Source organism: Heloderma suspectum, chromosome 1 (genome assembly GCF_057233095.1).
Source record: "Heloderma suspectum isolate Gila_16-S chromosome 1, 16-S_ref, whole genome shotgun sequence".
Lineage (NCBI taxonomy): Eukaryota > Metazoa > Chordata > Lepidosauria > Squamata > Helodermatidae > Heloderma > Heloderma suspectum.
The window spans coordinates 269782723-269926901 of record NC_139458.1 but is presented as its reverse complement, the minus strand read 5'-3'; the positions used below and the strand labels follow the sequence as shown (position 1 = coordinate 269926901).

Sequence of the window (144179 nt, the reverse complement as noted above, 5' to 3'; positions counted from 1 at the left end):
GGTACATGCTGGCATGCCCAGGCTTAAAGCAAGCCATGGTGGCTTGTTTTGCAAACTGGCCCAACGTGTCTACAAAGCTTCCTGTTTGCAAATGCTAGAATCTGGATGTAAGGAAATGTCTGTCATGTTTCTGCTGCATGTCCTTATGAACATCCCGAGCCAAAACAGACATTACTTTACATGTGTCTAGCAGCTATGTTTTATTTTCATTTTTACTCTCTAGTGGGTACAAGGGGCCTGATCCAAAATGTAAAAGCCCCCCTACCCTATGCTACAGTCCTGATCTGGATCAGGTCCTCTGCACCTACCCTAAAGTAAACAAACAAACAAACAAACAAACACAGGGTGGGGGAGCCATAGCTGCTAGACACACCTATCTGTTTATTTTCCACCAAATTTGCCCAGCACTAAAATCCAAGCCGAAACGCCTTAAGTGAACATTTTACTCCTTTCCTGGAAGATGTGAGGCTCTGGCTTTGATGGCTCTACAAGGATAGGGAATCTCATAACTGCAGCATCTGAATCATAGCTACCTACATGCCCTTGTTGTAGAGACCTGGGCATCAGATGAAATGGCCAGAAGCATGCTACTGATCTGTGCCAGCCCCCAAATTTTGTTGCTAAAAGGCACACCTGAACATGCTAGGGCCAACACTTTAAAAAGCATTGCTGCCCCATTTAGCATCAGGTTCTGCCTTCGTTTATCCCTCTAAATTACACCACTAAATTCTGATGCAGCCTTGTTGCCTGGCAGGGCCAGCCCTACTGTTGATCACAGAGATAACCAAGTGTAAGGAGAACAGTAGTCTACTTCGGGCTTTTGAGTTAAAGAGAAGGATGGGGAGAAGGTGACTCGGTGAGGCAGACAGCTCTCCCAGGCTAGCAGCAAGTGAGCCTCGCTACCGGTTCAGGAGGACGGGAATGGCCAGGATGAACATAGGAACATAGGAAGCTGCCATTACCGAGTCAGACCATTGGTCCATCTAGCCCAGTATTGTCGACACTGACTGGCAGCAGCTCTCAGGGGTTTCAGGCAGGAATCCTCCCTCACCTTACCTGGAGAAGCTGAGGATCAAACCTGAGGCCTTCTGCATGCAAAGCATGTGCTCTATCACACCAAGCTATGGCCCCTCCCTCTGCCACTTGAGGCAACCACCTCATTCAGTCTAATGTCAGAGTACCTAGTGGTATCTATTTATTAAATGTATATACCGCTCAGTTGACAAATGCCCTCAGGGTGGTGTATTGGCCCCGGGAGCATAACCAAGTCACCTGTAGTGGTAGAGGGGCCTAGAGATCCATAATTCTTGCCTAAGTTCATTATTGGTGCAATTCCCTTGCTGGTAGGCCTCTGAGCATGTTGAGATAAGTCAAAAGGCTGATATCAAGATGTGCCTGGGAAGCAACGTTTGTTTATCTTAAAGCTGCAGGTGGCTGTGCTGAGAACCAAACGCTGTTTGTCTATGCTGGGAATGAACGCTAGGGGGTGCTTGCTGCTGTTATGCCGCCTCATTGCTAACATGTATGCTATAAAACCCATTGTACCCCATGGCTCGGTGTTCAGAGAAGCTGTCCGATCCAATCATTGGGTACGCCTGTGTGCTGTAAGTTATTCAATAAAATACTCCTTGTAAGTAAATCTGGGTCTGATTTATCACAATCTTGGCACGTCTAAATTAAGAGGTTGAAGCCCACGGCTGGGGCAATACAGGTGGTTTTCAATTAAAGAAGCCCAAAATAAAATGACAGTAATATAACCAATACAATAATACAACAAAAACATTAAAAATATTAAAGAGCCAGCAATATAGTTAATAATCAGAGTGATATATTGAAATTAAATGCCAAATGGAAGAGGAAGGCCTTGGCCTGGTGCCTAATTGTATGCAGTGAGGACACCAAGTGGGTTTCCATGGGAAGGGTATTCTACAGATGGGGGCCACTACAGAAAAGGTTCTTTCTCTGGTAGCCATCCGTCGCACCACTTTGGTGGTGGCACCCAGAGAAGAACCTCTGAAGATGACTCTAACAGTCAGGCAGGAACATAGGGGAGAAGGCACTCCTTCAGGTAGAATAGTCCTGAGCTGTGGAGTGGTCATGGTGGTAGGCAGAATGCCTAATGGATGTGGAAGCTTGGATGTGGAACAAGGAAATGCACAGAGTGTTGACACAGAATCATATGGTAAGTTTCACTAGACGTGATGGGGGACTAAATGAAGTCAATGGAAGGAGACCATTTCTGTGGCAGCACTATGACATCCATAACTGGATTCTATCCTAAGACAGAGCCAAACCCAACATAAGGTAATTAACATTGAAAAGCAGAGGCAGTCAGTTATATATCAACACGAATAGTTATCCCATTATATGATAAGGGCTTATGAATTGTCAAGCTTTCCCTCAAATTCTACCTTTCTCACATTCAGCACACCTTGTTGAGGGATTTATTTTTTTAGCAGCCTTTTAGACTCCCTAACATATACTTGCTTATTGATCGGTTTCTTAAGTGCCCAGACTTTGCTTGCTGTGCACTTTGGGAAGCTGGCAGTAACCAGGGGGGTGAAAAGAAACTAAAACGGTCCCTACACGGCAAATAGCTTTAATTAACTTGCCTCGACCCTTGCCAGAGATGTGAAAATATTCATGGAACCCTTCCTTTGAGATTAATCCCCACCAGTGTCATGGGAATAGTGCTATTTGTACCGCACACTTTGATGAGCTGACAAGCAGTTATTTCTAAGTCAAGTTGTATACAAGTGACCTCATTTCCTGATCTGGTTGCTCAGAGAACTCACATGCCAGAAAAATCAGTCATCACGTTTCCTCACTTGACAAGCTTCTCTCCAACTCTCCCACTCTTATTCAGCAACAGCTGTTAAAGTTCATCTTTCTGTCAGATGAACTGCCCCCAAATGGTGTACATTTTGTTTTCCTCTGCACTTCTGCTCCCCTTCCCAAGAAATACATCTTATATAGTATTTGCAGGATGGGAGTTGCTTCCACGTGGACCATGGCTCAGTGGTAGAGCAGATGCTTTGCATCTAGAAAGTTCAATCCCTGGCATCTCCAGGAAAAAGAATCAGGTAGCAGGTGATAGGAAAAAGCCCCACCTACATGGAGAGCCACTTGCAAATCCACTGCCTGTCAAAGTAGACAATGCTGTGCTAGATGGAAAAATAGTAAGACCTGAGGCTTTCCTACATGAGGCATTTATCTTGTGCTTGTTGTTCCCCACTCATGGTTGTTTATGGTTTCTTTAGATGATGTTGTGACCCTCCAGTTTTACTTCTGTGTCTAATCAGCACTTTCGGTGAGTTTCTTTAGAGCAGGGAAAATGCAGCATTTAATTGTGAAAGGGAAATAAAGTGAAATAAAGTGTGATTGCCTTGTGTGCATTTGTGCTATTGCACTATACCACAGTGCCACCTGGAGGTTATGTCTTGGAAAATCAGGAAAGGAAATGCTCCTCATGTAGTGCTCAGATCTCAATTCTGCAACGAAACCGAAAGTAGATGCAGCGGATTAACAGCCTCATGTAGAAAAGCTCCTGGTATAAGGCAGCTTCTACATGTTTGCATTTCATACCATATTGGTAATGTCTGTAACCGGAATAACAACATGGGTCAAACAGAAGTACATTATGTGCCAACAACGGAACAAACGTTCTCAGTTGTGGTGCCCCAGCTATGGAATCCTACCCGCCCACCTCCTCCAAAGGAGGGGAGACTGGTGCTAATATTGCAACATTGTTTCATTGTTTCAAAAAAGCCTTTTGTTTACCCAGGCATTTTATTTGGTTGATTTTGTCTGTTGTATTGTATTTTTTGCCTTCTTTGTTTTGATGGTGGTGGTGGTGATGGTGATGATGTTTTAGTGTTGTGCATTATTTTAATTATACTTCTTCACTGCCCTGGTATGTATAAGGATGAAGGTGGTTTTAAAATGTTTCAGTTAGTGCTGTGCTGAATCCTGCCCCCTACTTTCAGGAACTGTTTCTCTCCCTTTCAAAGAGGCATTGTTTCTTCTGCCTCTTTTTCAGAGAGGGGGAGAATTTCTGAGAATTTTCTCCTTGGGGAGGGGGCAGGGTTTCCACACACCTTTTTTTTTAAGTGTAGGTGATACCTGAGGGGTCTTCGTTCTATTTTTAAAAAACACCCCCTGCACCTGCAGAACCCCAAGCCTCTTCTCCAGCCTGGCAGTTCTTTTTGAACTCCCAGGAGACCATGTGACCTCTCCCTCTCCAATAGGCATTCAGGAAGAACTCCTGACTGGGCTCCTGCAAGTGCAGGGGGTGTTTAAAAAAAATAAAAAAATAGAAAGAACAACCACCTACACTTAAAAAGGTATATGGAAACCCTGTCCCCAACTCCACGTAGAAAATTCTCTGAAATTCTCACCTGTCACAGCCTCTTTCACCAGAGGTTTTGTTCTCTCCATCCCATGAAATGCCAAAATTGGAAGAACTGAAATCTTTGACATAGCACTAGTTTCAATCAATCAATCAATCAATCAGTCAATTGCCATTTAGATGAGCGCTCACTGTCTTCTGTGTTATCAGTTCTACACCTTGATCTGTAAGGTGTGCCGGTTGTGGTTTTTCTCTTCACTGTGCTACTGAGACATGAATCCCATTCTAGTCAGGACTGTATGCAAAGGCAAGCTGTGTCATAGTCACAGTACTCACAGCAAGCTGATGATACATAGACTTTGTGATCATATAACTTTGGACCTGGTCACATTTCCTTAACCCTGATTCATGACCTTTACTGCCCAGACACCTGAAACATAATGTTCAGGGCCAAACAGAGGAAGCTGCCTCATACTGACCCTTGGTCCATCTAGCCCAGTATTGTCAATACTGACTGGCAGCAGCTCACCAGGGTTTTAGGCAGGGGTCTTTCCTAGTCCTACCTGGAGATGCCAGGGATTGAACCTGGGACCATCTGCATGCAAAGCATGTGCTCTGTCACACTGAGCTACAGCTCTCCCCATAAATAAAAGCCCCTGAGCCCTTCCAGTCAGCCACAACAGAAACTCTTAAATTCAGTTTCTCAGGTAAATGGGGTGAAATGGCATATATAGTGGAGCCATCCTCAACCCTTTCATAAGCACACTTTATGTTGTACTCTTTCAGAATGAGATCCCCCCACACACACAGTTTCTTTTGTAACCACAAGAAAGAAGCTTGGCTTGTGGCTGAAGTCAGTCATAAGTAAAGAAATAAAACTAAATAACGTTGGCCTCGTGAGGGAACTGACATGGGGAAGCTTCTGTTTATGCTTCACCTTTCAGGACATCCTTAAGCTAGTAAAGATCCAGATATTTTCACGGAGTAAGAAATAAAGAGAGAGCGGGACACCTTATGGATGTTGGAACAAGAACAGCCAATTCCTCAGGCAAACAAGATAGCATTCTCTATTTGTTCATTTTCCTGAGGGAATTCACTACCATATTCAAGCAAATGTCTGTCGCTGAGCCCCTGGTGTTCGGTGACCATCTGCACCAGCCCATTATCGGCAGAGTGAGATTGATTTTCCTCCTCTTTGTATGTTCACTTATCCTAATACCCAGGAGTCTGCAATGGATTCTGCAATGGGAGTTGCTAGAGAGACTTGCAATTCATCAGAAATTGGGGCCTCAGAAGTAAGTATCATTATGTGCAGTGTAAGGCAAGGTAGGTTCTCCCTCAGTGTATTACATTGCATTATGGATCTTCTTTACGTAATTTGGATCTGTTTCAGAGTGTGTGTGTGAGTGACTTCCCTCATTGGTGGGCCCCTTCTTTAGGAGAATTCCCCCTCCCAAAAAGAATGACTGATAGGCTGCCACCAGTCAGGATGAACCTCCTGACACCCCCTAGTCTGCCCAGTTGCTTGAGAAGTTTCTGAGTCCTATTGCCAAGGATCCCCCTTTTCCTTCCAGCCCTAGGAAGAAATCAAGAGAAAGGGGCTTTGGATTTCCTTCCCCAAAGCCCAGAAACACTGAACTCAACAAAAGCCATGTCAAAAATCTAAACACACAAATGGTAGTTTTGTAAGGGTGCAGACCTTCGCACGGAGAAGAGTTTAGTGAGAATTTCCTTTTAAAACAATGTAGCCAAATATCCAAATATAAAAAGGAGCATATTGGCGGGGGGGTGGGGGGGAGAAAAACAAGTGAAGGCAACAGTCACACACGCACGCATACACACACACACATACATACAATTCTAAAATAAAAAATCAAGTTGGTTTAACTTAGCTTGTTACCTACTTAAGTAGAGTCTTGAGTTCCAGAGCATATGCAGAACTCATGGCAGAGCGGATGGTCTGAAAGAGAGCATCTTGACTACTAGTAGTTGTTGTTTTGAGAGCTGTTTTGAGAGCTGTTAGGATGGTGGGTTCAGCCACTAAGTAATTTTCTGATTTGCTGGCTAGATCACTGACATCAGAAATGGAGGCTATTGTACAAAACAATAATCGGTCACTACTAAGGGGCTGGCTTTTACTGAATTCAGATTCCCATAAAAGTTTACCCACTTCTCTTGGAGACCCTTCCATATGCCATCTCTGAACATCAGCTCACTCCTCATCTGCTCAATTTGTGCTTGCCTTTATGACCACTCCTTGTTTTGCATGAACAGGACAATTGTGCAAAACTAACAGCTATGGAACATGAAAGTTGTGCAAACAATTCCCAAATTTGCACAAATTTCCAAAATTGCACAAATTCTGCCCACCCTAAAGCGTGGGTGATTTAAAATTTGGGCATTTTGAGAAAGTTGTGCATTTGGGGAAATCTGCATATTTTGAGAAAGTTGTACATTTTTCAAGTATGCATTTTGCGAACATGAAAGCAAGTTTGAGAATTTGTGAACTTTTGGGGAGAAAATGCACTCCAGTTTGCTTTCAGGATTGCAAACACTACTAGTGAGGGCAAAAGGTGGGGGTGGGATGTGGGCACACAGGCAAGTCCCGCTCGTGACATCCCTGTCCCCACCTGCTCATACATCAGCCTTCCTGTGTTGAGGGGGAGGCCTGAATGGGGTTTCTACATGCAGTACCATGAATGCAAGTAGAAGCCTCCACACACATGAATGCAAGTAGAAGCCTCCATACAATCAGGAACCCTGCTTTATCAGGGTTCCTGATCATGCAGATGAGACTGGAACCCCGTTCAGACCTCAGTGTGGGAAGGTCAAGGACTGAGGGATGGAGACACTGGGGGTGGAACTTACAGGGGCCTCCACATTCCTTACTAATTTGGGGGTCTCATGTGATCAGGCTAAATGCCTGCATAGGGCTATTGAGACTTCATTCATTCATTCATTCATTCATTCATTCATTTCATTTCTATACCGCCCAATAGCAGAAGCTCTCTAGGCGGTTCACAAAAATTAAAACCAAAGAGCACACAATAAAACAGTATAAAATATATAAAACATTAAAAGCACAGTATAACATGTGTTGTTGTTCAGTCGTTAAGTCATCTCAGACTCTTCGTGACCCCATGGACCATAGCACGCCAGGCCTTCCTGCCCTCCGCTCTCTCCTGGAGCGTGCTCAAGTTCATATTCATTGCATCAGTGATGCTTTCTAGCCATCTCATCCTCTGCCGTCCCCTTCTCCTTTTGCCTTCAATCTTTCCCAGCATCAGGGTCTTTTCCAGGGAGTTTTCTCTTCGCATTAGGTGGCCAAAATATTTGAGCTTCAGTTTCAGTATCTGTCCTTCCAATGAGCAGTCAGGGTTGATTTCCTTTAGGATTGACTGATTTGACTTCCTTGCAGTCCAGGGGACTCGTAAGAGTCTTCTCCCGCACCACAGTTCGAAAGCATCAATTCTTCGGCGCTCAGCCTTCCTTATAGTCCAGCTCTCACAGCCATACATTACTACTGGGAAAACCATAGTTTGATTATATGGACCTTTGTCGGCAAGGTGATGTCTCTGCTTCTTACTATGCTGTTTAGGTTTGCCATAGCTTTCCTCACCAGAAGCAAGCGTCTTTTAATTTCATGGCTACAGTCACCGTCTGCGGTGATCTTGGAGCCAAGAAAATAAAATCTGTCACTGCTTCCATTTCTTCCCCTTCTATATGCCAGGAAGTGATGGGGCCAGATGCCATGATCTTAGTTCTTTTAACGTTGAGTTTCAAACCAGCTTTTTCACTCTCCTCTTTCACCCTCAACAAGAGGCTCTTTAGATCCTCTTTGCTTTCTGCCATTAGGGTGGTATTGTCTGCATATCTGAGGTTGTTTATAATTCTCCCAGCAATCTTAATTCTGACCTGTGAATCATTCATCCAACCCGGCATTTCTCATGATGTACTCTGCATATAAGTTAAATAAGCAGGGCAACAATATGCAGCCTTGTACTCCTTTCCCAATTTTGAACCAATCGGTTGTTCCATGTCTGGTTCTTACTGTTGCTTCTTGACCCTCATACAGGTTTCTCAGGAGACAAGTAAGGTGGTCTGGTACCCCCATGTCTTTCAGAATTTGCCAGAGTTTGTTGTGATCCACACAATCAAAGGCTTTAGCATAGTCAATGAAGCAGAAATAGACGTTTTTCTGGAATTCTCTTGCTTTCTCCATGATCCAGCAAATGTTGGCGATTTGATCTCTAGTTCCTCTGCCTCTTCGAAACCCAGCTTGTACTTCCAGTAGTTCTCAATTCATCTGCTGCTGAAGCCTAGCTTGTAGGATTTTGAGCATCACCTTGCTGGCATGTGAAATGAGCACAATTGTACGGTAGTTTGAACACTCTTTGGCATTGCCCTTCTTTGGAACTGGAATATAAACTGACCTTTTCCAGTCTTGTGGCCAACATTGCTGAGTGTTCCAAATTTGTTGCCATATTGACTGCAGCACTTTAACAGCATCATCTTTTAGGATTTTAAATAGCTCAACTGGAATCCTGTCATCTCCGCTAGCTTTGTTGTTAGTAATGCTTCCTAAGGCCCACTTGACTTCACTCTCGAGGATGTCTGGCTCAAGTTCAGTGACTGCACTATCATGGCTATCAGGGACATTCAGATCTTTCCTGTATAGTTCTTCTGTGTATTCTTTCCACCTCTTCTTAATCTCATCTGCTTCTGTTAGGTTCCTGCCTTCTTTGTCCTTTATCATGCCCGTCTTTGCACAAAACATTCCCTTGAGATCTCCGATTTCTTGAAAAGATCTCTAGTCTTTCCCATTCTATTGTTTTCCTCGATTTCTTTGCATTGTTCATTTAAGAAGGCCTTCTTGTCTCTCCTTGCTATTCTCTGGAACTCTGCATTCAGTTGGATATATCTTCCCCTTTCTCCCTTGCTTTTCACTTCCCTTCTTTCCTCAGCTACTTGTAAAGCCTCATCAGACAGCCACTTTGCTTTCTTGCATTTCTTTTTCTTTGGGATGGATTGAGTTTCTGCCTCCTGAACAATGTTACGGACCTCCGTCCATAGTTCCTCAGGCACTCTGTCTATCAGGTCTAATCCCTTAAATCTATTTCTTACCTCCACTGTATATTCATAAGGGATATGATTTAGGTCATACCTGAATGGTTTAGTGGTTTTCCCTAGGTTCTTCAATTTAAGCTGAAATTTTGCAAGAAGCAGCTCATGATCTGAGCCACAGTCAGCTCCAGGTCTTGTTTTTACTGACTGTATAGAGCTTCTCCATCTTTGGCTGCAAAGTACATAATCAATCTGGTTTCGATATTGACCATCTGGTGATGTCCATGTGTAGAGTCACCTCTTGTGCTGTTGGAAAAGAGTGTTTGCTATGATCCACGTGTTCTCTTGGCAAAACTCTATTAGCTTTTGTCCTGCTTCATTTTGTACACCAGGGCCATGCCTGCCTGTTATCCCAGTGATTTCTTGACTTCCTACTTCGGCATTCTAATCCCCTATGATGAAAAGGACATTTTTTTTGGTGTTAGTTCTAGAAGGTGTTGTAGGTCTTCATAGAACCGATCAACCTCAGCTTCTTCGGCATCAGTGGTTGGGGCATAGACTGGAATTACTGTGATTTTGAATGGTTTGCCTTGGATTCGTACTGAGATCATTCTGTCATTTTTAAGATTGTACCCCAGTACTGCTTTTCCCACCCTTTTGTTGACTATGAGTGCTACTCCATTTCTACTAAGGGATTCTTGCCCACAATAGTAGATATGATGGTCACCTGAATTAAATTCACCCATGCCTGTCCATTTTAGTTCACTGATTCCCAAGATGTCGATGTTCAGTCTTGCTATCTCATGTTAGACCACCTCCAGCTTACCTTGATTCATTGATCTGACATTCCAGGTTCCTAAACAATATTGTTCTTTACAGCATCGGACTTTCTTTTCACCTCCAGACACATCCACAGCTGAGTGTCCTTTCGGCTTTGGCCCAGCCTCTTCACTCTTTCGGGCGCTACTTGGAAATACCCTCTGCTCTTCCCCAGTAGTATATTGGACACCTTCCGACCTGAGGGGCTCATCTTCCGGCGTCATATCTTTTAGCCTTGTGATATGCAACCAGAATAAAACCAGAGTAAAACCTAGCAGCAATGTAGGGATTTAAAATACAGATTTAAAACAGCAAAGCTAAAAGTCTAGAAAGCTAAAATGCCTGGGAAAATAAGGTCTTCCCCTGGCACTGGAAGGAATACAATGTAGGTGCCAAGCGAACCTCACTAGAGAACTCATTCCACAGCCGGGATGCCACAGCAGAAAAAGCCCTCCTCTTAGGAGCCACCCTCCTCACTTCCTTTGGCAGGGCCTCACGGAGAAGGGCCGCTGAGGATGATCTTAATGGCTTGTGCTTCCCTATGTTACATGCTCTCTCAAGAACTGCCAGTCACAGAGTTCCTTGTGCCTAGGCCAGAAGGAGGGATAGCTGGTGGGACAGAAGAAGCACCCTAATAATCACGGACTGAACATAAAAAAAATGCTTTAAAGTGAATCCATCTGTTTATAAAATGTTTGCAGCTGCCTTGGTTCATAAGAACAAAATTAAAATTTTAAAACTAGATACTATCTTTCTTAGGACTAACCAAAAGGTTACAAAATAGTCATTAGGGTGGATATTACATTAAACAAGAACAGCAAAAAGTGTGTGTGTGGGGGGTGATGTTTGGTGCATTGTGGAAAAGCCCTAGTGTGGGCTGTGGTGTAATTTCAGAAATGAAGAAAATGAAATTCCAGAACGTTTCTTTCATGATTCGTGAGATGATACATATGGTATGTGATCCTGGCATGTGTGTGGAAGGAAGTCCGTGTTACATGTTTGTACTGTCCATGGAGCCCAGGGCCCTGTGATCCTTGGGCCCTGGGCTCCATGGAGTTGTGGTGCTGGAATGTGTGTGCTGCACACGTTGGGGTAGATGGACACAGCCAAGACACAGTTGCTTTGCACACAGTGGTGCCATGGAGGCAAAGCTTTTCAGCAGAGCTCATATGGAGGGTATGTCTATTGCTCAATTAAATAAATTTTACTCAATCAACCAATTGGCTAAATGCATACATTTGTACATTAATAAAAACAATCATTTTTAAGATGGAGGAGGTGGAGGAGAAAGAGGAGGAGGAGGTGGAGCGAAGGAAGGAAGGAAGGAAGGAAGGAAGGCAGGCAAGGCAAGGCAAGGCAAGGCAAGGCAAGGCAAGGCAAGGCAAGGCAAGGCAAGACATTTTATCCAATTGCTCTGGAGAGGATATTTCATTCTATCAGGCTGCAGAGCAGAGGGAGAGAAGAGACACAGGGCTACTCCATTCATCTCTTGAAAGACCAGCTGCCTTTGCCCCTCTTTCAATTGTCACCTAGCGGCAGCCATTCTATCAGGCTATCTGAACTATTCCCATCCCATGGTCTTTAGAAGAACTGTAAGACAGCAATCCTATGTCCCCTAGACAGCATCTGGGGGAGATGGGATTTTTCACTTTCCCAGCTCCAAGCTCATAGACAGCGGTACGAGCTCTCAGCCAGGAAACCGTGCTCCCACCACCTTCCTCCTTCATAGCTGGGGTGGAGAGAACCACGGTGTGTCCCTCCATGACTGTCTGTGCTTGTAACATGGACCATGGGCAGGGTGAAAAGGGGGCATTCCCTGGGGACCGGGAGGGGAGGAGACCATGGAAGCTGTTTTAGACAGCTTCCTATGTGGTCTCCAGCCCCGTTCCTGCCCCCTCCCTGAAGCTGTGCTTAGACGCCTGAAATCGACCGTCTGAGGCAAACTGCAGGGGAGCCAGAGTACAGAAGGAATCCTCTCCTCCGTGCTTCAGCTGCCCTGCATTCGATAGGCAGTCCCCTCTGACTTCAGAGGAAGTCGGGGGCGATCGTCTGTCTCAGTAGGATTGCACCCTAACTTGCTTTTTTCCTCCTCCTGCCCCATCCCTTTTTCTTCATATGTCATGTCTTTTTGTTTGTAAGCCTGACAGCAGGGACTGTCTCACTACTGCTATTTGTAAGCCAAAATGAAAGCTTTAAAGGGTGGTAAAAATGCTGTAAACAAACAAAACAAATAATTTTAACAATACACAAAGTCTAAACTGTTAACAAAAAATGCCTTGTGATGGCATTTTGTACACAAGTGAATGTGTGTGGGGAGGTACACAAAGGAAGAATTAATGCTTTTCTTCTCCAACATACAAAGCCAAAGGCGTGTTTGTTTGTTTGTTTTTTTAATCCCAGCAGCAACTCAGTGACAACGATATAACTAATAGCAACAATACATTAAAGCTGGCACATCTCCACTATAGACCAACAAGATTTCTCCCTGCTGGGTGACCTAGCTCCACTAACCATCAAAGAGAATTAGTCTCAAGGGAATGGTTTGCTTATGGATTTATAAATGTTGACAATAATCCTAAATGGATGTTAGAGGAATTGACAAATCTCAGCATTTTTCCCATCAGTACATGCATGCCTAGGGGAATGTGGAGGCCACAGCATTCATTAAAAAGAAACAAGCCATTGACAACTGACAGAGAAATCGGTAAGAACCTAAGAACATAAGAAGAGCCATGCTGGATCAGACCAAGGTCCATCTAGTCCAGCATTCTATTCACACAGTGGCCAACCAGCTGTCGACCAGAAACCCACAAGCAGGCCATGAGTGCAACAGCACCCTCCCACCCATGTTCTCCAGCCAGTGTGGTGTACCTAGGCATTCTTCCTCTGGTACTGGAGGTAGCACATAGCCATCAGGACTAGTAGCCATTGATAGCCTTATCCTCCAAGATTTTGTCTAACTCCCTTTTAAAGCCATCCAAATTGGTGTCCATCGCTACATCCTGTGGTAGCGAATTCCATAGTTTAACTATGCGCTGTGTGAAGAAGTACTTCCTTTTCTCTGTCCTGGATCTCCACCAATCAGCTTTATGGGATGATCCCATGGGATCAGCGATCATCCCATGGGATGAGCGAGGGAGAATTGTTTTCCTTATCCACATTCTCCACACCCAGAAAAGGAGGAGCCATGTATTGACATTCTGTGGTAAAATCTCCAAAGGAGGATAACAAAGGAGTGACCCAATCAAGACAATGATGCACAAGGAATATGGACTGTCCAAGCTGAAGAGGGATGATGCTTAGAGCATCCTTCCTCAACCTGGTGCCCCCCAGAAGTTTTAGATTACAACTCCCAGCATTCCTGACCATTGGCCATGTTGGAGGGCACCAGGGTGGGGAAGGCTGGCTGACAGGCTATTCCTTTTTCCAGTCCATCACGCAGCCATAGGGACCTGAATTGCCGTGCCAAATTACCATTGGGTCTTGGGGCACCACTGTTGAATGCCAGGATGTTCCACAATAAAACATCTGTTATTCACAACATGATGCTGGATGAGGAAGACAACCTGGCCTATATCACCTCAACCTGGAAGGCATCCTGCTGTGTGGCCCTCCCCAGGCCAGGTTCTTGATATAATACTGCCATCAGTGGTTGCAGAGGGGGTTCACTGTTCCCTACAGGGATACTATCTCCCTTGCCAAGTTCCTTGTCCAGTTGAGTGCCGTGTTTGTACCTGGTGCTGAGCTCTTGGAACAGATCAAACTTTCTGTTGGCATACCAACAGCCCCATTACCCAACAGTCTCCTTATCTGAGTTGATGGGATGTGTTTTGTAGATGGAAGATTGTGGATTTGGATGGGCTGACTTAAGGCTTCTTCATACCTCAAGCAACGAAAGTCAAAAAGGTGCCTCCATGCTTTGGGATGGAGTGGCCATTTTAATTTTAATTTTTCCCTTTGTGATTCACTTCAGATACCTTTTGGCTAGTCCAATACATGACCTTCCACATTAAAAAAAAAAATGGAATGACCCCAGTAGCAGAATACAATTTTGGAGTCACTTAGTGTATACTTGAAAACTTAATGGAATCATAGGGTTGTATCCAATGTTAGTCTAACTTAAGTCCATTATTTTAAATGTCAGTAAGGCTGACATTGGATTGAACCCTTATTATTGTTATAATGTAGCAAATTATTTCAGAAGGTTGAAGTCATTTCCCTCTCATGCAACACCCATTTGGAGTGGCTCATAAATACCTCATCAGTTTTATCAATGTCGATCCATATTCTTATTTTGAAATGTACAGTCAGGGCCAGAAATATTGGAACAAGGATAACTGTTTTGGCAGTTGGCCTCTGTACACCACCACATTGAAGTTGAAAGGAAACACACCCAGATGGGAGTGAAGTCAGGACTTTCAGCTGTAATTCAAGGGGTTTGGCAAAAGTGGGGCACTAACCATTCAGGAAGGACAGCCAGTGGCATACACACACACCCACTGTTGGTGGCTCATAAGTAATGGAATGAATGGCTGACAAGCAGCTGCATGGCCAGGTGTGGCCTGTTTCCTGGGTACCCCATGACCAATCAAGCAGATAAAAGGCCTGGAGGTGGTTCTGAGTGTTACATTTGCATTTGGTAGCTGTTCACTGGAACTCCCAACATGAGGTCCAAAGAAGTGTCCATGCGAGTGAAGGAGGCCATCATTAGGCTGAAGAAACAAAATAAACCCATCAGAGAGATAGCAAAAACAGTGGGAGTGGCCAACACAACAGTTTGGAACATCCTGTTCCAAATCTGCTCATGGTGAAGAGGAACCCTTTCACAACATCTAGCCAGGTCAAGAACGCTCTTGAGGAGGTAGGCATGTCATTGTCAACAGCTACAGTCAAGAGACTGCTTTATGAATGTAAATACAGAGGCTTCACAACACTGGTAACGCTCAAGAACAGACAGGCCAGATTAGCCTTTGCCAGCAAACACCTAAAAAAGCCTGCCCAGTTCTGGAATAAGATTCTTTGGACCGATGAAACCAAGATTAACTGGTACCAGAATGATGGGAAGAGAAAAGTATGGAGAAGGAAAGGAACAGTTCATGATCCAAAGCATACCACATCATCTGTCAAACATGGTGGAGACAGTGTTATGGCATGGGCATGTATGGCTGCCAATGGAACCAGGTCACTGGTGTTTATTGATGACCTGACAGCTGATAAAAGCAGCCGGATGAATTCTGAAGTGTATAGGGCTATACTTTCTGCTCAGTTTCAGCCGAATGCTGCCAAACTGATAGGACGCTGCTTCATATTACAGATGGATAATGACCCAAAACATACAGCAAAAGCTACCCCAGAGTTTCTGAACGCAAAGAAGTGGGATGTTCTTCAATGGCCAAGTCAGTCACCTGATCTCCACCCAATAGAGCATGCTTTTCACTTACTGAAGACAAGACTGAAGGCAGAAAGACCCACAAACAAGCAGCAGCTGAAGGCAGCTGCAGTAAAGGCCTGGCAAAGCATCTTGAGGGAGGAAACTCAGCATCTGGTCATGTCCATGGGTTCCAGACTTCAGGCAGTCATTGACTGCCAAGGATTTTCATCCAGGTATTAAAGGCGATCCTTAAGTTTGAAATGCTGTTGGTTTCTTCCATTACTTATGAGCCACCAACGATGGGTGTATGTGTATGCCACTGGCTGTACTTCCTGAATGGTTAGTGCTCCACTTTTGTCAAACCCCTTGAATTACAGCTGAAAGTCCTGACTTCGCTCCCATCTGGGTGTGTTTCCTTTCAACTTCAATGTGGTGGTGTTCAGAGGCCAACTGCCAAAACAGTTATCCTTGTTCCAATATTTCTGGCCCTGACTGTCTATCACACTTCACTAAAAAGCAAGGAACATTTATGTTGGGTGCTTTATTTTTATCTGAATGAAGTGATCTCATTTTCTTCAGGCCTTTTGTTTTTTGCTTTGATACTAGTTTGCAATGTCTCTAGCAGCAAAGTCTTCCAGACATTCAAGGCCTACAACTGAAAGATAGCAAATGAGAAAACAACTGCCCAACTCCTGTGAAGTCCTCTTCTGATCTCATGTTGCTAAGTGATGTAAAATATCTTTATTACAGTTAATACCCTGGAAAACAGAAACAAAATTCAAAGTGATCTTGGTAGGCCGGAGCACTGGGCTGGAAACAAACAAAAGAAATTTAATCGGGATAAATGCCAAGTTCTGCACCTAGGAAAAAGAAACCAAATGCACAGTTTCAAGATGGGGGATACTTGGCTCAACAGTACAACAAGTGAGAAGGATCTTGGAATTGTTGTGGATCACAAGCTGGATATGAGCCAACAATGTGATGCAGCTGCAACCCCCCCCCCCCCATGTGATTTGTGGCTGCAAATGCTATTTTGGGCGGCATTAATAGAAGTATAGCTTCCAAATCCTGTGAAGTACTAGTTCCCCTCTACTCAGCACTGGTCAGGCCTCATCTGGAGTACAGCATCCAGTTCTGGGCACCACACTTTAAGAAGGATGCAGAAAAACTGGAGACGGTTCAGAGGAGGGCAATGAAGATCATCAGGGAACTGGAAACAAAGCCCTATGAGGAGAGACTGAAAGAACTAGGCATGTTTAGCCTTGAGAAGAGAAGACTGAGGGGAGATATGATAGTGCTCTTCAAGTACTTGAAAGGTTGTCACAGAGAGGAAGGCTAAACATTTCTTCTCAATCATCCCAGAGTGCAGGACACGGAACAATGGGCTCAAGTTACAGGAAGCCAGATTCTGGCTGAACATCAGGAAAAACCTCCTGACTGTTAAAGCAATATGACAATGGAACCAATTACCTAGGGAGGTGGTGGGCTCTCCCACACTGGAGGCATTCAAGACGAGGCTGGACAGCCACTTGTCAGGGATGCTCTGACTTGTATTCCTGCATTGAGCAGGGTGTTGAACTCAATGGTCTTATAGGCCCCTTCCAACCCTACTATTCTATGATTTTTTGATTCTATAATAGTAGTGATTAAAAGGGCGGTTGAAAAACCCATTGGAATGAAAACCTCTGAATACTAGGGCTGAGGGACACTACGTTAGGATAGATGATTCAACAGACTGTACCACTGTTGTATCAGTGGGATGTCTTGTTTGAATGTTTCTCCATGTAAAACAACAACAACCTCCTGTAGTCCCTCCGTATGGAAAGTTAGCATGTCAAAAAGAAGGCTAAAGTAGAACCCTTCTCCTCAGAACGTTAACTGCCCAGAGCATTCAAACACATTGATTCCCACTAGTATTCTGAATGGTATAGTCTCAGGAGGTCTCTACAATGTGCCTTGTTTGGCTCATATCCTATGCAAAGCCTCTTGATATTGCTGGAAATACATACTGGAGTCCCATAAAGCTGATAGGAGGAGGGGGAAATAGGTGAAGGCCTGAAACTTTGCATATAATTAGTCAAGGTAGCCTGGGCTTCCATTGTGGCTGCTGTAAACAGTCTATGGCTGCTAAACTAACTCTCAGGTGAGAATAGGAGATAGGCGAGAAATGGCTGCTTGGCATTCAGGCCTAGGTGACTCTCATATCTTTAAGATAATCATCTCTCTGTCCCAGTTCCTTGTCAAGTGGAACACCTGACCAGCAAGCAGCTATCCTGGCAGTGAATGGTATGCAAAGAGTGTGGGCATAATGAGAGAAACCTCAGAGATTTAGCCCTCCTGTCCCACCAAAGACTTTCATATCTGCCAAATCTAAGACTAACCTACAAGACACAAAAGTGCCTGCCAGTAAACTAAATGATCACATTCCATTGGCAGGTGTGCAAACCTGTCAGAAATAATATGGATGAGACAAGTAGGAAAAACTCAGAAACTAATGGCATGAGACTTGACAGGAGATCAGGATAGGCTGTGCTACAGCATACCTTTAAGGTTTCTTTCTATTTCCTTGTGCAGCAAGAAAATAGAACCCATGGAGAGAAGTGAGGTATAGTAATTGGGGAATGTCATTCATTGACCTGGTTCACTCATAATGCTACCCCATGGTTTATTTAGTCCATTATTAATTTATGCTTTGCTGCCCTACCCAGGGTTTGTCTGACAGACTATCAAACAAACCATGGTTTGTTTTCTCAGTCCATGGGTTATTTATTTCCTTTCACCTGCTCCCTCCCTGTATCCCAAACACCTTTGTGGTCCTGTTCTTGGGCATGTAGAGCAGTTTGTTTGTTTTTTACCACTCTTGCCTGCAAAACAACCCATGAACAACCCACTGTTCTGGGTTCACATGTAACAACCCATGGTTTCAAAAACCCAGAGTTGTGTTCTAATTTTGGGTCGTTCAGGATTAATAAATGATGGTTTGTTAGTACAGCTGGTTTCACACATCACGACAACCCAGAATTCAACAGTCCATGTGTAAAATAAACCATGGGTTAGTGTTGTGTGTAAACCAGGTCAATGTATATGTAAACACCTGGTTGTAAACACCTGATTGCTAAAGGTTTAAGTACATTGAGTAGGAAAAGTGCATCCCCTATGCATGAAGAAATGTTAACATGGAGGACAGAATATTTATTTTAAAATTGTGCATCAAAGCTAAAGCAAAAACACAGTCTGCCAATAGTAGTCTGCCCTAAGATGCAGCAAATTTTCCACAGTGACTGGAAGCAAGACTGCAGCTATGTGTATCAATCAGTAACCAAGGAACACCTCCCTCTCTCTCTCTCTCTCTCTCTCTTTCCACCAAGGCTGTAGGCCCTTTTAAGGAAGGTATGCAGAGATTTCCTGCTGATTATAAAAGGTGAGTGATGGAGATGAGAGTACATTAGAAATGATTACAGGAATCCGATATCATTATCTTTTGTACTTCATCGCAGCAGCAAAGACGGCTACCTGAGGCAAAGCAGACATCTTACTTCCTACATCAGATAATTAGCAATGACTGTCAGTACAAATTTCAAGAATCTTGTCTCTGAAATGCTCTTGTTTCTCTTCCTCTTCTTGTCCCCGCTAGAGTCAAATTTGTAGCACTGCAAAGAAGCAGATAAAACTGTGGCACACCATTCAGAAAACTTTGCATACAATGGCCTTTGGACGAAATTAGTTTGTTAATTGCCCTTCCCCACTTAAAAGATCTGGAAATCTTTTTCCCCTCTGGAAAAACAAGGCTTAATGGGTGAAATCCAACTCGCGTTGCTCTGCCAACAGAAGGCTTCCATCGGCAGACCAGGGAGGGGCAATTCCTCCTTCCCTCCTATAGCCCCCTGTACCACACAAAATTTACTCCAGAAAGTTGGGGGATCCCCTAGAGCAGATTTGGGGGGCTGTATGGGGGAGGAGGGGAAGGGATAGTTCATAAGAACATAAGAAGAGCCCTGCTGGATCAGACCAAGGGTCCATCTAGTCCAACATTCTGTCCACACAGGGGCCAGCCAGCTGTTGATGGGAAACCTGCAAGCAGGGCATGAGCACAACAGCACCCTCCCGCCCGCTGTGTGAGAAGACGTCCGGTTGCACAACATTGAATGTAGCCCATCATTTGTAGAGTTTGGATCTGGGGCTTATATTATCTCTTGTCAGTCTCTTGCATCCAATAGCTGTTTAAACAAACTGAAACTGCAGACAAGACAGGAGTGCTCCTGGATGGTAGGATGGCTGATAACAGTGGTAAGAATTTGTCCTGTTTGGGATTTGGCTGCACTAGCACTCCCCTTGAAACCCTCTGGGGGTGCTTCTGAATCTGGTGTTTCTTTTGGATTCCCAGGAGGCAGTGGTGGCCAGGACTGCTTTTGCCCAGCTTTGGCTGGGGCACCAGCTGTTCCCAATTTTGGGGAAGGCTGATCTGGCCATGCTTATAAATGCCTTAGTTATATCTACATGGGACAGCCTTCAAAGTGTGTTTTGGCTGAAAATGCAGCTGTGAAGTTTTTGTCATGATGCTGTGCGGAGTTAGCTATGTGATGATATTAGTGAGAACAAGCAAAAGGAATTGAGAGGGAGGGTGTTGCTTCCTGAATCGATGAATACTTTCACCCATATCAGAGGAAATCCTGGATAAATCGCCTAAAGAAGGTCCTTTTGCCACTGCCAAAAAGTGTTGGTGAAAACCATGCCCTCTTTTGGCTAAGCCTTAGTCATAATTCTTGCTGAAGGTACTGGGTGGCTGTAGCACTGAGGCCCACCTGAAAGTGGGCTGAGATGTACTGGTGGGCCCAGCTCCCAGTCTGAGAAATACTGGTTTAGGTTGACCAGATGCAACAGATGACAAAGCCCCTGTGCTTTTGTAGAAAAAGGAATTTTGGCAGACAACAGTTTTTTTCTCTTCCCTATAGTACTAGGCCAGTGCCTGACCCCCAAACACCTTTCTTATGCTATTAAATATACACGGCCCACCCTAGATTGAAACTGGCATCATAAGGCAGCCTTCCCCAACCTGGAAAGCTGAGGGGTTATGGGAGTTGTAGTCCAACACATCTGGAGGGCACCAGGTTGAGGAAGACCGTCATAAGGATTGCATGAACATCCATATCCCTTTCGCATCTTAAAGTGTCTCTCTGTGGGCCAGCTCATACGACATGAGAGCAGTTAATAAGCCACGGTGGCTTTTTAAGTAACCTGTGTGTGCTGGTTGCACGCCAGCCTGATTTACACAATTTCATGGCCTGTTGTAGGGTTGTGGGATGGTTTGTTAATGACCGTCACAGGGTTTGGACAACATGAGAGGCTGTGGTGGGGGGCTTGAATCTGCAACCTGGTGCCCATGAGCATGTGCTGCAGTGATCATGCAAACCATCTATCTATCTATCTATCTATCTATCTATCTATCTATCTATCTATTTCTACCATTCTGCATTACTTATCTTGCATTAAGATGCTGCCAAGAAACATAGGTTACTTTAAAGATGTAGCTGCTACACTGTTTTTTGTTTTCTTTTTTACTCTACAGTAAGTGCAAGGGTCCTGATCTGGATCAGGACTCTAGTGGGGGAGGACAGTAAGGGGACTTCCTCCCCCGCCCCACACACTGCAGGTCTGATCCAGATTGGCCCTCAAGTGCCCACAATTTATGTTGCCCATGGTAATCTGTTAAAGTAAATGGATCTCATTTTGGCCATATACATTGTAGGCAGGGGCATCCCAATCTAGACTGGAACCATATGATGGTGGAGGGGGAGGGTTAAAGCTCCACATACCTGCCATGCTAGGATCCGAATCCAGATCAGGATTGCACTTACTCTAAAGTTAAAAAAAGTGATGTGTGCTTTGGCCCTCAACTACAGTGGAACACACCTCTACCTGCACTGTTACAGCTGTTAGCAAGGGGACAGGATCAGCGGAGGAAGTGTCCTCATTATATGGATTAGGTAGTAACCTGCCTTGAGGGTTCAGCAGGGTAATAGAGCTGGAAAGGATCCAATGTGATGCCTGCTAGTTTAGTTCACACCTGACTAGAACAGAAGCCCCATCACTTTCTGGCCTGCCACTTTTGAACCTATGGTCATAGTCCATTTAAAACCAATCATATTCATCGAAAAAGCAAAGCCCTGCTTCCATGTAGAGTTTTATTTACTGCTTCTGTTGAATTTTATTCAGCATGCTATATAAAAGCCAAGGTCTTTGCTGCAGGCTTTGGTTCTGGCATTCCTCCGAGGATGGTATCTGCTGGTGTAATTTCCATATGGCAACATTTGTAGGTGGGTTTGCAATTTTGTTTCTCAGTGGTCTTTTGTTAAGATGCTATTTTAAGCGAGTTTGAGTCAGGTGTGTGCGTGTGCGTTTGTGCACACACGAACACAGAGAATGTATGTCAAAGATAATATAAAAGAGAAATCACAAAGATTACAGCCTACTGTTCACAGCAGAAAAAGAAAAGAGAAGAAAGATGTTTCAACACAATGCTAATTACAGTTTTGTGAAGCTCTGTTGAGGCCTGCTGTGAAGTTTCATCAGGACACATCTTTTTTTATTGTTCTTTTGCATTCTGTTGCCATCGCAACTGCTACTTCACGGTCTAGATTTCAGGATAAAGCTGAATACCTGCAGGATGGATCATTCAGCGGAACTGAGAAAGTTAAGCACCCCTGCAGGATTGGACCTTAAATTAAAATTAGACACTCCCCAGAAATACCTAGCTGTTTTTAAAGAGTTGCAAATACCAAGGAGTGAAAATACTGGCACCCAAATCAGTTTCGCCTTTTACACTCTGGGGTTTTTTCCATTGGCATGTTGTTGTTTTCCCCTATGGCATGTTAATGCCTTCAAAACCTAATATAACCAGGGAAAAAGCAGTGTTATGAAACAAAATGTAGGAAATTTAACAGTATACACAAGCAACAAAAGGAAAAGATGCTTGTGCCACTCAAAAACAAAGAGATAAGTGATTCTCAAAGTGCCTGCAATACTTAGTCTGCCCAATGTGTTTCAGGAACACAATTCCTTCCTCAGGGGTTTGGTTTGTCTTCCACAAATATGCAGCAATTATCTCTTCTGCTCCAGCAATGGCCACGTTATCTGGTGATTGTGGGAGTTGTTGTCCATCATGTCTAGAGGGTGTCAGGTTGGGGAAGGGTTTCTTAGAATTAAGCCACATTTAGTTCAAGAAAGCTTATTCCCAAGTCAGTATGTCTGGGATTGCAGCCTTTTTGCCTTTTCTTATTCTTTGTCAGTTCATTTGGTTAATGACAACTGAAACAAGCAAGGACAGATCTGTGTGACAAAAGGTAGGTGATATGTAAGCATTTGAACTTCCATCCAAATTACCCCAACGGTGTTTTTTTAGTCTCCCCTATTGAACTGAGTGAGTCTAATGGGATAGTTCAGTTTTACACCATTCTGCCGCTCTTTACTTTATAGCCCATTTCCTCTGACATTTGTCTTGGTGTCAGGGTGTGAAGAACATATTTTGTGCACTAGCAGAAAAACAGATAGCTTAATTATAAGCAGGTATGAATACACCAATTGTTTCTCTTATCTGATGTTGTCTGAACAAGTTCTTGCGCTATAGACAGCTACCTCAACCCCTGTGATGGCGAGATTTTAGATTGTGGGTAACCTGATGTCACATTTCTCTGTGTATGCAGATGACAAATTTAGCTACTAAATTTCCTTTATTTAAAAAAGAAAAAAAAAAGTTCCACAGAAAGGATTTAAGGAACTCTGACAATTATCTCCACCCCCAGGTAAATTACAGCAGACAGCCAAAATCAGATTCATAGTCAGCCATGACCTAATTAATAATAAACCTTATTTTTGCATTTTTGTCACTAGAACACTATTTTAGTTAGTAACATAACCCCACCCTGCGACCGCCAACACTCCCACATTGGTATTGGATGGTCGGCATACAATAGTATTTAATGTTTGGTAAGATCGCGTTATGGCATTTTGATAATAACATTTGGTAGCTAACGTTCAACTTACTATCTGACAGAATTTATAGAAACATGCAATGGTGATTAATGTTTGATAGTTAAAAGCTTAATGAGGTTTCATACATGAAGCCTGCAAAATTCGGAATAGTCAAGAGAGGCCAACAATTTTAAAACATTCCAATTTTTAAGTAAAAATTTCTCATCCATTATGCAAATTTGAATTTCAACTTTCATGTTTGAAATTTGAATGGTTCAATGGGAACACTGGACAAATGATGGATATTTGTGAATATTCATTTCAGCATTAGAATATTTGCAGAATATCCATGCTGAATATTTGAATATTCACTTAATATCAGCTTAATTTTTGGTCTCTGAAAAAAAAAATATATTTTTGATTTCAGTATATGACAATTGTAGATATGTAATAATATGTAATATTCAACAGTATTTCATAGCTGACATGCAATTGTATTTATGTACTTGTGTGAATCCATGGATAAATCCATATAAAGATTTTGACCCTGATCCTAAGCAAATATATTTGTATTTAGGAACATAGTCAACATTTATCCATGGATTTTCCTGGCATTATTTTTCTGTTGGTCACTCTTTAATTTCTCCAATCTACAAATAATTTACATTTATTTAAGTTGGACTAAACCAGTTAAAATGGAACAATGTAAGGGCTATGTGAGCCACATGCTGCTTAGCACTGTGCATTTGGCTTTAGATGATCTTTTAAATTATTATTTTTGTAATTTATATCCCGCCTTTTTGCAAAAAACCGAACAAAAATGGTGCTCAAGGCAGCTAATGATAAAATACAGATTCAAAACAAAATCTTAATTGAAACATAAAATAAAAACAAATACAATTAAACATAATTAAATGCACGACAATAAAATAAATAAACAGAACGCAACCAATTAAAGCCCCCTTCAGCAACAGACCAGCTTATATGCCCGAAACATAGTCACCTGCCAGAAAGGGGGGCCATCTAGCCTCCAGCAGCAGAGGATCCAATGCCTGGAAGTGGCCCACAGAGAAGGCCCTCTCTTGTATCCCCAGTCAAATGTGCCTCTGATGGCAGTGGGACTAAGAGAAGGGCCTCCCCCAAAGATCCTAAACAGCTGCTCTTAAAGCATGTGTGGAAGTCCCACAGTCATGTCTACGAAAAACCAAAAGTGTGATGGGTGAGCAGCGGTAACAGCAGGGGGCAGCAGAGTGATGGTGGTACAATGTAGGGATGGCCAAATCTATCGATTTTGGTTTCTCTCAATTTCTCATTTTTCCAGTCTTAAATTCGGTTCATCCTGAATGTTGAGAATTTTTTTAAAAAATAAAAAAAATATTCCCATGAAAAGTCATGTGCAGTTCTCCCAATACATGCCTTTTTGTATACTATGACCTAGTTCGGACAATCATCATCGGCTGAACAAGCCATGGTAGCTTGTTTAAGCCACAGCACATGCTGAGCTCAGTTTGAATAATCACCTACCCAGCTGCAGCTTGTTGTCTCATCCGAACGCAGAACACTTGGCTTGTTTGAGGGGGAAACAACCCTCAAACAACCAAAAAACAGGCCTCAAACACACCATGCTGCCCAGGTTCAGATGAGACAATACACCGCGGCCAGTTGGGTGATAATGCAAATGCACCGACGTGTACTGTGGCTTGTTTAGCCAATGAATCAGCTGAATGTTGCCTAATATACACATGTGTGCAACTGATTTTTCTAGAAACTTGTATTTTTGAATGTTATTTTCCCTAATATGCACGTTTTCATATGCATTTTAAAAAACTGGACAACCTCATAGCAAATTTCAAAGGATAATTGAGTTTTGATTTGTGTACTGGTTCACAAGTGTGCAATTAGTTCACATTAACATGTATGTTAATTTGTCCCCCATCCCTTGTATTGCAGTGGGAGGATGTTCACATCCGGAGACTGCGTGTGATCAACAGGCAGACCAGCCAAAAACTGAACTCAGATTCAAATCTGTGTCCTTATACACCACCCTAGAAATGGGAGTCTTTTAAAACAATGTGCTTAACTTGCTGGAAGAGTTCCAGAGTTTATTACCTGAAAGTGGGTTTTCCTCCATTTGTTTCCCCGCCCACCCCTGCCCCTTCTAGATGCATGCGCTCTCTTTGATCAGAATTCATTGTGTAACCCATGTGTGCTGTTTCTGACAGTTGTCAGCTGGAGTGAGGGATCACAAGCAGTTTTGATAGCTACATTAATAATCCAGTAATTACTGGAAATTTTCAGTACATCACCCTTTCGATTTGTGAGACCGTAACACTAGCTGCAACTCCACAAAGTTATCTGATCTTTGATCTGTTGAAATGGAGCACCAGCTGAACATGTGAGATAGCAGTCCAGTCCTTTTGCTCCTGGATATTGGCAAGCCCTTGAGGAGGCAAAGAAAGATAAAAGGGGAAAAAACAACTGAGCACCCAGCGGAGGAGCAGACGTGGCAGGGGATGAACTGTCTCTTTTCATTACAGTGCTTCCGCAGCCTTCCTGCCAAGCACTAAGTTCCTCAAAAATCATTTAAGAAATGGGAAGATGCATTATTATTAAATCATGTCAGCCCCCTTCAAGAAGAATACCTCGACCCCCATTTTCAGCATGGGAATTATTGTGTCTTACTGGTGGGAAGTGGCAAATTGAGTTTGGGTTGGGTGGAGGCATAATAAGATTAACTGGGAAATGCTGAAAATAATTCTCAGAATGAGCTTTCTGTTCAGCCGCAGCCACAGCAAGGAGTCAAGAAAAACATCTACAGGCTCAGTGGCATGTTTTACTACAAGCCCAGGCCTTAGATATCTTTCTTACAGACGCTTTTTTCAATTTCTATGTAAATTTCATTGGCTTAATGTGGAAAGGAGATTTACTGATAACTCTTCTAAAATAATGATGTTAATTTATTCTGAATTCCCTAAAGCACTTATGACAGACACATTAATAATATCGAAAGAACCCGCCCTGATTGTCTGGCTGTGAAATGTTACAGGTATTTGGGTGGGAAAATCAATCTAGGCTCATCCCCCCCCTCCCCCTTTCTGTTGTTGTTGCTATGCCCACATTCAGGGAATGTGAGTCCTTTGGAGCACTCTGGAAGCGGCCGTTCATTATACCCTAATTGGCAGTTCAAAATTGTTCTTACCTGATCACGCTAGTGGGGACTGGAGATGTGCCATGTAGGAACATAAGAACTCAGGAAGCTGCCTTACAATGAGTCGGACCCTTGGTCCATCTAGACCAGTATTGTCAACACTGACTGGCAGTGGCTCTCCAGGGTTTCAGAGAGGAATTTTTCCAGCTCTTATTTGGAGTTGACAGGGATTGAATCTGGGACCTTCTGCATGCAAAGCAAGTGCTCTAGCACTGAGCTGCGGCCCCGCCCCTGATGCCATGTGCATTACGCAGGGCTCCCCAGTGGCTTTTGTGCATATGGTGTGAACAGCTGTAGCAGGGAGGCCTATGCGCTTATGGGGGTGGGATTATGTAGTGCATGAAACAATGGGAGTACAGGGCTACATAGTGAGCCCCTGTTCCCTGCTTATGTGATTAAGAACACCTGAATAGGGTTTGTGCAAAAAGAGTAATATGTATAAAAATCAGGGGTGGGCAGCCTGAGGACCTCAGCCTACTTTGATGTGGCCCTCCACTCATCTAATTTCAAAAGCCCTCTGAAAGTGATTGGTTCAGACCTCTGGCAAAAGTAATCCATCCCTTGCCCGGCAGCCTACTCTATGGTGTTGGCAGGGTGGGGTGGGGTGGGGTGGGGTGGGGGGAGAGAAAAAGTGTCAGAAAGAGAGAGCTGGAAAAGGGGTGGCTGTGCCCCCATCCACCACCAGCATGCAGCCCCTGACAGATTACCCTTGAGGAAATGCTGCTCTCAAGGGGAAAAAGGTCCCCTACCTCTCACTGAGTGACTCATGCGGGTATGAACATTTTAAAGGAAAATGTACAAAGAAAAATTAAAAAAGAAAGTGAATTTGGTGTCCACCTAGATTAAAAATGAAGAGATCTTTCAACACCTGAAAAAACAGTTTTTAATTAGGGATGCTGCCCAATTTTGTAATTGGTTAGCTCTTTGGTCGAAACTCATGCTCACCCTTGTAGCAAGCTTGGATCACTGTCTTACGAATTCCTTATTAATTTTGGAATAGAGTGTCAGCTTCAGAGCATGTGCAGCCTGCATTTAAGCTATGGCATGTCTGTGCATGCGCTGAGGTGATTGGTTTCTTTCAGGAGGAAATGTGAGGATGTCACTTTAACCATTTAGGGAAAGGCTGGCGTTTGAACTCTTTCTACAAACCAATCATGTTCGAAGAAACATCTACATAGGCTGTATGCAGCTCCATGTACTGATCAATCTCTCTCTCTCCTCTATATACCTATCAGTGATGATGGGTAAACATTGTGTAGAAAGGCCATGTGGAAACAACCAATCAGGAAGGGGTACATCACATGATCATGCCTGATATGATGCATTATGCAGTTCCAAATGACAGCTCCCAAGATGCAGTTTGATATTGCACACATGCAAAAACTTGTATACACAGAATGAGATATCTACTTAAGGGAGATTTCTCATCCAAGATTACATGGATGACTTTGTTGCTCTCCTAGGAAAGAATGAATTCGTTAGGGGTCATTTTAATGCCATACATCCTACGTGAAGCCCAGCCTCATGATCATGGCCACCACTCCAGCAAACAGCAAGCCAAACCACACATGTGACTGAATGGCAGAATATGGGAGCTCCCTTTCTCCACACACTTTAAGCAGCCTCAGAATTTGTGAGGAAAAATTTGCAGGAACAGCCAGTGGAGGCTGGTGGCTCTGATGTCAGTGGGGCGGTGAATCTGCTCTGGGTTTCAGTCAGAACTCTAAAGGAGCTTCCACACCTTGGATAGGTCCTCTAGAGTTCTGACTGGTTCTGACTGAAACCTGGAGCAGATTCACATCCAATCTGACATTGGGGCCACCAGTCTCCACTGGAACAGCTAAGGAAAGTAAAACTGAAAAGAGAACAAGCTACACACATAGAGTCACAGAATCATAGAATAGTGGGGTCGGAAGGGGCCTATAAGACTACCGAGTCCAACCCCCTGCTCAACGCAGGAATCCAAGTCAAATCACATGATAGAGCGTGACTGAATGGGAAGGCCTGACATCACAGACTAACAACTTTGGGGCTAAGGGAGATGGGATTTTGTGTGGCCCGCAGCAACATATTCATGGCTTCTGAATCCGGGCTCATTTGTCAATGATATAACGATAATAGTACATCTATATAGCACGCTTCCTACGTACTCAAAGTGCTCCTGTTTTTCCACTTGGGTTTCATGGCTCTGGCTCCATTTCTCACATAATCCCAATGAGCAGTATCCAATCTGGCATTAGCGCTAGCATAAATTATGTTACATTAATGTAAGTGATCTCTAGCACAATGCTAATAGTGTTTGCAGGTGCAAAGGGTTTTCTGGGGAAACTTGTCACACCAGCCAACGGCACTGGTGTGTTGCATTAGTGGTTGCTTATGCTAGTGCAATGTAATTTACAGTAGTGCTAGTGCCAAATTGGATCCTGCCCAGTAATTCTTACCTGTACCTAAGGTAAGCTGGTATGATGATCCCTGTATTACACATTGAGCGGCTGCTACTACCCAGTGAGCTCATGGCTGTGGTGAGATTTGACCTGGAGACTTCCTGATCATACCCTTAACCAACACTTGCTACACCCACTCAAGTAAATTAATATCAATCTGTGAAAATCTGATTCCAGCCTATCTAGCTGCTTAAATGGAGCCACAGGAATCTTGTTGAATGAGACATCCTTAGAAAAATAATTATGTATTCAGATTATCATTTTATATTTATTATCAAAATTAATGCCAGCTTTGGATAATTTTTTAGGGTGTTTACCAAGATCATAGAGAGAGAGACAGCCGAGGAATTAAAATTAAAGCAAATCCATGATAATGGTTTTGCCAAGCTTTTTTGTTTTTTGTTTTTAATGGTGGGAAAATAACTTTTCTACACCAAGCTAAAATCCCACAACTTTACCAGGACTTTCTGCTTCCGTTTTAAATGCAGGATCCCAACAGTCTCCCTTTACACAGGCTTCCCTTCACCCCTCCCTTTTACCCTTATCCACGCTGTTCTGTATGTTTCACTATACAGCCACTAGATGGTGCAGTGGTCTAGTTCCTCTTATTGTGAGATTTCCTCTTTTCATGAGGGAACTCAACCCGCTGTAATTTGATAGCTCATTATCTCTGATCTGTTAAAAAATGGGATAAAGGTCATTTAGTGCAGGAGTCGCTCCAGAGATTGAAGATGTCATGTAAAGGACCAGCAAACTTCCTTGAGTAACCAATCTCAATTGCAGGATAAAATAGTAACCAATCTCAATAGCAGGATAAAAGCCCCACGTGGGGCTTTTATCCTGCTTTTTTCTTCTTCACAAAGCCCTTTGTGAAGAAGAGAAAAGGCAACACTATAGTAGTGCTGACCAACTGTTAGGAACGTGAGTGTGAACTTTACAGATGCATGAAAATGGCACAGGAACGGCCTATGTTGTAATGTGTGCATATGAATATTGCATGTGAGTACTGTGAATGGGTGTGTGTTTTAAGAATGAGAGAGTGAAATGGGAATGGATACAAAAATAAGAAAAAACCATGTAGGCAGTGGTGTACTATTTCTAAAGTGAAGATGCTGCCAGTGTAGAGACACTGGTTGTGTATTTTCTTAGCAGAGATCATGTGGGCTGAAGTACTGCCCCCATGATCCCAGGTGGAAACATCCCTGATGATCCCTGGCTGCCAGAACCACTATACTAGCAGTTCCTTTACAAAACAGTCAGGCGACAGAGGAGATACCTAGTGGGTCTCTTTCATCTTTCTGGGAGCCACCTCCAATCCATGTCCTGGTCCACAAAGTGAGTTGTCCCCCTGCCCTGCTTTGGGGACAAGTGGAGGGAGCCCAGCCCTTTCAGTATGCTTTTGGACAGTTTTTGTTTTAATCCCTCTTGAAGAATGCTCAAAGACCCCAATCCCCTCCCAGGGTAAGCATCAGGCTGCATCCACAGCCAATTTATACCCCATCAAGGGAAGCCAGGATTTGTTGTTGCTGCTGCTGCTTTGCTGTCTATCACTTTGCATTTACTTATATTGATCCTCATCTGGCACTCTGTTATTCCTGCATCTTTTGGTTGGCAGGGTAAATATCTTAAATATTAGATACAAAGGCAAGCCTCCCTTTGTAAAGGCCATGAAGGTTATGTTCCACAGCAAGGATGAGCCTCCTACGGGACACAAATAGGCGTCTGTCAATTTTGCTTTCTCCCACATCCAGTTTTGATTTTAACTCCCATGTTATTTCCTTCCCATTTATGAAGACATTGGAGGAGTTTGGTAAGTGGTTATCAAGAACAAACAGAACAGAAACTCACCCATCTGCACTGGGCAAATTCAATAGGTACAGCTGTTCTCAGCAAGGAGAGGGCTATGTTGTACCTGCCCACCATGTCGCTGTTAAAGACGAAGAGCCTGTCTGGGGGCGGGGAGTGTGTGGCAACCCTATTTCAACACTAGAAACGTGGTTGAATACACAGGGATTCAAAGCCAGGCTTTTAAGAGCTAAGCACTCAAGACCCTCTGCCTGGATGGATGAATCTGTCAGTTTTGCTTTCTCTTACACTTTTTTTTTTTTAAAAAAAATCTCAAGTTCTTTCCATCCTGTTTTGAAGAAATGTCCACATTTTGATATGTTCTTCTAACCCCCCCCCTCACTTAATGAAATTCTCACACATCCAGACATGACATGACGTGACATTGACATGTCTTAATAATGCTGTCCACTAATTTCACTGGGTTGACTATGAACTGATTCTCTTCTTTGGAAATATATTCAGGTCTGTGGCTTGGATAGGGTAGATTGCATTTAGCTTTGTCACCCTTTACAAGGCATGCATAAAACACAATGGAACAAACAAAGGCACTGATTATTTTCACACTATGTACCCTGAGTGTCAGACCGATGCTGTCCGCCTCTATACAACCAGCCAATATATTACAACTCAAGCGATCTCCACTGTTTCCACCCTTTCCCCTCGTTTTGCGTCCAAATGATGGTATGCATTTTGTTCCAGCACACTGAAACAGCAAACAGGTGAGACCCATAGTGTACTAAAAAACAACAACCCTCCCTTACTCTTTGCTTTTAACAACACACAGGAGCCTTCCCAGCCGAAGTCAGATGCAGGATGTTCCATAACAGAATTTTCAGCTTTGCCTGGTTACATTACACACCCCACACGTACTGAAACACTCCAACAGTTTTCTAGTGCTCACAGTGAGGGACCTAAACCTTTTGACCCCAAACATCTTATTAAAGCCTAAGCTGAACTGCGCTTCCACAACGGAGGGGGTGGGTTTGGTGGTGGTGGTAGTGGTGGTGGAAAAAGAACAAGAAACTACTGGATGTACTCTCTCCTATAATTCATTCAAGTAAGCCCTTGTTGAGTGGAGGACTTTGGCTTTGATGTTAAAGTCTCCTAATTGGAAGGAAGTGAAGTGTTAGCCTGTCAGGCTATTAGTTTCTCATCAAATACTTTAAGAGGTATTGGGACACTGGAGTTCTCACACTGAGGCAAAGAAAACGTAGAGGGGCCTGGTCTTTGTTAAACTGTTTAAACTTTGCGTCTGTCTTCTTTTCCTTTCTCTCTCTCTCAATCTGTAATAAAAAAAGCAGTTTAATATATGTAGAGTTATCTATCCCTTGAATTTTCTTTCCTTTTATCTCAATTTTTTAAAACTGCCTCGAGCTCATCATCAGCACCTTTTGGCAGCAGTGTTGGGAAGGGAGGGAAGAATAAATGAAAAAGTCTGTAGTTGCAGGGTATAGGCCTCATAGCAGTGACGGAAAGCTTAGCTAGCATTTCCACCGCATGATGTAATCCACGATTCACAGTGAGCTTTTGGATTGGATGGGTGTTCTTTTTGAGCAGGCAGAACTCCTGTTGATCATCTGCAGAGGAGCGTGAGAAGATGTGGAATCATCACTCCAGCAGCAACATTGATATGGTGCATTTTAGGCTATCACAGGCTAGCATTGTTCCTTCTGCTATTCCTGCTGGATCTACAATTATTCCTACCCCAGTGCCTCCCCACATCCTTGTATATGAATGGGAGGCTAGCATGAGGCGACAGTGGGTTGGGTATGGAGCATGTATAGACAACAGGGTTTTGCTTTGATGCACATCCACTGATTCACACAGGGAAATGTATTGGGCAAACACAGTCTAAAAGTACATGTACTGATGCTTCTGAGCAGTATAGGCTGATTTGAGCAGGTTGTTGGACCATATGTTAGGGAACCATTTACATAGTGCTTCCATAGAAGTTCTTTTACCACTACTAGTGTAAATCCCGTGTCACCACAGGGGCTAGTAATCTGAGAATGATTGTCTAAAAATATGTTTGCCCGTTTCCCTTGTGACTGGAACAACTTTACACTTTCAGAATAAATGTACTAAAAATAAACTGGCAAAGGTGAAAACAAAACAAAAGAAATGTGTTTTTTTAAAAAAAGATTATTTACCATTTCTTGAAGTTTGAGGGTGAAAATATGTGATGTCAGATAATGCACTGTTTGGGGCAGAGCAAATGAACTGGCACTGAACCATTGAGGAATAGAAAATTGTTTGGTGTGGAGCCAAGAAACATACTGTTTTGCTATTAAAGCTCAAGCTTTGAACTTTTTTGAAGTTTCAAAATTTGAATTTAAAAAAAAATCAATAAAAATTAGTTTTACAACAACAACACAACTTTCTTCCAGTCTATTGATTCTGTTGTTTCATGTCAACTTTCCCCCCTTTTCTGATATCTTATCGATCTGTGTTAGTCTCTTGTTTTTCTCTCTCTTCTCCCTCTGGTGTCCTTTCAGCTTTCTCCTCAGCATCTCTTTCTTCTCCTCTAACTATCACCAACTGACTTTTCTTCAGCCTCTTTCCCAACATTCTGTCCTTTCATTGGCAGTCTAAGAGTTCACAGAAGTAAGCATTATTATACATGCATACAGACAGTATGTTACATATGGGGCATATGCCCCTTCCCAAGCTGCCCAACTTTTTCAAAGTTTCAAAATTTTCTGCACATCTGCACTGTTTAAACTTCAGTTTAAAACAAAAATAAGCAAAATTGGTCTGGTAGATCTCTTAGTAATAAGCCTTACACTACCATATTCTTATATAAGACGTTAGAACTGTGGTTGTCTAACGTAGCCTAGAAGGTCATAAAAATGCTGCTTAGTACTCATTATATGCAGCTGGAGCACCTCTCGCATGGTGTGTGTGTATGTGTGTGTGTGACAGCTCCGTAAAGCTAATTTTCTTCCACCTTTCAACATCATTTGAACATCATTTCAGTGCTAAAGATTGCCACATGCAATCATTATGAGGAGAAATATGGATTAGACTTGGTGCAACATCATTATCCATTGGTTGCAATGGGCAAGGGGGAACCCTGCAAAGATTGTCCCCAGCTGCGTTCTCAGAAGTGGTGCAATGACATCACACATCACAGGGGGACCCCTAAACCCTGCTGTGCAATCCTCGAAGTCCCCCTCCCAGCTACTGCCACCCCTACTGGAAAAATGGAAACACTACCATCGGAGGTAGGGGCACTGGGGGCTAGAAAAGGCAAAAGCCTCTCCCAACTCCCAGTGACCTCACCTCCAAAATCACTGTTTTTCTGCTGCTATTAGTGGCAGAGAAGCAGCAATTTCACTGGAAGTCACTGGGGGCTGGGAGTGGCTTTTGCTTCTCCCAATCTCAGCAGTCCCTAGTTCTGAGTGGACAGGGATGGGGAGGTTTGAATCTCCCCAGCCCTGTGTGCACAGACATGTGTGTGTGTCTGTGTGTGCAGGGGGAGGGTTGTATGTGGGAGAAGGGTTTCTCTCTGTGTATATGTCCTCACTGGATGTAGCCCCTGGGTGCAAAAAGATTCTGCACCCCTACTCCAGAGCCTCATTTTCTGCCAAGGTACATTACATGCATTTTACCAGGAGTATACAAAATTACAAGTCCCATGCACCCTGCTAGGAAGGACAGTTAAAGAGAGGCCTTTAAGGTGCTCCCTGCAACAGGTTCTCTCATCCCCAGGCAAGGTACCTGTTCTCGAGAAGGGGAACTGGCAGGCCGGCTGGTTACAGCAAACTCCATTGTGATCCATGCCTGAATTCAAAGAGGCTTGAGCCTAGCTCAGAATGGGGTATGGGTTTCCAAACTGGGACAGTTCATATTCTGAACACCTAGTTTTGAAATTCAGCCCCTAAAATTCAGAAATTCACTGAGTACATCCTCACCTTAATTCATCTCATAAATGGGAATACGCAAGAGTTGAGCAAGGCACTTAGGCGTGACATTAGCTTGAGTAGAAAAAAATACTCCTCTCTTTAACTCAAGAGTGTAAAACACTTGCATAAAGTTAAGCAGATAATACACATATGGACTTAAGGCTGAGGCATATGTCTGATTCTGCAAAGTCCTGAGTCCTAAGGATCTAGTCTTCTTAGCACTGAATGCTGATGTAGACAACTCCACCTTATTATCCCCAAATTAGCAGTACTTTCCAGATGCAAACATGAGTGAAAGTTTGCAAAGTGCCATAAAAATTAATTACTGGGGGGCGGGGGGAAGAGGGACACCATGAATCTCCTAAACCACAGAGGAGGATGAAAGAAAATGGGCTGGATTGGAAATTAAAGCTTCAATAAAAACGCACTGGTTCAGCTCCTAAAACCATTTTATACTCTAAAATATTGAGAAATGTTTCATCATGTTTTAGTAGCAGGGGGAAAGAAAATCCTGCTGACACATTTGCATTGGGAATGTGAAAATGTTCAGGCATGTAGAGAACCTATTGAAAATGGGCATTACAATTTTTGCAGCATGAGTGCTGCACCGTTAAATAGCTGCAGCTGATCCTTTTTGTACCAGTCAGCATTGTCAGCACTCCTAGATTTGTATGTTTCCACAATCGCAGGGATACATGTTGCAGTCCATTCGTATCCAGTGTTGGTCATGCTGGTAATAGACACATTGAATTGTGATGGCAGACAATGCAATGAGTTGTACCCTTATTGCACTGAGTGCTTGAGAGCACTTAAAAAAAACCCCTTTATTATGACATTTACATCCCACCTTTTTTCCTCTTGCAAGGAACCAAAGGTGGCTTACATAGTCCTTCTCCCCTCCATTTTATCCCCACAACAACCCTGTGAGGTAGGTTAGGGGGAGAGTCAGTGACTGGCCCAAAGTCACCCAGTAGGCTTCATGGCCAGGTGGGGACTAGAACCCTGGTCTTCCCAGTCCAACATTTGAACATTACACCACACTGGCTTTCACACTTTTAGAGTCAATATGTAGTTAGAAATGTGAATATTTAGTGGTTACTATTCTGCCCATATGCCAGGTAGTAATCAAGGATTACAATGGGGGTGAGGAGCTGAGGCCCTCCAGATATTGGACTCCAGGTCCCATCAGCCTCAGCCAGCATGGCCAATGGTCAGGGATTGTGGGAGATGTTGTACAACATCTGGAGGGCCACAGGTCCCCCACCCCTGCATTAGAACTACATCTAAAAAATCATGAATAACTTTCTGTAATAGTTTTCCACTGTGGTAGATGAACAGCTTTTCTACCCGAGGCATTTATTGTGCATTTGTCATTCCCTGCTTACAGTTGTTTATGGGTTCTGTAGATGATATCTTGACCCTCCAGTTTTGCTTCTGTGTCTAACCAGCACTTTTGGCAAGTTTTTTAAAGCAGGAAACACACGGTATTATTTGTGAAAGCGAAAGAAACCACTTTTTTCACTTGTGTATTTACACTATCCCACCATATCACAATGCCACCTAGAGGTTATATAACAAAAAAGCAGGAAAGGAAACATTTTTCATGTAGTGCTCAGATCTATATTCTGCGACAAAACCAAAAGTAGATACAGGGCATGAACAGCCTCAGAAAGGGAAAAAAAAAAAAAAGACTGACAGCCTGTGTACAGTGTGCCATTAATGTTTACTGCACTGGAGGTTTGCCTTTTCCTCCAGTTGCTCTACTCTCTATACGTAGCTTTTAAAATGCTACAACTTTTCAGTTTAGATCTAAGTTGCTGGAATTATATATCTATTTATTTAAAATATTTCTAGGCCACCTTTCAGGATATGAGCCCTCCCTAGGTGGTGTACAACAATACAGTGCATATAATTTTAAAAAATGCACTAATAAAAACAGCACATGTTCCAAAAAATCTCCAACGAACTCCAGCATAAGACAGAACCTACAACACAACTGCAGCTACAAGCCAGTGTGATAAAACATCATCAGGGAAGGCCAAAGTAAAGAGGTAAGTTTTCAGGCCCTGCTTAAAAGCCTGCAATGATGGGTCCTGGTGGATCCCTGATGGCAACTAATTCCAGAGGTGTGGGGCCACTGCTGAAAAGGCCCTCTCTTGTGTACTCATCCACCTAGCTGCCCTCAAAGGTGGGCAAGTGAGAAGGGGCTCTGTTGCTCATCTTAAGGTGTGGGCAGGCTGATATGGGTGAAGGTGGTATGTCAAGTAATTTGGTCCTGAACCATTTAAGGCTTTAGAGGTCAAAAACAGCACTTTACATTGGGCTCAGAAACGCACAGGTAACCAGTGCAGCTGGTGCAGTATTAGGCATTATATGGTCTGATTGCCTTGCCCCCACCAACACTTGAGTGGCTGTGATCTGCACAAGCTGAAGTTTCTGGACTGTCTTCAAAGGCAGCCCCACATACAGTGCATTAACAGTAGTCTAGCCTGGGTATAACTAGTGCATGGATAACCAAGACAAGGTCCATTCTCTCCAGACAGGCTCGCAGCTGGCATACTAACCTAAGGTGGTAAAATAGATTACTGGACACCATAGCCACCTGGGCTTCCCCAGTTAGTGCAGAGTCCAGGGGGACTCCCAGACTACACACTTGGTCTTTTAGGGGGAGTGCAACCCCATCTTAGACCACTTGTAAGCCTCCATGCAGAGTAGTTGGTTTCCCAGCCCACAGTACCTTTGTCTTGTCTGGATTAAATTTAAGCTTGTTCACCTTCATCCACACCAAAACAGCTTCCAGACACTGATTGGTTCAAAGGTTCCACAGCCTCCCTGGGGTGTGTAGATGGAGACAAGAGGAATAGCTGAGTAACATCCGCAGACTGATGACACTTCAGCCCAAACCTCTGGATGACTTCCCCCAATGGTTTCATGTAGATGTTAAAAAGCACGGGAGCCAAGATGTAACCTTGTGGCACCTCATAGGCTAATGACCATGGGATGGAGAAGAGGTCCCCCAGCATCACCTTCTGAGATTGTTCCTCTAGGAAGGACTGGAACCAGTTTAACATTTTGCCTCCTAAGGCCAACCCAGATAAATACTCCAGAAGGACACCATGGTTGATGATATCAAACCTTCTGAGAGGTCCAGAAGAACCAACAGGGTTGCACTCCCCCACATACATTCCCTGGCATAAGTCATCAATCAGGGCAACCAAGGCTGTTTCCATGCCATAACCAGGTCTGAAACTTGACTGGAATGGATCTACATAATCAGTACCATCCAAGAATGCTTGGAGTTGTGAGGCCACCACTAACTCCAGCACCTTGCCCAAGAATGGCAAATTTGACACAGGGTGATAGTTATCCAAAACTATAGGATCTAAATTTGGTTTCTTCAACAAGGGCCTCACCTCTGCTTCTTCCAAAGCTGTGGAAACCCCACCATCCCTCAAGGAGTCATGGACCACCTTGGAGATCCAGGCACCCAGCACAATTCTGGCAAATTTCACAAGCCAGGATGGACAAGGATCTAAAGAGCAAGTAGTATGCCTCAGTCCTCCAAGCAGTTTGTCCATGTCCTCAGGTTGCACAAGCTGAAAGATATCCATAACATGACTAGATGGTGCACCAGCCCCATCTATTCCAGATTCTGTCAGAACTATGGCATCCAAATTGGCACAAATACAAGCAACTTTATGTGTAAAATGTCTAGCAAATTGCTCACAGCAGACCTTTGAGGGTTCAAGCTGTTATATTCTAGGGACTACATCCAAGAGTCCTTTAACCATTGTTCATTTTGAAATGGCACTGATGCCATCTTGTTACATTCCAATCTCTGTGCTGGGTCAGATCATAACCAGAGCTGTAGGTATTCTATAGTTCTACACAAATACTACACAAGTTCATATTGGGCACATAATCCAACTTCTGGAGAACTTCTGAAAAGAGAAGGAAGGTGTAGCTTTCATGACTCTGAAGATAGGTTTGAAAGTGTGTGGGTAGGTGCAAGCTAAATCTACTCACCACTCAGAGTGACCATTTTTAAAGGGGGTAAAATGCCTCCCCTTTTAAGGGACTGAGCACTCCTTGTGAAAGTGTTTTAGGGCACAATCCTATGGCTTGTGCCCTGGGTCACACTTTACAGGAATTACTGCAACTTTGAGCTTTTCTACACCAGACTGTTAATCCCTTGTTTTGTTGCAGAATTGAGATCTGAGCTTTACATGAAGAGCTGTTCCTTTCCAGCTTTTCCACTTCATAAACTCTAGGAGGTGTTGTGCTATAGCGGAATAACCCAAATACACAAGTAGGAAAGTATATTTCTTTCACTTTCACAAATAATACTCCATTTTCCCTGCTCGAAACCTCCCCACAAAAGTACTCTTAAAAAACAGAAGCAGAACCAGTAGGTCATAACACTGTCTCAAGAACCCATAAACAACAGTGAATAAGGAATGAAGACTGCACAATAAATGTCTCTCTAGAAAAAAAAATTCTGCAGTGAGATGAAAAACAGCAAAAACAAATTAGCATAATGTTTTAGTTTTATTTTGTGGATGCATCCAACTGTCCAGAACAGCCTTTCCCCAGTCAGCAAGTCCAATTGTCAGAAATGCTGGGAGTTGTAGTCCAAAGCATCTCAGGACAATCTTGGGAAGAGCTGGTCAAGAAAATGATTGTCAGGTATCCCTTTCTTCTGCAAGATGCTCAAGTGGGTGGTTCCTATGCAACTCCAAATGTTCTTGGATGAAACTGATTATCTGGATCCATTTCAATCTGGTTTCAGGGCTAGTTTTGGCACAGAAACTACCTTAGTTGCTCTGATGAATGACTTGCACCAGGAGAAGAACAAGAGGAGTGTATTTTTGCTAATTTTCCTGGATCTCTCAGCTGCTTCAGTGATGGTATCTTTCTGTTTATGGTCAACAAACTGAAGCTCAATCTGATAAGACAGATATACTGTTGCTGGGTGGTTTGTCTGTCCATGGAGTACAACCCTGTTCTGAATGGCTTTGTTCTCCCCCTAAAAATAGTTGGGGGTGCTCATTGATCTAGCTCTGTTACTAGAAGCCAATGGTACTGAGCACCTTTAACCATTTACTGCTGGTGCCCCAGCTGCTATCCCAGGGATAGCTGGGCTTTGATTATCAATGCTCTGCTAATTTCCAGGTTAGACTACTGCGATGCATTGTCTGTGGGACTGCCTTTGAAGACTGGTCATTTTTAGCGCTGCCCTTTACTGTTGTCAGTAGTTGCTCTCTTGATATTTGTTGTTTTACTCTGTTTACAACATAGCGCAAATCACTGTGGACATTTTTAATTTAAGTTCAATATAAAAATATTTAAAATACATAAATATGTATTGAAATGTACACTTTACTGTAAAAGGCAGAGCCCTTGTTGTAAGAAAGTCTCAGTTCTTACTACTTGAAGACTGGCTACAATAGGCTGCTTAGATACCCATTTCTGCATTATTTTGGTTTCTGAAAATACAGAGGTGTGCTGGATGGTTGCAGGGGTTGGAGGAATTAACCAAACTCATTAAAAACTTCAAAGGAAGTTAAAGTCAGAATTTTGGATCAAAGGATTTGGTGAGTCCTTCTGTAATAGAAACCACCTGGTTTGTTTCTTTTAAAAACCCATTCAGGAGACATCTTTATTCTAGTTTATAAGTACTTAGCATCAAATGATTTAGAATAGCTTCCGAAACACATTACCATAATCGTGTTACCATAATGCAGTTAACCAGCCACTTCCATCTGATTATTGTTAGAGCATTTAGAATATTGTGTTACTAATTACGACAATTATTTTTTTTTACTCTACTTCCAATAGTTCTCCCAAAGCTTTACAGGACAAAGGCAGAAGAAGGCTTTGCTCCCTGTGTGGAAAAGTGTGTCTCTAAATGCAATGGCTGTAATACGTGGGGGATAATGAACACTCAGGAGGTGATGAGGTAAGAAGACAGAGCAAGAATTAAGGTAATAAGATTATGCTGCCAGCCATGTTCACTGGGCAATTGCTGAGGACCAGTTTCCATGCAGGAAACATTTAATAGGGCCTCCATTGTAATAAAAGTATATCAGCGCTCCAGAGAAAAGTTTCATGTTTCTTACATATGTACATGAAATACTCCCTTTCTCTCTGTCTAGTTAACACAATTCTTGTGGTTCCATGAGCTTAAGATGTGCTCATAAATAAACCATTCCTGAAATCAGTTTGTTCCACCATTTTGCATGCCACCAAGGATGAACACAGAGGAGATTTCCCCAACGTACCACACGCTGCACATACAACTGTGTGGAGAACAATGACCACCCTAATTGAAAAGAGATGTGGGAAACAGAGGCAAATATTAAGGACACTTGGCTTCCTATTTGGTTACCTCCTCATTGCATGGTAAGTGGCCACCCATTTCATATTAAAATTATTATTATCATTGTTATTATTTACACTTATATACTGCCCAGTAGCTGAAGCTCTCTGGGCGGTTTACAGAAGTTAAAAACATTAAACATATAACATGCAAAATTTAAAAACATAAAACACACACAGACAGCATACACAAAGGCAACATATATCTAAAAACAACTTTGAGAAATCAGCCAAACCATAAAACAAATCCAGGATCAATTAAAACTTATCACATGCTGCCAAATGCTTGGAAAAAGAGAAAAGTCTTGATCTGGATCTGAAAAGACAACAATATTGGTGCCAGGCGGGCCTCATTGAGGTGATCATTCCACAATTGGGAGGCCACCACTGAGAAGGCCCTCTCCCTTTTTGCTGCCTTCTGAGCTTCCCTCAGAGTAGGCAGCTGGAGCAGGGCCTTAGATTTTGAGTGTAGTGTATGGGTATGTTTGAGCTGGGAGAGATGCTCCATCAGGTTTTGCAGTCCCAAGCCACGTAAGGCTTTATAGGCTAAAACCAGCACTTTGAATTGGGCTTGGAAACATATAGGCAGCCAATGCAAGCAAGCCAGAGTTAGTCTTACATGTTTGGACCTTCTGGTCCCCATTATCAATCTGGCCACTGCATTTTGCACAAGCTGCAGCTTTTGAACCATCTTCAAAGACAGCCCCACATGCAGTGCATTGCAGTAATCTAACTTGGAGGTTACCAGAGCATAGACAACTGAAGCCAGGTTATCCCTGGCCAGATAGGGTTGTAGCTGAGCCTCCAACTGAAGTTGGTAGAAGGCACACCATGACATTGAGACCACCTGAGTGTCAAGTGTCCTGGAGAACCTCCAAGTTATGAACCTCATCCTGGTACTGCAACCCCATCCAGAATAGGCTGAGTACCCTCCATCCAGACAGAACTGCCTACTAACAGCATCTCAGTCTTGTCTGGATTGAGTTTCAGTTTATTAGCCCTCATCCAGTCCATTATTGCAGCTGGAAACCAATCTAGCATATCCACGGCCTCACCTGATGAAGATGAAAAGGACAACAAGAGCTGCTGTCAGCTCCTGCCAGCTGACCGCAGTTGTCAGTGATAAATCACTGGCTGATAACAAGGTTGTAAACCCGTCCAAGGCTGCGAGAGGGGAAAAGCAACTGAAGCGGGGAACTTTTACCAGGGCAGTTGACTCCAAAGTGATGTGGCAAAGAGAAGTTTGTTTTCCAGTCTGAAGTCCAAAACACATAAGGAAACATGAGCAAGGCAGTGGGTCAGGTCCAGGGTTGAGGGTGTGATCCAGCATGAGATCCAACATTGTTCTCCATCAGCCTTACTGCAGCCTGCTTCCTGCTTTTAGCTGCTGCATCTGGAAGCAGCTGTATCCAATCAGTCCTCCTGCCTCTGAGAGCCTTTCTGTCTTAAACGGACAAAGGCTCCCCTGTGTTGTTCCCTTACCTGCAGCTGCCTTCACTCTGTGGGGGTCTGTGGCATTTTGCCCTCTGAATCCTGGGGGGGGGGGCTGCAGCTGGGCATGGAACAGCCACAGGAGGTAAGGGAGCTCAGGCTCCTTCTGTGCTGGTCCCTTCACCTGTGTCTGGAGCCTGCCATTCCCCTTCATCCTCGGAGGAGTCCGAAGGAGGCATGACAGCTGTGTGTCATCAGCACACTGATGACAACACACTCCAAATCTCCAGATGACCACACTCAACAGTTTCATGTAGATGTTGGAGGACAAGACTGACCCCTGTGGAACCCCATATGGGAGAATCCATGGGGTCGAGCAATGTTCCCCAAGCACCATCTTCTGGAGCGGACCCTCCAAGTAGGAGTGAAACCACTGCAGTGCAGTACCTCCCACTCCCAACTCAGACAGTTATCTCAGAAGGATATCATGGTCAAAAGCTGCTCAGAGATCAAGGAGAATCAACAAGGTCATGCTCCCCCTGTCTTTCTCCTGACAAAGGTCATCATACAGGGTGACTAAGGATATTTCTACACCAGCCTAAAATCCTGCATTTAAAACAGGGCTTTCTGCTTCCGTTTTAAATGCAGGATCACTACTGACTCCCTTTACACACACTTCCTTTCCCCCTCCTCCCCATAGCTGATTATCTTTCATTGATCTCACTCCTCTTCTTGCACTTTAACTCTTTTCGTGGAGGAAACTGAAGCAGAAAACAATGGGGTAATTTGATAGCTCATCTGTGATTTATTTAAAAATGGAACAAAGGGCATTTAGTGTAGGAGTATCAAGGTCACCGTGTCATGTATAGAGCCCTCAAACTTCCATGAAGGAGCAATCTCAATTGCAAGATAAAGGCCTGGTGTGAAGGAGCCCTCTGGCTGTTTCCATGCCAAAATCCGGCCTGAACACGGACTGAAATGGTTCCAGATAATCGGTCTCATCCAAGAGTGTCTGGAGCTGGCTTGAAGATAAAGGGAAAGCATCAAAGATGAAGGGGAAATACCTATGCATAATGTCTTCCAGCTCTTTCTTCTTCAGTCCCTCACACTGAAACAAAAACTCACATCTATATACCTATGTACCTACCTACCCACCTACATAATTACTTACCTACAGCTATGTCACATGTTTGTCTTGTATTTATATTTTAACCTTTTTAAATATTCGCATTGTATTTTATATTTTTAACTGTAGTGCATTTTAGTCTTTTAATGTTTGTAATCCACTTGGAGAACATTTGTTATTGGGTTGATTAAAAATTAAATCAATCAGTTTTTATCCTGTTATCCTTCCAAGGAGCTTAGAGTGCTGTGTAAACATGGACTTGTCTCAGTTTCTTGTCACAACACAGCTGTAAAGTAGGTCAGACCAAGAGATTATCACTCAAGGCCATCCAGTAAATTTTATAGAAGCAAGTCTCCACACTCTAAATCTAGCAATCTATCCACTACCCCAAGGGTGGGGAGATTTTGTGGGATCTACTTTGTTTTTTGCTAGAACTCTGAGATCTACCAACTGGAGCCTGGTGGAATACACACACCCTTAGAATTAAAGAGTTTGGAGCCCAGGAATTTGCTTTGAGTACCAGAACTGAACTGAGCTCAGTAAGGTGGCTACGTATCCATTTACAGTTGACAGTCCTCTATTTGAAGGGCTGCCAGAGGACTGTCTTCTGTTCTGAAGATACTATCTGTTGGAAGGGCTGCCTGGCTCCAGTCCATTTTAAAGATAAAGAACTGCTGGAAGGAAGAGCTGGGCCTTGAAGCTGCCCATCAACAGCACCTGGACAGGAAGCAAGGCATGCAGGTCACCTGGTCGCAGTCTTCCACACTATGGTGAGATGTCCTGTACTAAGTGTATTTCGTTTAAAATTATAATAATTATTTCAAAATTTGCATCTATACATATAAATCACCATTCAAATGCTATGCAAACTGTTGTCCTCTTTTTTGGGTGCTGTGTTTGATCTTTTTTGGCAATTTAGAAGTGGCCACTCTAGCTGACAGTCCTTCCACACATGCAAACCACTTTTAATTACTCCCAGCTTTCTTCATTTCAGCAGTATAATCTGAGGGGTGGTGGTGGCGGCAGTGAGAGAATAATTTTGTTGTTTTTGTTAAGCAACTGGGGTCAGAAAGCATTGCTGATCTACGGCAAATCCTCTAGAGATCTACCCGTGGACCTTCTGCCCATCCTTGCCCTATGCCATTCTGGCTTTCCTGCCTTTGTTCCTTTTTGTCATTTCCTCACTTAAGCAGCCTTCCCCAACCTAGTGCCCTCCAGATGTCTTGGACTAGAACTCCCATATAAATAGCCTGGCTGGCTGGGGCATGCTGGGAGTTGTAGTCCAACATACCCAGAGTCCACCAGGTTGGGGAAGGTTGCACTAAAGTTATGATGGTTTCCCATAATCCAGTGCATCATGCTCTCTAGACCAGTTGTTGTCTACAAGGATTTATACCCCAGTCTTCAGTAGAGACTTTCATAGTCGCTTACTGTTTAACCACATAAACAACAATGCTAATGAATTAAAACAGCAGCTTATCCTCAGACCAAGATTCTTCCTTCTAAACCTGGATGCAAAGAACCCATGAAATTATTTTTCAGAATTCTTAATAGGGAAGAAAGACACAGAATTTAAAAAAATCCACAGATTATATAATATAGAGAATCTATATTCTGAAAGTGCCTATTATAGGTTTCATATTCTCTCTAAGGAATGAGAGTTGAAGCTACTATTCCTCACAGGGGCACATTTGAGGTAACTAAGACAGATGCAATTCTTAGAAATTGTGCAGCAGTAAAGATCTCCTTTTATGTTGTGGGTGTTCTCATAACCAGTGAATGGAAACCGGAGCCCCAAAAGCACAACTCATCCTAGAAACTCATTAATCACATCATAAATAAGTGTTCAAGGAAAGAAAATGTACGCAGCTCAGTCCTGAGGATTAAAATTCCATGGATTTTTTTTCGGTAGAAGTCTTCAAGGGGTTTGGATTTGATTATGATAGGATAGTCTTAAGGCACATGGAGAAAAGAATGCATTTTGAAGTCCGCTGCAAATATTACTTTTCAATTTCATTTTCATCAGTTTATAGGGAAGCTTTTGTCTTTCGATATGGATTAAGCACAATGTATTTTTCAATGGTTGAAGCTAGAGAGCATGTAAATTTGTCAGCTGCATCTTTCCAGTTTAGATAAATCATTTGATTGCCTGGAAGGAAGTGAGTAGCCACCTTTAGATTTTTATCTAAAGGTTTAATAGTTTGAAGGTCATTTTAAAGAACACCCATAAAAGAACAACGAATAGATTTTTTAAAAAAAGAAAAACAACACGTGTCTATCATCTTATGTGTGCCTGTTTTATATGGCTTAAAGTATTCAGAACAAAAGAGGGGCCCTGCTGGATCAGACCTAAGCCCATCTGTTCCAGTATCGTCTTTCCAAAGCACACTTCAGACAATAACTGTACAGCTGAGTGCACATAAATGGAGGAGAGGGATTGCCATGGTAGGTTCCGCCCTCAGGCTATCTATGTTCATGATGGGATTATTTGGTATTGCTGCCTCCTGTTAAAAAGGCAGTTAGCAGAGAAAAAAAAACAAAAGACAAAAGAGAATGAGCATTTACTAGTCCCACATGCACACACAAGGCTGGAAAAAAGAGACCACACCTTTATTTGGTGAAGAAAAAAACTAGCTTTATCACAAGTATTCTTGCACGTACAAATGCAGGCACAGCGCAGGGTTTCAAGACAAGTTTGTTCAGTCCATTCTGTGTTGCATTACACAGGCAGGAGTGAGAGAGCAAATACAACATGCTCTCAGCAATGGTGGAGAGTCAGAGAGACTGGGGGGAGAAGAAAGGGGAGGAGCAGGAAACCACACTGTAGGTTATAGAGATCCTAAGGCTAGCTATGCCCAGAATTCCCATGCATTAACTAGCAAATTGCAACACTGCCCCCTTCCTGTAGCTTGCAGATGAGGTTGCAATATGCTCAATAGTTCAGACTCTAGACTGGGGATGCCAAATCCTAGGCCCCAGGAGCCAAATCCAGGGGGTGTCTCCAACAGTGAGCTGGCTGCGTGTTGAGGTCAGGGATACATGACGTCGTGGCCATCCAGCAGCCACCTTGGAGCTTACCAGGGAAAAAACAGATTTCCTGAGACGGCTTAAAGTTCAATTCTTTTCCTTAAGTCAGGTTCTCCATGGTATAGCTGTTGTGTGCCCCAATCCCCACATTTACTTCAGGGATGCTAGCCCTGCCCAGGAGTGTGCCTTGACCCCAGTCAAGGGGTGTTTGCTGTCCTCTGTGTTTCACAGCACAAACTGATTAGTGCCTACTCAGAAGTAACTCCCATTGCGCTCAATTAGGCTTGTGCACATCAGAATTTATGGAGATCCCCCTGAATTGAAATACAGTTTTCAAAGCACTGATTACTTGAAGCCTGTAAAGCGCTTCACCGAACCTACGATTCTCCGTGGCTTGGTTTATTGCCTTTGGAAGTAACTAATTCATGCCTCCATCACAGTGATCCTGCACAGCATTGGGTTACAATGGGGGCTGGTTTCCCCATCCCTGTGATTACTGCTCTCTTTCCCAGAACAAACCATTAGTGTTTCCCATTGTGCTCAATGAGGCTTGTCCCCTAAATGCCCACATCAGAATTTACAGAGATCCCAGTGAACTGAATACAGAGCTTAAAGCCTGTAAAGTGCTTTACCAAACCTACGATTCTCCATGGCTTGGTTTATTGCCTTAGGAAGTAACTACTTCACACCCTCCTTGCAGAGATCCTGCGGTTAGAAAAGGAGCTGGTTTCCCACCCTGTGTCGTCCCCCCCCAACCTGGACTTTCCCAGCACAAGCATATGTGTGTGTTTACAAAAACCCCCATGAATTGAATACAGAGTTTAAAGCCTTTACAGCACTTTAATGAACCTGCGATTCTCTGTTGTTTGGTGTATTGCCTTAGGAAGTAACTACTTCACACCTTTGTTATAGAGATCCTGCACACCATCTGGTTAGAAAGGAAGCTGGTTTCCCATCCCTGTGTTCCCCCCCTTTCCCAGCACAAGCATATGTGTGTCTTCTCAGAAGTAACTCCCATTATGCTCAACGAGGCTTGCTCCTGAAATGCAGGTGCATCTGGGCTTTTGGGGGTTTAAGGAAAAAGGGGGAGAGGGGGGAAAACTCTCTTATTGGTTGAGCAGCCCCTCTCAGTCAGATGATGTTCACTCCAATCCCCACCCCCACCAGGAAGTACATTCTGTGAAGCGATTTTTACTGGTGCAGAGACCTGCTCGGTGAGCCCTGTGTGGACCAAAGCGCAGCAAAGCTAATTCCTTTTGAAAAAATCCGGTACTCCTCCATTTGCTTTTCCTTCCATTGTCATGGAGACACGGCCCAACCCCCTAGGGGTACCCAAGCTGGACCTCTGGAGGGCCCTAGAAGGCCATGCCCCCTTCCTGTGGCCCCAACCCTTTTCCTCCAACCAGTTTTTGTGCAGGTTTTCCTCCATTCTAAAAGGTTGAAATGTCACTCCTAAGGCTTCAGTAAATGTAAGAATGTAAGAAGAGCCCTGCTGGATCAGACCAGGGGTCCATCTAGACCAGCATTCTGTTCACACAGTGGCGGACTAGCTGCCTGCAGGAAGCCCGCAAGTAGGACAGGAGGGCAGCAGCTCCCTCTTGCTCATGTTCCCCAACGAATGGTGTACCTAGGCATACTGCCTCTGATACTAGAAGTAGCATATAGCCACCAGGGCTAGTCGCCATGGATAGCCTTCTCTGCCATGAACTGTCAGGAAGAACTTGAAGCTACAAGATGCTGGCATTTGGGGGGTTTAGGCCCCACCATTTTTTCCTTCAGCCCCGACCCACCACTGAAATGTGGCCCCTGAGAGCTGCTCCAAAATGGATTTGGTCCTCCTGCCTTACACACACACATGAACTGCAAAGGCTTGTCCCTGAATATAAAGCCAACACATGTTCAGTTGAACGTGACCAGCATAGACATAGGGCAGAGAGCAGTCCCTCTGACATGATCCCACTCTCACGTCAACGAATATTTAGTTGTACATAGTTATGTTATCGGCCGAGTGTTCAGAAATGGCCAGCCAGAAGGCTCTGGGATGCTCTTCCTCACCATTTGTTCCCCAGTAACTGGTGTTCAGAACTACCCTTTCACCAGGTAAGTTGCACTAATGGCCAAAACAGACATGACTTTAAATCTGTGTCTAGCAGCTATGGCTTTTGTTTTTCATTATTACTCTAGAGTAGGCGCAGGGGTCCCAATCTTGATTGGGATCCTAGTGGGGTGGGGTGGGGATGTTAGGGGGCTCGTAAGATCCAGACTGGCTCCCCTGCACATACTCTAGAATAAAAATGAGGGGGGGAAAGACGTAGCAGCCAGTCACAGACTTAAAGTCATGCTTGTTTTGGCCCTTCCAGAGTTTCACTTAGGACTCCCCACTTGCATGCTCACTTGCATGTGAGCATGGAAAGTGTGAATGACTTAAATAAAATATGGGACTCATTACAGCCCAGTGCTAGAATTTCAGTTTGGCTCTTGGAGATTTGGGTTCCATTTGGCCCTCTCCCAATAAACTTGGAGTCACTTTGCACTTTCTGACTTTAGCAATTGTGTGTGCCATAGGTACAACACTGTTCAGTGTGAACAACGGACCTGAGTCAGGCACCTTCCATAGCCTTGTTTTGTTGTTACTTAAGACACATGTCTTCACCCGGTTCTTTGGGTGAGACCTTTGAGTGTTTAGTTTGCTGAACAGCTTTTGGTATGCACAATCTTGCTGCTGGTTTGGTTCTGAAGAATCTTATTTTAGAGTTTTATAGTATGGAGGTGTATATATATATATATATATATATATAGAGAGAGAGAGAGAGAGAGAGAGAGTGTTTACATATTCGGGTTTTATTAGTGCTTGGGGTTTGTAGTGTTACTTTCCTAGTGTTACTTTTTTATTTGTAAACCATTCCGTGATTTGTTACAAAGGTGACTTACACATCTAATTAATAAATATTAGATATTTTCTTTTAGGCACATAATATATTGCCTAATATATATTAGGAAAATATTCAGCATATAGATATAATAAATAAATAAATAAATAAATAAATAAATAAATCCATGCAAGGGGCAAACACTCTTGCCACGTAAACAGAGGCACTGCCCTTCCTTGGTAGCTTTGGATATGTTGTTATCTCTCAAGGCTATTCAAGATACCAACACCACCTCGCCAGATTTGTAATTCATGCTATACTAGATTGATATCTATCTGTCTGTCTGTCTGTCTGTCTGTCTGTCTATCTGTCAAAATCAGTGGGACTTTCTAGGCAGACTCAATGGCCCAAACTTCTCTGTAGACATGTATAGGATTGCACTGAATGATACATTAATGTAGAAGGAGCTGAAGAGAAAAGGCTGTGATTCAGTTAGTATACTAGATCAGGGGTGGGCAACAGACAGCCTGCAGGCTGCATGTGCCCCTTCTATCCCGCAGTACAGCTATTCCTGTTGCCCTGCTGTGCCTTTTTTTTTTTTTTAAAGGGGGGAGGAATAGTTTGAGCTGAAATTTAACAGCAAATTGCTATGGAGACTTAGAATGGACAAATTTAGCTTGTGTTGTTGTTGTTTTTTAAAAAACCCATATTTGATAGCACGGCAGCAGCAGGAGCGTGGCCTGCGGCAAGTCTGGGGGGGGGGTGAAAAATTGGTGCCTGGACTGCCCGAAGTTGCCCACCCTTGTACCAGATTATAGTTTTCACCTCCATACTATGTACGTTCCCCCTCTGATACATGCCTGGTGCGGTTCCATCCCAGTGGGTGTAGCTCTTGTTTGTTACAGCTGTTTTTTGTTTTTTACTTTTTTACTTTTGTGGAGCGTGTAAGTCTGTATGTGCTGATGTAAGATAGCTAAGTTTCCACGTATTGTTCCTAATAAAAAGGAAACTGTTTATCATGCAACTTGTGTCTGCTGAGTGCTGACCTGAGAACAGAAGGTACTGGGGCAGGGAAACCTGAGAGAAGTACTCCACTTCTGGAACCCATAGGCAGGGTGGGCAAGTTGTGGCCCTCCACGTGTGCTAGCCTACACCTCCCATGATTCCTCACCATCAACTCCGCCAGCTAGGGCTGCCATAGGCTAAGAGGGAAAAGAGGACAACTTGCGAGTGAATAGCAGTATATTCGGCCATAAAGGCCAAACATTTGTGAACACTTGACCTGTGCGCTTATTATTTATTTTTTATTTTATTTATTTATTGTATTTATACCCCGCCTTTTTTCCTCTTGCAAGGAACCCAAGGCGGCTTACATTATCCTCCTCTTCTCCATTTTATCCTCACAACAACAACCCTGTGAGGTGGGTTGGGCTGAGAGTCTGTGACTGGCCCAAAGTCACCCAGTGAGCTTCCATGGCTGAGTGGGGACTAGAACCCAGATCTCCCAGCTCCTAGTCCAACACTCTTGCCACTACACCACACTGGCTCTTTTACAATTCAAGTGCTTGTAAAGTGCCCACTTCCTTCTACTGTGGTCCCAAAGGGAAGGCAACAGCAAGGCAAGGGCGCAGTGAGCCCATCACTGGATGTGAATAATATAATTTCTTGCAGAGATTCTGGGACTGGTAGTCCCAGTGCCTGTCTTCAAGGGTGATGTGGATTGGGACCGTTTGGAGAACATGACTTTGCAGGTCCTTTGCAGCACATGACTTTGCAGCACATACTGATACAGCAAAATACTGGGGCTGCAGGCTCTAACTCCTCGCCCTCCTCTCACTAGGTAGCTGGTACTTGAAACACCACGGCTCTGATTTTCTCAATGGGAAAAAGACACTACAGATTCTCAATGGGGGGAAAGCGGGCAACAGAGGTTGCAGACTGAGAATGGGCGAAGCAGCTAGACTGCTGTATTTATTCCCTGGAAGTATACAACTTGGGTTTTATGACTGGGCAACACAGGCTGCAGACTGTCAATGGCTGAAACAGCTAGACTCCTGTATTTACTCCCTGGAAAAGGGGAAAGGGGGTGGGAGCTCTATCTCCCTGACTGCTGGCTGGAATAGGGAAAATTGTGCTGTTGGGGAGTCTTCAGATGCTGTCAGGGATGATAATGTGATAGCTGTGGGGAGCCTGGACAGGGACGGGAAACAAGCCTCTCTCATTGGTTGAGCAGTGCCTGCTGGGTTGATGATGTTCAGTTCTACTCCCTGCACCCAACCCAGAAGTACGTTGCTTTCAAGCACTGTGTGACCTGTGAAAAGCAGATTTTTATGGTATGCTACACTCGGCTTTTCTTGCTTCATGTGCCCCTGATGGACCAAAGCCAATTCCATGAAAATCCGGATAATACTCCAACACACTTCTCATTCCATTGTCGTGAAGATCCTCCCGCCACCCCCCAGTCTTGGTGGGGAACAATGCTCAACCAGGGCCATAGCAGCACCAGCCAACAGTACTGATGACACTGCTGCCTTCCTTCCTTCCCACGACCCAAGGTGAATTACTGGCCATAGCACCTGCAGAATTAAGGCAAGCAGGCCCCTGTTTGCCCTGCCCATCTCGATCCTGCGAACAAACTTTCAAAGGGTAATGTCAAGCCTGGTTTTGTTAAATGCTTGTGACATCCCAATAGGCTAGGGGTGGGGAACCTCTTTCAGGCCAAGGGCCAAATTCAATTCTGGAGAAGCTCTCAGAGGTCCCCAGTCCAGTGGTGGGCAGGGCCAAAGTCAAAGGGGGAGGGATCAAAGGCAAAAGACTTGAGGCCAAAAATACCAAAAAAAACCAACAACAAAACCCCCAGTGTATTTTAGCTTAAAGCCGGGAAACCACCAAACAATTGGCGATTGGAAGAAAAGAGGTGTGGCCATCTGGGCAATCCCAGAGAGCTGGATTTGGCCCCTGTACCTGAGGTTGCCCACCCCTGCTATAGGTGATACCAATGCCTGTGTATATACTTCAGGTGGAACAGAACTGCTTTAAATGGACTTCGTATTCCTTTCAGAACCCCAGTGCAGAAGTACCCAATGAAAGAAAAAAGCCATATGCCCCATGATGTGGAGGGCAGAAGGCACCAAGGAATGAAACCTCTTTGAAACAACCTACCCAGAGCCGTGAAAACAAATACTTTGTGTGTGCAGTTCATTCATTCATTCATTTTGCTGTAAAGCTCACCTTTTCTGAGAAGGTGACATCGGGATAAGGGAACATCTGCGTCAGCTTTCTTTTTTGCCTGGGCACGTGGGTTGTGAGGCTTCCCCCCCTCCCCACATCTTTTTTCGCTAAACAGGTGTAGAGTCTATAAAACACTAGAAGAACAGCTGGCGAACCCACTGCAGCCATGGTGGAGGAAAATGATGTTGCCTGTCCTTGCTTGTTGTTTGTAGGAATGTAGCCACGAAGCTCAGTTTGGTCTGGAGGGAATCAGGGCACAGCTACACATCATCCAGTGCTGAGGGGCTTCCTGCCAAGTCGGAGAGCACACAGGCTGCCTTTTGTTTCCAGGCAAAACTGGGCAAGGCACTTTCTCATTCACTATAGCAACTGTCACTGCGAGAGTGTTGACAGTGGGCACTAAACCACTAGAAGTGAAACTGAACCAGCTCGGCTGGAAGGAGAGGAGCATTCCTAAAATATTTGACAAGGCTTTAGGCCAGCAGGGAAAAGGGATCTTTTATCTCATTTTCTTTCTTTCTTTCTTTCTTTCTTTCTTTCTTTCTTTCTTTCTTTCTTGGCTAGAATGTCCACAGTTCTAGCAATAAAAGGCCTCCTTTTCTTTCTCTCTCTCTCTCTATCTCTGTCTCTCTCCTCATAAAACCTTGGTACCTGTGAACACATGTCCAGGAGCACGTAGCATCTTTGCCTTAAAAGGTTTCTGCCAAATGTTGATGGCAAGGTGAACTTTTTTCTGTGAAATTCACCTGAAACTAAACACTCCTTCATTGTTAATTTGGGGAGGGCTCGAGTCTGAATGTGCTGAAGATGGTGTGTAACATGACTGCTTAGTTACTGCTTAGGTTGCCCCTAAACCAGGTCCACCACTCAGTCATGGATGACATGCAATACAGAACCTCACAGGTAATTGTATATTATAATTACATTATGATTATTATATTTTATTTGTTTGTTTAAGATATTTCTAAACTGTCCCACATTCAAAGGGTTCTGCAGGGCTGCCGTTAAGGGTAGACATGGCTGGGCACCTGCCAAGAGCCCACACCCCAGCAGGGGCCCACTGACAAGAGTCCCCTGGAGTTGCTCCTCCTCTGTACCATTGCTACCAGCTTGCTCACCTCCCTCCCTGGCCGAGACAATAGTGGTGGTGAGAAGGAGCAGCAGCAGAAGCCACTGCCGACTTGCTCCCTAGCTCTCTACCCTTCAAGCAAGTGATAGCAATGATGAGAAAGAGGAGCAAGAGCGACAATAGCAGTGAGGAGGGAGGCTCACTGAGGGAGGGGGGCCCTTGGGGGTGTCTTGCCCAAGGGCCCTCAAAAACCTGGAGCTGGCACTGGGTTCCAGGGAGGCGTACAACAGACATAAACATTACTGAAAGAAAATACGGACTACAATAAAACAATATCCTTCATAACAATTACAGACCAAAAGGAAGTAAGAGAGTATAAAAACTACAAGAAGACTGAGACAACCTAACCCTTTAAACTGCCAGGGCAAATGGAAAGGTCTACCTAGTGCCAGAAAGATTGTCATGTTGACACCAGTTGCACCCATTTGGGGCATTTCAGAGTCAGGTTGCCACCATATAAAAGGCTGTCTGCTTAGTGCACCACATAATATACCTCACCCAAGGAAGGCACTTGGAGATGGAGCTCAACTGAAGCTCTTAAAGCATGGGAGGAGACACTCCTTGAGGTATTTTGGTCCCAAGCTGTTGAGGGTTTTAAAAGTAATTTTGCTCACCTTACATTGGGCTTGGAAGCAAATAGGCAGCCAATGGAGTTCTTTCAAAATTGGAGTAATATGACTCCACGTGGCTGACCCAGTTAAAATGCTGGTAACATACATGCATTTACCATATTGACCTGGTTTGTATGTAACAAGAAGCCACCATGGGTGAACTTTACCGTGGGGGTTCTCATGGTGGTGGGAGCTGCCATTCTGAATATTTGGTTCATGGTGGGTGCACACTGTAGCTTCTCGCTACATGTGAACCTAGTGAGGGTGGGCTGTTGTGGGGTTGATAAGCCACCCAGAACCCATGAGCTGTTTTAGGGTTGTGGGTAGCTTGTCAGCCACCACCACAACCATCCTTGCTGGGTCTGCATGTAACAAGAAGCTACAGCATGCCCCCACCACGCAATATTCAAAATGACAGCTGTTGCCACTCTGAGAAGCCCCACAAGGAAATTTACCCATGGTGGCTTTTCTTTATGTGTGAACTGTGCCTCTGTCTCATTTGGCCCATGCTGCTGACCTCAAGTTAAGACAAAATTCTTATGCATGCACCAAGAGTAAGGCTAGCTAAGTGCTGTTTCACACATGCATGCTCATCAGTCGATGACTGCAACATGAGGTGATGACTTGCATGATTGACCTAACTGTGACAGATCAAATACCCCAGACATTCAGTGGAGCCCAGCATTGAGTATTTCAGTGACCGCATGCAACCAACCACATATCTGGGTAAGTCAGGTACCATGCAGAGCCTTAGTCAGCATGCATGCACACATAAGGTTTCTATGAAATTGTCTGGGCCAGCCTTCCCCAACCTGGTACTCTCCAGATCTTTTGGTCTTCAATTCGCATCAGCCCCAGTCAGCATGGCCAATTGTCAGGAATGCTGGGAGTTGTTGTCCAAAACATCTGGAAGCTATCAGGTTGGGGAAGGCTGGTCTAGGCAGTTCTGAGGACAATTCAACCATCACTGTGGAAACAAACCGCTGAATGTAAGAAGAATGTCCTGTTGCAGGGTATTTTTTTCTCCGGATGGATGGGCCTTGGCTGCATGTCTACAGACATGCAAACAAAGGATGTCAAAATATTCCATTCCAAGTGAAGGCCACAGCAGTGTGAGGCTTCTGGCCCAAACTGGGGAGGGGGGATGTTTCTCAGGAAGAGTTCAGGGTCTGGCAAAGCAGAAATCAGGCAGGCCCATGTGGGGCAAAGTCCATATTTCAGACAGGCATAGCAGAGTCAAGCAGGGCAAGGCCAAATAAGGCAAAGTCCTGATTCCACCTCCTATCCAGGTGTCAGTTCCTCTGTCTCTGTCAGTCAACATTCCATGCCACTGATCCCTTATGGGGCTGTTTTGGGGTTCCCAACCCCCCATTTTTCCCTAAAAATTGTTTTAGCACCTGCAAACCTTGGGGTTACAAGTCTGTTGCGCACGGTGGTGCCCTATTGGCTGCATCACTATGAGCATGGGAAGATCTGAATTTGAAATAAAGGGGATGATGCTGATGCTGATGCTCTTGTAGAGCTCTCATTCATGGCTATGCAGTTTGAGCAAGAGAACTTCCAGGCAGACTGTGCTCTTTGTGGCCTGTTTATTTGGAAATGTAAAGGTATGAACAGGTATTATAGAGGATCCCCTAGACAATTCAAGCTCCAAATGGACAATCCATCCAGGCTTCCAGCATCCAGTTAGCACTCTGAATATTGTAGCGTGCTCAACAGCTTGCTCATCCCTTACTTTGTCAGAAGCCAATACAGGCAATGCTAATATCATTGCAGAGCTCATGCAAGATACAAACCCCAAAGTCCACCTTGCTCTGGGCATGAGCTTTGCCCACCCATTTGCTTTTAGCAGCCAAGGCTGCCGGAAAGAAGTCATATTAGTAGGCAGTCCTGATCTAAAAAATGTCATGTCCTGATGCTCCAACTTACTTGGAGATCAAATCTTCTGTCTAGAAATCCCTTAATCCTAATCCAAAAATGTTGTGACTGTATTTACTTAGAGATAAAGGGAAAGCATTCTGCATATGCTCAATGACACTCCCTTTACTCGTGTTGCACTGGCAAGCCCTGACACAAGTTAAAACTGCAAGTGGGATTTTCCCCAAGATGGGGTTCTACTAACCAGAGAACAATGCCATTTTAAAAACATAAATAGCATACACATTTGACATGCTCTTTTGAAAGATACAGTGGTGCAGACACACTAACAAGCAGAGAGGTATGAAAGGCAGCCAAGAAATAAAGACATAATAATAAAAAGGGCATCCCAAAAGGAACCAGTTTTCCAGAAGTGATGCTGAAACGAAAAAGGTTCTCATCAGCTTGAACTATGGTTAAGCCTCTGCCAATTATATTTAAGTATAATGAAAAATAAATACAGCTGAGCTATTAGAATAGCTGTGAGAGTTAAAGGTCTGTCAGCACCTCCATTGTAAATCTAGTTTTTCAGTGGCTTAAAAGTGCAGTAAAAATGGGTTCCAGCCCTAAACTTGGCAGACAGTCATTGCGGTTTCAGACATTTTTTAAAAGGAGGAAAAATGGGATTGGCCTGGTGTGCTTTTTTTAAGCTGCTCAAATGGTAGAAGCTAACATTTTCCAACACTTTTTTTTAAAAAAAGTTCCTCTAATTCAAAAAGTACTTTGATTTAAAAACAAAATGATGCAAGTTATTATTACTCCATAATAGGAACTAGGCATGTGCTGCTTTTGGGGTTGGTCCAGGACTTTAAAAGGCCACAAGAGTTCAGATGTGGGTCAGCAGACTAAAATAATTGTAGTCCGTTAGGGTGGGCTTTTAAAACAACAGGTCCAAATTGGCTGAATAATTCAGCCTGTGTTGGCACTAGCTGGAGTTTCAGCTTCAGAGGTAGGCCAGGACCAATGTTGTACAATGTTGTGAAGATCCTATGGTCTTCATCATCCCACCTCTCTTCTTCTCATTCTTGGTCAGATGTTCAGGTTAAAATGTGGTTTGGCATCTGAATGCCACAGACTAAGCATTATAGACCAAACCGCACTTGTGTCTTGGCTTCTCTGTTGCTCCAGGCTATTTTGCAAACTATTGTTTACTAGCAAGATGCTCACCAAATGGTGGAAAACAAATGTCTGAAATCTGCAGCATAGCACAGTTTTACAGTTCTAGCTGAGACATTTCAGAAATGCAAATAGGGCACAGATGTTGGTGAGAATTGGTCTATTGCAGGAGTGTTGAAGTCAGGCCCACCTGGGTTCCCAATCTGACCCGCCCAGGGTTCCCCAGGAAGCCCCACCCCTTTTCCCCCCAACCACCTATCATTTGGTGGTTTGCTGGCTTTTGTGCAGTTTATTCCCCATTCTGAAAGGTTGAAATGCCTCTCCTAAGCCTTAGGATGCCTTTACATTAAAGAAAAAACCCACCGTCCTCCCATTGTGGAGTCTTTCTGCATTTACTGTGGGCTCCAAAACAGCGACCACGAGATTGCTGAGAGGGGGAGTTTTAAATTTTCAAGGTCCCATAGAACTCAATGAAACAGCATCATCTAGTGCTATTTTAATAGTGCAACAATCCGACTTAATTTGATACTTCGTTATTTCTGGATCTTTTTCACATGGAATAACCGGGAAATACCTCTGGATGTGCCCTGAAGGTTGACGACGTCATGAAAAGGACCCGCAAACTTCCGTGAGTGAGCAATCTCCATAGCAGGATAAAACCTCCATGTGAAGAAGCCCTTAGTTACTGTGGCAGCAAGAGCCTTAAGCGAAAATATGCAGGTATCTTTTGGTATTCTTGTTATTTTGCTGAGAATGTACCTTTCACCACTTTTGCCTTTGGCCCTGCCCACCACTGGAATGCAGCCCCCAAGAGCTTCTGTGAAATGTCACTTGGCCCTTGTGCTGAAAGAGGTTCCCTGCCCTTGGTCTATTGGGGAATTATGGCCCTTAGCTGTGTATTGAGAGATCTATTTGCTGTTCTTAGGGGATTGAATTTGTGGGCTGTACCGCCTTGAGAAAAGCCATGGGTTCTCCAAACTCGCTATGTTATCTTCCCTTTCTTCTTCAGCTTTCGAATGGCATTTCTCCTCTGCATGCCAGTCATGTGGTTCAGAAGACGTTGGCTGACAGACAAGGATATTTCTTCACAGACATCTGGAACATTCATATAGAAGACAGTATTGGCTGTTTCTGCTTGGCTCTGGATATCGTGAATTGGATTTATCCGGCTGTGGAATTCAAGGGCTCCCTCCTTTCTGAAGTCACCTACTGCATTCACACTGATAATCTACCCAGATCTGACAAGGACGAAGGCATGTAGACACAGCACACACTTAAGCCCAACACATGAGGAGGGATAGCAGAGATGAACATGCTGGCTCTCTTGTTCTCGTCACCCTCTACACCAGGGGAGAAACTGCAGAGGAGAGCCTCTTCTATCCATGGAGGCTCACCCCAAGATTAGGTGAAACTCTGGCTTGAGGCCTGTGTGGAAGAGTCTGAGCTATGTGTTGCTCTGTGATGATTTGGGATGGGAGACCAGTAATTCCAAAATGAAAGGCTGGTCCAAAAACGCCAAACTCCGCACTCTCTACTGGAAGTGAAGAAGGCGGCTCTCACTCCAGCAGAGGTCAAAGCAAAGCAGAGTTCTTGTTCCTGTGATGGACCTGAAATGAGGCAGTACTTCTGATGAGCAAAAATAAAAATCTGAAACAGGATTGGAATGGATCTAAATAACCAGCATCATCCAACACAGCCTGGAGATGAGAAGCTACCACCAATTCCAACACCTTGACCAAGAATGGGAGATTAGACATGCTGAGAATTATCCCATACAACTGGATCTAAATTGGCTTTCTTTAATCAAGGCCCCACTACTGCTTCCCTCAAGACAGTAGAGACCATGCTATCCCTCAAAGAGGCATTAACCACCTCTGAGGCCCATTGAAAGCTAGTGTGGTGTAGCAGTTAGAGTGTTGGACTGAGACTCAGGAGATCTGGGTTCTAGTCCCCACTTGGGACCAGTTGCTGACTCTCAGCCTAACCTACCTCACAAGGCTGTTGTGAGGGTAAAACAGAGAGGAGGAGGATCATGATAACTGCCTTGGGTTCCTTTCAAGAGGAAAAAAGGGGGATTTAAATGTAATAATAAATAAATAAATATCTCCAACCCAGATTTCAAGAGCGAGGATGGGCAAGAATCATGGGAACCTGTGGTAGACATCAAACCTCCAAGCAGTTTATCCACATCCTCAGACTCCACAAGCTGAAAAGTATCCACAACAATGATTAGATTGTACTCTAGCTCGACCCATAACATTATCTTCCCATAACACTTAGGCATACTTTCGTATGCCATTATGTCATCACATCACAGATTTCCCATCCTGATCCATGACAGGGAAACAGTAACCAGAAGTATTTGTATTTATTATTTATTACATTTGTATCCTGTCTTCTTTCCTCTAATGAACCCAAGGCAACTTACACGGTCCTCCTCCTATCTAGTTTATCCTCACAACAACCCTATGAGGGTGAGGGTGAGAGTCAGTGAAAAGGGAGGAAAACTCTGTACAGAGTTGTCCTTTTTGGTGGTGGCTCCATTTCCAAAGTAATATCTATTTCTTTCTGGTGTTTTCATTGTTCAGGATCTGGGCAACACAATCTAAGTACTACTTCTGCATCTGGTAGCTTGGCAGCCCCAGGTTATTGAGATACTCTTATCCTTTAAAGAGAAAGTTTTCATCTGAAATGAATTCATTTTTAACAACAAAAGATGTCCTTTCTATTAGCACATGTTAAGATTTCTGAAGGTTTTGACACTTTTTTTTCAGCTGATGGCAATTGAGACAGCTTTGAAAAGTGTTAATTATTTACCAAAAAAAAACCCTGTTCCACCACCTGCATATGGAATGTTTTAATGTACTAGTAAGTGTTATTTACACGAAGTAAGCTTGTCAGAGAGGAGTGTTTCTGGCATTAATCTATTGTGTTAATTCTCATGCGCTGTAGGGATTTTCCTCACTTTGTTTTATTTGCATAATAAGGTGGCTTAAGGATAAGGTATCAGACTGCATTTATTTTACTTGCTTACTTTAAGATGTTCTTGCCTTAACTGAACTTTGTCAGTGCATTCAGCATGATGCATTGCAAACTTTCTTGCACAGCAGGAGAACTCCTAGCTCTCTGAGCAAAATCTCTCATGTGTTTGAATGTCACGTTGGGCAATGACTTAGCAGCTGTAATGTATATGTTTTTCCATGCTGCCAAGCAAAATCTGGTGGAACCTTGCTGCAATTAAGGTTTCGTATCTAGAGCCACAATGAAAATTAAAAGGACAATTGAACAAAGACAGAGAGCTACCTAATACCAAGTCGGACTGTTAATCTATCGAGCACAGTGTTGGCTACATCAGCGGTGGGGAATGTGTGACCCTCCAGATGTTGTTGGACTGCAACTCCCAGCCAGCAGAGCCAATGGTGAGGGTTGATGAGAGCTGCAGTCCAACGCCATCTGGAAAGCCAGCTGTTCCGCATCCATGGTCTATATCACTGGTCTACAACTACTGGGTCGGGATCGATCACTGGCTTGCAGCCTGACCTAAGGTGAGTTGCAGCAGCACAGCACTTCCACTGTGCAAATACATGGTAAAAAGAAAGATGAAGAGGTGGTACCTAAATGTACGTTTGGGCTAATGAAGGGTCCTAGGCCTGAAAACGTTGATGACTACTGGCCCACTGACTAACAGTGGCTTTCCAGGGCATCACACAAGGGTCTTTCCCAGCCTTACCTGGAGATGCTAGAGAGTGAACCTGGGATAGCTTCCCCAGTCCTATCTGAAGATCCTAAAGATTGAACCTGGGACATTTTACATACAAAGCATGCACTCTGCCACTGAGCTATGGCCCCTTCCCCTAACTAAAGGACTATTTAAAAGTCTGTTTTAATGTTACAGAGAGAGCTCTTTCAACCTTGCCCACCAGACTTATGATCATTTAGTGTGCATTGGAAACCTCGACCAGGCATTTCCTTTGTGTTTCATTTTTTAAGGGCACTTTCTAGGAGATGTTCTTTCAGACCATACCAAGCAGACCAAGGGTGGCTGCCCGCAAGAAAATTGCACCTGTCACACTAACTTAAAGAATCTTAGCTTGGACAACTGGACTGAGTGGAAAGGCTCAGCCAATTTTATTTACTTTTACTTGCTTTAGAGCGCAATCCTATCGGGATAGGTGGCCGCCTCCGAACTCGGAGGCGACCGCCTATCCAATGCAGGGCAGGAGAAGCACGGAGGGGATCGTCCCCTCTACACTTCAGCCAGCCTGCATTCGCAGCTACACAGCCGATTTTGGCTGTCTAGCCACGGGAAGTTGGAGCGGGGGGAGAGGTGGCTGGACGACACATTGGATGTGTCGTACTGGAACTTCTGCCCTCCCCGCCCTGGCACACCCCCAAGAACATCCCATTTGCGCTGCTTCATGCTCCTCTTCTGAGCACAGAGTGCGGGGCCATTCTGCACTGCCTATGAGGCAGCGTGGGAGGGGATGAAGGTTGGTTCTCAGGGAACTGACCTATCCTATGGCTGTCTAGCTGCTGACTAGTGGCCATAGGACTACGCCCTTAATTGTTTTATTGATACTAATGGTACTTAAGACTGCAAGCCTGTACATACTTACCTGGAAGTCAATCCCATTGAACTGAATGGAACTTACTTCTGGGTAGACATGTATAGGATTGTGCTTTAAGATGCTTACATTTTGCAAGATCATCCCATTGTTTTCTTCTTCCTTTTAATAGAAAAAAATGCCCTAATTTCTGTCTTTAGTTGATTGATCCTAAAGATTATTTTTCTTTTCCACTTGTTTATCACTAAATCAGGAATCTTTTCAACTGTAGATTTGGAATTTTCATTCTGAATGTAGTGTATCCTAGTGTTCTCATAATTATTCAGTAATGTTCAGATTGATTCCTTGTGTTTATTTATTAAATTTATATCCTGCCTTTTTGCCAGAAATGGTGCTCAAGGCAGCAAACAATAATGAAGTACAGGTTAAAAACAAAATCTTAATTTAAACATAACATAAAAACAAATAAATTAAAAAGAATTAAAAACAACAATAAAATATTGCTTTTCCATTAATATGTTCACATCTTATTGCCTTGAACACCAATTCCAAATCAAAAGGGAAATGAAGAACAAAGGGTCTCTGTCCCAGATAGAGAGTTCACATAGTTCAATTCATATATTCACACACAGACACACAGAGGCATATTTACACATACTTTTAGCTGAGCTGTTTTATGTTATAGAATAAAAAAACATATAATATATATTATTTATATGATGATGATGATGTAACATAAAACAGCTCAGCTAAAAAGTCTTCTTGGAAATCATGCTAGTACATCCAGATTAAAAAAACAATCATAAAAGGCCGTCCTACATAAAGAGTGTTTCAAAGCATGCTTAAATATTGAGAGAGATGGTGGCATTTTTTGTTTTTGCTAGATTTCTCCAGGAAGAAGAGAGTTCCACAGTATGGGGGTCACTGCAGAAATGGCCGTTTTTCTGCTCCTCACCAAACAAGTCGGACGCAGTAGAAGACCAGAGAGCAGAGCCTAGGATGAAGATTGCAGAAGTCAGTAACATGAAGATGGACATTTAGATTACCATTTAGGGCTTTAAAGGTCAAAAATGGCCTTGAGCACCATTTGGTGGGGGGAGGTAGGATATGACTTTAATAAATCAGAAAAATAAATAAAAATAGCAACTTCAGTGGAGCACAGAAGCAAGTCAGTAACCAGTGTAACTGGTGTAGGATAGGTGTTATATGATCCAACCGCCTTGCTCCTGCCAACATCGTAGCAGTGACACTATCTACCAATTGAAGGTTCCAAATTGTCTATAAGGGCAGCCACTCGTAGAAAGCATTTCAGTAGTCCAGTCTGGATTTCACCAGTACATTCATAACTGAAGTCAAGCCTGCTTTCTCCAGATTGGGTTGCAAACGGTGATTTAGCTGGTGACCATTGATGCCACCCACACATATACAGCTTTAGCACCTCATCCAGGAGGTTCCTCTATCCCCAAGCTGCAGACTTAGTCTTTCAGGGGGGCTGTGACCCCATCCAAAACAGGTCATATATCTCCATCCAGTTTTGCTAAATTCCCCACTAACAGTATTTCCATCTTCTCTCAGTTAAGCTTCAATTAGTTTGCCCTCATTCATTCCAGTATTGCCTCCAGACACAGTTTCAGGGTGTCCATTGCATCCTTGGGGTTACTTGGAGGAAGCATGAGGTACGGCCAAGCATCATCAGCATCCTGGTAACACTACAGCCAAGACCAAACCTTCAGATGTCCTCACCCAGCAGCTTCCCATAGACATTAAAAAGCATGAGGGACCAAATGGAAGCCTGTAGTACTCCATTTGGCAGTGTGGGAGAATGGATAACCCCATTACTTGCTCTGACTGCATGGAGAGTCTTCATTCCAGCAACACATGGCAGCCAGCCCTAGTGTAGGACTTTCACGTCATCAGGATGGTCCACAGGGTGAATAAGACCACTCATGGAAATACTGCCACATCTAAGCAACCTCTCATGGCAGCTGGCCATAACACAAAAACTCACCCTGAGAACTGAAGATGAATGATAGTTTGTTTGTTTTTTGCATGAAATGCTTCAGTGTGTTCATTGCTGAGATCTCACTTGGATTGAGATTTCACTGGCTGCGGTCCAAGGCTGTATGTATTGGATAGGATAGCCAAGATTACATTTGGAGGGAGAAGTGAGACATTCTTTAAAATGAGCACCGCTAGCGGCCACATGTTGCCCCTGTGACATCAGCTACCGGTGTGCAATAAATAATCCCTCCCCTTCTCAACCTCCTCCATGTTCCGTGCACTAAGATGATACAACTTCACAGCACTAGTGGCAACCCACAGACCACATCCTGCACATAGCTGGAACTTTCCCATTCATACACTTTCTACTTTCCTATTTCACAGATGTTCTACTGAGATATGGTGGGGCCTTGCATTCAAGTCAACATGCAGAGGTGTTTCCTGTTTCTGGGTGCTGGAGGTCCATTTAGTGGAATGAATGAAAGAAAGCCTTGCCAGTGGCTGCATTGTGGCTGTATTGTGCTCCCTCAGATTTTAAATACAAACACTTTGCAGCCATTTTACTCATTCTAATATTCCAGTAGCAGAACCTGGCTCTCAGGTTGTGGAACCCTAAGCACCAAACTGATTTCTTCTAAATTTTAACACAGCAGTTGCCAAGGCTGCTATAATCTCATCTTATCATCACTAACTCTGCAAACTGTTGCCCCTTAGATCATTGTTGGCGGAAGGGCACGAGAGTGGTGGAAGGGGAACAAAATGTGAAGAATAATAGATATCCACAAAAACAGATACTCCAGAAGAAAGGGGCAAAGGGGGCTAGAGCCCCTCTCCCCCAGAATGGCAGAGGGACTGAGCTCCCCAGCCCAGGATGATCAGGGAAACATACAACTTCTGTTGTAGTAAAGGCTGATTGATAAAAAAAGAGGGAGAGGTGCAGCCTGTTTCCTAGGGCCCAGCAACTGACTACCATGTCTTGCTTGCTGTGACTTAGGGCCGATCTACATTGCGCCCGTCATCGCAATGAATTCGGTGTCCCGTCAGGTTAAATGTTCTCGCATTAAAATGTGATTATTCACACTCACCCATTTTCCGTGTTGCAGTGCCTCATTGAATGCGCAAGCTCAGTTCACACTTGAGTGCTGTGCTGTTTTCCTGCACGCACTTGTCTGATCCCGGAAGCTAAGCGGGGTTGGTCCCCGTCAGTGCTTGGATGGGAGACTGCCTTGGAATCAGGCTTCCTGCACTGAGCAGGGGGTTGTTGTATCCCTTCAAATGAGACTAAGTTTTACCCCCTCCAATTCCTCTCTCTGGGAAGCTTTGAAGATCATGCCTGAATTAGAAAAAAAAAAACATCACGGAGAAGCCCCGATTCTGCAAGGATAACACCTGAATTTTTTTTAAAAAAAACATCCAGAGCAGGGGATAGGAGGGGGTAAAACTTAATCTCATTTGAAGGGATACAACAACCCCTTGCTCAGTGCAGGAAGCCTGATTCCCAGGCGGTCTCCCATCCAAGCAGGGAGTGACAGGGACTGACCCTGCTTAGCTTCTGAGATCAGACAAGCGTGCACATCCAGCCCTTTGCTTGTTGCTAAGGAAACGGGCTGCTGAGGAAGCTATGTGATCGGTAGCCGGAAGAAGACATGGGGCCGTCAAGAGCTGTGATTGGGCAGGAGAGAAATACAAACATCGCCGCATATGGACAGGCGGGGGAGGGGGCTACGACCGGATACGGTAGCGAAGGTGGAAAATCAGAGCACATTAAGGGGAAATACTGGGATATTAGGGTATTGAAAGCGGGAGCACGGAAGTGGGAAATTCCGGTTCCAGTTCAAGGCAGCTACTGCTTAATGTGAAAGGCGGGCAGTGAAACCTCATTGGAAGCAATAAAAGGTGGTAAGTGTAGATCCAGCCTTAGGAGCAGAGCTTTGCTGTGGAGTGAGGAGCTGAGCTAAGAGCTCATGTGTGGAGAGACGAGAGAGGGAGACAGAGGGTGCTTCCAGACAGAGGGCTCCGAGCTATTCCACAACTGTTCCATCTTTTTATCCTTAGCAGATTTTCTGCAGTAGGAGAAAAGATGGAAGAAGCGGTGGGAAAACACAGGAGGGTTAAAAGAGGAAAATGTGTCATCTAGACGGTCTGTAAAATTCCGGTTAATTAGGTAGGGTGATGAAAGTCTCATCTGGAAGCACCCAGAGTCAAGGTTTAGAGTCAAGGTTTGACCAAGACATTTTGCTGCCTAAGGCGAAGGATAAATACAGTGAGCTCCGAGTTCATCTATCATTCTATAATTAGGGATGTATGAAAGTTCTGCCATGGATCTCGGGGAGACCGAATGCCAGCACATTTGGCCCCCCGAAATCGGTGGCAGAACGGCCTGCCACCCCCCCCGCCACCCCCGGGACGAGACTTACCTTGGGCGGATCTTCCTGGTGGCGGCGGCTCCGGCGGTGGTTTGGCAGCGGCGGCTGCAGCAGCCGGTCTTCCGACCGGCAGCCGCCGCCATTTCCAGTTAAAAAAAAAAGTGATAGGCTACATGAAGATTTACCTAGCCTATCACGGCTAGGTTTAAAAAAAAAAGTGATAGGCTACGTAAAAAAAAAAAAAAGTGATAGTTTACGTAGCCTATCACGGCTGACTTTAAAAAAAACACAAAAAAACGCGCATACACAAATGGCGGCGGCCATGGCCGCTGCCATTTGCATTCCTTATTTTGGCAGGTCTTAGTCTACGTAAACATTTACGTAGACTAAGACGGCAAAAATAAGGGGAACACAAATAGCGTAGACGCTACGCTATTTGCATTCCCCTTATTTTTGCCATCTTAGTCTACGTAAATGTTTACGTAGACTAAGACGTGCCAAAATAAGAAATGCAAATGGCGGCGGCCATGGCTGCCGCCATTTGCGTAGGCGCTTTTTTTTTTTAAAGTCAGCTGTGATAGGCTACGTAAACATTTACGTAGCCTATCACGGCTGACTGCAGGGACACAAACAGCGGCGGCTATGGCCGCTGCCATTTGCATCCCTGCTAGCCAGCCGGCAGCCCCACAGAATCGCTGTGGAGCACAGCCGGCCGGCCAGGATTACGCGGGGGGGGAGGAACGGAGCGCCTCCCCCCCCTTCCAGGATTCTGGGGGGAGGGACGGAGCGCCTCCCCCCCACCATCAGCATAATCCGCGAAAGGTAAGTGATTTTCTTACATCCCTATCTATAATATTCATCAACAGAACAGGTGAAATTCCTTTTGAATTTAGCATTTGAATTCAATATTTGACCAACTTGAGCCCCATCTCCTAAAAAACCTTTCTGGGGTCCCTGATTAAAATAATATATTTAGGTATTTGCAGTGTATTAATTAGGGCTGTAATATTTAATCAATTAGATTAATGAATTTTTAAAACTTCTATTTGACTAAAAAGATTAATTGGGCAGGATATATTATTGTTCATACAAGTGTATTGGGAATCAGGTGCAGTTGGGCAGAGCTGGCCCTACCATTAGGGCCAGATGAGGAGTAGTGATGAGGTGTTGGAGGACATAGCTGGCTCCCTATATTTAGGTGAATCTGTCTGTTTCTAGCTCTTGTCCATTTCACACATTTTTACCCATAATCCTGTTCCATTTCCACAGTAATCTGCATTTTTCTCTTTAAAAACACCCTCATCAAAACATGTATTTTAATATATTGAAATGTGTATTTTTTCTCAAATTACATACAGTATTTAAATCTGTATTTTGACACCTTTAAACTGCTAATAACTAGGGCTGTGCAGGGATCCCCTGATCCGACTCGGAAGTCGCAAAGGGCTTCCGAGCCAGGCCCAATCTGGCTCGGGCAGATTCGGGCCCCCCCCGACCCTCCTCAGCCCTGAACCCCAAGTGGGCTCCCCCCCATGCCCCCCAGCTCCTTATCTGGGCCACTGCCTCCTCTGCTGCCGCCGCCTTCTCCGTTGCGCCGCTTTTCTCTGTCGGCGCCCGCTGCTGCTGTCTTCGCCGCCTCTGCCTCTGCCTCTGCCGCCTCCTGTTGCCTGGATGTGCAGTGACTCTTCTTGCAGGGAATCGCCATTTTTAAAATGGCAACTTCCTAGAACTTCCAGGGGGTTGCCATTCTAAAAATGGCGACTCCCTGGAAGAAGAGTCTCCGCATGTCCAAGCCTCAGGAGGTGTCGGGATGGTGCAGTGGCAGAGGCGGCAGCGGTGAGGAGAAGGCGGCTCAGATAAAGACCTGGAGGAGCTAGGGGGGCGGGGCTGGGGGCCAAAGTGCACTGAGCCCCCAACCCTCACTGGGCCGCTTCGTGCCCCCTCCGCTTCGCCTCAGAGGGGGCACAAAGTGGCCTGAAGCAGCCCACATTGACTCGGGGTTCGGGCCTTGGGCCAAAGTGGTGCACAGCCCTACTTATAACTGTGTCGCACCATTCGGAGAAGTGTTAAATCTGGTGGATAGCTATGTTCCAAACCATATATTAGTCCAAAAGGGGGCAGATCAGGTCTGTTCATATAGGACTTTGCAAACACTGAATTCCTCAAGCATCCCTACTTTTGGAGGGAAAAGGAGATTGATCTGACTATGTCACCAGTAGTTCTTTTCAGATGACGATTTTCTTCCTTTTGTCCAGCTTTCCCCAACATGGTGTCTTCCAGATGTTTTGGACTATAACTCCCATCAGCCCCAGCTGGTCAGGGATGATGGGTGTTGTCATTTAAAACATCTGTAGGCCACCACATTGGGGAAGGCTGCTTTAGGCAGTCATTCAGAATGGGCTTCCTTTTCATTCTATATGCAAAGAATGCCAAACTTCAATGTGGTGTATGTGTGAGTGTGTGTGTGTGTGTGTGTGTGTATTATCATTAGAAATTTGCCGGCACTTCAAGATCAGCAAGAGAGGCTCTTCTCACTTGCCCACCTATGAGGGTGGTTAGGTGGGTGAGTACACAAGAGAGGGCCTTTTCTGCAGAGGCCCCACACCTCTGGAATAAATTGCCAACAGGCGTCTGCCAGGCCATATCATTGTAGGCTTTTAAGAAGGCCCTGAAAACTTCTTTACTCCGGCCTTCCAGGGGGTTAGACTCGATAGACTTGTAGGCCCCTTCCAACCCTATTATTCTATGATTCTATGATTCCCCTGATTATGTTTTATCAGACTGGGTTACAGCTGTAATTGTGTTGTAGGTTCTGTCTTATGCTAGTGTTTGCTTTTTGTGGAACTTTTCCCGCTTTTATTATCGCATAGTTTTTTGTTTTTTAAAAAATTGCATTTTATTATATGCATTTTCATGTTGTATGCTGCCTTGGGAGGGCTCCTGTCTTGAAAGGTGGCCTATAAATATTTTAAATACATACATACATAACATTTCATATGTTCAATTGTTTGTAGCAAGATAGCTATTTATTTTTTGATAAGTTCCACATCATATTCTGAAGGGCGCAGTGAATCATATGGCAATGGCATCCACACTCTGAAACACCTCCCCTGGAATTTACACAACCTACATTCCAGAGACCAGAGGCTGGTGGCGCTGTGCACCGTTTGGGTTATGAGGTGTGACTGAGAGTTTCACTCTCTTCAGCCCTTTTATAGGCTGTGCAGCAAATTCCATACTCACAGATGTTTTAAAAGGCACGGTTTCCATGGAGGGTAACTTGCATTGCCAAATGCTTACAGCTGAACATTTTCTTTGGCATCAACTCTACAGTGATTTCATCAAGATGTGGAGCAACAGTCAAAAACTGCTGCTGAAACACACCATATTAAAATTCAGCATTGGCAATTCAGCATTGTGTTTGTGTGTATATGTATGTATGAGAGAGAGAGAGAGAGAGAGAGGAGGGAGTAGACCTCAGCTTCCTTGTATTCAAGTGCATTTCTTGGGAATAGAATTATAGAATGTCTACTGCTCCTTTGTGCAATTTAAACCCCCTGTCTAGAATGCCCATAGAACTATACCCATTCACATCATTATAGATTTTACAATTGGTTCATGCTCAGGCTTATATGTGTGCACTTTCTGCTAACAACTATGGTTTGGGCTCTGTTTGAATTTCAGTAAATGGACCTGTGCAAAATCCAATAACTGAAATAGCCAAACTCTTGTTTAAAATTCCAATACTAGCCGACCGGTGTCTGTTTGTTCCTGACCAACACTCTGCACCAAAAAAAGTTGCACTTTCTTAAAAGGCAGCAAATGTGGGCAAATATTAGCTCTTGAAACGAAAGGGGGAAGTTATTCATTCACTCAGCAGTGCTTTCAAGCTATCAATCTTCCAGGTATTTCTATTAGCCTTAATCATCAAGGTTGTTTATTTGGAGCAATTTCTAAGAGAATAAAGGTACCTTTGGCTCTTATCTCCTGTCATCAAAGCATCCATTAGGAAATCTAAGCCCCGTAGGGAAGCTCAAGGGATTACTCAAAGAAGTTTTCTTGAAGCAGGCAAGAATTCTCAGCTCTCTCTTCAGTGCACACAAGTTCAGTTGAAGGGGAAAAAACACAGAGAAATCTGAAAGGGAAGATTTATCTTTGGTTTTTATACAGTTTGAACAGGATTTTGTTCAAGGGAAATCTATAGATAAAAGCATTTTAAGTGACTTGAAACAAAGGCAGGTTTTGCATTCCTGTGAGTGCTTATTTCTACATTACCTGCTCAAGTCAAAATGTTGTTTGGGTGTTTTTTCTCTGTCTCTTTGCAAACACAAACAAAAAACAAAAGAAATTTGCAGAACCTTAAAATGATCAGAGTAGCCAGTGAAGGGGCTGCCAGCCAGCTAATTCATCTCTTGAAAAGGAAGTACCCTCAAAGTGTCGTGTGGTAGCATTTTTCACATCAGCTGAAAAATATCAGATTAATGTTCATGAGAACAAACAGGACGTTTTTGTGTAGGAAGGAATGTGAAGGACTATTTAATTAAAATTTCAGGAGTCCCCAACACTTTTGGGTCAGTGGGCATTTTGAGAGAGTGTTGTGGGCACTCTCACAATGTGGCTGCCACAGTGGGCATGGCTGTTCCCATTCATAAAGTGGGTGTTATGGTGGACATGGCTGGTCACAAAACACTCATTTCCTAGAAGGCAAACTGTTGTGGTTAAAAGACAAGTACTTGGCCAAATAACCAAGTACAAGACAGAGGTGGGTTCTGAGCTCCAAAACACAAAGCCATTCTTTTGAACCCAAATAAAGATGGCGCTGGAGGGCAGCATTTTGCTTTCCAGTATGCCAGTGTCCCAGTTAAAAACATTATTTTTAACTTTAAAAAAATCTTAAGAACTAAAATAAAAATCAGGAGGGGCAGGGAGCCAGGTGAGCGCCAAGAGAGGAGTCCATGAGCACATTGGTGTGCATAGGATCCCAATTCTGGGGTTGAGGACCCCAAAATTAAATCATACTTCGGATGCTTCGAGATGAGGGTTTGACTGTGCAATTGCCCTGCCTCATTCACGGAATGTTACAGGGCATCCAGACAATCAGGAAAAGGTGGAATAGCTGCACAATGCCTTCTGGTTGGTAGCGCTGGGAGCCCTCTGTCCGGAAGCACCCTTTGACTGATTATGGATATACAAACTGGGATTTTCTTGACTTGTGGGATTGTTCGTTTCCTTAAAAAACCCAATGTTAAAGTGAACAACGGAAAACGATTGCAAATCATATCTGTGGTTATTATAGGCTTGTAGTCGTTTGTGTTGTGAACTTCATAGCTGTAAGTATGCTCCATCATTAATCCATAACTGGGGAAGAGATATTTAGATTTTTAGAGGATGAAGTAAAAAGGAGATAAGCAGTCCTTGTGGATGTGTGTAGAGAGGATGGAGGTCAAAAGAGGGTTTCTTTGGATGATGTTTCCCAATGTTTCTCCTAAGCAAAAATTAGTACAATTTCACATGGTATACAGGATGATGTGAACAACTGCAAAAGAGATTGGAGAAGAATATTCCCAAAGAGTTTACAGATGTGTCTACAGAGTTCTTAATATTTTGCTGCTGTTTCTGTCCAGGCAGTATTGGCTATTGATAATGGGATTTCCCTTTTCTTTTGGTCCTTCTGTTCTGATCTCCTCTCCTTATGTGGAGAAAGGGAGGAGGGACCATGTGAGCCCAAGACTTGCTGCAGCTCCTCTTTTTGTCATGATAAACCACAGCTTGTCCTTGCATTTAAGTCGAGACATCATGACCAAAAGACCATGGAATACAAAGGACAAAGCCAAATGCATACCAGCTAAAAAAAGCAACCTACTACCGATAAAATGTTTGAATATTTTAATAGAGAAGTAGCTTATCCATTCTTAAATAAAACGAATTAATAGAATAATGAACAAGTCTGTCTTTCCTACTATGCTTGTTTAACACCTAAAGAGGGCCAATTACTTTCTGTGATGGGAAAGACAATCCCAATCTTGATTGAGTCCAAATTCAATAGAGTAATGTTTGCTAATGAGTTCTAGATCAGCAGTTTCATCTTAGACCCCCACCCCCCACCCCATGACTCTTTGGGCAGAATCTAATGGGATGCTTATGCCTCTGCTGATTCTCTCCACTGATTTTGTCGTACAAGCAGTGGGTCCCACAGATTGTGTTGTGTGACCCGGACCCACCGCTTGCACAACAGTGATTTAGCACTTAAAACAAGTGGAAACACTCATTTCTTGATTGGGACGGGTCAGTGGAGCTCTCTTACATGAGCACCACCAACCTGCCCCATCGAGTATTTGCTTGTTTCCAGTTGCCGTGGAAGCACTAAAACTTCCTTCCACAACTGGTGGCTTCCATCCCAAGCTGAAGTATGTGACTTTGAGGTCAGCATCAAAGAGACTGAAGTGAACTCCCAACTCCCACTGAATGCTACCATTTTTCTGTCAGATTTGTCTCCTTTGTTCTGTTGTGTAGGAATTGATTTGTTTGTGCCGTGCAAGTAGCCGAAAGCCTTCAAACTGAAGCTCCAGTATAAAACTGCTGAACTAGAATTTATTAGCAAAATTGATTTTATTGAGTTTAGACTCAACTGAGATTGGGGTTTTCTTTCCCACTACAGAAAGTAATTATCTCTAGGGATTAAATCAGCATAAGAAGTGATTGTGCTGTTTTAGTTGGACCGCTTAGATCTTACCTTGTATACATTCTTGTCTGCACAGAAATGTAATGACCCTTCTTGCCATTCTTTGTATTTCATGGCCTTTGGGCCAGTTTTTAAAACTGCCCCCCCCTGCCCCCACCTGCAGTAACTGTGTGCATCACCCAGTTAAAGAAATCTTAGTTTATTAATCATATGAGTAGGCTTCCAAAGATGACTAGCAGGAGCAGAAATACACTTGTGCACAAACAAACGGAGGCCCACACTTTCTGCCTATTACCGCATCCATCTGAAGACATCCCCCCCCAACACAGCCCATATCTCATGCCATTCCCAAGGGTCCCTGAACCTCAGGATCAGCTTGGGGTGGGCACTAGGGACTGTAGTCAGGAGACAGAGGGGAAAGCCCTGTTTTCACAGTTCTTAGAATCCACTTAATCTATTATTTATTGTATTTATTGTATTTATTACATTTCTATGCTGCCCAATAGCCAAAGCTCTCTCTCTCTCTCTGAGTGTGTGTGTGTGTGAGAGAGAGACAATTAAAACCAAAAAATGCAGCACAATAAAATACAATATACGTTTTTAAAATAACAATTAAAAGTTACAGTATAAAACTGAAGTAAAAAGTAAAAAAGCAGCAGCAGTGTAAAGATTCAAAAATACAATAACAGATTTTAAAATAACAAAAACTAAAGAACTAAAATGCCCAGGAGAATAAAAATGTATTCACCTGGTGTCAAAAGTCCACAATGTAGGTGCCAGGTGAGTCTCTCTGGGATGTTCTTTCCACAATTGGGGTGCCACCACTGAAAAGGCCCTCTCCTTATTAGCCAACTGCCTCACCTTATTTGGCTGGGGCATCTTCAGAGCAGAGTCTCTTAAGATGATTTTAGGCTTCTGGCAGGTATATATGGGTATATACATATATTCTATCTGTGTATCTATGCATATGAATAAAGCAATGGTTCTGAAGGGAAAAAGTCTTTCTACCCTTGTTTTCAGATTGTGTGCACATATATTGCAACTGCAATATATGTGCACACAATATATTCTAGGCACCATCCTAGAACAGGCAGTTCCTCATGAGTGAGAGAAAAGATGGAATGCCACTTCTAAGATGGTACCTCCTGCCATTACAGTTTTTGTATTTAAATAATTAGCAATTTAAAATAAAAGTATTCTGCTTGATTAATTGGGAGCAATTTCTGATTTGTTCAAAAGGATTGTAATCCATTAATCTAACTGATAAATTGCCTAAGGCTGCAATCCTATACACACTTACCTAGGAGTAAGCTCCATTGAACACAGTGCGACTTACTTCTGAGTAAATGTGCATAGAATTGTGTTCTACACATTGACTGGATTCACATGACACAACAGCCCACCATGGATGACAAGCCATGGTGGGTTGTTGTGTTGTCCGAACCCAGACCGGTTCCTGCAGGGTGGCTTGTGCATATGCAACAAGCCACCCCAACAACCCATTGTTTGTTCTTAGGGTTGTTGTACCCATGATTGGGTTGGCATGTTGTCTGAACCCGGACATGTCAACCCACCATGGGCTGGAGGCATCAGGCAGCCAGTGACAGCCCCTCCAACTGTGCCCAAACGGCACTTTGGAGGGGCTGTCACTACACCGTTTCCCTACCTCTCAACTGTCAAAGGTTGTCAAGCCAGCCCATATGCAGTTTAGTCTTGCCTGTTACCTTGTATGTTTGACAGCTCCAGGAAGGCTCCAGGAAAGGCAAGCCTGTATATTTTTGACAGTTGGAGCTGTGCACTTGTGCAACTCTGAAATCTGATAGAATAATAATAATAATAATAATAATAATAATAATAATAATAAAAATAAGAAGAAGAAGAAGAAGAAGAAGAAGAAGAAGAAGAAGAAGAAGAAGAAGAAGAAGGGGACATTTGCGCAAATTTCCTGGGGCCCGAAAAATGCAAAAAAATTATTGTGACCCCATTTTGCACAAATAAAAGAAAATTTTAAACAAGGCTCTGACTGTGACCAGGGTCGTGTCTGGAGCAGGGATCCAGGACTTGGCAGCAGACAAAACAGGTTCTGCTACCAAGTCTCCTGAGATACCAGGTGGAGCTGGCTGGAGGACCGAGGGAGAAAGGCGGGGGGGGGGGGACACACGACCCACAGTGAGCCCAATCATCTGTCAGGCTCACCATGAGTTGTTTGGACAACAACCCACACTGTGTGGCTTATTTCACAGTCTGGGTTGTTATGTTGTGCAAATTCAGCCACCATAGCCTCTCTCTATAGCTATAATACCGATTGAGGATAAAACCTTATACCTGAGAAAGTGGAGTCCAATTGACAAATCTTAATGTCACAATAAAATCGTTAGTCTTTAAGCACTCCATGCATCTCTGTTACTTAAAAATCTTAATGCCAGTGCAGGAGGTCAGTCAGTCTTGCAACCTCAGCCCACCTTTCTCTCTGTTGCCACTTTTCTTTGAATTTTTAGTGCAGTATAATTTTCTTTCCATGACAACAAACGACTCAAAGTACTTCCTGTACTTCTACTGAAGCCCCCAAATTTTCACAAGACAAATGAAAAAGAAAGAAAGAAAGAAAGAAAGAAAGAAAGAAAGAAAGAAGGCAGGCAGGGGCAAGCATGCATAAAACCTGGAAAAATGTCTGAACGGATGTTTTTGCTTGAATACAATAATATTTTTTAAAAACACCACACATGGCACACTGATCTTCCTTCAACACATTCTCACTTAGAGATATCAAATGTGGCATGTGGTGTTGCCATGGAAGCAGATAGTATTTTAAACAATGACTGGAGCAGAAAAATCGGTCAGTGCAGCCGTACATTTTCTGTGTGTCACACTTGATGCTATGGAATTTCACACCTCTATAGCTTCATTCAGACAACCATTTTCACTCCCATTGTGAGCATAGACATGGGCAATTATTGGCCATAAGTAATTATGAACAGCAGTTGCAGCTGCTGCATGGGACAGCATTATAATGGAACACCATCGTATACTGTACATCAGCCATGGTGGCTAGGGTTGATGGAATTTGTAGTCCAACACACCTGGTGGGCACCAGATTGGGGAATGCTCCTATACATCATAGGAACATAGGAAGCTGCCTTATACTGAGTCAGACCATGAGTCCATCTAGCCCGGTATTGTTGACACTGACTGGCTGCAGCTCTCCAGGGATTCAGGCAGGAGTTTTTCCTCCCCTACCTGGAGATGGAACCTGGGACCATCTGCATGCAAAGCAGGTGCTCTACCACTGAGCTACAGCCCCTCCATCATCACAAACTGTGGCTCTGTAATATTGCCACTAGCATTTTAACAGCTGTAAGGCAGCATGTCCAGTGATAAAGATCTTACTGAGTATCAGATCTCGTGATTGCATTTACTTCCCTGGAAGAGTACACATAACCATCTTCAGAAATTCAAGCAAACAGCATTCTTTTTTTTTAATGTCTGTTTTTTTTTGTTTTCCTATGTGTATGTGCAATGCCAGCATCCAGCTCTTGCTCCTCATCATTGCTCCCTCTTGCTTGCTTGACAGGTAGAGAGCCAGGGAGCAAGTAGGCCATGGCATCTCCTGCTCCTTCTTTTCACCACCACTGTTGTCTGGGCCAGAGAGAGAGAGAGGCAAGTGAACAAGCAGGTAGCAGTGGTATGGGGGGGCGGGAGAGCAAATCCAGGGGGCTGTTGTTAGTGGGTCCCTGCTGGGGTGTAGGCCTTCATCAGGTGCCCAACCATGCCTATCCTTGATGCTGACCCTGTTTATGTGAATATGTACGTTTCACTGCAGCCATACTAGATACAACACCTCTCAGAATTTTGCAAAACAGAGTCTACAAGTATGTGGGAAAGGATACCTATGAATTGTGAACACAGTTTTTGGTCTTGCTGGCTAGTTCAATATTATCTTGATTTAAAGGAATGATGTGTCATCCCATATTCGAGATGTGACTGAAAGGTTGCCTACTCTCATAAAACCCACTGACATGTATCCCTTTCTTCTCATCCATGTGTGAATGAATGATACCTCCAAGCGGAGCTACGAAGAAATCATGTCAGACTTTGAAGCTTTGGGAAGGAAACTCAAGAACTTTGGGGCCCAGATGGTTTTCTCATCCATCCTTCCAGTAGTTAGGAGAGGGATAGAAAGGGAAAGAAAAATACTCTGGGTGAATGACTGGCTATGAAGGTGGTGTTGATGAGAGAGATTTGGATTCTGGGACCACAGGCTATACTTCCTAGAAGATGGACCATTGGCAAGGGATGGGTTGCACGGGCTGGGAAGAATGTGTTTGGCCACAGCCTGAAGAGCTTCATCCAGAGAGCTTTAAACTGAATCCTACAGGGGGGGAGACATAAAGTTGGGGGGTAACAATGGACGAAGGCTTCTGCACCACAATGGAGAGAACAGCTCAAATAGCACCCAACAATAGTCTTCAAAAAATGTAGGAAGAAAGCCAGACTATAAAGCATATGGTCTTCGATGTCTATATACTAATGCCCAGAATATGGGAAACAAACAGAATGAACTTCAACTCTTAATATGGGAGGTAACTGAAACTTGGTGGGATGACTCCCATGACTGGAATACAGCAATTGAAGGATATAACTTGTTCAAAAAGAACAGAAGGAACAGAAAGGGAGGTGGAGTTGCACTATATGTTAAAAAATACGTATCTCTGCACAGAAATACAGGAGGATGAGCTTGGTAGCCCCATCGAGAGCATCTGGGTTAAAATAAATGGAGCAAAGAATAAAAGGAACATGGTGGTCGGAGACTACTACCAGCCACCCAATCAAGGAGAAGAGAAGGATGAAACTTTTGAAAAGCAGATTGCCAATTTTTCAAGTAAGCATGATGTAGTAGTAATGGGGGTCTTCAATTTCCCTGATATATGCTGGGAGACAAATTCTGCAAAACTTGGCCCCTCCAAGAAATTCCTGACTTGTGTTGCTGATAACTTCCTCCTACAGAAAGTGGAGGAAGGAACTAGAGGATCGACTATCCTTGACTTGATCCCAGCCAACAAAGATGACTTAGTGGATAAAGTAGCAGTTACAGGAACTCTGGGGGACAGTGACCATGTTATACTTGAGTTCTCGGTTCTAAAGGAAGCAAAAGCCAAGTGTAGCCAAATGCGTACCCTGGATTTTAGGAAAACTGATTTTAATAAACTCAGAACAATAAGTAAGGTCCCATTGCAAGAGACTCTAATGAGGAAAAGAGTCCAAAATGGGTGGGAGCTTGTTTAAAAAGGAATTTCTAAAGGCACAATTACAAACAATTCCAAAAAGAAAAAAAGGAGGAAGACAACAGAAGAAGTCAATGTGGCTTCACAAAAAGCTTAGAGATGACCTGAAAACAAAAAAAGGACACATATAGGAAGTGGAAGGAAGACCAAGCTACAAAGGAAGAGTACAGGCAGGACAGCCCTCCACAATCTGAGACAGGAGTCTTTTCCAGCCACTGGGGATTGAACCTGGGACCTTTGGCATGCAAAGCAGGTGTTCTACTACTGAGCTATGTTCTTTCCCCAATGCTCATTCCACGTTTGGCAGGGGGAAGGACGGAGTTCATAAAGTGTGGAGATTGAATAGACTGAGTAAGTCTACTCAGACTTACTTCTGAGTAGACATGAATTGAATGCCACTGAGGATCCAGCAAGGCTTTTCTTATGTTCTTATGGGATTAAGTCTATCTGTGTATTGGATTCTGGTCTTTTCTTTTCGCTTCTTTGCTAAAAAAGGAAGTGCATATCTAAATGCTTTGTACTTCACAAACTAAGAGCAAATTTTAATGCCAATTATATTTCACCTTATGAATTCTCCCATTTCCTTTCCAGTACATGAGTTTTCATTACAGTATATATTCAACCATTTCACATTCATTTCACCATTTCAGCAACTGCCGTATTTTAGATGGATATATAATTTTGCATAAAGTTGTATATTTGGATTCAGTCTGAGGCACTGTTGCAATAACAAAAACCAAAATTACCCAGAGGGCATTAAGCAACCATGGAGAAGCAAATTAACAGGTGAATGTATGTTTATTTATGTACAACCCTTCTATTTTTTTGGTTAAAAAACACACATGTTAACATCCATTATAAATTTATTTTAACTGTTGCAAGAGAAGATTTTTTTTAAACCCATCTTAAATAAAGGAAAACCCTACCGTTTGACCAGAGCCTTTTCACCATAAAATGACTTTGCTTTTAAACTTCTGTGCAATGATTTAACACAACTTGCATCTGGCAATTTTAATGGGAAGAAGTAGGCATCTTATTAGTGGTTCCTTTCATGTCAACCTTATGACTTGTAAAGGATTGTCCTGTAATTAGCTAAAGGTTAAAAAATGGTAGCAAGACATAAATGCTTAGGGGTGTCTTCATCTACCTAGATATTAAATGAAATCACAGCAAACGCACATGATACACTGCCCTTTTTATTGCATGTAAGTTTTGGCTTTAATCAAGAACCAGTGTTTTTATGTAAGAGAAACAATTTCCATGTTCCTTACAGCCTGTAGCACCCTCATTGCATGTACACCCCCTGCTTTTTCTTTCTTGAGAGGGATTATCCAGCTCATTTTACAGGAGTCTTGTGGCTGACAGCTGAACAGCAAATGTAGAACTTGTCCTTAATTTTTCATGATGTGCTGTTACGTAGCTTAGGGGACTCATTTGTGAAAATATTCGGAGACGCTGCATGTGGGTAATTCACCGAAATGGGCTGATTCTCAGCAAGGCAAGCACCAACGTCTTGCTGAGGCTAACTGAAACTGCCAGCATGAGCATGCTTGCCTGTACAGAGGCACACTCAAGCCCAAGAAACTTTCGTCTGCCCTCCTACATACCTCCTTACCTGGGAGTAAGTCCCATCTATCTCAACGGGACTTACTGCTGAATAGGCATGCATAGGATTGTGATTTAACATACAGTGTTTTGAATGGGGCTTACTCCCAGGTAAGAAGGCATATACATATTTAGACAGAAAAAAGTCCTACAACCAGCATGGCTGGCTGGGGAATGCTAGGGATTGTAGTATGTTTTTCTGTCTAATTATCCATAGGATTGCACCCTTAATGTCTTATTTTTTTTTACCTACATTAATCACAGCTAGAGTAAATCTTGGGGTCACGAAGAGTTGGACATGACTTAATGACTAAACAACAAGAGTAAATCTTAGAGAACATAAAGTTGTGATTCAGTTCTCAATGAAGGCAATAGAGACTTCCTATTGACATCAATGGAAATGGATTAAGAGCCAAAAGGATTTTACTCCCCAATCCAGCTGCCCTTGGAGAAGAATAGTGCTAACAATGTGTACCGTAGCAAATTACAACTCTAACCTTTTGTGCCTTACAAAACCATGGGTTTATTTGCAATCTTCCCTTCCATCAGTGTGGCTGTCTTCTGCATTTACAGGGGCCACTTTGTTTTTCAGTCCATAGCCTGAGTACAGCGAACTCTCTCTTTCTCGCTCTCACACTGTTTATAAAATTATTTCTATCTCACCAATGGGCCTCATAATGTTGGCACCTCCTTGTGCTAAGAGCTTCAGTGTTAGAGTGCACATAAAGTGCTTAGACACAGTAGTACATACAAATACATAGACACAGGATCCAAATGAGAGATGTAACAACATATGTAATATCTTTGTCCCCCTCCCCTGCATTCCGAGTGAATACCCACCCTTCTAAGTGAAACTGTGGGAATGTTTTTCTTCTTTTTAAAACTCTACCTCAATTAAAATTGGCAGTATTAACAAGGGGCAATAAAATTGTTCTGGGGGATGGAATGGGCCCATGGGCCATCAGTTCAGCACCATTCCAGTCTCCTGGGCATGGAGGTCTTGCTTTTGCTATCGTGGCTCATGCCCACTGACCAGATCTAAGTCCTGGAGACCTACCATATTTAATTAACCTGTAGTAGCACAGAGTTTAAAAGAAGGTTGATTCTACTAGGGACATGCTTTCTGTACCTGCATCCCCCAAACCGATAGCAACTTGTGAGTGCTGGTTAAGCAAGACATGGGTTTACTTACTGCCAAGTATACCTATTGGCTAGTATCTGTGACCTCGCTGGTGACTCATGATACCCTTCTGTATCTGTACCACTGTGAATCTTTTTCTTTTTTCTTTTCTTTAAAGACCCCTATCTCCTATAAGCTGAGATGATCCTGTTGTACTATGACAGCAAGAGTGCTCACCTAATTGTTTTTAAAGTAGTCGTTCCACTGATAGTACTCACTGTCCCATCATTTTTCTTTTCAAAAATGTGTTCCTAGGTTCTTTGCTTGCTCTATTCTGTACATGAAAACACAGACACTGGATTTTTAAAGGCAAACCCCCAAAATGATTTGATCCCTTTGCAGTAAACCTGTCACCCATCCCTGCCCACAGCAAAGCTACTGATACCAACATCTACCCTGAGGGCACAGCAAATTGCACTGTTAGCTTACATGGTGTTAGTACAGGTTTAGTCCTTCCTCTAGCACTAACATATTCTCACTTTCCCCACCTCTTTGAGCAGTAAGAGGTCCCGTGGCACAGTGCTTAACCAGATTTATTTTCCTTTGGAAGGATATCTCTAGAGCTGGGGTTAACAACCTGGTGAACAAACTTCAGAGGTTTTGGACTACAACTCCCATCTGCCCCAGCCAACATGGCCACTGGTCAGGGATGATGGGAGTTGTCACCCAAAACATTTGGATATCAGAGGCTTAAGCCATTTTGTAATATTTTAGTTGATTTGAAGATGTAGCAGTTGAGCATAGATGGAGGCACAGCTTAAACACCCCAACAGACAACCAAATCCACTGCCTCACATCAGAGAGAGGCGGCTCCACTTTCCAGAGCTTGCAAAGCCCCAAACCCAGCTCTCTGCCTTGTTCTGTGTATAACTTGATAGCTTTAGTCTGTCCTCATTGTTCCCTTTCACAAACATACAGAAACAGAGCTAGATTATACCATCCTTAGCTCGGGTGGGAGGTATGCCGGATACCTACTTCTTTGATCGGTTTTTGCAGTTTTCCAGTATTCCAAACATTCCAGTGTGGTCTTGAATCAAGAAGTGATCTTTGAACAATTAGCTCCCATTGGGACTCCTCACCTGAATATCCTGGGCTATCAGCACTCCTTTGTCAAGTCCAAGACTCTGGCCCAGTATTGCTTTAAGGCAAGCCCACCGTGATGGTCTTATTCACAGAAATCTAATAGCAAAAACCCTAAGAAGAAATTGACAGGGGGCTGCAGGGTGGGGTGGGGGGACGGTGTTTCTGTCAGGAAAGAGTCTGAGATTGCATTCTTATGCGCACTTACTTGGAAGTATATCCAGTTGAAGTCAGTGGGACTTTGTTGTTGCTCAGTCGTTAAGTCATGTCCGACTCTTCGTGACTCCATGGACCATAGCATGCCAGACCTTCCTGTCCTCCACTCTCTCCCAGAGTGTGCTCAAGTCCATGTTCATTGCATCGGTGATGCTATCTAGCCATCTCATCCTCTGCCGTCCCCTTCTCCTTTTGCCTTCAATCTTTCTCAGCATCAGGGTCTTTTCCAGTGGGTTTTCTCTTCGCATTAGGTGGCCAAAATATTTGAGCTTCAGCTTCACTATCTGTACTTCCAATGAGCACTCAGGGTTGATTTCCTTTAGGATTGACTGATTTGACCTCCTTGCAGTACAGGGGACTCGTAAGAGTCTTCTCCAGCACCACAGTTCGAAAGCATCCATTCTTCGGCGCTCAGCCTTCCTTATAGTCTAGCTCTCACAGCCATACATTACTACTGGAAACCATAGCTTTGATTATATGGATGTTTGTCAGCAAGGTGATGTCTCTTACCCCTGAGTAAACTGCATAGGATTTGGTCATGTACACTAACCTGGGATTAGTCCCAGTGACATCAGTGTCACTAATTTCTGAGAAGACACACTCAGGGTTGGGCTGTTAGAACAACCAGCTGTTCTGCCACATATGCCTGAAATGTTCCTGTGAGTTTCCTACGCAGGAATTCAGGCTAGCCAAATAGTGAAGCCCAGTGTGAAGTAGCACAAGTCAATGTGTAATGGCATAATTGAGAGGCAATGATGCATTCTACAATATGATACTACTTACCAAATAACAGATGACATTTCCTGCAGCTGGTGGCCAAAGGATAAACGCCTGTATTGTAAATCCCACATAGGGTTGAAATTGTGCTAGCAAATCTATCCACTTTGTGTCCGTCTCAGGTTACTCTCATGCTCCTTTTCCTCTCCAAAGTGGCCTAATGATTAGGGTCTTATACAGAATGAAAAGAAAGAAACCTAAGTAACTGTGAAGCATCCTTTAGGCAAGGACTTGGATCAGATGAGAGTGATTTTGCACAGCTTCCAATCAAACTATCTTCAAAAGAAACAGAAGGTGCGACAATGTGGCAAATATCAAATCTGCTTGAAATCAGCTCAGCTCCCATGGCTTTTCCCAAGGTTGTGATTTTGTGAAAGTGCTGATAATTCTTTGTTAGAGATGCCTAGTCATCCCTTCTCAGAAATGATGCAATCCGAACAACGCTAACACCAGTTGGGATGCATGCGCTAAAACAGAAGTGTGAGACCAACTTTGAAACAAAACTAAACATCCTGGGAATACTTAGCCTAATAATTATTTTCTCCACACTATATCACTTTGCAGTGCCTTCTGTAGGTCAGGGTTTGGAATACCAGGAGTTGAAAATGCTCATTCATACACACACACACACACACACACACACAATGAACGAATTTGAATGCTTTGAATATGTTTCTCAGAGTTTGTTGTGATTCTCGATCCAAACTGTAATATACCCTTCTTCAGTCATCTTGCACAAATCACACAGTTAAAACAGTGATAAGATGACTAGCCTAGAATCTCAAAATAATAATTCATATGGCAATCCTAAGCATGTGGAGAGCCAATGTGGTGTAGTGGTTAGATTGTTGAACCGGGATTTGGGTTCTAGTTTCCAGTCAGCCATGAAGCTCACTGGGTGACTTGGGCCATTCACTGACTCTCAGACTAACCTACCTCACAGGGTTGTTGTGAGGATAAAATGGAGAGAAGAAGGATCATATCAGCCACCTTGTGTTTCCAAGAGGGAAAAGCGGGATGTAATAAATAAATATCTCCAACCCAGATTTCAGTAGTCAGGGTGGGCAAGAATCAAGGGAACATGTGGTAGACATCAAACCTCCAAGCAATTTATCCACAAAATGGAGAGGACAAGGACAAAATGGAGAGGACAAGGACCATGTGAGCCACCTTGGGTTCCTTGAAAGGGGAAAAAAGGGCGGATATAAATGTAATAATAAATTGTCCCTCTTAAAGGGGCCGTCTCCTATCGGAGGTTGGGTAGTATTACAGATTTTTTGTTTTCGATGCCGCTGCTCTGAATAGTTGTATAGAAGTACAGCTGAACCATTCCATCAGATTCTTTAGCCATGATGTTCGTCCTCTTCCTATTGATCTTTTTCATTCCATTTTCCCTTTATACTGAGTTGGAGTATGGCGTATTTTTTGCCTTGTATAATATGACCAACATATTGTAACTTTCTTCTTTTGATGGTCTTTACCAAATCTGTTTGTTTGTTTACTCTGTATAGTACGTCCTCATTCATTACTCAATCAGTCCATGGTATTTTCAGCATGCATCGGTATATCCACATTTCGAATGATTCCATTTTCCTCAGATTGTTCTTTTTAAGTGTCCAAACCTCCACTCCATAAAATAATATTGAGAACATGTAGCAACTTACCATCCAAATCCTTACTGCAAGATTTAGGTCTCGACTACATAATAATTGTTTCATTTTAAGAACCGCTGTTCTCGCCATCTCCACTCTTGTGTTTATTTCTTCTGTTTGTTCATTTCTTTCATTGAGCCAAGTTCCTAGGTATTTGTATTTTGTGACGTGCTTAATTGGCATATTATTTATCGTAATATGCAGTAAAAGGTTTTTTTTTACTTATCACCATTTTTTTCTTGATATTTATTTTAAGGCCAAACTCATTACTTACATTATTAATCCAATCAAGAAATTTTTGTAATAATAAATTAGAAAACTAAAAATGTTTACTCAGAAGTCCTATCATATTCAGTTGGGTTACTTCTAGTATGAGTATATAGAATTGTAGCATTTGGCTGCAATCTTACATTCCCACTTACCTGGGAGTAAGCCCCATTAAACTCAGTGTGACTTACTTCTGAGTAGCTATGTATTGAACTGTGTTGTTAGAGTTATTTCCATTAACAATTTCTGGACCAGATGTTGATGAGAATTCTGATGTAGGGAATGGCACTTAGGAAATAAGGAAAGACACTTCCCAAGGGGTGGGGGGAGCCACAAGAGAATATACGGCCAAAGCAAGATATCCAGTCCATGATACATATTTGAAATGCCATTGTAGGAATATGACTAGATCTGCTGTGAACAGGATTGGACCTCTTAAAAATGTAAGAAGAGTCCTCTTGGATCAGACCAGAGGCCTATCTAATCCTTCATCTTGCTTCCCTCAGTGGCCAACCAGATGCCCATGGGAAGCCCACAAGTAGGGATGTACGAAAGTCACTTACCTTTCTGCGGATTATGTTAATGGTGGGGGGGGAGGCGTTCCGTCCCTCCCCCCGGAATCCTCGACGGGGTGGGAAGCGATCCGTTTCTCCGCCCCCGGAATCCTTGACGGCCGGCTGTGCTCTGTGGCAGCTCTGCAGAGCAGCCGGCCAGGCCCAGGCCAGAGCCATCTGCAGCTGGATTTCTGGCTGCGGAGGGCTCTGGGTAAAAAAAAAACACACAAAAAAAAACCGCATACGCAAATGGCGGTGGCTATGGCTGCCGCCATTTGCGTTCCTTATTTTTCGCCATCTTAGACTACGTAAATATTTACGTAGACTAAGATGGCGAAAATAAAGGGGACCACAAATAGCGTATGGGGCACTTTTTGCGTCTTTTTGATTCGCTGTTTTAGCCTACGTAAATATTTACGTAGGCTAAAATGGTGAATCAAAAAGGGATGCAAATAGCGCCTGCTACGCTATTTGCGTTCCCCTTTATTTTCGCCTTAATAGACTACGTAAATATTTACGTAGACTAGGACGGCGAAAAATAAGGAACGCAAATGGTGGGGGCCGTAGCTGCCGCCATTTGCATATGCGTTTTTTTTTTTAACCCAGCCGTGATAGGCTACATAAATCTTTATGTAGCCTATCATGTCTCTCTAAAAAAAAAAAAAAAAAAAACCCGCCAGACTGCAAATGGCGGCGGTGGCAGCTGGTCGGAAGACCAGTCGCCGCTGCCGCTACCGCCCGGAACATCCGCCCCAGGTAAGTCTCACCCCGGGGGGGATCCGTGGGGTGGCAGGGGGGGGGTGGCAGGCCATTCCACCACAGATTTCGGGGGGCCGAATGCACTGGCATTCGGCCTCACCGAGATCTGTGGCGGAATTCTCTGACATCCCTACCCACAAGCAGGACATGAGGGCAATAACCCTTTCTCACAGGTGGTCCCCAGCAACTGGTCCTTCTGACTAGGGGTGTATGGATTTTGTTAAATCTATTCTGTGTTTTGCAGATTGTCAGGCGTCTTTGATTCCATCATCTGCTCACTAGTGGAATCGGATTTTTTTTTTAATGAATGTATGAGTATGTCATTCTACTTGCACAAGTGTGTGCAAGCGCAAAAGTGAAGTTGCATAACACCCCCGCCAAAAGTAAAAGACCAGCCTGCAAGTCCACAGAACCTGCGCAACTCAGAAAAAGCCAGTCTGCTGCAGAATCTGGAGGTTGGATGCATAGACATCCGAACACATTTGAATCCATTGCAGATTTCTCCAACATCCCTAATTCTGAGGCATGCTGCCTTTGAACCCAGAGGTGTGGCATATAGTGATCATGACTAGGAGATGTTGACAGCCCTCCCTTCACTTGCCCGACCCCCTTTTAAAGACCTCTGATTTTGATTAAAACCATTGGAAATAAATTATAAGAGGAGTGTAAAAAAATAAGGTGCAATCAAATGCTTGAGAATTTGCAACAGTCAAGAAATTTAAAAATATGCCGTCTACTTCTCAGATTCCAGCAATGAAGAAATACAACCAGTCTGGGCATTTCACATACAACATATTTCTTTTCCATCTACACTTGTTTATGTTGGGCAAAACAGAAACAGTGAAACATATTATTCTCCAGCAGACAGAAAAGGTCAAAAGTTCATAGTACAAATTGGGCAACTTAGTCCCTTCACAAGAGGCCTGCATAACAGAGATAGCAAAAATCCCATGTGTTGCTGCTGATATTCCATTATAAGTAAAGAACTATTTTTACTGAACAGCAGAGAAGATAATCACATAGGCTTTATGTAAATAACCTCTGCACACATTGGGTGCTGCCTCAATTTTCAATTTGCCCTTTTCTTTGATGCCTAATTTTTCATGACTTCGCCATAATCATGCATGTACTCTACAGTCCCATGCATTCTCTCAGTGTTGTCTGTATTATTCCTCGAGCATAATCAGAAATCTGTGAAAGTGTGTGTGTGTGTAGACAGGCAGACACACACACAGAGATGTGTGTACACACACACACACACACACACACCGCATACACTTCAATATATGCGTATAGTCACATGTGCACAACAGTTCTGTAGTAATATAAAAAGATAATCAAATATCTTAAGTCCATAGTACTATATGAAACCATCTCCCTTATTTTCCATTTTCCTCTTGTGTAGCTGGATTTCACTTGCCAGATATTCTTTGCTTTGCGTCTTTGATTTTAAAGGGCATTCAGCTTCCAGAACATCTGAGGAACCTTCAAAAGGATGAGCTGGATCTTCAAGTTGCCCATCAACCATTAACACCTGGACAGCAGACTGCAAGGCACAAAGCTCATGTGGTCCCAGTCTTCCCCACTGTATATTGCAGATATTTAGAGATATTTTTAAATATGAACAGTGGAATATAAATCGATTCAATAAATTACATATATAAATACATGCACTGTATTTCTATTTGAATTACAACAATTATTTCTAAATTTCCATCTATACAAATAAATTAGCATGTGCAAACTTATACAAATTTGCACCCTCTTTTTGTTGTCTTTTGGGGGAGGGTGATGCATTTCTTCTTTTTTGGCAATTCATAAGCTGCCACCCTAATGTTATGACCTTGTAAAATGGAAAAATGACCCTCTCCGCCAAGAGCAATCCAACAATGCAGTGAGCTGAAGCAAGTTGCTTCAAGGCAGCAGATTTGGGGCACTTTTCAGTCATTATGATTAAGTTAAATAATTAATACATAAATGACAAGCGTACTCCCTACTGCACTGCTTCACTCTGCCTTGCCTTGCCTCACCTCACCTCATCTCATCTCATCTCATCTCTTGCCTCACCTCACCTCACCTCACCTCATCTCTGCCTTGCCTTGCCTTGCCTCACCTCATCTCATCTCATCTCACCTCACCTCATCTCATTCCTCCTCCTCCACTCCAAATTAAAACTTAGCACAGACTGTTGCTTCTCTGCCTACTCTTCTTCCAGGCCAAGTCCAGAAGGTAAGCTGCAAGATGGAGCAACAACAGCATACACTCATTTGCCACTGGGACTCAAGAGGAAGCATTGTAGGAGCCCATCCTTTTCAGTGTGGACAGATGACCAGAGAGGGGGATGGGGAGAAAGAGAGAGATGCAGCCTCTGGATCCAAGAGATTTCTCCCAGCCTCTATCCTGTAATGCTCCTGGGTATTGCTATCCCTGAAGAGGGATCCAGTTGGGAAGACATCAAACAGCAGCAAAGCAGCTGGGAGAGCAGAGGAGCAGATGCGGCTGTGGCAAGGGCCAACAGGATTAACATCAGAAGGAACTCTAGAGGCTGGGGCCTAAACAAATAGAGCCTGCTCCCCCTTCTCTGCCGGTATTGGTGGGCTGTAATTTGAGGCTAGGAGGAGCCATGGCTCAGTGGCAGAGCACATGCTTAGCATGTGGAAGGTCCCAGGGTAGATCCTTGACAACTCCAGGTAGGGCCTGAAGCTCTGCAGGGTCACCACCAATCTGTGTCGACAATACTGGGCTGGATGGACCCATGGTCTGACTCAGTATAAGACAGCTTCCTATGTTTCTAAGGATTCTAAACAGAGATATATGTGGGATTAGGAGTTGATTAAATTCAGGATCCAGGATGTGTTTGGGAGGGAATTACAATGCGTTCAGGGACCAGGAGGGAGGATCCACCACAGCAGTTGTGATGGGCAGGGGGCACAAAGGCAACATGTGGGAGAGGCAGTGGTACTTTAGCCAACTTTGTGCTATCTCCTATTCTGGCCCACCCACCAGCCTCCATATCCTTGATGGCTTAACTGCGGTTTCTTCTCACTTGTATTTGACCAGCACTAGTATTAGATTAGCATTAGTCTAATAGCATTAGACAATTGTTCATAGGACAAAGTAAATCCATTATCTTAACTTTAATTGAAAAATATTAGCATTTCAAATAACTAATTGTCTGTCCGCTACATATATAATTAACCTAGAGAAAATTAGGTACTTAGGACAGCTCTATTTTTGAAAGTAAAAATGGGCCTGGGGTGTGATACTACCTATGCTGCCTTTCTAATCTTGGCATAAAGGCATAGATAATGTCCTGCTGAGTGGATTGTATTAATTAACTTACCTCTTATTTGCAAAGTATGCTTTGAGATAGAGTGATGGAAGGGCTATTAACGTCATGAATAAATTCTGCAGCTTGATGTTTGGGACAGTAATAATAAACGCAGTCATGCTGGCTGGGTCTTATGGATAGGATCATGGCCTTGATCATTATTTGTTCCATGCAGCTAAAATAGCTCCCTGCTCCTCAGGGACAGTCTAACGATATAAACATGGAAATAAGAGATCCTACTAATGGGCCAAGGTACATTTCAAAATTAGAACCATGGTGCTCTGCTTGATAACACTTTCCGCAAAGTGATCCCTCTCCTCCTGCATTCAAATAAGCCAATGTCGCTTACAATGCAATTCATTTGGAGCACACTGGAGAGTCTTTTGCAGGACTAGAAGCTGCCTCTGCAACCTAGCAACCCAGAGCATAAGTGACATGATCCTCACAGCCGGACACCATACTCTCCAACGTTCCAGCAATGGAAATAGGAACACATTTGTAACTAGGATGGCCACATGTTCCAGAGGATGCATTCAGAGCACCATCTGGTCTGGTTTTGTGGGATCCATTTCAGTTGTTGCAGCTCGCAGATGTGCACAAGGTGCTTTGAGCGGTCTGCCCAACCACCTTAACCCTTTCCCATCTTGGCTTTTTACATCAAGCTGAAGGGAACTGTCCAGGTGGGTCCAGGTGGGTCCAGGTGGCTGATGCCACATTGAGAGAGGGAGAAGTCCTGGCAGTTCTGAGGCTACTTCTTTAAAAGCCTCATTGGACCTAGAAGATTGTAACAATTATCACCTGGTTGCAAATATCCCTTTGGGGGGCAAGATGGTTGAGAGAATGGTGGTGGTCCAGCTCCAGGCTGTTTAGGATGAAACAGGTTAACTAGACCCATTTCAATCTTGGTTTAGGCTGGGGTTTGGCACTAAAACAGCCTTGGTTGCTCTGATGGATGTCTATCAGGAGACAGACAGGGAGAGGCTGATCTTGTTGGTCCTCCTTGACTTCTTGGCAGCTTTTGATACCACCGGCCATAGTATCTTGCTGGACTGGCTCTGTAGAGGGGGGACTGGGGGTCACAATGATATGGTGGTCCCACTCTTGCTTTCAGGGTCAGTTTCAGAAGGCAGTATTGAGGATGTCTGCTTGACCCCATGGCATTTGAGCTGTGGGGTCCTGCAAGATTCCACCTTATCCCCCCGTCCTCCATAACATCTTAATGAAGCTTCTGGGTGAGGTCATCCGAGGACTGGGAGTGAGGTGTCATCAATACGGGATGACACCCAGCTCTATTTCTCTGCGTCATCTGAATCAGGTGAGGCTGTGGAGGTGCTGAACAGCCATCTGGACTTGGTAATGGGATGGATTAGTGCCAATAAACTGAAACTGAATCCTGATAAGATGGAGGCATGGTGGGTGAGTAGTTCCCAAGTTTGGGAAGCTGCCAGTGGCAGCTTGTGGTCTATTTGACTGGTGCAGTGGAAAGCAGGCCAGCAGAGGTGGAGCCAAGGGGTCACTGGAGGCAGGGCCAACATTGTGCAGAGGAGCTTTTAAAGATATAAAAGTTGGCCGGCCAGCCATCTGGCACACGACTTTTTTTTAAATACATAACATTGTGCAAATGCATTATAAGTCAGTTTATGCCTTTTCCCATTCTCACAAAGCATTATTATTAAATTTTAATTATGTATTATTACATTCATGTGCCACCTCTTTTCCCCTTGCAAGGAACCCAAGGTGGCTTACATGATCCTCCTCCCCCTCTCCATTTTATCTTCACAACAACCCTGTGAAGAGGGTAGTTGGAGAGTGACTGGTCCAAAGTCACCCAGTGAGCTTCATGGCTGAGTCCCAGTCCAGCACTCTAATCACTACACCACACTGGCTCTCCAGTTATAAACCAGATTATGCTGTTTTCCATTCTTTCAAAGTATTATAATCCAGTTTATGACTTTTCCATTCTCACATTGAAATATATACCTCTCCCCTCCCTGTTTAAACAATTTTACATACTGGGACTGTGCCACACGGGGCTGGCTTCTCAAAGCAAACAGAGACTTAGCAAGAAAACAAGCAAACAAACACACTGTCTCTCACTCACTTGTCATCACTCTCCTTTTCTGCTTGTTGTCAAACTTTTTGTTGTAGGGCGTTTTCTGTTTAAACCTGCATGAGTTTGAGCCCTTAGAGATTTCACTTCTAGAGATTCTGGGAAGAAAGCTGAATTCTAAACTCTACCATTTCATGCTAAACATTTGAACAAGGCATTTCAGAAGACACAAAAGAACAAAATAGGGACAGCAAAATACCAGCAAATTACCAGAAAAATATACTGTCCCTCAGAATGCTGGAGAGAATGTAACAGGCAGTACTGAATTGTTTAAAAGGAGGGGCAACTGAATTATTATCCCACTGATACATGCCAAGGTGCAGATTGTAGAACCAGAGGACCTGCTAAGTGCATGCTCAGGTGTGTCAGAGCATTTTGGTGCAATGGGGCAGGACATCAGTAATTAGTCAGGTAGTAGTAAGTGCTTTCCGCCTAAGGAATGCAGCCTTAGGGTGCATTGGAATAACACCTCTCTCATTCTCACCCATTCTGGTTTCAGAGGCAAAGGGTATTTTGGATTACACTATGAAGTAAAATGCATTGTTAGGCATGCCCACCCTGGTTGTTCAGATGTCCTGCTGACAGGGATGAAAATGCATCAATGCACAAATACAATGACTGCACACCTAAAGACCTTTATAAAAGAAAAAGAAAATAAAGTTGTCTTCACTGCTAGGGGAAATCGAGGAATCCAAAGCGAATGGAATAGCATTCACCTTCCCCTCTCCCTCACCTCCAGAATGGTACCTACAGAGAGGTGGCAAATAGTCCAGAGAGCAGATAAAAGATAATTTAACAAGAAGCAAATTGTAAAGGGTGACAAAGTGTTATTTCCATAATAAGCTTATCTGAGCAAACTTTCCCAGAACCTTAGTGAGTTCCTGAGCAGGGTGTGGATTTGGCAATAGTAAAGAAACAGGCCACACAAAGAATGCCTGTCGAGCTAATGAATGCCACTGAAGTGGTTGACTTTCATTTCCCTGGCTTGGATCCCTGCCACCTTTACTCTCATGTCAGACTTTGCTTAATTGGCAAATACTGCTTCAAAGGCCGGTAGACTCCCTCCACATTGCTCCCTAGGCTGTTAATGTTTAATTGTGATTTGTTAAAGGCATACTAGCAGTTGATAAAACTAAGAGCCCGGGTGCTTTATTGCAGTACAGACCAGCAAACAATCTGGTATGTGTCTTTCTTTGGCAAACACAGGCATTTATAGAGAAGCCAAAGTTTAAGGTGATGCTTAAGGTTTTATCTCCTTGCTGCAATGAAAAAAAATCCTTCTTTGAGGAAAATTATGACTATATACTTTATGGTGCCCTAACATCTTGCTTTTAGCAAGATCAAAGGAAGATAATGCATGCCATAGTAAAACAAGCCGTCAGTCACTTGGGGCTAGCAAATAAGTTTTGAGTGTCTAAACAGACACCGAATTATTCGTGTGGTCTGCTATGGCATGAATTGGACTGTCCATAACCATATGTGCATTGCCCTCTTGAAAGTGTCAAGTTAAGCAAATCCTTAACTTGCTGCAGAAGTATTTGTAGGTCATACTTTCATACCCCTTGGGCAGCTTTCCCCAACCAGCCTTCCAGAGGTTTTGGACAATTCCCAGCATTCTTGACCATTGGCTATGCTGGCTGGGGCTTATGGGAGTTAAAGTCCAAAACATCCAGGGGCACCAGGTTGTTGGAAGGATACCCTAGGAGAGCAGGAGCAGGTGGTGAGGTAGCACAACAGGTCGGAAGGAGTGGAGAAAAGGTGACCATGCTCAATGGGGGTCAAGGGGGATGGAAGTCTCATGCAGTATCAGGGCCAAAGCAGACATTACTTTAAATGTGTGTCTAGCGGCTACATCTTTTAAAATTTGTACTCTAGAGTAGGTGATCTGTATCCCAAAAGCTCCCATTTGCCCCACACTAGCAGCCTGGGCTGGATCAAGGGCCCTGCGCCTACCCAAGAGTAAAAATGAGAAAAGACATAGCTGCTTGACACACATTTAAAGTAATGTCTCTTTTGGTCCTGAGCAGGAGACCCGAGGTGGCAATGGACAAAGGCGACAGATGGAGTCATGAAGATGTACAGCTACTGACTGATAAAGCGCATCCGGAGCAGGTGTGGCTGCTAACTTCAGTGGCCCACACTGTGCAGTTCTTGCCCGCACTCAGCTACGCAGTCCTGACTCCTGTTGTGCTTGGCTTTCACTGCTGCCTCAGGTCTCCCGCAAGTAAGGGCTTGTGGGCTTCTCTTCCTCTCAAGCACTGCTTAGCAAGACTGGCCTCTTCGTACCCTTTCCCATCTGTGGCGTAGGCCTCTGCATCCCTAAGGTGCTAGCAATTCACAGCTTGGAGCCTGTCCTAGAAAGCCGAAATGAATGGCTCCAATATATTCTTCTGAAAGTCCTGGTCTCCAAATGTTTCTGTGAAGTAGGTAATATTTGACATCAGCATTCAGCAATAGAAGCTGCCATTCTCATTTTTAAATGTTTTCCTCTAACTATTACCCACATGATCCAGTTTTAACAAATGTATCATTTACTTCTGCCAGGAGGCCTCCCTCTTTATTTTTACTTGGGCTTTATAGCACATTTTCAGAATTCATGTTTGCTTGTATTTCTACAGCTCAGGAAAAACAAAGGCCCCCATCCAGAGCAGTGCACAACAGTGGCCCGTCCATGTGTATTTACCTGCAGCTACCCAAGGATCAGATGGGGCCCATATTTGTCAGCTTTAGGAAAAGCTCTAAGACATCTGTTTGGATGAGGGGGGCTGGATTAAGTCTCCCTGCATTCCAGACCAGTAGGGTGTGCACTTACACATTGCCAAAAAAGAGGAATTGTGTCACCCCAAAAGAGGACCCCAACCTGCATAACATTTGCATATGCAAATGTATATGCAGAGCTGCAAATTTAGAAATAATATTTATTTAATTTAAATAAAAACAGAATACATCTCACCATAGTGAAGACTGACCAGGTAACTTGTGTGCCTGCTCAGTCTGCTGTCCACATGCTAACTGTTGATGGGCAACCTCAAGGCCCAGTTCTTCCTCCTTATGGTTCTTTGACATTAAACCAGACTTGGGCTGGACAGCCCATCAAACAGAGGACACCATCATATAGAGGACTGCCCTCTGCCAGTTCTCCAAAATAGAGGACTGTCATCTGTAAAGGAGGACACCTAGCCACCCTACAAGTCACATGATCAGAACTAAAATTGTTTAGGGGTGTGTGTGTGTGTGGGGGGGAGTCTGTTTATGTGTTTGTATGTCAATGGTTTTTATATTATGTGCAATATTGTATTTTTAAGGTTTTTAATCTTTGTAAGCTGCCCAGAGAGCTTTGGCTATTGGGCAGTATAGAAATGTAATCAATGAAATGCAATGAAACTATCAAAAATGGAGAGGGCTGCTGTCCGCATGGTCTCCAGCCCAGCAGTAGGACTTGCATACCCAGAACTTGTTCACACACGCACTTTAAGTCCTGCAGTGAAAGGATGAAGGGGAAGGTTGCTTTCACACCAACATTGCCTTTTCTGGAACAGGATGATAACGTTTATGCTGGCAGTATCAATACATGGATAACTTTTCAGTTCACATGTTTCAAGTTCCTCTAAATATTTGTAGTCTCCTTTCCAAATCAAGAGTTTGGTGAATCAAGAGTTCACCAGGCCATGCCTTATCATCAGTCCATAACTTGCTTTATTTACATTTATGACACTGATTTTATTGCATGTGCTGTAGATTTTGGTTTCCATTTATTTTATTTTATGTATACGCTCTCTGCTCAAATTATTTTATGTTATTTTTGTTATGCTATGCTATGTTATGTTTGTTTTTATCTATTTGGAATTTATTTGTGAAAACCTGTTTAAAATTCTTTACAAATTACTTACACTCTTGAAAGCTAGATAGCCATGTTTGTGCCTAGTGCTAAGTGAATGAACCTGGGGCTCGTGCACTCCCCTTTTCTATGGCACAGCTAGAAAGAGAAGATCAGAAGCATTTGCTTCTGTTTTCTACTAATCACAGTTTGTTGTTTCATTCAACCCAGACCAAACTGTGGTTTGACTGAACAAGCCAAGATCAAACTTTTTTTCATTCCTGATTTGTTTGGATAAACCATCATTAAAACAAATCACAGTTCCCAGTTCATACAAAAAGATAAACTGAGGTTTGTTGAAAATGTAGTAAATGCTTCTGGTCTCTTCCTTGCAGCTGTGCTGGTGGGGGAGCACACCTGCATTCATGTAGCACTAAACTATGGCTTTATGTTACAACTGAATGCAACCTCTCTCTTACATACTTGTTTGTTTTCTGTGTGCAGATTTTTACCCTGCTCTTCTTGAAACAGAAACTAGAGTAGCTTATAACATAAATTAAGATCAAATAACAAAAATACATGAGAAAATGATTGTCTTCGTACATTATCTGGCTAAATACTAATCTCTTCATTAATGCTCTCTATTATTTACTCAATTAGATCTGGATTATTATTATGTTCTTATTTCATATCTGTGTTCTCAGAAGCCTCAGCAACCCTGTTTCCTATTGTTTTTCCTAGAGATATTTCTCTATCTAGTTTAGTACACAGTTCCTTTTTCCATAAACCAGAAGATAGCTCCCCCAGCATAAGCACAATGGATCACAAAGTGGACCGAAATGGTCCAGTTCAAACTTTTGGACTATGATGTCCTTTCTTCTTTTGAGGCAAACTATGGTTTGTGCAATCCATAGTTCACCCAATTTGGACACCAAGGCAATTTATGGTTTTCTTAATTCAGGGAAGGAATTGGAACATGCGGGAAGGGAATGGCTGAGCCTGAAGCCTGTTTACAACAGCCAAACTATGGTTTGCTCATTATGTCTAAAGATGAACCAAGGCAGCATATCAGATAGCTTCAAATTATATATAAACTTAATCATTGTCACCATAGGACAACCAGAAAGAGGAGTACTTTTCTTTTTAAATCATGGAACATTGCCTCTTATCAGGCCACGCAACCAACTCCCGATAGAACAAAGCTCAAGGCAATAAGCACATTACCAGCTATCACCTATCACACATAGTCTTTGAGCTCAGCCTTTGACATCCCCAAAGCTAAAACAATAGGGATTTCCATTGAAGTTTCAGGTTTGTCTGTATAAAAACAGTTTAAACAGACATAAAACTTTTTCAATTTCTTACCCAAGAGCATATTCCATGGGGTTTTTGAGCTAGAACTCCAGTAGTCAAAACAAGTCAGAACCGTGGCTGGGAATAACAGCTTTCCTTTCTCACATAATCGGCAGCTTGTCAGCTGTAAGGAATTATCATTATTTCCAAAGACTTTGGCTGAAAGAAAAACAGTAATAAAATGATTAACAGATTTCCCCCTCCCTCCCCTTTGCTTGTTTAACACTCAGCACCTTTCCGTACCTTTCAGCTTAATTTAATTGGTTCATTTATTTTTACAAGGTCTGTTCAAGAATACCTTGGTATTATTATTTTGTTTTAATAGCTAGTTTACAGGGAGGCCTAGCTAAGGAAATCTGAATATATCCAGTGGAAAGGCTGATCTCAGTGTCACTGTATAGAAAATAATGGAGTCTGTGCCGAACTGACATATGCCATTGGTTTCTCCCATGCCAAGAATATTGCAGCTTCCTCTCTTAGGGTGCTAACATAAATGCTTAAAAACTTTCTCAAGTCCCAGAAGTAAAATCCACATTGTCAGCCAAAGCAATTCAGCAGACAGCTAGAGCCAGAAACCACCAGTTTATTACTAGTATATGTTTAGGCCCTATATAATAAATACAAAAATAAATGAGGGCTGGATCCAGATTCAGGGCCCCCTTCTATGTTGCCTAGTGGGTGGGGCTCTCTATGTAGGCCCCTCCTTCTCCTCCTCCTTGTTCCCGCCAGACATGGGGGCAGGTGGATAGGCTTGCCACTAGAGGAGGATGACAACTTTGAATGGACATTTTCATGGAGGATAACTATCAATGGCTACTAGTCATGATGGCTATCTGCTACATTCTGGATCAGAAGAAGCATGTCAAGATAAAGCTTACTCAGCAGCCTGTTTCCAATAGCAATGAGGAAGATCTTTTGGGAAACTCACAACCAGGACATGAAGGTAACGGCCACCCCGTTTTCACCCAGCATTTCATACTGAGTGGTATATTCCTTCTGAATATGGAAGCTCCATTCAGCTGTCACAACTAATGGGTGCTGATAGATCTATCCTCTATGAATTTGTGCAATCCTTTTATCTCTTGACAACAATGCCGTGATTACTCGAAGCCAACATGGATTTGTCAAAAACAAGTCCTGCCAGACAAATCTGATCTCATTTTTTGATCAAGTAACCTCCCTTGTAGTCCGTGGCAATGCTGTAGACATCATATACCTCGACTTCAGCAAGGCTTTCGACAAAGTGCCCCATGATATCCTGATGAGCAAACTAGCTCAAAGTGGGCTAGATGAAACAACGATCCGGTGGATCCACAGTTGGCTACAGAATCAGACTCAAAGAGTGCTTATCAATGGGAACTTCTCAAACTGGGGAGAGGTAACGAGTGGGGTACCGCAGGGCTCAGTCCTGGGCCCAGTGCTCTTCAACATTTTTATGAATGACTTGGAGGAGGAGGTGCAGGGAATGCTGATCAAATTTGCAGATGACACAAAATTGGGAGGGATAGCTAATACTTTGGAAGATAGAAACAAAATTCAAAGTGATCTGGATAGACTGGAGTGCTGGGCAGAAAACAACAGAATGACATTTAATAGGGATAAATGCCAAGTTCTGCACCTAGGAAAAAGAAACCAAATGCACAGTTACAAGATGGGGGATACGTGGCTCAACCACACTACAAGCGAGAAGGATCTTGGAATTGTTGTCGATCACAAGCTGAATATGAGCCAACAATGTGATGTGGCTGCAAAAAAGGCAAATGCTATTTTGGGCTGCATTCATAGAAGCATCGCTTCCAAATCCCGGGAAGTACTAGTTCCCCTCTACTCAGCACTGGTTAGGCCTCATCTGGAGTACTGTGTCCAGTTCTGGGCACCACACTTTAAGAAGGATGCAGACAAACTGGAGAGGGTTCAGAGGAGGGCAACAAAGATGATCAGGGGACTGGAAACAAAGCCCTATGAAGAGAGACTGAAAGAACTGGGCATGTTTAGCCTTGAGAAGAGAAGACTGAGGGGAGATATGATAGCGCTCTTCAAGTACTTGAAAGGTTGTCACAGAGAAGAAGGCCAGGATCTCTTCTTGATCATCCCAGAGTGCAGGACACGGAATAATGGGCTCAAGTTACAGGAAGACAGATTCCGGCTGAACATCAGGAAAAACTTCCTGACTGTAAGAGTAATACGACAATGGAACCAATTACCTGGGGAGGTGGTGGGCTCTCCCACACTGGAGGCCTTCAAGACGAGGCTGGACAGCCATTTGTCAGGGATGCTCTGACTTGGATTCCTGCATTGAGCAGGGGGTTGGACTCGATGGCCTTGTAGGCCCCTTCCAACCCTACTATTCTATGATTCTATGATTCTATCTGTCTATCTATATCTATCGAGTCATCTAAGCTAATGCAGAATGTCATAGACTATATTCTAAATTCTATGAAAGCTTCAGCAATAAAAATTAGTTGTGCAAAGGCATCAACATTATTCACAACTGCTAAGCGTTCATATTTTAACTGTACCTGCAGCATCCCACCAAATGTAATTTGGCCGTTGCCAGTTCAGAATTGGGAAATTTGAGTCTAGATATGCTCTGGAGAATGTGTGGCCCTCCAGATGTTGTTGGACTGCTAGCTCCCATAATCCCTCACCATTGGATATGCTGGTGAGGGCTGATGAGAGTTGTAGTGCAACAGCATCTGGAGAGCCACCCATTCTCCACTCCTAATATAGAGAAAGTCCCAGAATCTGCCCTTGGATTTTGTAGCATAGCCTCTTTACAGATACTCCTGCAGTACTACAGTTTCCAGCAATCTCTGTAAGGGATACAGGGAGTAATGGGGACAGGAATTAGAGAACTAGAACAGGGTTAAGAAAAAAATGGAGGTGAGAAGAACTGTTAAAGGAATAAAGAAATGAATACAACTAATTGTCTAATGAGATTTCTCATTAGACATTCTTCAAAACAGTTTGTCCGATTTGTAATAATAGCTCCAAGAGGAAAATATCTCACAGGGTTGCCAGATGTCTCCTATTTTAAGTAATGGCCCTTATCTTGAAGGGTTGTTCCTTCTTCCAGAACATCATATGAACATATGGATAGCTCTTATTTCAAAACATTAGCACTTTATAAAGCTCCACAGGAGGAACACATTGCCCCTTATTTTTGAAATTTTGATCTGACAGTCCTAATTTCAAAGGTGCCATAATTTCAGATACATAGTTAGTGAAAGCCAGATGCTTATAAACAGTTGATTTTGCTATATTGAAAGTATAGTTGTTTTGAGGTGGCAGCTGGAAAGTATTCAAGAGGTTGACAGAAATGGCCCACAACATTCTGATGTCTGAAACAATACAATGGCTGAAAATCCAAATGAGGAAAACCCAAATCTATTATTTTTACACAAACAATGGGGGCATCATCTGTGGAAAAATAATAATTGACTATTTGCTGCCCATTAACTGCAACTCAAAATTTGCTTCCTCTATACCTCACCCTGACTAATGGTAGAGCTTGCCTTTGAGGAGGCAGAATACACTGTATTGAACAAAGCTAATGAGAAATTGGACTTCCCTGACTAGGCAAAGCCACTTGGATCAGCACAAAACCTTCACTGAACAAACAAAATGTTTGGCATTATGAAGTTCTTGTAGATTGCAATGGGCTCCCATTGGTGTAGCACATTTCTGCACATTCTGAAGACACTGTGCCTCCTTTCAGGATCCTGGCATCTTTCACTCTCATTATAGCGGTGTCCCCAAGCGCAATTCTTTACTTTTTAATGGAACTGAATGACATCCATGGGATGGGGCTTAAAACTGCTTCCTGCCCCCTTTTGACCCTATCCACCAAAAGGCAACCAATTCCTATCAAGATAGCCAGATTCTGGGTTCTATTTCTTGGTCACCTTGGTTTGGCAAGGACTGAAAGGCATTTTGTTGAGCCCTTGAGTGTTAAGGATAATAGAGCCATTAGAAAGAGCTTTAGGGCGCAATCCTATGGCCGCTAGACAGCCATAGGATAGGTCAATTTCCAGGAACCGACCGTGGAGCCCACGTTCCAAGTTTGGTTCCCTGAGAACCGACCTCCACCCCCTCCCGCATCTCCTCGTAGGCAGTGCAGAATGGCTCCGCACTCAGAAGAGGAGCGTGGAGCAGCAAAAATGGGGCGTTCCTGGGGGCGTGCCGGGGTGGGGGAGTCAGAAATGTCCGTACGACACATCCTATGTGCTGTCAGGCTGCCACTTCCTGCACTCCGAGGTCCCACAGCTAGACAGCCGAAATTGGCTGTCTAGCCACAAAAGCTGGGCAGGGGGAGCAAGAAGGAGATCTGCTCCTCACCACTCCTCCCACTCTGCACTGGATAGGTGGTCACCCCCGGGCTTGTAGGCGACTGTCGATCCAGGTAGGATTGCTCCCTCCAGGGGGCAATCCTATGCACATTTAAGAGAGTTGGGGGATGCTGGGAGATGTAGGACCTTTTTCTGTCTAAATATGCATAGGATTGTGTCCTTATTAATTTAATTATGATATAATAGTCTGCATTTCACTCTAGATCCAAGCAAATGATTGCTTTTCTAGATTGCTAAATCTAGAGCTGTCCATCTTTAACAAAAACCCATCAATTAAATGCTGCATCTCAGCATGTCCTTTCCATATCAGGCCACTCAAACAGAGAAAGATACATGAAGAGATACAGTGTTTGGTGAATAAGCAAATACAGAAGGTGCAATAAAGGACTGCTAGAACATGTGTTTTCTCAATACCACATTTGCTTTCACGAGGCTACCAGAAAAACGGTTTCTGATGTACTGACTTATAAAACATACGTAAGCACTTTATAATCTAATCAGACCTGGAGGTTTAGATGGCTTGAAAATTACAAGGTTGCCTACTATAAGCTTGTGAAAGAATTATGAGCTGTGGTTTTACTCAACTAAGTGAAAGGATGGATGTCTTCCTTCCTTCAGATTTCCCAACCAGGTCCAGCATCCAATAAGTCACCAGAACCTATATTTTAAAAAAGAAAACAAGGAAACTCTTTAAAGACTTTTCTATTTCTTTGGGTCTAGGGAGTGAACTGACCACAACTTAGACCCCTACCGACATGGTTTCCCCATCACATCACTCTTCCTTCAGAGCACAATGGCATTTTCATCAAGGGTAAGACTCAGTTAATTCCTAAACAAAACTGTGCTCAGGACTGATAAATTATTTAAAAGATACAGAAGCTAATCTGCAAACTACACATGTAAAGGATGTTTTGCTAAGCAAAACTGTTGTAAATATATTTTCTACATTTTCTAATTGGTGTGTGTGTGTTCTGTGCTGCCGCTTTTTTTTCTTTTCTTTTATGGCACAAAGTTTTATGTAACATTTTATGGCACAAAGATTAATTCCAGCATTACTGAATTAGGAGTTTACTACAGTTTGGCACATCATCTCATAGACTCTAGAGTCTGAGCTATAATGAGTTGCCAATCCATCCAGCCCTGAGGAATTAGGGGGTAGAGCCTAGAAGCTAAACAGTGGAGCAGGGAGGGAAGTCCGGTAACACTTGGCCATTTAAGAAAAGCGCAGGTGTGTGTGAGAGAGACAGATCGTAAACGTTGCCTTTCAATACCAGGTTCAGGATTATTGCTCTCTATCCTATGAGTCTTCTAAAAAAGATTCTGAGACAAGAAGACTGTACTGAAGGAAGGGGTGGATTAAACTGAGGTTGAAGACTAGAAGCATCTCGACACCAGCCTAAAATCCTGCCTTTAAAACGGGGCTTTCTGCTTCTGTTTTAAATGCAGGATCGCAAGGGACTCCCTTTCCATACGCTCCCTTCCCCCCTCCCCTTTCCCCCTTATCTGAGTCTTCCATGTGTTCCATTGGTCTAAGCCAATTGAGGTCAAACTCTGAAACCTGTCAACTCTAAAATATATGTTTTCTGTAGATTGCGCATGTGTACATTTTGGATTTGTCCAGATAGTTTTGTAATCAAAACTATAATCCAAGGCTGTTGAGCCTCTTTCAGCCCAGGGGCTATTCGGGGTGTGTGTGTGGGGGGAGGCATTGCAGTAGTGAGCATGGCAAAAGGGAAAAGGGGGTGGGTTCAAAGGCAAAAGGAGTGGGGGCAACATTCCCCCAAATGCATATTGCATATTTTGCATAAATGCATATTGCATATATGCATATTTTAGCATAAAGCTCTTCCTGCCAGTAACGAAGCCTTAGGAGAGGCATTTCAACCTTTCAGAATGAGGGGAAACCATGTAAAAGCCAGAAAACCACAAACGATTGGTGGTTGGGGGAAAGAGGAGGGGTGCAGGGGACGGGGGTGTGACCACCAGTGGAACACTGGAGGGGCAGACTGGGACCCCATAACTGCAGTTCAACACCTCTGCTACAACCCTAATCACACTTACTAATGAAGTAAGTCCCATTTAAATCAATGGAACTGAGCACACATTCTTATGAATGTGCTGTAAATAAGTTAATTCTTCATCAGTCACAGGAGTGTCTCTGCCTTCACAGTGGCCTATACCAATATGTGTAGCAGGCTGATAATGTTATTAGTTGATTCCCACTAGGGAAGGGTCTGTGACCCCTGAAAAGCAGGATTGGTATTCAGGATTGGGACTATGAACTAGATGTCACCAGTATATAGGCAGTAAGGGATGTCAGTGGGTACGATCCAGTAAACAATGCTTGCTAGGACTTAATAAATAGGACTTAAACTAAATCAATGGGGCTTTAAAAACTAGTTATATCTAAGCACATTGAAACACGTTGCTTTCAGTGTGATTTTCAGGTGGAATTAATTACAACTAACTTCTTCTGATTGTGCCCCATGTGTGCTGATCCCAAATCCATAAGAAGTTATTGGATCCTGAAGCATAGAATGAATGAATGAATGAATGAATGAAAATTAATTGAGAATCCTCTCTGAATTTTGAATGATGTTTTTAACTGGATTACGTTTGCTTATGAAAACCTGTCAGAACAATCTCTTCACTGTTCCTGAATACTGTATTCTGTATATGAAATAATAACCAGTGTTTACACCCAAGCATTCATGTGCTACAAACAAGTCACTTCCAAACAGGAGGGTAGGGGAACTCATATTCCTTACGGATCAGTCTCAGTCATCTCTTGCAGGCGGCAAAGTTAAGACGATATATTGAAAAAGATTATCGGCCTATAATCAGGGATTTGTAATTACCTAATGGAAAATAAATCTCTTTTTGACCTAACCATTCATATAAAATGGTTCTAGTTGGTCATGCTAATTGGGGGGTGGGGTGGATCCCATAATCTGAAGAGTGGCCTGGTTCCTTCTCGTCATTTCTAATGAGGCCCAGTTAGCCAACTGTGAAGTTACTATGGATGTCACATCAGTGTTGTTGTACCCATTAAGGTAGAACAAGCATTCTGTCACCATATGATGTCATATGTCAATATTGTTATGCCTGTTCATAAACCTGAGGGATTATCATTGGGAAGTTATAATGAAAATCAATGTAAGTCTATGGGGATTGAATTCCAGGGGTGATAAATAGATTATATTTACCAGATCTATGGTTGCTACTGTGGAATGGGGCATCTGTTGTTTGGATTTAGAACCAGAATGCATAAAATATAGGAGAAATGTTAGAGTCCACCTAATGCTCAGACTGTGAAAAAGCAATTGCTTTCAAAGAAAGAAAGATAGAATAAGAAGAGAAACACTGCAAGTTTCAGGATCTGAGTTGTTGTTGTTGTTGTTCAGTCGTGTCCGACTCTTCGTGACCCCACGGACCATAGCACGCCAGGCCTTCCTGTCCTCCGCTCTCTCCCGGAGTGTGCTCAAGTCCATATTCATTGCATTAGTGATGCTATCTAGCCATCTCATCCTCTGCCGTCCCCTTCTCCTTTTGCCTTCAGTCTTTCCCAGCATCAAGGTCTTTTCCAGTGAAAAATGTGAACTTTCAGTTTATTGTGTATCAACATGGCTATGGTATTTTATTGGCAATGCCATGTTATCACCAATACAGTAAATAAACAGTTGCATTGTAAAGCCTTTTAAACAGGAGCCTTTTAAATAGGAGAGATGTCAATTTCTAATACAGCATAATCTAAACAATAAGCAGGAGCTACATTTTTCCATTTCAATATAGGTTATCAAGGCAATCACTGATTTCACCAGTGACATTTCAATCAGGTTTTGCATGCCCCACATTTGTAACCCAAATGTCCGCATAGAAATTATGTTTTATTTTAACCTTGCTGTCTTCTGCTTTCTGCCTTGTATGAGCAACACACATGTGGTGTATTTAAGGGGTTGTTAGATTACCTTCTATAAGCACCCAGTTTTGCATGGGTAACTTCAGATGAATCATTTTGTATGGCTGCATTATCTAGCTATGCTTGTTGAATGTCTATTCCATTCTATCCACCAGGTTTAAGAATGGCAACAACTATTTTAAAAATTAAATTAAAAGTATTTGTTCGTACAAAGGGGGGGGAAAACAAATTAACGCCCCCCCCAATAAATACAATATAAATTACTTCTTAAAAATCTAAACCACATATGGAAAAGTGTATACAATTTAAAGAGAGAAAAATATCAATATATATTACCTTGAAACTTCAGTTCCAATGATTAATAAACAAAATTCAATTTTCCACACATTTATCTTCTCCTTTTCCTTTTATTCTTACACACTATTGACCATATCTTACAAAACCAGTCTATCATAGAAGAAGGGTATTATGTTTTCCTTTAACTGCTACATGAGTTCTGGCAGCTCTAAAGAGACATGTAACTAATTCAGTGGCTTGGATTAAGAGATGTCTTCTATAACTGGAAAGGCACTCCTGCTTGTTCAAGGCAGCCCTGCAGAATTTTTTTTATTTCCCTATCCTCTGCAGCTCCCTTCTGCCCTATCACATGCTGTTTCAGAGGGTCCCTTGACCCCTGCTCCAGGAGCAACTGGGGGGGGGGAGGCTGTTGGTGGGCCAGGAAAGCCACATTGCATGAGCAGAATTCCACTTATTCCACTGATTATATCTTCAATTTTAACTAGTTTCCTTCCCAAATATAATAATCATTGAAAAGTTCCAAAAATATGGAGAGTATCAGCCGTTAGAGCCTGACATCTCCAACATAAATCACACTGAAGACTGTAAATATTCTTTAATTGCCAGGGAGCCCAGTACAACCTGAATTGCATTCTATATAAGCTCTCTCTAAGCAAAATACTTATAGGAATGGTAACAACTATTGTAAAATACACACAAACATGAAGAAAGAGGCACTGATGCAGTGAACGGTGAGCTAGACCTGGAAACACATTTGTTTTTTGCTCATGTGTAAGGCTTCTTGAGCTAAAGAGCACATGGAACATCTGGCTTAGAGATGTCACATTCACATACACATTTCAAATGATGCACCAGGTATCTTCATTTAGAAGATCTTCCCTCTTCCTTCTCTGTCATTTCACTGAGCAACTTTTGAACCAGGTATCAATATATAACTATTGTCTGTTATCCATGCCTTGAGTCATGCCCACTTCTTGGTCCCAGATTTTCCATTCCATATCCCATGTTCCTCCCATTGCACACTTTTACTCTCTCAGGGCTTCATCACACAAAGCTTTTATCCTGAGATTGAGATTGCTCCTTCACAGAAGTTTGCAGGCTCTTTACATGACGCCATGACCCTGCCGCACTAAATGCCCTTTGTTCCATTTTTAAATAGATCGCAGATCATGAGCTGTCAAATTACCCTGTTGTGTTCCGCTTCAGTTTCCTCCATGAAAAGAGTTAAAGTGGCAATTTTAGATAGATGAAAGATAATGGAAGACTCAGATACGGGGGGAAGGGAATGGGAGGGGGGAAAGGAAGTGCATGTAAAGGGAGTCAGTGATGATCCTGCATTTAAAATGGAAGTAGAAAGCCCCGTTTTAAATGCAGGATTTTAAGCTGGTGTAGAAATGCCCTCACTCTCATTTGTTGCCAAGCACTTTTTATAGCATCTTTTATAGCATTATAGCACATAGCTGAACTTATGATCAGAACACTTGTTGAACCAGTCAGAAAATGGGTATAAATGGAAGTTATCTTATGGGATAAACAAACAACAAACCACCCACATACATTATGCAGCCAAAGTTAAGCACTTAAGCAAAGTTGGCTGGAGAATGCTGGGAGTTGTAGGACTTTTTTCTGTCTAAACATGCATAGGATTGTGCCCTAACAGAGCAATCCTGGAGGGAAGGAGAGAATATCTGTGGTGGAAAAACTACCACTTCCTTGGCTGCGTCGGCCCAGGCAGAAGGTGTGCATGTATGGGATAGTGTTACCATTTTCCCTTCATTTCCCTCCCACTGACGCCCATGGGGAGGGAAATCAGCTAGACCAGCTCCAGGACAGGCCCTGTTCATGACCCTTGTTTTGGACATGTTGGACGAATCAGGGGGCACAGGATCCAGTGAATCCATGGCCTGCTTCAACATGCCCCCAACACAACACCAGTATACCTCACTCTGGCCCTACCGCCACTGGAGCAATGGTGGACCTTTCCACCACTGCACTAGAGCTGCTTCCAAGTATGGACTTTGCATCCACAGCATCCTATGGCCCCTCAGCCATCCACCTAGGGAGCATAGGAAGCACCATTGTTCTGGCGGAAAAGTTCTTAAAATTCTCCGCCCGGGAAGTGAAAGTGCTTAACGTCAGCTATATCATGGCTTGTGTTGTTGCTGTTTTACATAGCATTTGCAGGTATAGCATGATGTCCTTGTTAGCTGAAGTTTCCGTCATGTGTTGACTACTCCATGACAATCTCATTAAATTGTATGTTGAAGAATGGGTTGAAGAAATTAACCCACAGAGGTGCGTGGCAAAAACTTGAATGGAATACAGGAGATTCAGGCTGTAATGTTATGCACACTTAACTGGGAGTTAGCTCCATTGAACTCAATAGGACTTCTGAGTTGACATGTAAAATATCATGCTGGCATCAATCCGGATTCTATCATTCTTTCTTTCAGCAGGCATAAATTAATACTGGAATTTTCCCACAAGCATACTCTAAGGACTGTAATCAGTGAGGTTCCTTTAATTAGTGATCTTGTTGCATTGTTGTGTGTGTTCTTCCTTTTTGTTGCCTGTATTTTGAATGTTATTTCAAAATGAAATTCTGTGTTAATAATATATGTTAGGCACCTGTGGAAGGAAATTTATTTTTGGCGTAAATAAAAGGTACTGTTGGAACTGTTCGGCATATGTCTATAAGTCCTCTTGTACTAAACAAACAGAAAAAGTTTGCTATGTTTGTGGAATAGATGACAGAAGTGGATGAGGATTTTGATATTAAAAGAAATTTCTCTGGGCATTGATGACCAGCTATTCTTTTTAGTTTGTGTTGGCTGGATTTTGATTTGTTTTGCCCGAGCTCTGTATTGTTTTAACTTTAGTCATCAATGGGTGAATCATTTGCCCATGATAAGCCTTTCACCCCCTATTTCATAATGTGATGTCCTCTTTTTGACAATGTTATACCCATTGCATTGAGAGGTTGCCAAGCTTCACGTGTCAGCAGCATTACCTTCTGTACATTTTTGATGTCTTATATTATAGATCTTTATGATACAGATACAGCCAAATCTTTGCAATTCCTTTGGAAGTAGCTCTGCGTATTCCACTGCATTCTGAAAAAATTTGTTCCATATTATATTACCTTCCTGAAAGCTTGCACGTTGCTGGCACAGAGTATTTATCCTGCTCCCTTAGTACTGATCTATAATTCAATTAGGTCTCTAACAGATGGAAAGAACTTAAGTCTGTTAGTGGCAGAAGGCAGACAACCTCACTAATGAGAAATCACAAGAGCATTCTGCAGCAGGGAAGAGATCTGCAGATGTTATGTATGCAAGAGTTCAATTATCCTAAGGACCTTCCTGTTAAGGGAATCAAGGAGTTATTCCGATATGTTTAAATATATCGGAAAGCTACGCATGATTTGCAATGACAGTGCTGCATATCATGAATATTTTACTGTGGAATGCCTGGCTTTACACTGAGGTTTTTACTGCTTCCTGTCCCAGCTTTTCCATTGCATATCAGAAGATCTGGGGCCATATCTGTCTCTCTGTGACTCTTAAGGTGCAGGGCCCACTGAAGTCAATGGGAAATACTTCTGAGTAAACACATAGGATTGTGCTGCTAGGTCCATTTTACATTTTCATGCTGCCATGCATGCCTCAGTTTTTCCTGTGTAATCTCAGAGTGTGCAGAGCTGGCACAGGCACCTGAAAACTTGATGACCCCAAACTTGGGAAACCCTAAATGACTGCAGCTCTCTTGTGCATGTCTATTTTGTTCTTCAGGAGCATTCAGCCACCCTTCATATTTTTCTGAGTTTCCTACCAGAAACCTGGTGCAGGGTTGGAAACGTGAAAGTATGAAGTGGGCCTCGAGACATAGAGTGGCAAGTATAGCCCAAGGCGGGCTTAAAGTCCAGTTTTTACTATCTCAGGAAACAGCCAAGCTCAAAAAGGCTCTGAGGGGATAAGCTGCTGGCCTTAGGCAAATATGTCTTCCCTGCAGAAAGGTTTACACACCTGCTTAAACCTAATTCCTGATCTGTTTATTTGTTTGAAGAGGTTCTGTAAGATTATATATTTCACACTGGCAGAGCCAGTGTGGTGTGCAGAACCAGTGTGGTGTAGTGGCTAGAGTGCTGGACTGGGAGCTGGGAGATCCGGGTTCTAGTCCCCACTCGGCCATGGAAGCTCACTGGGTGACTTTGGGCCAGTCACAGACTCTCAGCCCAGCCCACCTCACAGGGTTGTTGTTGTGAGGATAAAATGGAGAGGAGGAGGATAATGTAAGCCGCCTTGGGTTCCTTGCAAGAGGAATAAAGGCGGGATATAAATGCAATAATAATAATAATAATAATTTCTGCTATTTATTATTTAATTTATAGCCCACCTTTTTCCTTTTGCAAGCAACCCGAGGTGTCTCATATGGTCTTCCTCCTCCTCCTCTGCTACAACAACCCTGTGAGGCTGAAAGGCAGTGACTGGCCCAAAGTTATACAGTGAGCTTCACAGCCAAGTGGGGACTAGAACCCAGGTCTCCTGAGTCCCAGGACAACACCCTAACCATTACACCACCATATTTGACCCATCACTTTTATGGTGAGAGGCAGTGTTTGATCCCGGATTTGGGGGGCCCTTGGGCAATAGTGAGTGGGCCCCTCCTGGGGGTTTTGCTTGCCTCTCCCATTTGCTTGCCTCTCCCTCGGGTCTCAATCTGTACCATTTCCCAGAAAGAGAGGGGAAGGCAAGTGGAAGCTGCTGTTCCTTGCTCCTGACACTTCTTGCACATTTGGAGAGGGCAACTGAATGGACAGCAATTCAGCACAGCAACAAGGAGGAGGAGAAGGAGCTGAGCCAGAGGCTTGGTGGAGGGGAGGCAACAGGTCCCCTGCTGGTGTGTGGGACTCAGCAGGTGCCCGATGATGCCTATCCCTGGTGGCAGCCCTAGTGAAACTTGGGGGTTCATCACACGGAGCTTTTATCCTGCTATTGAGATGGCTCTCTTTCGGAGGTTTGCGGGCTCTTTAGATGACGCCGTTACCATCCAGGGTGTCTCCCGCCATTTCCTCCTGCCTATCTTGTGTTTCCCCCAAATGCAAAAAACGTAGTATTTTTTCCAGCCCATGGAACAGGAATGCCATGACCTCCCCATGAAATTCTTCCATAGTGGAAGAAACTGCTGTGTCTACCTGCTGTGGGCGTTTGTTTTCAGTTGCTGGGGGCGTGGTCAGGATGGCGAAGGCATTGAGGATGGGAGCAGGGTTGCATGGAAAGAGACCTGAGCAGATTTGACAGGTGCGAGGGCAAGAATAGCCTGCTGATTGTGACTCTGCCTCTGCACTTCTCAGTTGGAGGGAGAAGAGGGTAAAATGCCTCCCTGCAATGAAGGAAGACACATCTGATCCCCCACCAAGCTCAGAAGCAACGAGCTCTGTTGTTTCAGAGCACCCTATTAAGTTCAATGTGGCTTACTCCCAAGTAAGTGTGCCAAGGGTTGCAGACTTAGAGCACAATCTTACATTTTATGTCTACTCAGAAGTAAGTCAGAGGTTTCCTGGGGGCTGCAAGAAAACAGTACAGCAGAAGTTAAGCTCCAAAAACAAGACACCCCCTCCTTTGCACACACACCAGGGAGGGAGGAAGGCACTCCCTCAGTTCAAACCAGGTGGCTGCCATGTTAAGAAGCCCTTCCTAATCCCGCAAAAAAACCGGAAGCAGGAAGCTCCAGAAAGGATGTGGGTTTTTGCGGGGGTTTTGCTTAATGTAGAAACACCCTCTATACATTCTGCCTGGACAAACCTATTTTTCAGTGGTTTGCCCTGATGTGGTAAATGCAATCTCTCACCACCTGAGCATGCATGCAAATGAATATTCCACCACGCAAAAGCGACTACAAAGTGATGCGTAAGTATTTCCAAGATAACAGCAATTGTCATATTTACTGTAATTTATATTTCTTTTTCTTTAACGCACACAGCAACGTGCGTGCGCACACACATATAATGTGAGGACTGGGGATGGGTGAGAAATTTGCTTGAGGGTTTTGTTTTGTTTTTTGTTTTTACTGATTTACTCGATCTGCATATCCTGGGACTGACTGAACATGGAACCAGCAATTCTGACTAGAAATTATTGCCATGCTTGGAATGCGTTCTACAAACAAAAAAAAGTGTTCAACATGTGCACGTTTAAAAAATACAAAAACACACTGGATACATTTCTAAAATACGCAGAAATACACTTTAGTCAATGGGGGCATGGATACAAAAATGCATACCTTTGAAAAACGAGCACATAAATACAGACAGATTTCTGTGTAGTGGGGGTAGGGTGGGGTGAGGACTCCAACAGAACCAGGGCAGAGCAAGCTTGGCAGTGGAAAGCCGAGAACATCAACAAGATTAAGCTGTGCAGATCCACCAATTTCCACTGCTCTAAAACCTTCCATTTTGAGTGACCCAAGCACACGGAGGAAGTAAGATATTTGCCGGTGAACTGTACTAACAGACTCTGCTTCCCAGTGGCATTTCATGTGAGCATGGTGACACGTTTTTCAGTTGCCCCACTCCCATCGGGAAATGGCCCACCTCAACAGAGTCACACCAGCTCATGTATTGATCTCTCTGTGGGGCTGCTTACAGAGGCTCCTCTGTGTGCAGACCTTTGAGGCATATCAGCCAGCCTTCGGAATATGGTTTTGTTAAAAGATTTAAAGACTAAACACATTAGTTGAAAGTGCTGTTAATTTCAGTGAAATATATTACCAGAATGTGTACTTATTGTTTTCCAAGGATTTCACTCACTGGAACAAAGTTGTCTTAGACAGGAGCCTCAAGCCTGTTTCATGAAACAAACAGGAGAGTTCCAGAGAGCTGGCCCTTGGCATAAGAGAAATGGTGCTGTAGCTAAGGTTTCTTTCTACAAATGGAAATTGTCCATAGGAAACTTTGCTCAACAGAGCTCATGGAAAAGAAATACATATCTACATTCTGCATGGGAGCTGAGCCCTATATTCTCAGGATTTCATGGCGAGAGAAGTTGTCTCACCACCCCTACTAGCACTCAGCAAAGAGCCACATCGGGAAAGGGACTGAACAATGTCCAATTCATTTTATCAAATGTATGCATCAGCTATGTTGATGTGGAATATGTCTTTCCCCCCATATGAGTTTTCTCTTGGCAAACAGCGATCTCTCAACTTGCCAATGTAAATGTAGCTGCAGCAAACGTAGAAAATTACTCATAACTACCAGGATAAGGATAAACAAAGGCCTCTCTACCTATAGCTGAGGCAACGTGGAACAACAGTTGACTTTATATTTAGGAAGGGCAGACAAAAGGATCATTGCTTACTAATACCATTAAGAAGAATATATAAGTATTTGATTATAAACATCAATGGGATGTTGTTTAAAATAAGGGCTGACTGGCGACAGAAGTCTACATGAATCATTTGGTACAAAATTATGTTTTTTCCAGTCTCCCCATCTTCTATCTCTTGCCATTTCAGCAGGAACACTGACAATATAATAAAAAAAGCACCAGGATTAGGTATATACACCAGAATGCAAGGGCCCATGCTTAAAATCTCTGTCTCTAATGACCTACTCATCAAATCCATTTTTTAAGAAGTTGATTACTCTGTCATCTCTTCTAGAATGACTTAAAATTTAGGAAGCATCATCACTATACAACTCTTTTAATGCAATTAATTTCTCAGTTTGCCTGCGTGATGTCACACAGACAAACTGTGTGTATATGTGTGTGTATGTATGTATGTATGTATATACTGTTATGGATCTATGTATATATATATATATATATATATGCATTAATGTTATGGCTCTGTATTTTCTGTAAGTAGATACAGAGAGTGAGTGGTATGAGTGATAGGAGATATCTTATATTTGCATATTGTGATGATTGGCTGAGTGAGAGGGGTGTGTGAAATGGTGTGTTATATATAAACAGGGAGCAGTGCATGTGGAGTTTAGATAGGGAACAAGTAGGGCAGAGATAGATAGGGCTTATAAGGAGATAGATAGAGCCTAGGATCTGTGTTTATAGGATTAGAGTGGTGATTGAGTGTGGGTGTGTGGGCAAGACACCCTTAATCGGCCCACAATTGCCACCAGCTGCTATTGCTCATCATCCTCTCTCTAATCATTGCTATCACTTACTTGCTTGATAGGCAGAGAGCAAGTAGACAGTGGAATCTACGGCTCCTGTTTCACCTCCTCTGTTGTCTAGGCCAGAGTGACAGACAGGTAAAGAAGCAGGTTGCAATGTAAAGCAGAGGAGCAAGTCCGGGGGGCTCTTGTCAGTGGGGCTCTGCTGAGGTGTGGGCCCTTCACAGGTGCCAACCATGCCTACTCTTGACACCAGCCCTGATGAGAAGCTTTAAGTCTTTCCCCCTTCTGTGTGAAGAAGTGCAGGGAGAGGGAAGTGTACAAGCTGGAGCCTTACTACAGTGCATTCTTGTCATGCTAAACTGTGGTCTGGATCAGGTCAATGTGTTATTATTTTAGCCTTACTTTATGGGCACAGTCCAGTTGTGCAGCTGTTCCTCCTTAATGGGTTTTTTGGGGGGGCGTTTAAAGAAAGAAAAGACAGAAGTGATGGGAAAACATGGGAGCAATCCTATGGCTGCTAGTCAGCAGCTAGACGGCCATAGGATATCTAGTTGTCTGGGAACCGACTTCGGAGCCCATGCTCTGAGGTCGGTTCCCAGAGAACCAGCCTCCCCCCTCACTCCGCGCTGCCTCGCAGGCAGCACAGAACAGCTCTGAAGAGGAGTGCGGACTGGCCAAAATGGGGCGTTCTGGGGTGGGGAATGCGGAAATGCATGTATGACACATCCTATGTGTCATCTGGCAGCCTCCTCCCCTGCTCCGCCTTCCCATGGCTAGACAGCTGAAATCAGCTGTCTAGTCACAAATGCAGGGCAGGAGAAGCGCAGAGGGAATGATCCCCTCCGTGCTTCTCCTGCCCTGCATTAGATAGGTGGTCACCTCCGAGTTCGTAGACGGCTACCTATTCCCATCGGATTGTGCCCTTACAAATGGAAGATGACAACACCTGGATCCCTATAAAATTCCATGAACAAGTCAGGATGATTGCAGAATAAAAGGCTTGTCTGGAAACACCCCAAGTCCTACACATAGTAATTTTGATGGTACATTTTGCCAGATCCAAGACCTAGTCCAAGTCCTTGTCCCATTTTATCACATTTCAAAATTAATTTATCTTACATAGACTGTTGCTCACACTTTTCATGCCTGCTTGAACCAAAACGCCTTCAATAAAAGATATCTCTCTAATGTGGTTGTACTTCAAGATCAGAGATATAGTGGTATGGCATACCCAACAATATTGTAAAGACCCCTTGCACTGTACCCACTTTCTGCTAATATGATATTATATAATTACCCATTATCTTATCTAAAATCATCTAGAAATTATTTTTATTTTGGTTCCATGTGCACATATTGCCTACGACTTCTGGAACTCCGTCTTCTTTATTATATGAAATTGATGTAAGTGGGGATGGACCAAACTGTAGCTTACCTTTATAAAGATTTCTAACATCTCAAAAACGCATACAAAAAATGGAATAGCTGATTCAATTAGCTGTGCATCTAGACCAGGGTGGGCAACTTCTGGGGGCCTGGAAGAACACATTGCCTCCCCCAGGACCTCCCCAGGGCTTTTCCCTGCCCTCATCCTGCTGAAGTTGCTGCCAGGAGCACAATTCTGTTTCCAAACAAGGTGGGTGCTGCCTGTGTGCCTTGTTTTCAAGAAAACAATTATTGCCACGCATGCCACCATGGCAAATTTGCCAGTGATGGAAGGGGTGCAAAAAAGACCAGAGAGGCCACATATGGCCATGGGCTGCGTGTTGCCCACTGCTGATCTAGGCCATAACACTATTCTTGGAGGCATTCTTCATTTCAGTGGAGTATGTGTAGCAGAATGTCTAACTGGATTGTGCCTTGTAAATTTTCATGACAAATCAAAGATCTATAAAGGGATACTTTTAAAAGCCTTTTTGGACATAAATATTTTAGACTTCCAAAACAGTATTGGTGAAAGGGGTTGCTGTTGTAATCTATGGGACAAAACTGGAAAGTACAGCAGTAAACGTTAAAAAAAATGACTTGCAGAGCTATACTCACTTTTAAAGCTCTAAACTTTAGAGTATCTCATTTTAACAACAAAAGGAGAATAAGCCCCAGATTCAAAGCAGATTTAAAGGGTGTGTGTGTGTGTGTGTGTGTGTGAGAGAGAGAGAGAGTCTAAAGCAATAGGCTTTTAGTAAGAAACATTGCAATAATGAGGAGACCTAGTTTGAAGTCAATGTGTTGCGATAAAAATCAAGAATGTTTATAATGATGCAAGTGCTTGTTTTAAAATGAAACCACAGTCCCAATTTGCTAGCAAATTGTGTTTTGCCACCAGTCACTGTTTCAAGTACTCTCATGGTCCTTTATAGTCTTCAGCACCTACTAAATACACACACTCTGCCACTTTGAAATATTAATAATAGGGATTAGCTGGTCTGAATACTTTATTCTGATCCATATTTTTCTGCTATGATAAACTTAGAACTTAGTTTGATGCTTCCCTTTCTTAGGAGCTTCACCATAATTTGCTCTGGTATTCATATTTCAAGTGGCAAAATTTATTTATTTATTTCATTTAAATTAAAGTGTGATTGCCAATTTTTCACAACCATCATCTCCTGCACACTGATTTGTCCTTCTTTCATTTCTTCTTGGCATTTTAGTAGTCTTTCAAAAATAGTTTGCAGCACCCATAAAGCTCTCAGAATGGGGCTCTTGAGCACTCAACTGCATGTATGAGATTTCGATAAATAGTAGAATATAGTGGCTCTTTTGAAGCCACCTTTATCCTGACACTGTATTGTATTAAAGCCCAAAATCTAGACTGAACTCAAGAGCTTCAGCTAGACTTTTAATAAGCCAGGAAGTTCAGTGTGAAGACTGATGCATTTACTTTCTGTTTGGGGACAAATTATAAAGGCGAAACTGTTCTAATACTATCTGTTCTTAAAACATTAGAGAATGCAGAGATTTTCTTTGACGCAATAATCAAAAGCAGGTCTAAATGAAGAGAAAGTCATTTAAAAAATCATGAATGGTTGGGAAAATCCACCAACCGATGTGCTGATGATACATATATAAATTCATTTAATATATAGGTACAAACTTGAATCAAATCAAGAAACATTGTTGCAGTTCAGCTCAAGGTTTCGTAACCCTTTGAAGTGATCACCTGGAAGCACCTTTGCTCTATTGCATACTCAAAATATATTGCTTGCTTCCCCAAAAATATTTAGCTACGTCACCAGTTGATAAGTTCAGCACAGCCTCATTGACATCAAAGTAGGTGGAGCTGGTTGAAACCATTTATCTGGCACAAAGCCTGTAAAACGCAATCAACAAAATATGACTTGGCTTCTCCTTTTTTTGACAGAGGTCTTTGTAAATACTAATCCCAGATGTAGCCTAGACTGCTGACAGATGTCCCCAATAATTACATTGTTGCATCTTTACTACATTTAGCATGATACTGGCATATGGCAATGTTGCTACAATACGAGGGCACTGAGCCAACACTGTCATTTCCTGTTTACAAAGTAATATGTTTGGGCAGCAATGGTGACTGGAAAAGGATAGAATCTTCTGATGGATGCGCACAGACAATGTTCTCAAATGGGAGTCATGACATGTAAATGTAGAGATTAAGTGCTTAATTTTAATTAATCAATCAATTAATTGAAGGCTCAGAATGAACAGCTGAACAGATAGGATTTGAAATGGGTGAGATTGAGTCAATTCCTTTTTCCTGTCAAGGACTCATAATACTTTGCTTCTCGTTGGTTCTCATCCCCTTTCCACTATTTAATCAAATCCTGCTACTTTTTTCATCGCCATGCACCACATTAGCCCTACCTTCATAATTTTTGTCTGATGGAAATTCTTGCTATGGAAATGTCTCTTTAAGGGCTCCAAACTCAAATTTAGCCTGTTTTAAAAAAATCTGTGCTTATCATTAAAATGAATTTCATAAATCTTAACAAACACACCCCTTTTGTTTGATAACCATCTAAACTGGCTTCTGTGACATAAGGACCAATTTATACACCGTATGTCTGCTGCTACACAAAGCCCAGTTGAAATTGCTCTCCATAGCAGGTGTTACTGTGTGGTAAGCCACTCATGTACAGCGGCTTACCACACAGCCTACCTTGCATCTTGTATTGCTTTTTCCTAGGCACTGGGGAAAAAGTAATATTTCAGAGTTATTCTATTTCCCTTCCAGCAGTAAAGTACTACTTCACCATCTCCAGTATAGGATCAAGCAGCAGATAAAAGAAGGGGATCATTGCCTTGTTGTGGTGAAGGGGCTTGCGTAGCTCAGTGAAGCCATAAGCTATGCCGTGCAGGGCCACCCAAGACGGACAGGTCATGGCGGAGAGTTCTGACAAAATGTGGTCCACTGGAGAAGGAAATGGCAACCCACTCCAGTATTCTTGCCAAGAAAACCCTACGGAATGTATTACAAGGCTAAAAGAGATGACGCCGGAAGATGAGCCCCCTCAGTTCAGAAGGTGTCCAATATACTACTGGGGAAGAGCAGAGGGTATTTCCAAGTAGCCCCAGAAAGAGTGAAGCGGCTGGGCCAAAGCCGAAAGGACACTCAGCTGTGGATGTGTCTGGTGGTGAAAAGAAAGTCCGATGCTGTAAAGAACAATATTGTTTAGGAACCTGGAATGTCAGATCAATGAATCAAGGTAAGCTGGAGGTGGTCAAGCATGAGATGGCAAGATTGAACATTGACATCTTGGGAATCAGTGAACTCAAATGGACAAGCATGGGCAAATTTAATTCAGGTGACCATCATATCTACTACTGTGGGCAAGAATCTCTTAGAAGAAATGGAGTAGCACTCATAGTCAACAAAAGGGTGGGAAAAGCAGTACTGGGGTACAATCTGAAAAACGATAGAATGATCTCAGTACAAATCCAAGGCAAACCATTCAACATCACAGTAATTCAAGTCTATGCCCCAACCACTGAGGCCGAAGAAGCTGAGGTTGATCGGTTCTATGAAGACCTACAACACCACCTAGAACTAACACCAAAAAAAATGTCCTTTTCATCATAGGGGATTGGAATGCTAAAGTAGGAAGTCAAGAAATCACCAGGATAACAGGCAAGCATAGCCTTGGTGTACAAAATGAAGCAGGGCAAAGGCTAATAGAGTTTTGCCAAGACAACACGCTGATCATAGCAAACACTCTTTTCCAACAGCACAAGAGGCGACTCTACACATGGACATCACCCGATGGTCAATATTGAAATCAGATTGATTATGTCCTTTGCAGCCAAAGATGGAGAAGCTCTATACAGTCAGTAAAAACAAGACCTGGAGCTGACTGTGGCTCAGATCATGAACTGCTTGTTGCAAAATTTCAGCTTAAATTGAAGAACCTAGGGAAAACCACTAAACCATTCAGGTATGACCTAAATCATATCCCTTATGAATATACAGTGGAGGTGAGGAATAGATTTCAGTAATTAGACCTGATAGACAGAGTGCCTGAGGAACTATGGATGGAGGTCCGTAACATTGTTCAGGAGGCAGCAACTCAATCCATCCCAAAGAAGAAGAAATGCAAGAAAGCGAAGTGGCTGTCTGATGAGGCTTTACAAGTAGCTGAGGAAAGAAGGGAAGCAAAAAGCAAGGGAGGAAGGGGAAGATATACCCAACTGAATGCAGATTTCCGGAGAATGGCAAGGAGAGACAAGAAGGCCTTCTTAAATGAACAATGCAAAGAAATCGAGGAAAACAATATAATGGGAAAGACTAGAGATCTCTTCAAGAAAACTGGAGATCTCAAGGGAACGTTTTGTGCAAAGACGGGCATGATAAAGGACAAAAAAGGCAGGGACCTAACAGAAGCAGATGAGATTAAGAAAAGGTGGAAAGAATCCACAGAAGAACTATACAGGAAAGATCTGAATGTCCCTGATAGCCATGATAGTGTGGTCACTGAACTTGAGCCAGACATCCTAGAGAGTGAAGTCAAATGGGCCTTAGGAAGCATTAGTAACAACAAAGCTAGCGGAGATGACAGTATTCCAGCTGAGCTATTTAAAATCCTAAAAGATGTTGCTGTTAAAGTGCTGCACTCAATATGCCAACAAATTTGGAACACTCAACAATGGCCGCAAGACTGGAGAAGGTCAATTTATATTCCAGTTCCAAAGAAGGGCAATGCCAAAGAGTGTTCAAACTACTGTACAATGGCACTCATTTCACATGCCAGCAAGGTTATGCTCAAAATCCTACAAGCTAGGCTTCAGCAGTATGTGAACCAAGAACTACCAGAAGTACAAGCTGGGTTTCGAAGAGGCAGAGGAACTAGAGATCAAATCGCCAACATTTGCTGGATCATGGAGAAAGCAAGAGAATTCCAGAAAAACGTCTATTTCTGCTTCATTGACTATGCTAAAGCCTTTGATTGTGCGGATCACAACAAACTGTGGCAAATCCTTAAAGAGATGGGAGTACCAGACCACCTTACCTGTCTCCTGAGAAGCCTGTACGAGGGTCAAGAAGCAACAGTAAGAACCAGACATGGAACAACTGATTGGTTCAAAATTGGGAAAGGAGTACGACAAGGCTGTATATTGTCACCCTGCTTATTTAACTTATATGCAGAGTACATCATGAGAAACGCCGGGTTGGATGAATCACAGGTCAGAATTAAGATTGCTGGGAGAATGATCAACAACCTCAGATACGCAGATGATACCACCCTAATGGCAGAAAGCAAAGAGGATCTGAAGAGCCTCTTGTTGAGGGTGAAAGAGGAGAGTGCAAAAGCTGGTTTGAAACTCAACATTAAAAAAACGAAGATCATGGCATCATGGCCCCATCACTTCCTGGCATATAGAAGGGGAAGAAATGGAAGCAGTGACAGATTTTACTTTCTTGGGCTCCAAGATCACCGCAGATGGTGACTGTAGCCATGAAATTAAAAGATGCTTGCTCCTTGGGAGGAAAGCTATGGCAAACCTAGACGGCATAGTAAGAAGCAGAAACATCACCTTGCTGACAAAGGTCCATCTAATCAAAGCTATGGTTTTCCCAGTAGTAATGTATGGCTGTGAGAGCTGGACTATAAGGAAGGCTGAGCGCCGAAGAATTGATGCTTTCGAACTGTGGTGCGGGAGAATACTCTTACGAGTCCCCTGGACTGCAAGGAGGTCAAATCAGTCAATCCTAAAGGAAATCAACCGTGAGTGCACATTGGAAGGACAGATACTGCAGCTGAAGCTCAAATATTTTGGCCGCCAAATGCGAAGAGAAAACTCTCTGGAAAAGACCCTGATGCTGGGAAAGACTGAAGGCAAAAGGAGAAGGGGACGGCAGAGGATGAGATGGCTAGATAGCATCACTGATGCAATGAATATGAACTTGAGCATGCTCCTCCGGGAGAGAGCGCAGGACAGGAAGGCCTGGCGTGCTATGGTCCATGGGGCCACAAAGAGTCGGACACGACTGAACGACTGAGCAACAACAAAGCTGAGTGGCAGAGCACCTGCTTTGCATGCAGACGGTCCCAGCTTCCATCTCTGCCATTTTAATCTAAGCCTGGGAAGGACCCCTGCCTGAAGCCCTGGAGAGCTGGTGCCGGTCACTCAGCATAGACAATGCTGAGGTAGATGGACTAATGAACTGACTTAGGACATAAGACCATAAAACAATAAGAAGAGCCCTGCTGGATCAGACCAAGGGTCCATCTAGTCCAGCATTCTGTTCACACAGTGGCCAACCATCTGTCGACCAGGAACCACAAGCAGGCCATGAGTGCAACAGCACCCTCCCACCCATGTTCTCCAGCAACTGGTGTTCATAGGGTTACTTCCTCTGTTACTGGAGGTAGCACATAGCCATCAGGACTAGTAGCCATTGATAGCCTTTTCCTCCAGGAATTTGTCCAACCCCCTTTTAAAGCCATCCAAGTTGGTGGCCATCACTACATCCTGTGATAGCGAATTCCATAGTTAACTATGTGCTGTGTGAAGAAGTACTTCCTTTTATCTGTCCTGAATCTCCCACCAATCAGCTTCATGGGGTGACCCCGAGTTCTAGTATTATGAGGGAGAAAAATGTCTCCCTATCCATTTTCTCCACACCATGCATAGTTTTGTAGACCTCTATTACGCCTCCCCCTTACCCTCCTTTTTTCCAAGCGAAACAATACCAGCTGTTGTAACTTTCTCTCATAGGGAAGATGCTCCAACCCCTTGAACATTTTAGCTGCCCCTTTATGCACTTTCTCCAGCTCTACAATATCTTTTTTTAGGTGTGGTGACCAGAACTGTACACAGTATTCCAAGTGTGGTCACACCATAGATTTGTATACGGGAAATATGATATTGGCAGTTTTATTCTCAATCCTTTTTCTAATTATGCCTAACATGGAGTTTGACTTTTTTACAGCAGCTGCGCACTGGGTTGACATCTTCATTGAGCTGTCCACCGCAACCCCAAGATCTCTTTCCTGGTCAGTCACCACTAGCTCAGATCAAGGGATGAGCAGATTCCCTACCTGTTGTTCCAGCTGGGAATCTGCCCTTGAGGGGAGGCAATCCGTTCCTCCCCCCAGAATCCTTTTTGGCCAGCTCCGCTCTGTGGCGATTCCATGGAGCCGCTGGCCGGCTCTGAAGCACCAGCGTTATGGCCACCATTGCCATATCACTGGCTGAGAGGGATTGACTGCAGATGCAAATGGTGTCCAGTATGCCATTTGCGGCTGTAAAGGTCTTAGTTTAGGGTAAATGCAGCTGTAAATGGATGCATTTAGCTTAATCTAAGACCTTTACGACCACAAATGGCGTATGCCATTTGCGTCTGGAGAAAGTCCCCTTCAGCCGGTGATACAGCAATGGCGGCCATATTGCTGGTGCTCCGGATCCGGTCGGTGGCTCCACAGGATCGCTGCAAGCAGTATCCGGCCGAAGAGGATTCTGGAGGGAGGCGGAGGTAAGTGCTCCATTCCGCCATGGACTCTGGGGGGCTGGATTCTTTAGAATCCAGCCTCATTGGGGTCCGTGGTGGAATTCTCCGCCATCCTTACTCAGATCTCATCCGGCTATACATGAAGTTGGGATTTTTTGCCCCAACGTGCATCACTTTACAATTGCTTACATTGAACTACTTTTGCTATTTCGATGCCCATTCTCCCAGTTTGGAGAGATCATTTTGGAGCTCTTCACAATCCCTTTTTGTTTTAACCACCCAAAATAATTTGGTGTCATCTGAAACTTGGCCACTTCACTGCTCACTAATTCCAGTTCATTTATGAACAGGTTGAGAAGCATTGGTCCTAATACAGATCCATGTGGGACCCCACTATTTACTTCCCTCCATTGGGAGAATTTACCATTTATTCCTACTCTCTGCTTTCTGTTCTTTAACCAGTTACTGATCCCTCTCCTCTTATTCCATAACTGCTACATTTGCTCAGGAGTCTTTGGTGAGGGACTTTGTCAAAAGCCTTTTGGTTATCATGGACTTTTGGAAGTCCAAGTAAACAATGTCTACCAGATCACCCCTGTCTACATGTTTATTGACACTCTCAAAGAACTCTAAAAGGTTAGTGAGACAGGACTTACCTTTGCAGAAGCCATGCTGATTCTTTTTCAGCAGGGCTTGTCCTTCTATATGCTTACTAATTTTATATTTCATAATGCCTTCAACCAATTTACCCAGAACAGACGTTAAGCTAACTGGCCTATAATTTCCTGGATCCCCCTTGGATCACTTTTTGAAAATTGGTGTTACATGGGCCATCTTTCAGTCCTCTGGTATAGAGGCTGATCTTAGGGACATATTGCATATTTTGGTTAGAAGATCAGCAACTTCATATTTGAGTTCTTTGAGAACTCTAGGATGGATACCATCTGGGCCCGGTGATTTGTTTGCTTTCAATTTCTCAATAAGGTTGAGAACTTCATCTTTTGTCACTGCTATTTGCCTCAGTTCTTCAGACTCCCTTCCTGAAAACACCAGTTCAGGCACAGGTATCTGTCCTATATCTTCTGCAGTGAAGATGGATGAAAAGTATTAATTCAGCTTCTCTGCAATCTCCTTGCCTTCTCCTTTAACTCCATTGTCATCCAATAGTCCAACTGCCTCTCTAGCTGGTTTTCTGTTTCCGATATAGTTAAATAATTATTTATTTTTGGCCTTGATGTTGTTAGTGATATGCTCCTCAAAATGCCTTTTTGCATCTTGTATTTGTGCAAGCTTGTGCTGCCTTTGTGCAAGCTTGTGCTCCCTTTTGTTTTCCTCACTTGGGCAAGATTTCCATTTTCTGAAGGAAGCTTTCTTTTCTGTAATAGTTCCCTTAACCCTGTTCATCAACCATGCCAGCAACCTCTTGGACTTGGTGCTACCTTTCCTAACCTGTGGTATACATTTTAGCTGGGGTTCTATTGTTGTGGCTTTGCATAATCTCCAAGCATTCTGAAGGGATTTAATCCCCTTGACTCCCCTTTTTAACTTCCTTTTCACCAGTTCCTTCATTTTAGAGATGTTTCCTCTTTTGAAGTCAAATGTGACTGATGGACTTCCTGGGCAATTTCCCACTTAAATATATGTTAAATCTGATCACACTATGATCACTGTTTCCAACTGGTTCAACAACATTTACATCTCGTACTAGGACACCACTTAGGGTTAAATCCAAGGTCGCCTCCCCTCTGGTCGGTTCCATGATTAATGGCTCTAGGGCACAATCATTTTGGGCATCAAGAAATTTAGCCTCTTTGTCATGGCTGGAACATATATTAATCCAATCAGTGTGGGGGGTAATTGAAGTTGCCCATTATTACAATACTTCCTTGTTTGGAGGCCTCCCTGATTTCATTTTCCATCTCTAGGCCTCTCTGAGCATTCTGGTCTGGGAGACGACAGCATGTTCCTAGCACTAAATTAGTTTTGGAATTTTGGACTTGATGCAAGGCAGCATGCTATGTGCCACATGGAAGAGTGTCTCCGACGACAATCTCATTGTACTGGCCAGTTGATGTGGAAGCAGGCATTCCTTCAGATAACTGGGTCCCAAGCCATGTAGTGAAGTAATTCTACTATGCATTGAAATATTCAAATTAAATTTGGTATAGAAGTCAGTCTGCAATTCATATTCTTCATTTCAGGCTCAAGCTTGACCACACACACCCCTGCAGACACATAACCATTTGTAAGGAGGTAGTAGGAAATGCAAAATTAGGGATGTACGAAAGTCACTTACCTTTCCGCGGATTATGTTCATGTTGGGGGGAGAGGCGATCCGGTCCTCCCCCCCGGAATCCTCAACGGCTGGCTGTGCTCCATGGAGGCTCCGCAGAGCAGCCGGCCAGGCTCAGGCCAGGGCGGTCCGCAGCCGGATTTCCGGCTGCGGAGGGCTCTGGGTAAAAAAAACACACACAAAAAAATGCGTACGCAAATGGCGGCGGCTACAGCTGCCGCCATTTGCGTTCCTTATTTTTATAAATATTTACGTAGGCTAAATCGGCGAATCAGAAAGGGACGCAGATAGCACCCACTACGCTACTTGCGTTCCTCTTTATTTTCGCCATAATAGTCTACGTAAATATTTACGTAGGCTAAGACGGTGAAAAATAAGGAACGCAAATGGCGGCAGCTGTAGCCGCCGCCATTTGCGTATGCATTTTTTTTTTTAACCGGGATGTGATAGGCTACGTAAGTCTTTATGTAGCCTATCACATCTCTGTAAAAAAAAAAAAAAAAAACCCAAATGACAAGATTGCAAATGGTGGCGGTGGCAGCCAGTCGTAAGACCAGCCGCCGCAGCTGCCGCCGCCGAAGTTGCCACCAGAGCCACCGCTGCCCGGAACATCTGCCCCAGGTAAGTCTCATCCCGGGGGGGATCCACGGGGGGCGGGGGGGCAGGCCGTTCCGCCACAGATTTCAGGGGGCCGAATGCACTGGCATTCAGCCTCACCAAGATCCGTGGCGGAATACTCTGACATCCCTATGCAAAATAAAAGACAGTACGTTATCTCTCTTGAAGATTAAGACACTGAGATGGGCATTGCTGTGTTCATGTTGAGGGCAACATTCTGTGTTTCAGGTATGAACCCAGGATTGACTCTTGCACCTGTTTTCAAGGCCCCCCCTATCTTACATTAGAAACACAGTGCAATACAATATCTCCCCTTGAGAACCGAGACATGGAATGAGGTGAACTGGGGACCTTTAGACAATGATGCAGTAGGAAATGTTTTTAGTCAGCTACATTAGCATAGCATAGCTGATGCACAGTCACTTGTCTGAAGTAATGCTGATGGCCCAACGCAACCTTTCTGTTTGTGTACATGATCCCATCACACTATGCATTGCCCCACTTCCACGGCTGACTGTCAATGATGAGAAGCAGGAGTGGATAGCGGAATAATACCGCGTCATGCGTTGTGTTTATCTAGGTGTTACAAGGAAGGGGGGGAAAAGAGACATGGAGCAGCAGCTGGTCTGTGTCTCTCATAATGTCTAGTGAAGCCCATAATCTACCACTTGAAAAACAATGTCTCTGAAGTATGATTTCACTCTCTTGTTGTCCTGAACAAAAGAGTAACTGAGATCAGCAGCATGGGTTCTTGCCGAGGTTATAGCCACAGGTAAGATGAAGCTGATGTATTGCCTCTGTCCTGAAAAAACAACAACACGCCAGACAAATTACTTGTGAACTAAAGCTACTGTGTTTGGTAGCCACAAAACCTGCTAGTGGCTCTCAAATCCTGAAATGTCTTGTCGTAATGCATGTGAGAGAGTTTCATTCCTTCAAGTGCATGTATCAATCTTCTGCATACAACTGGAAGTGTAAAGCAGTTCTTGCTGTGTGTAACCATAATGCAGACAGAAAATATTGCCCCCCAGAAGTCACTTGAACAGTGGGGTTGAGTGGGGAAACTGAAGATGGACTGCAAAGAAGAATACAATGTGTGGGAAATGACCAACTTCCTCAGTGCCAAAGGAGTTCCCCTTAGACTTTTGTCTTATTGAAGTCTATTTGCAGGGCAGAGTAGGGAAGCCTTGTGAGAGGGGGTGACTGTTTCTCTGGCAGAAGCTCACAATATAAAGTGGAAGATTTATTTTGCCAGGGATGTCAACTGGCACTTAGATTCACTCATTGTTAAATGAGCAGGAAAATATATATAATTTTAGAGCTCCCAAAATATTCTAACTCTCCTCTTCCTCTCTGCACTAAAATTGAATGAAACCTATGTTAAAAAAAAAAATCAGCAAGCTGTGCAAGAATTATCAGTCTAGAATAACAATAAGCTTATATTAATCCCCCATCATCATCTTTGACTGTTCTAATTAGGTAATTCCTAACCAAATTACTTAAACTGCATTGTTCTTGCTTGTGCCATTTGTTACGAGAGAGGGGGTGGGTGGGAGTGGGATTGGGAGAGGCAGAGGGAGAGGGAGAGGGAGAGAAATAAATCCTAGCCTCAAATGAAGCACTCTTCCCTTGCTATTCTGATTCTCACAAATTGACTCTGGTGTAGTCAAGATAATTGCTTTGATTAGGCATGTGTCCAGGGCTATATCTTCACTAGTGCTTTTTATCGGTATTGAAGTGCTAACTGCTGGGGCACATTATGTATTCCGTATACCGCTTTTCTGGCATTATTTCCTGCTTTTTATTCCGTACTATCCAAAATACTGCAACAGATGTCACTGTGTGTGCTTCAAGGTATAAATGCACAAGAGGGATATAGCATCACCATGATGGGTTCGTATCAATATGACATGAGGTGTAGATCTGGCCCAGTTGACAGGGGTTGTTTGCCGCTTATTCACACAAAGAGGACGTGCAATCAGGCCTGGCCCTACCATTAGGCAGAGTGAAGTGGTGATCTGAGGCAGCTGAATGTGGTTGTTATGAAAAGCCAGCAAATTGTTATTGGATTTATTATTGTTGTATTTGTACAGGGGTGAGGGGGAGAGGCACTGGTGGGATTTTCTGCTTCAACTATAAAAATAACTTGGTGCATTGCTTGGGTAATATGTGCTTTGCTGTATGTGTGTGCACCATTTGCTGCCCCCCCCGCCAAATATCTTGGGTTTGCCCTGTATGTAGTGTCCACTGCATCCTGTGATTTGGAAGGCCATATATGAACCTATTCATATCCTATGATCAACATCTGAGACCCTCTTTTGAGGGAGGTTCATAGAATGGCAACAAGAGAAAGGCCTTAACAGTGGTGTCTCTCCCTGCCCCCAATTATGAAATGCTCTCCCTAGAAATCCCCACTTGGCGACAACATTGAAGAGAGAATGTCTAGGTTTTAGTGGAAAATTGCTTATTTCACCAAGGAAAATGTTTGTACCAATCATTGCCCAGCCATCATTAGGCATGCGATTCATACGATGGCCAGCTCATGGGGGATCCAAATGTATGAAACACTTTGACACTTCAATTTTGTGCTATCTCACATGGCTTCCCTTAGGGGGTAATTTCTGATATTGCCATGCAGTGGTAGAAAGTGGAGAGAGATACATTTCTGAAATGCACCCTGAGAAAGCCGGTCTCTTTTGTGCTTGGTGCAACAATGAGCTTTTAAATGCTTCCAGAGCTGCTAATCGGTAAAATATTTCAGGGTGTCCTCAATCTATGGGAAAGCTGGCACAAAGACTCCCACCAGCTTTAATGGGGTTTAGGTCAGAACCTCAACTGCATTCCAATAGTAAAACATTTCCACTTGAGAAACACTTGTGAAAAATGAAACCCAGGAATCAAAGTCAAATTTAAGAAAAGCTGATGTAGAAATATGTAGGAAGATTGAATTCATCCTGAATGCTCAGAATGAAAAGGGGAAATATATCATTAGAAGGCTCTCAGCAATCAGCTAAAACACATAATAGAATATGCCTTACTTAGAATAGGCCCATTGAAATGAATAGGTGTTAGGTTAGTCATGACAAACTTATACCCCACTCATTTCAATGGGTCTACTCTAAGTAGGACTTATATTGGATTTTACTAGGAAATTTTCTAGGAAATTTCAAGTCCTAGGTTTTTTGCTACTTCATATCTCAGCATGGCTCATGGCAAGCATGGTATGACTTATTTGTATTGTTAAGATCTCACTTCAAAATGGCAAATGCAGTTCAATATAAGCAAGTGTAAAGTGATGTGCATTGGAACAAAAAATCCCACCTTCAAGCATTAGGTGATGATGAGACCTGAGCTAGTAGTGACTGACCAAGAAAGAGATCTGGGGGTTGTGGTGGATGGCTCGATGAAAATGTAGGGATGTTAGAGAATTCTGCGACAGATCTCGGTGAGATGGTGAGATCTCCATCATGGAACGAAGCCCCCGCCCCCCCAACCCACGAAAGGCACGCAGGACGAAGTCCTTGCCTCCCCCAACCCACAAAAGGCACGTGAAATGGAGCACTTACCTGCTCCCATCCGCGCTGCTTTGCGAATGGCGGCCGTCCTGCAGCCGCCATTCGCTTTGTCTTCATAGCATTTTCAAAATAAAACTGCCAAGATTATACTCTCCTTATACAAATCTATGGTGCAATCACACTGAGAACACTGTGTACAGTTCTGATCACCACACCTAAAAAGGATATTGCAGAGCTGGAAAAAGTGCAGAAAAGGGCAATTAAAATGATCAAGGGGCTGGAGCAACTCCCCGATGATGAAAGGTTACAACAGCTGGGACTGTTTAGCTTAGAAAAAAGGCAAGTAAGAGGAGATATGATAGAAGTGTGCAAAATTATGCATGGTGTGGAGAATGTGGATAGGGAGACATTTTTCTCCCTCTCTCATAATACCAGTACCTGGGGTTATCCCATGAAGCTGACAGGTGGTTCAGGACAAATAAAATGAAATACTTCTTCACACAGTACATAGTTAAACTATGGAATTCACTACCACAAGATATAGTGATGGCCACCAACCTGGATGGCTTTAAAACGGATTGGACAAATTCATGCAGGAGAAAGCTATCAGTGGCTACTAGTCCTGATGGCTATATGCTACCTCCAATATCTTAGGCAGTATGCCTATGCATATCAGTTGCTGGGGGTGCTATTGCATTCATGTCCTGCTTGTAGGCTTCCCACAGGAAGCTGGTTGGTCTCTGTGTACACAGAATGGTGGACTAGGTAGAACTTTGGTCTAATCCATCATGGCTTTTCTTATCTTTTTATGTTCACTTTGGTAAAGTGAGGATTGAAACACTGAAGGTCAGTTATTTGTGATGACTGCTCCACTGAGACCATTCTCACCATCATACACCAGAGATTTGCCCATGTCAAGATATGACACTGAATCAAATGAAAAGTTCTTTTTAAAAAATACACCAAGAACAGAAAGCATTTTGATCAGTGAGCTTATAGGCCAAATGCAGGGGGGCAGAGGCCTGGGATGGAAGCCATGAGGATCAGCAATTTATCTAAAACACATTTCCTGCCTTTTAAAGGTATTAATATTTAGCCTAGCCAAGTGACTTCAGTGACTGTATATTTAACAATTCTATTAGTCATTCCCAAATGAAGCATGTTAATTGATTACTTTGCAGCATCCAGTGGTGATAAAGTTAATGGATGTTTTTGTCGAGTAAATTGGCTTCCGCTCTTAATATCACTTTCTTGATATCTCTGCTTCCAAGTAAGTAGCAGGGCATATTTCTACAAATAGAACAGCAGTTGGCAAAAAACCCTGAGGTGGCATGGGTTTCCTGACATTGCAGGTTTCACCCTATTCTAATCTCTATAAATGTACACCCCTTGAGCCAACCCTATACCTTGCAGGTCAGAGGAAATCATACAGGAATTAAAAGAAATAGAATAAAGCACCAAAATAGAAACTCATAAAAATGACCTAGATAAACATCAGTCATTTTCATTTTGAGAAGCTGACTTTCTCCAAAGCGGCTTTTATACATATATACATACATACATACATGCATACATTCCAGTCTATGACATACATCTTGTGCCACTAACAGTGAGTGTGCCATTCATTTTGTCTAGCTAGAATGCTCTTGTAAAATGCAAGCTAAGCAGTACTGATCAAATGGGTAATTGCAGGAGGCTACTGAAAACATCTACGCTGATGATTTTTAGAGGGACAGCATATGGTCACACCACTCCCTGGACAGGGACAAAAGATGAAGAGAAGAGACAGGATTTATGTTAAATTCATGTTCCATTCCTAGCTCTGTCTATCCACATCAAAAAGGACATTAATTCTGACCATCCTGTGGATAGCTTTCTGCTATAGGATAAGACAACTGGCTGTAGTAAGTATTGCAAAGCAAGTGGGATTTTTGTGGGATTTTTGCCAGTTCTATAGTAGTTTGGAACTACTTTGGCTTATTGCCAGATGCATTTATAAAGTTTATGTTTATGAAACTGAATAAACTTCTGGTTGACATGCAGGTTATCCTCTCTCATTTCTTCTGTCTAGAGCAAAATTACATCTACCTGAAGAAGCTCAATAGTCTCAGATAGATTTCAAGAGTGGTCTATCAAACTGAGGTAACCTATTCTCTAGGAAAGGCTCAAGTAATGCTGTGTATTCTACATTATCCACTTGGTGACCAAGAAAGAGATCTTGCAGTTGTGGTGGACAGCTCAATGAAAATGTCAACCCAGTGTGCGGCGGCTGTGAAAAAGGCACATTCCATGTTAGGTATAATTAGAAAAGGAATTGAAAATAAAACTATCAAGATCATACTTTCCTTATACAAATCTATAGTGCGACCACACTTCGAACACTGTGTACAGTTCTTGTCACCACACCTAAAGAAATATATTGTTGAGTTGGAAAAAGTGCAGAAGAAGGCAACTAAAATGATCAAGGGGTTGGAGCATCTCCTCTATGAGGGAAGGTTACAGCAGCTGGGATTGTTTAGCGTAGAAAAAAAGGCAAGTAAGAGGGGACATGACAGAGGTGTACAAAATTACACATGGAGTGGAGAAAGTAGATAGGGAGACATTTTTCTCCCTCTCTCATAATACTAGAACCTGGGGTCATCCCATGAAGCTGATTGGTGGGAAACTCAGGAGAGATAAAAGGAAGGACTTCACACAACACATAGTTAAACCATGGAATTCACTTCCACAAGATGTAGTGATGGCCACCAATTTGGATGGCTTTAAAAGGGGATTGGACAAATTCATGGAGGATAAGGCTCTATCAGAGGCACTATGCCTATTTACACAGTTGCTGAGGGACACGGGCAGGAGGGTGCTGTTGCACTCATGTCCTGCTTGTGAATTTCCCACAAGCACTTGGTTGGCCACTATGTGAACAGAATGCTGGAGTAGATGGACCCTTGCTCTGATCCAGTGTGGCTTTTCTTATGTTCTTATGTTCTTAAGTCTAAATCCCTAATTCTCTGAGAAAGCAAATGTTTAGCCTGATTAGCCCCTAAGAGGGCTCACCCAAGACATTTTGCTGCCTGACACAGAGCAGAAAATGTCCCCACCCACCAAGTTAAAAGTGTGTGCATAGTACCCAAGGCTGGTCAAGACCCTCCCTGGCACCCAAGGCTACCCAACGACCTCCCTAGTGCTAAAAATTCAACAATAATAAATGAAATGATTAAATATTTCTGCCATTTCATGACACCCCGAATCAGCTGTCTGTGGTGGCCATTTCACTGCTTAATAGTAGCCCCCACTAGCCTCTTTGCCTTCCAGGTTTACTTCAGTTCCTCCATGCATATTTCAGCTTCCTCTCTGTTCTTGACAATACTATTGCCTTTCAAGAAACAATGACCACAAAAGGAAATAAATCTATTCCTTGAGTCAGTTCTGGGGTTCCTTTTTATTTCATTGTTTTCCCCCCATACAGGTTTAAACTCAATTATGTGCCAGCTGAATTTAGATGGGATAAATCACTTCAGTCACTTCATCTCTCTCTCTCTCTCTCTCTCTCTCTCTCTCTCTCTCTCTCTCTCATTTTACCTCAGCATCACAGAACATTCTAACACAGTGTTGTTATATATCTTCTCTTTGTTTGCTAATAGGCTAAGCTTACAGGCATGGAAGCAGAAGGAGGAGCCGCATGTTAAAAATAAAAATAAAACAACAGAGAAATATGCCGTTCTTGCTCAAACATGCAAAGAATTCTGGCTCACAGAAAGGAAGGACTTGAACAATGTGTGTGAACAAATTACCTCATCCCAGAAACAAGCTCAGTTTGTGTGACAAATAATATCATTGGGAGTGTCGACATTTGTGTGCAGGAACTGTGTTGGGATCAGATTTTACAAAAGTAGTTGTTACTGGATTGAATTTGTTTTCTCTGCAAGAGAATAGAAGACGTTGCCTGCAGACCTCTCCTGTATCTCGTGTGTGTGCGTAACTGTGCCACCATTGTGAAAACAGATCATACGAAGCAGGTCCAATGGCAGGGGTCAGCATCTTTGGGCACCTGCCCACGACCTAGCAGGAGGCCTACTGCCAATCCCTCAAGCCCCGTAATCCTGCTTCTCCTTCTCCTTATGTCACTGCCTGTTAACCTGTCTCCTCTTAATCAACTGAACAATGACAGCAGCAAGAAGAAGTAGTGGACTGCAGCAAGAAGAAGGAGTGAACAGCAGCCTCTACTCATTTTGCCTTTTCCTTCTGGACAGGTCTGTGGATTGCCCCAAAGGGCAAGCAAATGGACAGTGGTGACAGTAGTGAGGTGATGGAGGAGGTGGGCCCACTCTGGCAGGGGGTCCATTTAGGGAATCTTTATTTTTATTTATTTATGTATTTATAATTCCTCTATACTTAACATAAGAAATCGCACACTAAAATTCGCATATAATACAACATAAAAACAATATAAATTAATAAATAATTAAAAGCATTACTGCAAAGACAACAATAAAACAGGGCAGGGTCATAGCCCCTTACAGGTCAGGGAACACTTGTGTGAACAAGTATGTTTCCACAAGTATGTTTGAAGCTTGCCATAGTTTCTGCCTCTCAAACCATGCATGGGGGAGCGTTCCAGAGGGTACGTGCCTCTACTGAGAAGGCCCACATATGTGGTATCACCTAGCGCCATTCCATTGGTTGTGGAACAACCAATAAGGCCTCCTCGGAAGATCTCAGGAGTCGACAGGGTGTAAATGGGGGAAGGCAATCAGCCTAAGGATTTCCAAAACTTGGAGCCAGCATTGGTATGAAGTATCTGAAATGGGCAAGGATTGGAGCTGTAAGGGTTAATGCAATGATGCCTAAACTGTATGCCACAAGAGAGGTCACCATGTTTGATGCAGCCACTACAGCTGTCTTGGTGTCCTCCAGATGTTTTGGACTTCGACTCCCCAGAAAGGATGGCCAATGGTCAGAAATGCTGGGAGTTGTCCAAAACATCAGAAAGGCACCAGCTTGGGGAAGGCTGCACTATGCTATGTCTTTCAGACTGAGAAGGCCTTGTGAAGCTTTCATCCTCTGCCAATCTACAGGCAATGCCCTCATCCTGAGAGAGACAAAGAAACAAAGAAGTACCGTAATTCCCTGATGAAGCCCATGCTACAGATGACAGATATGGAGAATCCCAGAAATCACTGGGCAAAGTCCCAGATTTCCCAGAAAGCTCTGGGCAAAGAAGTGGGCAGGACATTGGGGCAACATTACTAGGCTATCCTTCAACTGCAAGGAGGATGTGTGTCCATTGTTATAGGAGATGATTAAGAAACTACAGGTATACATTTTTGAGTCTACTTCAGATTTGTCAGGAGCTTCCGGGGCTTGTCTGTGTGGCTGCTCAGAACGCTGAGCCATTGAACTGTTGTCACAACCCCTGCCTGGGCAGCTGTGTATCCTCAGGCCTCCAAGCTGGTTACTGGATTTCCCCAGGGCAGGAAGGCATATAACAAGGCTTTCTGTTCCATTAAAGTAGGGGTGGGCAACTTCAGGAGGTCTCTGGGCTATTTCTGCCATGACAGGATTCTGTCTGAGAGCCAGTACAATGTAGTGGCGAGAGTGTTGGACTGGGGCACAGGAGACTCAGGGTCTAGTCCCCATTCGTCCATGAAGCTCACTGGATGACTTTGGGCCAGTCACTGACTCCCAGCCTAACCCACCTCACAGGGTTGTTGTGAGGACAAAATGGAGAGGAGGAGGACTATGTCAGCTGCCTTGGTTTCCATGCAAGAGCAACAAAAAAAGTGAGATTTAAATGTAATAATAAATAAAACAGGGGGAGAGGTGCCCCACAGCTCAGAGGGCCTACAGAGAATGTGGTCAGTGCCATTGCGGAATGTTGAAATGCCTTGAACAAAAGGTTAGAGGAGCATGAAGATTTTCAAACCCTTCTTGGTAATTATACTGAAGTCAAGCAGTGAAGAAATGCATCAACCTAAGCAATTTGTCATTTTTCTAATGTAACACTGCATTTTTTCTGCTGCTGCTGTATTATATAATATTTCATTCAAGAAGAGCCTTTTTTAAAGGGTATCAAGTCACCCTTGATTTAAAATTGGCTTGTTACACTTTCTTTTCTTTTTTCGAAGGGGCTTTATGTCGAGATTAGCAAGGGGAACCCAGAAGTCTGTCTGGAACAGACAGGGAGGTCTCAGACTTAACCCATTTCTTCCCCATGCTTGTCTTTGTTTGCAGTTCTCTAGGACATGCACAATATCCTTGTGGTAGAAACAGCTGAAAAGTAATCTTTGCCAAGAGATCAAAAGTTGCTGAATTGGTTTGGACTGCTTACTCCCACGCAAGTGCACTCCAGAGTGTAAAGGCAGTGTGTGAGTGAGTGTGTGTGTGTGTGTGTGTGTATACACACCTTTATAGACTCCAATTTTAAATCCAGACAAAAATGTGCCCCAGGTATCAAAGCTTTTGGGGGAAACTGAGAAATACAAGGCAAGCTTTAAATAACCACTGTCATAGTCACCTGCGATGAGTCACGTTGCTTGCAGGTGATAGCGTGGCCATGTGTCCTGTTTTACAGTCTTCTATTTGAAAGTGTCCTGTATTTGAAAGGCAGTCTTGACCAATTCCAGTTTAAAGAACCAACAGAACTGTTGCTCATCAGTAGATAGGACTGGCACAGCAGGCTAACCAGGCAGCCACACAGGTTACCTGGTTGCAGTTTTCTGCACTATGATTTGACATACTGTATTTCTATTTAAACTATAATAATTATTTCTAAATGTGCATCTATACATATAAATTAGCATATGCTGGTTTTGTGCAAATGTGTGTCCTCTTTTGCTCTCTTGTTTGCTGATGCATTTCCTCTTTTTTGGTGATTCATAACTGGTCACCATAGACAGAATGCCATCTTTACACAAAGAGCCTACATGGGATGATGTATATGTGAAGTTTCTAAACGTGGTGCCATTTGGGACTTATTTACACTTGCATGTACATCACTAAAAAAACATATCAAATAATGTGTTAGGGCACTCAGCAATTAGCAACTGAGGCTGTAGTGCTTTGTACCACGAGTAGGGAACCCTTCTTCAGCCTCAGGTCCGAATTCCAATTTGGGAAAGATCTCAGTGGCTGTAATCCAGCAGTGGGTGGGGCCAAAGGCAAAGTGGGCAGGGCCAAAAATGGGATTCTTACCACTGAGAAAAAGTGTTGCAGAATATTCACATCCAACAAGTTTAAACCAATTCAGAACAAAAAAACTCAACATTTTCACTCAGAGAAGCACAGCACAGTACTGTGGATGTCTACTCAGAAGTAAGCCCATTGTGATTCAGAAGTACACCCAGAAGCACCACTCAGAAAAGCACAACTTCCCATAGAGATGTAACCATTCAAGATATGCAGGCTACATCAAAAAATCAAAATCAAAACCCAAACTTGCCACTCGGAAAAGCACAGCATTATCCTGTGCATGTCTACTTAGAGTTTCAGTACATGAGTGATTTATTGCACGCTTGTGATTGGTCAGTCACGGAAGTTTACTGGTCCTTTACACGACATTGTCAACCTCCAATCAAGCATGCTTCCCCCCCCATCCCACTTTCAAAAAGATCAGAGATAAGCTGTAATAAACCTCAATGACACCCTATCAGCAGTGTGTAATGTTGGTGTACTGCAATAATTCAGCCACTAGATGGCACTGTTTCATTGAACATATAGAGCATTGCCGAGAAGGGAAGTTTTCAATTCCAAACCATGTATTCATCATATAAAGGAGCCCATTGTAAACCCGGGAAGACTCAGGAAGAAGAAAGCCCCAGGAAGAATGTGGTATTTTTGCTTAATGTAGAGAAGTCCTCAGAAAGAAGCCCCATTGCCAGTCAGAAGAACTGCTCAGAAGTAAGTATGGTACCACCAAGAAAGCCAACTAAAAAGAAAGGCGAAGCTCCCACCATTCAACATTGGAAAAAGAAAACATAAAGCATAATTATATTCAGAAGTAAGAAAGTAGCAAGGTCTACTCCCCTCAGCACCAATCCATAATTCCTGAATTTTTTTACATCTACTGAGTGCTATTCGTGCCGGAGTGGGAAGCAGCAGCCGGAGAACTTAGCCATGATCCAATGGGACTCTTGGAGAACTGCTGTCTTTTCTGGAGCTGCATCAGGGCTCCAGAGGTGAATGAAGTGCTCCAGAATGGCAAAATACATGGGAAGCACAGCAGGTCAAGATGAGGAGAAATGCAGAGGAAAACCACAGGTCATATTCTGCCAATCCAAGAAAGACAAAGAAGAACAAATGGACAAAAGCATCAAAGGCAAGTGGGTGTGGTAATGGAAAAGGGATATGGCTGGGTTGGTCTCCTTCATGGGCCAGATTGGGGAGCCTGAGGAGCTGGATTAACCCTTTTGGGCCAGGGGATGCCCATCCCTGCCTTACACACTCGTCTGCAAGTAAGACCGGTGATCACAGAAGAAGGTACTTCTGCATGAGTGTGTATTAGCTTGTGCTGCACGCAAGTAAACTGTCTTCCATTTTGCTTGGGATGATGAGAGGTGATGTAAAAGCACTGTCTGCATTTTTGACATGTGGTGCCTGTTTCACACACATGCACCTTATTGCAATATCTGTTAAGTAACAGACATGGAGTCATGAACTCATTCTCAGAAAGCTCTGGCACTTAACAGGTTTGACTTAAGAAGTTAGCAGTGAGGACTCCAGGACTTTGGGGTGCAGGGGGAAGGGATATGGAACTACTTTATGTTAGCACTAAAGAAGTGTCTAGGATTCCACTAACAATTTAGGATTCCGAGAATCCTAGCATCTCAGAATCTCAGGTACTTTTTTAGTGTTACCATAAAGTGCTTCTGTCTTCCCCTGAAGTCCCTGATTTCATAATTCATTGATTTCTGAGTGATAATAAGATTATTAGTGCAATGCTTTGTTCAGCTAATGATAAGAGAGTCATCATAAGTGCTCCACAGAACCCCCAGAGGAGTCTTTAGCTTCTTTCCTTTGTTCCTTCCTCCCCCACTTCCTGCGTGACCTTGGGGAAGTATATATTTCTTGGTAGGTTTGATTTTCAGTTTGCACACCAGGGTGGGGTGTGGAGGGGTGTCAGCAAAGTTCACAATTACCTGGTTCAAAATACAAATTTGCCCAGCTCATAATGCTTGGATGCATTAGAAACCATCCATCATTTCCTCCAGAAGTTATTATCTGACTCTGAATGTACAATCAGACTCTCTATGCAGTCTGCATTTCTGAGGTTTCATGCACATTCTCTACTGTTAGTCCCTCACTCTTGATGGAGCTGTCACTGAAACTGCATGATCACTTCATGGATGCAGTTCCAAAAGTCCTATAATGTTAAAGCCCTTACTCCTGCTTAAGGTCATTAATGACTGTGAAACTATAACTTCTAGACTATCTGACCAACTAACCTTTTGCTTGATGAGAATCTGTCTGTTTGGGCTAATTCTCTCGATTGTTTCCTGTGAACATTTTATGGGGTTGCTGTCCTGCCTAAAACCTGCTCTTGTTAATGGATGTGTTTGTTTTGGCATGGTGGGGTGGCTGAATTTCCAAGCAACTACCTGCCATGGCTGGAACTGCAGTTCCCAGACATTACAATGTGAATGAACAACACAGCATAATCAGGGTGCATGCACCAATGTTACAAGTCAGGAGAGAATGCCAGTGGAGGCTGGTGGCTCTGATGTCGGTGGGGTGTGAATGCACTCTAGGTTTCAGTCAAAACCAGTCAGAACTCAAAAGGAGCTATCCAAGGTGCTGAACCTAGTTTGGGGATGGGGTTCAGCACCTTGGATAGCTCTTTTAAAGTTCTGATTAGCTCTGACTGAAACCCAGAGTGGATTCACCATCCCATGATATCGGAGCCACCAGCCTCCACTAGAGAAAGCTCAGAGCAGCTATCCCCTCCCCCACTCAAGAAAACTCATAAAGTTTACACAGTGCTGATTCTAAATCAAGGAATATTCACCTGACTCTAGTCCAGGTAGGAGTGATATCTTACGTGATCATAACAAGGCAAATCCATAGGTAAGGATAAGAAACCGGATAAGAAACAGCAGAAATGGCAGCTCCATGATTAAAGTTTTTTTAAAAAATTATTTATAGATTTAAAACACCCCTCATTAGAAGATTAACAAGAACAAAAACCCTTTAAAGGCCTAGGGTGCTTCCAGATGGAGGGCTTCTGGCGCTACCAGTCAGAAGGCATTGTGCAGCATTCTGTCTGAATGGATTTTCTGTGGTAAGAAGAAAGATGGAAGAAGTGGTGGAAGAACACAGGAGGGTTGTGAGTGGAAGATGGTGACATCTGGAAACACCCCCCACTCATAACATCTGTGAATGAGGCACGGTGATGCAACCCTTGTCTGGAAACACCGCTATTTAGAACCTGGTGTTACTGTTACTGCACAAAAGGCTTATGGCAGGGGTTTCCCACGTGGTGCCCATGAGGACCTCCAATGGTGGCCATGAAGCTTTCAACTCCCTGGCCCCTTCAGAAAAATATGTTTAATAAAAACCTTGAAAAACATTAGGGCGACAGGTTCTCCTTCCTGCTCCTGCTGTAGATCAGCTGTTGGTGAACAGACAGAGGAGGAGAGTTGCTTTCTGGCCCCAGCTAATCCTCCTCCGCTCACATAAACCTTTCCTCTTTACTGTCTCTCTCTCCTCATTCCCAGTCTCTGGCCTTGCTGTTTCTCTCCCCACATCCCCTGTTCTTCCTATATCTCCCTCTCCCTAGTCTTCTTCTTTCTCTCCCTTTCTAGCCTCTACCTTGCTCTTTCTCTCCCCTCCACCCTTTTGCCTTGCTATTTTCTCCTCCCTCCCAGCCTCTAGCCTTGCTATTTCTCCCCACCTCTTTAGTTCACTTTTGACTACCCAGGCACCCATGGCAGCCATTATGCAACTAGCCACATCCACCAATGGAGCCATTTTGTTGTGGCTCCCACAGCTTCTCAAATTCCCAGATGTGCCCATGGGATGAAAAAGGTTATGGCATGCAAAGAAATACACAACATTCTCCATTTGACCGAATTCTTTCTAAAATATCACAGGTTTTCTCAGGGCCAGCCCAAGACATTTTGCTTCCTGAGGTGGACAAGATGGTGCCCCATCCCCAGTTCACGTGCAAAAGCTGACTAGACTAGAAATTGGACTTTACTTCACCACTGGCAATGGGATAGTGTCCTCTACCACACCTGAGTTTAGGGGTTCCAGTTTAGGTTGCATGGCATACATAGCTCTGTCAAATCAAATATAGTTTGTTTTGTGTAGCTAAAGCCACTACCAAACAGAACACATCAAAGAACAAAGTAAAAATACATTAGTCCATTAAAATAATTATTTAAACCTAACATACTAAGAAATGGAGGGTTGCTCATCAAGACATTCAACTTGTCATCACAAACTTTTATCCTTAAAATTGCTGCTCTAAAAGCAAAGCAGGCCACCTTTTCAGAAACATGAGGGGACCTATCCCCCAATATAAAAATAACCAAACACCCAACAGCTCTCTAAACAAGGCTGTTCTTAAGTCCTCATAAATTGGGCACACAGGTAGTGAGGTAGGTCTTTGGACACATTGGTCCCACATGGGCAAACTCTCTGTTCATAAGGAATCCAATGATAGCGTCCTTCAAGTATAGCAGAGTTTATGGACTGAAATCGTAAGGCTGTAAAGGCTTTTCTCCATTTAAAATGTGTAATATTGGTTATATAGTGTGGATGAGGAGTTTGAATGGGTAATTTGGCATACCAAGGAGCACATTTCGAAAGACAAGCAGAAGCGCGATCAGCTTGGAAATCCTGTTTTAACGTATAAGATTTCAGATAATGTGATGCTGTTTCAAACTTTAAAGAGTTCAATATATCCAAAGAGAATCCATATATCTCAATAATTTGTAACATTTCCTGGTCCCAGGATAAAAACACTCTATTATTAAAGTTCAACATCTCCCTGAAAGCAGATAATACTAAAGTAGACCCTATCCTCTGTTTCAGTTTCAACCAATAACTGAAGGCAAGAATATGTATTCTAACCTTCATTGTATGAAAGCCAGCTTCCAGTTGGAAAACAGAAGAATTGATTGCCTTGGGTAGCTCAAGAATAGCTTGAAGGTATTTATTCTGGGGTATTTCCAGATTCACTTTCTGGGTAGACCCCCGTATTTGAGCACTATAGCAAACTGGTGCTATAACTTTACATAACTCTGTCCTCCAACAGAGGGGAACAGCTGGGGAGTTCAGAGGAGTTCAGAGAAGGAACAGTTCAGAGGAGGAAGTGGGGAGTTCAGAGGAGTTCAGAGGAGGAACAGTTCAGAGGAGGAACTGGGGAATTCAGAGGAGGAATAGCCATGAGGCTAGTGAACTGCCCCTAGGATCGGTGGGGCAATCGCCTCACTCCACCTGATGGAAAGGTCAGCCCTGGATTTTCTGCATCAAATGAATAACCAACAGAAGAATTAGTTTTCTGAGTAAAGGCAGTTTCAGCATTTTGGATCTGATCCAGTGAAAGTGCCCCATAACATAAATAATGAGTTTGGAAGGAAGGCTGGTTGGGAATGTAGAAGGAAGCATACCTGGGCCTCCCAGTCATTCCAGTGCCTCTTGTGCTGCCTGTGCCTGTGCTCATGTGAGTGGGAGGAGGAAGGGATACAAGGCACTATTGGGATCTGTGTGGATCCTCTGGATTGAATCAGATGCACACTCCTTTCCCAGTTACCCTCTGCCTGATTTTCATAGTAGTAAAAAGAAACAATAAAAAGATAATATTAAAAGGGTTATAATTCAAAGCCACCCCTTCTACCTCCACAGTGACTCCTATTTCCCTGTCTCATCTCATCTCCCTCTCCCTCCCTAAATAAATATAAGGCTTCCAATCAGAAACTATTCACTGTCGCAGTTCAAGGAGTAGCAAGTATGTAGGTTACATACCAAAAAAGCCATTCCAAGCTTTAACTGAGCAGGAAATACAACCTGACAGCACTGTACAACCTGACAGCAGTAAACACTACTAGTCCTGATATATACAGTTCAGCACCCCCCTCTGTCTTATCAGCAGAATATCGATTGTCACATTTTACAACAACAACAAAAATGTCCTTTGTTGATGAAAGCAATGCAGACACCACCACCACCTGGCCAGACAGAGGAACAGAATAAAAAGGATGACAGCCGCAGACAGCCGCTGCTTCTTAAGGAAGAAAGGATGATCGCTTTCTTTCCTGCACAGTAGGCATATATATGATTACGGTTTTTAATCTGTTTACAGGACCAGGACAATATGGGCCAAACTGTTTATTCCTGTTGTTCTAAGATGATGGTTTCTGATTCCCAGGCAAAAGGAAGCAAGAGAGACAGAGGAAGTACTGCCAGCGGTCCAGAGAGGTTCTTGGAGAAACTACCCAGCTTTATGCATCCAAGGGTTTGTTTTGCTGAATGTTAAAATCACGGTCATGTGTATTTTGCATGCACAAACACACATGTGCCCAGGCACACACACATAGTTTCAAGAAAAAGCTGCATCAATAAGATGATTATACAAATTAAGGAAATGCAATACAATCTATAGGGAGGGACAAAGGACTGAGAATTAATTTATATGTAAAGGTTTCACACATATGCACCCCCCCCTTCCTTGCAAACTATGGAGTAGTCATTTTTGAAACTACTGGTCTCCAGTCCACAAGACAAGAACCCTCATGCAACAAGGGGTAGCTGGTTTAGGTGGCACCATTGGGAGAGGTAGGAACTGGTGTCTGAATGGTGCAAAAAAAAAAAGGAGACAAAACCTGGAAATGGTAATAGGAAAAAGATTTTTAAACAGACAAGAAAAAAGTCAAATGCCCTTATAAAATGCCCAGTGCATTTCGGTAAAGCCTTCTCCAGGGGCACGAGAATACTATTTCCCTACAGCATTGGGCTCACCTTGGCACAATGGGTGACTGCTATATCACAGTCAGGGCTTCCAGTTGATGATGGAGAACTCTTTATTTTAACATAGGGAAATTGGGGGGGGGGCATGTGTTAAAAAAATACAGTGGTGGTTAGTGCCATCAAAACATGATAGTGCTCCAAACTCAACCCATTGGACATACCTAAAGCTATCCAGTCGTTATTCACTCTGGTGGATTTTTCAAGATCACCATTGGCTTTATCATGCTTAAGTGATCCTGAAAAAGATCCCCCTTGAGTAGTCTGACAGTCAATGTGTAATGTGTGGAATGAGGAAATGTGTGTAAAAGGAGGAAATGTGTGTAATTTTAAGAAGATGTTATTTGTGTGCAAATGCTCAATATAAATCATTAAAAGCTTCTGAACCTAAAATAACTCTTGTTATTCAGCATATCCATTTCAGATGCTAACAATACACAGACATTAAAATACACTCACAGGGCCCGTACTACCTCCTGAGTTGGAACGCACTGAGGTTGGAGCATATGACAACCCAAAGCCCTCTTGGGCTCCTTCCAGCAGGACAGAAATGAGGGAGGAGTGGCATTCTCCTCCCTTCCATCCATTTTAACCCCCCCTTCCAATTATTTACTGCAGCCCCATGGCTTTGAAGTCCCACCAGAAAACATAGCAGTTCCATCTAGTAAGGAAGGCTTGCTATGGCCCTGATAGCATTACCATGTGACAACTCATACCCTATTAGTGACTACATTTTGCATAGCAGAAATGTTGTATTT

The 144179-nt window shown here is 43.3% G+C and overlaps 1 long non-coding RNA gene across 3 annotated transcripts; it reads right to left on the bottom strand.

Annotated features, from left to right (window-relative positions):
* Positions 1-87343: 87343 nt before the first annotated feature.
* On the bottom strand, positions 87344-142525 carry LOC146359097 (uncharacterized). Of its 3 annotated transcripts, none has more exons than XR_014786541.1 (4): positions 142068-142525; positions 102343-102415; positions 97421-97567; positions 87344-88382 (listed from the first exon to the last, which is right to left on the bottom strand). It is a non-coding gene; the product is annotated as an uncharacterized LOC146359097 (long non-coding RNA). The 3 variants fall into 3 exon arrangements; XR_014786540.1 differs by lacking the exon at positions 142068-142525 and adding an exon at positions 102509-103259; XR_014786539.1 differs by lacking the exons at positions 87344-88382; positions 142068-142525 and adding exons at positions 94179-94654; positions 102509-103259.
* Positions 142526-144179: the final 1654 nt, after the last annotated feature.